The sequence below is a fragment of the Poecilia mexicana genome, unplaced genomic scaffold, assembly GCF_051168715.1.
Source record: "Poecilia mexicana isolate PSO_F unplaced genomic scaffold, ASM5116871v1 scaffold_12, whole genome shotgun sequence".
Lineage (NCBI taxonomy): Eukaryota > Metazoa > Chordata > Actinopteri > Cyprinodontiformes > Poeciliidae > Poecilia > Poecilia mexicana.
The window spans coordinates 21,904,413-22,048,591 of record NW_028263381.1 but is presented as its reverse complement, the minus strand read 5'-3'; the positions used below and the strand labels follow the sequence as shown (position 1 = coordinate 22,048,591).

At 41.3% G+C, this 144,179-nt stretch overlaps 6 protein-coding genes, 4 long non-coding RNA genes and 2 pseudogenes across 11 annotated transcripts; 3 read left to right on the top strand and 9 right to left on the bottom strand.

Annotated features, from left to right (window-relative positions):
• The first annotated feature begins 2,509 nt into the window (after window positions 1–2,509).
• On the top strand, window positions 2,510–4,800 carry LOC148156079 (uncharacterized; annotated as a pseudogene).
• Window positions 4,801–17,340: 12,540 nt separating this feature from the next.
• On the bottom strand, window positions 17,341–19,747 carry LOC148156078 (uncharacterized). The gene is made up of 2 exons (XR_015764761.1): window positions 18,444–19,747; window positions 17,341–18,296 (listed from the first exon to the last, which is right to left on the bottom strand). It is a non-coding gene; the product is annotated as an uncharacterized LOC148156078 (long non-coding RNA).
• Window positions 19,748–23,891: 4,144 nt separating this feature from the next.
• LOC148156077 (uncharacterized) lies at window positions 23,892–25,234 on the bottom strand. The gene is made up of 3 exons (XR_015764757.1): window positions 25,122–25,234; window positions 24,282–24,413; window positions 23,892–24,128 (listed from the first exon to the last, which is right to left on the bottom strand). It is a non-coding gene; the product is annotated as an uncharacterized LOC148156077 (long non-coding RNA).
• A 5,383-nt stretch (window positions 25,235–30,617) lies between these two features.
• Window positions 30,618–33,921, bottom strand: LOC106913637 (uncharacterized). The gene is made up of 2 exons (XR_015764731.1): window positions 31,307–33,921; window positions 30,618–30,889 (listed from the first exon to the last, which is right to left on the bottom strand). It is a non-coding gene; the product is annotated as an uncharacterized LOC106913637 (long non-coding RNA).
• Window positions 33,922–37,313: 3,392 nt separating this feature from the next.
• On the bottom strand, window positions 37,314–40,248 carry LOC148156076 (stonustoxin subunit beta-like). Its single transcript, XM_088011363.1, has 2 exons — window positions 40,224–40,248; window positions 37,314–38,291 (listed from the first exon to the last, which is right to left on the bottom strand). The coding sequence occupies exons 1-2, from the start codon at window positions 40,246–40,248 to the stop codon at window positions 37,738–37,740; spliced, it is 579 nt and encodes a 192-aa protein (XP_087867489.1). The 3' UTR covers window positions 37,314–37,737.
• A 2,556-nt stretch (window positions 40,249–42,804) lies between these two features.
• On the bottom strand, window positions 42,805–86,611 carry LOC148156074 (NLR family CARD domain-containing protein 3-like). Of its 2 annotated transcripts, XM_088010599.1 has the most exons (7): window positions 58,848–58,930; window positions 56,129–56,269; window positions 54,123–54,208; window positions 51,830–53,606; window positions 47,962–48,156; window positions 46,324–46,494; window positions 42,805–43,085 (listed from the first exon to the last, which is right to left on the bottom strand). In XM_088010599.1, the coding sequence occupies exons 2-7, from the start codon at window positions 56,248–56,250 to the stop codon at window positions 43,082–43,084; spliced, it is 2,355 nt and encodes a 784-aa protein (XP_087866725.1). In that variant the 5' UTR covers window positions 56,251–56,269; window positions 58,848–58,930; the 3' UTR covers window positions 42,805–43,081. The 2 variants fall into 2 exon arrangements, with proteins under 2 accessions (XP_087866725.1, XP_087866726.1); XM_088010600.1 differs by lacking the exons at window positions 42,805–43,085; window positions 46,324–46,494; window positions 47,962–48,156; window positions 58,848–58,930 and adding exons at window positions 76,574–76,693; window positions 76,847–76,978; window positions 86,260–86,611 and having other exon boundaries at window positions 51,826–53,606.
• Window positions 69,965–71,244, bottom strand: LOC148156075 (uncharacterized). The gene is made up of 2 exons (XR_015764766.1): window positions 71,086–71,244; window positions 69,965–70,938 (listed from the first exon to the last, which is right to left on the bottom strand). It is a non-coding gene; the product is annotated as an uncharacterized LOC148156075 (long non-coding RNA).
• A 9,299-nt stretch (window positions 86,612–95,910) lies between the features above and the next one.
• On the top strand, window positions 95,911–97,038 carry LOC148156073 (E3 ubiquitin-protein ligase TRIM35-like). The gene has a single exon (XM_088010626.1). It carries the CDS (start codon window positions 95,922–95,924, stop codon window positions 96,927–96,929), a length of 1,008 nt encoding a protein of 335 aa, XP_087866752.1. The 5' UTR covers window positions 95,911–95,921; the 3' UTR covers window positions 96,930–97,038.
• Window positions 97,039–103,006: 5,968 nt separating this feature from the next.
• Window positions 103,007–103,662, bottom strand: LOC148156072 (stonustoxin subunit beta-like; the record flags this gene model as incomplete). The annotated part of the gene is made up of 1 exon (XM_088011362.1): window positions 103,007–103,662. A coding segment is annotated over one exon (576 nt), but the record flags the coding sequence as incomplete, so codon positions are not given.
• A 2,885-nt stretch (window positions 103,663–106,547) lies between these two features.
• LOC106912825 (NLR family CARD domain-containing protein 3-like) lies at window positions 106,548–121,440 on the bottom strand. The gene is made up of 8 exons (XM_088010597.1): window positions 121,047–121,440; window positions 118,418–118,521; window positions 117,562–117,640; window positions 111,433–111,667; window positions 111,292–111,354; window positions 109,590–109,859; window positions 109,036–109,320; window positions 106,548–108,340 (listed from the first exon to the last, which is right to left on the bottom strand). Exons 2-8 carry the CDS (start codon window positions 118,489–118,491, stop codon window positions 106,563–106,565), a joined length of 2,784 nt encoding a protein of 927 aa, XP_087866723.1. The 5' UTR covers window positions 118,492–118,521; window positions 121,047–121,440; the 3' UTR covers window positions 106,548–106,562.
• LOC148156071 (uncharacterized) lies at window positions 120,339–127,913 on the top strand (annotated as a pseudogene).
• An 8,667-nt stretch (window positions 127,914–136,580) lies between these two features.
• Window positions 136,581–139,261, bottom strand: LOC148156070 (stonustoxin subunit alpha-like). The gene is made up of 2 exons (XM_088011361.1): window positions 139,237–139,261; window positions 136,581–137,503 (listed from the first exon to the last, which is right to left on the bottom strand). Exons 1-2 carry the CDS (start codon window positions 139,259–139,261, stop codon window positions 136,956–136,958), a joined length of 573 nt encoding a protein of 190 aa, XP_087867487.1. The 3' UTR covers window positions 136,581–136,955.
• Between the last annotated feature and the right edge of the window lie 4,918 nt (window positions 139,262–144,179).

The window sequence follows — 144,179 nt, the reverse complement described above, 5'->3', positions numbered from 1 at the left end:
AGTTTCCTGCACACATATTATATCCGGTTGGACTTCAAGCTGGTCAATATAACCTTTAAATTCCTGTCCATTAGCTACCAAACTCCTAGCGCTCCATTGCAATATGAACATAAACTACTTTCACTTGCTGGTCCCGACTTCTTATCCACCTCTAACTTTTTATTTATTTCTTCCCATGTTCCTTCCTTAAAGCCCAAGAATATTTCAGCTCCTCTCACTATTATTTTAATATTCTGGTTTTGTGCTTAGCTTGATCAGTACAGTTGATAACAGAAGCTATGAATAAAACTAGATTTTCCACTGAGTAAGTGACCTTTTCTTCTGCTAGTCATGGGCGTAGGTTTGGGTAGGGACGGTAGGGACATGTCCTGACCAATATTCACGGGATATGAAAAAGTCCCGACCAATTTTTGCCATATTGGCTCAAAGAACGTGGATCTACGATCTTTGATTAGCTGGTGAACAAATTAAAGGAGAACAAAAATCCTAGAAAAGCAGAATTAGCAGCAACATAAATGTATTATTTCATCTTCACCCTCTGGTCAGAAATCTAAAAAATCATCTATTTTGTTTTGTTTGCTACATTATTTGTTCCAATGAGCTGCTTCCAGTCCAAACCTGAAGTTATTTTATGTTCGTTTAGGAAGAATTTCATGCAAACAAATGTTTCAGCTGCTTCATGGGAACAAATGATTATATTTCCTGAATGTCTCTTGTTGATCTGAAACAGCAAAAATAAAACCAAATAAAACAGATAAAGTTATCAGGTTTGTTGGATTAATGGCTTCATGAATCTGCAGCTAAAAATCTATCTAACACCAAAATGTGAAAAGTTCAGGCCTTTCTGCTTGACTTCACATCAACACAGTGTTTTTTTTGTTATTAAAGTTTTTATTAATGTTTCAGAACATGTTTACATCCTTTCCCAACCCTCATAAAACAAAAATCACAAATACAAATAAAACGGGGAAAAAAACAGGTCATTGCATATCAAATCAATAAAAGTTTCACAAAAGATTAAATATCCTCGATGTCAGCAAAAACAACCACAGTAAATAGAAGTAGTCAGTCGCCAGTATTTTCCAAACAGGAGGTCATTATAGAAGTTTACTTGTCCCAATGTTGCAGGAGAGGAAACAATTCCAGGATTTCTTGAAGTTCTCCATGTCATCATTTAGTTTGGCCAGCATTTGTTCATATGACACTATTTCCAACATTAATTCCAACCAGCTCCTAATATTCGGAGCAGCTGGAGACTTCCACAGTCTGAGGATTATTCTGGCAGCCGTGACCGTCCCCACCTGCAACACAGTATTTTGGTGTTTTGACATATTGGGCGTCACTGTTTGATCCCCCAACAAGCAGAATCTTGGTGACATAGGTATCCCCACACCTGTCCACTTTCCAATGTACTGTAATACTGTTTTCCAGAATGGGGAAATTAATTTACATTCCCAGATCGCATGGCTAAAGGTTCCCAGTTCAGTTTTGCATTTCCAACATAGGTTATTTGATAGAGATTTTTTGGTATTATCATTTTGTTCATATTCAGTCTAATGTTAAGACTTTTAGTCTAAAGTGTTCTCTTCCTTATGTGTGTATAAACTGACCTGGAGGTCGCAACTGTCTGTTTCATCTCCATGTGAAACAGTTAACTCTGTGTTTCCCAGACCTTAATTCTTATCAACCAGAATACCTCCTAACTGCCTGTGAGCAGTCGTATTTTGTCTCTTGTTTATCCTCCCTCTTTGTTGACAGTTTGACCTAGAGCTGAACTGGGCTCAGACCGTAGATCAGTTATCACACCTGGAACTGAGTTGCTGGTTTGTTTAGGTTAAATGTTTTACGACCTCTGTTGTTTTCCTGACTGCCCCCTGTGACTGTTTTTCTTTGACAATAAAAGAAGGAGCTCACGTGGAAGGAGATCAGAACTCTCTGTGAACGGCTGATGAAGTTGATGGAGAGTTCTCCTTTTGCAAAAGCTTTGTCTATAAAATTCATATACGTTGTCTGTGGTCTTTTTATATAGGTTCGAGAAAAAGTACCTATCATTTGGTGCCGAAACCCGGGATCTCTCAACCCCCCCCCGCTGACAGGCAGAGGAAGACGCGCTGAATCCGTGCACGGCCAGAGTCAACAGGACCTGGAAAGAAAGACCCAGGAAGCAAAATTCTTCGCTGGGCCAGCGACACATGTCCGACTTTGTCTGCCAACGGCGGAGTGACGAGATCCGACTGGACAACCCGAAAACTACAGAAACGTAGGTGAATTTTAAAATGACTATTTTAGAGGTTAGAGTCCTTGTCAAACAGCGTTTTGACTAAAGTCCTAGAGGTTAGAGTCCTTGTCAAACGGCGTTTTGACTAAAGTCCTAGAGGTTTGAGTCCTTGTCAAACAGCGTTTTGACTAAAGTCCTAGAGGTTAGAGTCCTTGTCAAACGGCGTTTTGACTAAAGTCCTAGAGGTTTGAGTCCTTGTCAAATATCAGTTTGACTAAAGCTAAAGAAAGGTTTGAGTTCTTGTCAGATACCAGCTTGACTAAAGAAGTTATAAGGGTCCCAGTTGACAGAGTTTCAACTAAAGGCAAAAGGAAAGGCTCTTAGAGAGCCTCCTTATTTAGAGGACACCTCTTAAGGGTAAGTCCTCATGAGATAGGAAGTTTATTATTACTGTTCTGTTATTACTGTGCTGATATTGCTGTTTGCTTGCTGCTTTGATGTGTGTGTGTGCGTGAAAGAGTGATTGGAGGTTTAAATACTGCTCAGTATTTTACCTCATATAACACAGTAGGGTTGTAAGCAGCAAACCTCTTGTGGATGCAAAGGCGAGATTCTCCCACTCAAAAGAGTTGAAGTGGAGAATACCACAACAAGGTATTTTTAATTGCTGGCCTACTGAAAAAATCTCCAGTTCATAGGACTCCCTAGGAGTCAACGAACCTGGACTAAATTTAAATAAATAAAAAGCTAAAATTGCAAGTAAGTTGAATAATGGGAAATGCAAATTCTTGTAATTCCTCACTTGTTGATGGCCCCGATGGGGATGAGAAATACATGCTGTCCAGATTTCCTGGTAGCATTGTACACATGAAAAAATGGAAAAAGAAATATAAAATAGATGGAAAACTAAAAATTGATCACTGGCAAACAATTGTGGGAATTTTGGAGAGTAGTGTAGCAAGAAAAAAGGGGATAAAAAAGGCTAAAAAGGAGGATGAATTAAGGTGTGCTAAATTATGGTTAAAAGCAGCCATAGACAGGAAAGAACAAATTAAAAAGGTAAAAGACAAAAAGCTTGTAGAATCAAATAACTTATTTGTAAGGCCAGAAGACAATGAAATGGTGTTAACCAGATGGAATGCTCCAGTGGGGCAGGAGGGGGGGCAGGTACGGCCGACTGCTCCTCCCCCGGCCGCTGCAGCAGCTCCGTCTGCTCCTGTCTTAGTACCAGAAGAAAATGAGCCCATATTTAGAACAGTTCAAACTCCTTCCCCAGGCAAGCAAGTAACCCTACCCTCAACTCCTCCAACTCTCACTCTAACACGATCCCCACCTGCCAAACTGACCACAGATCCAGAGTCAGTTTTCACACCTACCAAAATTTACCCTCCTCTCCCAGTCTCTCCACCACCATTATACAATGAAGAAGGTGCAGGTCCAAGTGGTCAGGGACATTCATATAATCTGAGAAAGTACAGAACTCCTCGAGTTATGTACAGTCCTGAAGGGACAGAACAATATCCAATGATAGAGGTCCCAAATCCTAATCCTAGAGATGGTCAGCCGCAACACATTTATGTTTTCAGACCCTGGACTTTAAAAGAGGCCAGAAAGGCTGTAGAAGGAATAACACCTGTAACAGAAGATCCCGATAAATGGATAGAAGACATGACTGGATTAATCCATTCATATAGACTAAATGGGGTAGAAGCAGGAGAAGCAGCTATGTCCTCATTAGGAAAAGATTGGGCAAAAGTGAGGGGAAATTATACAGGGAAAGCAATTGATAATAATAATATTTTAGCTCCAATTTCATACCCTCAAGGAGCTAACCCTGCTCTCTCTGATGATTTTAAAGCACAATGGGACCCGTTGTGTGAGAGAGTTAGAACAAATTTCCGTAAAAAGGCAAATTATAGTCATCTGTCAGAAATTAAACAAAAAGTTGGAGAGGACGTAGACGACTTTCGTCTATGATTTGAGAAGGAGTTCACAGTTCACAGTGGGATCACTTATGATGAAGGACTAGAAAGCGTATATCAACAACAACTAAAAAAACGCTTTAATGTCTAGTTTCCGCCCTGAAATTGAGGGCTGGATTAAAAAACACCTGGTTGAATATGATGCTGCCTCAGTCCCACAGCTGATGACGTGGGCACGTCATGCAGAAAAAGTAGTCAAAAAACCAAAAAAAAACAGGATCAGAGTTTTTCATCTGGAGGATTTTGGAGAAGTAGACACCTCTGTTGTTTTCCGCGGCCCTCAAGAGGCCGGGGGAGAAACAGAGGCAGAAGAGGTCACCTTAGGCAGCGACCCCTAAGTCATAAACCAAAGGACAACGATGTCTGTTGGACTTGTGGCAATACTGGCCACTGGTCAAGAAACTGCCCTTCAAAGAATGCTGCACGGGGCAACAAGAGGGATGGTGGAGTGAGGGGACCACAAACTGGAGAAATACACAGCATGATCAGACTCTACCACACCCCAAAAAAGACAAACCGCCAGACTAAATTGATGAAATGGTGGACATAAGTTCAGCTTGTTACACGTCAAGTAAAAATAAATAAATAAAAGAAATTGAATTCCTGTACAAAACCAATGCATGCAAAATAATATTTAATGTTACTAAAAATTAGGTTTAAGCCTCACAAGTCAGAAGTAATTATTTTTAGGAAATACTGGTGTTTTGTTTTGTTTTGTTTGTTTTGTTTTTTAGCATCCCTTCACTTTCAAAGAAAAACCAGTTAAGAGACGTCTCACTGAAATAAAAAAAACATGGGAACAACTTCCTTATATGCTAAAAGTGGAGTTATGACTTTCCTGAAGGAGGAGAAGCTGAAAAATAAAATTAAATAATAAAATTCTCCCCAGAGAACAGTGTTTAATATATTGTGTCGTAATCAGATTATAACACCAACTTGGTGAAATGATCCTTTGGCTGTATAACTGGAGGGGTCAGAGGTCAGAGTAAGGTACCGACCTGGATATTATTCCAGCCTCTTGACTCTCTTAGACCTTTTTGAGAGGAGGGCTGCCCGCTGACCTCACAGTTTGCAGCACTAAGATCGACAAATTTAGAGAAATCCATTGTTCTCTGGTGAAACGTGACTCAGATGAAGTTAACATAAACTTACATTCTACATAGGTTAATATTGTACAGGTTAAAAGAGACTACAACTTTTAACATGTTTCATGTTTATATGTGTTTGAATAAGGAAAGGATTTATGAGTTCTTAAAAAATTGGGTAATAAGCGGCTAAACACTATACGATCACAAGAGAAAAGTTATATGGAAAATGTTTGTAAAAAGAAAAAAAAAAACACAGAAAGCCGAACAAACCCTAAGAGACTTTTGTTTGCTTCTTTCCTTTTCCTCTGTCTGAGCCTTGCTGCGGTGAGTCTGACCTCCGACCTCAACTCAAACCTGTCCTGCCAGATCAGATGACGTCCCTCCTTGATCACCAGCCAATGACAGTTGATAAAGAAGCGACAAAGGACACAATGATTTCTGCCACCTGGGCACTAAGATGTCCGCTGATCCTGATTCCTGGACATCTGGGAACTGCCATGCAGCAAACTACTGTATGGAGTCCTGCTGGACGTTTGGACTGGAACTAAATTCATTGGTGGACAACCTGGACATTCACTAAGGGACGGTCTGGACAACTTATCCAACACCAGAGCCAGTTGGACTGACAGGGAGCTGGAGGAGAGGCGGGGGGAGGGCCAGCTGCAGAGACGCCAACAGCAGCTCTGCTGTCTAGTGAGACAGTGGAGAAATGCGAGATAAGTTATACACACACCGCTGTGACAAAGAATGTGCTCACTAATCCTGTTTGCATATAGGAATAATCTACCCAGAAAAGAACATTTTAAAGGTTTTTAGGTACAATGTTAGATACAATCGTTCATTTTGTACCCGTTAACTCAGTCCTTAACAGAAGGACCAGTGATCCTCTTAGGGCCCACGGGCCATAGGTTGGGAAACCATGAAGAAAAATTATAATCATTAAAAGTTAAACAAAAAAACTGATAGAGCTATGCAACTAAATTACACCAATTAAAAAAAATGTATTAGAGATTCTAAGCTAATAATGATTTTCAAATGTTTTATGTACTAGTTTGGAACTAACTTAAACATCTCTACGTGTTGAAAAAAATTGATATTGCAGTGTTGAAATATTATGAAATATTTCGTTGAATTTAACTGAAGAATTTAATTTAGAGTTTAACAAAGAAAAACCAAAATATAACCCTGCAATTAAAATACGTGTCTGCTAAAATATCTTCTATAAACCTTCCAGTTCACCTGCATTAACTACTAATCCTCCCAAAGACTTTATAAAAGCTTAAGTGATTGTGACACATGGGCAATGCCATGTGTAAAAAGGGGGGAAAAGGGACTACATACTATATAACTACTAAATTCTTACATAAAAATTTTTTTGTTATGAACTTTTGAGTTAACAAATACTGTTAGATGATGATTGATGCTTTTTCTAAATGGGTTGAAATAGTTCCAGCAAACCATGCAGATGCTTTGACGGTAGCTAAGGCTATCTGCAAAACTATATCCCAACACACGGTATTCCACAGAATGTTTAGATTTAGTGAAGCTATATATGAGAATCACCCCGACAGCTGATGGTCTAAACACCTTCTGAAATAATTCATGGGAGAGCTTACAGATTGCCTCTGTTTGCTCCAGAATACAAAAAGCTGATGAAGAACAGACATTAGCAGATTATATGATCAGGACTCTTAAACTGAAGGAAGTGTCCAGAGCAAAGTTACTGCCTTCTGATTCTCTTCCTGTACAGGAGGCCGCTCCAATCGAGCAAGGTGACTGGGTCTACATAAAGGTCATCAAACGAAAGAACTGGACGAGTCCACGGTGGAAAGGACCGTTCCAAGTGCTGATGACCACACCAACAGCTGTAAAGATTGCTGAAAGACCCAGCTGGATACATCTCAGTCACTGTAAGCTGCAGAGAGTGTTAAACCCCTAAAAGTCGGAGTAGAGAGGAAGGAGAGCTCTTCTGAGAGAGAGCTTCCGGGGTACAAAGGGGAGTTACTTTATAGTAGTAGCTCGTCTCAAACCCGGTGAAGAAACGCTAAGATTCTCACTCCTTTAGTTTGGGGGTTCTGACATCTCTGTACGCCGAGCAGCAATGGGGACTCCATATGCCAGATGGATCTTCTACTGCGCTGTGACTGCAGCATGTCTGATGTTTGGAGGAGGAAGCGAGCCTGAGTTCCACCCGCATGACTACAGTGGTGGAAGCTGATGAACAGGACTGCTCACGAGGAGAACAAGGTGAACTGCTATGTGTGTGCGCAGCTACCAATCGCCACACACAACTCAGGTCTGCACCCAGAGAGCATCACTGATGACAAACAGATGTGTCTCTGTGGCCTGAGCACACAACCACGACTCAGCGTCCCCGTGAAAAGAAGAAAATGCAAATGGTGCAAAAAGGACTATTCTGTTCTACTTCGGACAGGAGATGCCACAAAAGGACTTTTTGGATCTATGAACTGTTCATACACCTACTGCGACAGACACCGGATTACATCAACTACATTGCCTGCAGGGGTCAAAGGGCGACTCCACACTGCAAAGTCTGGAAGGACAACCCAGACTGTGACAACTTACTTCAGGAGAGGAGTTTCAACATCACGCATAAGACAAAGAGGAGACAAGTGACAACACTGTGCAGCGCCATAGTGCCAGGAGATTATGGCTCACGGATGTTGGCAGATTGGTACTTCATATGCGGAAATGTAGCGTACATGTTCTTGCCTAAAAATTGGGGTGGACTGTGTGCTGTGGTACCTCTAATCAACCCGATTGCGTTCATCAGGAAAGCACAGAATGATCTACGCACCCGCTCCAAGCGAACAGTTATGCCAGAGGTCAAAAGATGGGGAGGCCTCACAACACATACTGGAGTTCCATGGGAATTCAGGATTTGGAACGGCGGAGAAAATTTATGCAAAGTCTTTTTCCGTGGGTTGATCTAGGAGAGATTCGGGACCACGTTGAGATCAACAGATATGAATTACTGTGGCTCATCCTCTTTTGATTTGCTTTCATGGCTCACTTCCACAATTAACATAACTGTTATCAACTATCAGCTGGCAAAGGCATCTTATGAGACAACTGAAGATGACTTGTTTCGAGTTCTGATGATTTTCTGAACAATGATGAAGTTCTGTAATCAATAAACAGATGAATTCATTTGCTGAATGACTCCTACAACAAGCGGTTGTAGAGACCTGCATTTGATTTTTTTGTTGTTTCTTTTATTTTTCATTTATTTCATTATATTACATTTATTCATTGTGTATTTTCTGTGTTTAGATTAGAAAAAAAACTTTTGCATTTATTGGTTCTTTTCTTTTCTTTTATTTTCTATGCTTGGCTTTTGCATAAAGTTTATACACATAGTAAAATGATAAAAAGGGGGGAAATGATAGAGATTTTTTGGTATTATCATTTTGTTCATATTCAGTCTAATGTTAAGACTTTTAGTCTAAAGTGTTCTCTTCCTTATGTGTGTATAAACTGACCTGGAGGTCGCAACTGTCTGTTTCATCTCCATGTGAAACAGTTAACTCTGTGTTTCCCAGACCTTAATTCTTATCAACCAGAATACCTCCTAACTGCCTGTGAGCAGTCGTATTTTGTCTCTTGTTTATCCTCCCTCTTTGTTGACAGTTTGACCTAGAGCTGAACTGGGCTCAGACCGTAGATCAGTTATCACACCTGGAACTGAGTTGCTGGTTTGTTTAGGTTAAATGTTTTACGACCTCTGTTGTTTTCCTGACTGCCCCCTGTGACTGTTTTTCTTTGACAATAAAAGAAGGAGCTCGCGTGGAAGGAGATCAGAACTCTCTGTGAACGGCTGATGAAGTTGATGGAGAGTTCTCCTTTTGCAAAAGCTTTGTCTATAAAATTCATATACGTTGTCTGTGGTCTTTTTATATAGGTTCGAGAAAAAGTACCTATCATTATTGGTGAGCAGACCCATTCTATGGAGCCTGGATGGGTGAAATAAAATCTATGTACCATCTTATAGTGCGTAAATTTCCCTCTTGATTCTTTAATATATTTTCCATTATTTGACAGTATTTTCAACCACTCTTCATCACTAAAAATGCAGCCAAGGTCCCCCTGCCAGACAGTCCTCAAACCTTTACATATATCTTTTTGCATACTATTAAACAATCTGTAAAATGTGGATGCCCTATATTTAATTCTACTTGAGCCCATAAATTCCTGTATTGGATTATCCTTATATATGAATTTGTCTTTAATAATACAGTCTCTAATTTGTAGATATTTCCAGAAATTGTCCTTTTTTATATTATATTTCAGCATGACATCTGAAAAAGACATAAAAACCCCGTCTGGATACAAATCATCCACAACACGTATTCCCTTCACAAGCCATTGTTCCCAGTAAACGGTTTTTCTTCCAATACAGATGGATGGATTCAGCTACAGTGAGGAGTACAACTGTTTCGAATGTGACATCCTACATATTTTATGCATCTCCTTCCATACTGACTTAGAATGTGCTAATACCAGATTTGTGGGAAGAGGTTTTATATTATCCGTTTTACCATGGGAAAGAATATCTATCGGTCTAAAGGGGTTCACTAATTCTTCTTCAATATTCATCCAGCTCAGCTTTGTTTCTCCCTTTTCAAAATACTTGGACAACCTAGCTATTTCAAATACGAGATTATATAGTCTTACGTTAGGGAGGGCCATGCCCCCTATGTCCCTTGCACACCACATTTTCTTAATGCTAATTCTGGGTTTCTTCTTATCCCAAAGGAAGTCCTTCACATAAGCCTCATACTGTTTGTAAACCTGAGAGGGAATGTCAACTGGCACCATCATGGACACATAATTGAATTATGGGGCTATGACCATTTTTATAACAATAACCTTTCCCCATAGAGAAAGTTTCAGTTTTGTCCATTTATTAAGATTAGTCTTTATCTTTTGAAGAATCGGTTCCATATTCAGTTGCATTATTTCCTCTAAATTCGAGTGGAGTCGTATACCCAGATATTTCATACCCGAAGGGACCCACCTAGAGTTAAATGGTGTAATATCATTTGAGTGACATGTTTGGGATATGGGCATACACTCAGATTTGTTCCAATTAATCTTGTATCCTGAAAGTTTTGAATATGATTCAACACATTGTAATAAGGCTGGAATAGAGACGATTGGATCTGCTATAATAGCTAAGATGTCATCCGCATACATAAGCAACTTGTGCTCTTTTCCTCCTGCATGAATTCCTTTAATTCTTGGGTTGGCTCTTATCGCCACTGCTAGTGGTTCCACAACCAGCGTGAAAAGCAATGGGGATTAGGCACAGCCCTGTCTTGTCCCTCTGGAAAGATGACAAAACTTGGACAACTGGCCATTCATCATAATTACTGCTTTTGGTTTAGAATATAATATTTCAACCCATTTGCAGAACCTAGACCCAAACCCAAATTTCAGAAGTGTTGTTTTAAGAAACCCCCATTCCACGCGGTCAAAGGCTTTCTCAGCATCTAAAGAGAACGCAGCAACAGGGACTGGATTAGAGCCATTCAGATGTATTAGATGAGTCAGCCTTCTCATACTGTCGATTGAAGACCTGTTCTTGATGAAGCCTACTTGGTCTTCATTTATTATATGTGGAAGTACTTTTTCTAACCGCGATGCTAATGTTTTTGTTAATATTTTGCAATCTAATCCTATGAGACTAATAGGTCTGAAGTTAGATGGATCTGAAACATCTCTGTCTTTTTGTGGAATAAGTGATATCAGAGCCTCATTTAAAGTGTCAGGTAAAAAGCCTGATTCGAAGGTTTCTCTGTATACATCATGCAATACTGGGGCTACGGTGTCAATATATTTTCTATAATATTCAACCGGAAAGCCATCCAGGCCCGGCGATTTCCCAGGTTTCATAGACAAGATCGTAGCTTTAATTTCTTCCAGAGTGATAGGAGAATCTAATTTTTCTCTCTGTACATTGGAGATAGTAGGCAATTTCACTGATGAGAAAAAAGGATTCATTTCTTCCGTGTCAGGTTTATCAGTAGATGTGTAAAGGTTTTTATAAAACTCTTCAAAGATCCTATTTATGTCTTTGGTTGCGGTGAATGTTTTACCATCCTTCTTACTTAGTGGAATGTTGTTGGAGTTTTCTTATTGTTAAAGTTGTCTCGCTAATAATCGGCCACTTTTTTCTCCACCTTCATAATATTTGATTTTAAGTCCAAATAAGGCATATTCAGCTTTTTTGTTATATAGGTCATGTAACTGATACTTAAGATTGCAAAGTGTTTGATATAGATGATTCGAGTAACTCTGTGCTATTTTTTCCTCTAACAAACATATTTCTTTTTCCAACGTTTTTTCTTTCCCAGTGTTTTCTTTTTTAATTTTTGATGCATACCCAATGAATTTTCCCCGCATGTATGCTTTCGACGCTTCCCACAAAGAGGCCATATTATCTGTGGAGCCAGTATTTACTTGGAGAAAAAAATTAAGATCCTCCAAAATAGAGATACTAAATGCTTCATTCTGCAGTAGCATAGTATTAAGTCTCCAACGTCCTTTTCTTTCTTTTTCCACATTAAAGTCTATATGTATCTCCACTATACCATGGTCACTTATAATAATTGGTCCTGTTTCACAGCCCATTACTGACTCCACTAGTTTATTAGATATTAAGAAGAAGTCAATTCTAGAATATATCTTATGGCTGTGAGAGTAAAAAGTATATTCTCTCTCACGTGGATTTACCAATCTCCATATATCAACCAGATTCCAGTCTTGGGCTAGCATTTGGATTGCAGCCCTGTCCTTAGGTGAAAGTTTTCCCCTTAGCATACTTTTGTCAATAAATCCATCACCTGGTTGAAATCGCCTCCCATAATAATATGTCCCTCAGTGTTTCCTAATATACTATTAATTTCATGAAAAAAGTCAGGTTCTTCCTGATTTGGTGCATAAATGTTGCAGAGGACAGTCCTAATTCCATTCAGCAGGACTTCAACCCATATGAAGCGCCCTTCCTTATCATTATGTTGTTTAAGCATAACAAAACTTATATTCTTATTAACAAGAATCATTACACCATTTTGCTTACTTGAATATGAGCTGTGGTACACTTCACCCACCAAACCTCTTTTGAACTTAGCAGCTTCTTCATCTCCAGTTATGTGATTCTTGAATGAATGCAATATCAGCGCCTTTGGATTTTAGATAAGTCAAAACTTTTTGTCTTTTAACTGGATGCCCACATCCATTAATATTCCACGATATTATGTTGATATATCCCTTAGGCATCTTTTATTATTATTTGGTATACTTTGGTGGTTTGATCTGCCACTTAACGAGGTATATACACATCAAAATAGTAACTGATACTAACAGCATTCGCAAACTTAAACTGACCTGGTGTAGAAAAAGAAAATAAATACAGCATAGAACTCAGCAAACCAACAAGGAACATGCTGCTGTTCTTAGTCCTTTCCTTAGCCCCTCTATTTAAACTTGGTCCGTGAGACGCGTTGAAAATCATCCTTAGGCAACACAGCCATCCGAGCTCCGATGTGCAACCGACGTAAACTTTACAAAATGCTTTTGATAGATATACACCTTAAACAATAACACCTGTTTTTCACTTAGCTTGCTGCAGGAACCTTTCAGCCTCTGCATTGTCCAGGAATGTTTTCCGTTCTCCCTTCCAGGTGAAGATGAGCGTTGCTGGAACAGCAGCCGGTGTTCACCTCCATTTCCCGGAGGCATTTTTTTACAGTGTTGAAAGCTCTCCGTCTCTCCACTAGCCCCTTCCATAGGTCCTCAAAGAAAGATCATTTGCAGCCTTCCCACTCCATCCCACGCTTTTCTCTGGCCATCTGCAGCACCTTGTCCTGAGCCGATGAGCGCAGAAACCGAACCAGGATGGTTCGAGGTGGTTTATTGGCATCTGGTTTGGGCGCAAGTGAGCGATGGGCCCGCTGTACTTCGAACTCGCTGCCCACGAGGCCGAACCCCTGAGCAATGATCCTTCCCACATAATCACGCAGATTTCCTCTCTCTTCCTTGTCTTCTTTCAGTCCCACCATTCTCACATTGTTCCTCCGACTCCGGTTTTCCAAGTCCTCGACTCGTTCCCAGAGAGTCATCAGTTTCTTGTCACATATCTCCACACATTTTTCCATCTGAGCGCTTACAACTTCCATGTCGGACACTCGCTGTTCAACTTCGCCCAGCCTAATTACAATATTTTCCACGGAGTCTTTAAGCTCCTTAGTTGTTTCTTTAATCGAGACAACATCTACCTCCACAACTTGTAATGTTGTGCTCATTTTCCGTATTTCTTCCATGAGGTTGGGATCCATATGTTTCTCTTCGGCGCAGCTTGGGTTTGTCAGCGGGTTAGCAGGAGTGCTTTCAGGCGTGAGGCTGGTCCTCGCTGCTAGCTTACTTCACGTTGCCGCACCTTTGAAAAAGTTAGCTTTGTTGTTGCTTGACATTCCGTCAGTAAATTCTTAAAATCTGGCCTCTTATGAAGACTATAGGATTTGGCGTGTCGAACGTATTTCTGTCCGGGTGAGCTGAGAGGTGTATATTCAGAATAGATGCAAGAAAGATTGTCGGTTTCCGGAGATCTGCTAGCGCGCTGCCATCTTCCTCGGCGGTCCCACGTGACTCCAACACGGTGTTTATTGATCTGCTGATTATTTGTTTTATGGGGCGGGCTCCACAGGGAACTGTCCTCTCTCCTTCAGGCTCTATCCATCCGACTCCAGCTGTTGCTCTGAGACCCGTCGTCTCCAGAAGTTTCCAGCTGTGGTTGGTTGGATCAGTGAGGTGATGAGACTGAGTCCAGGGCTGCTGTGGACAACTTTGTCACATGGTGTGGGCTGAACCAGCTGCAGCTCAATGTGACAAAGGAACTGGAGGTGGATCTGAGGAGGAGGACCAGGACGCCGGTGACCCCTGTTACCATCCAGGGGTCAGTGTGGACATTATGGAGGACAACTATAAATATCTGGGAGTCCACATTGACACAAACTGGACTGGGTCAAGAACAGCGATGCTGTGAACAGGAAGGGCCAAAGTCTCCTCTACTTTCTGAGGCGGCTGAGGTCCTTCAACATCTGCTGGACTTTGTCAGGATGTTCTGTGAGTCTGTGGTTGCCAGAGCCATCCTGGATGCTGTGGTGCTGGACAGCGGGCTGGAGGTGGAGGACACCAACAGACTGGACCGACTGACCCGGAAGGCCAGCGGCGTGGCTGGAGTGGAGCTGGACTCTCTGACAGTGGAGTCAGAGAGAAGGACCCTGTCCAAGATGGAGGACATGTTGGACAACGAGTCTCATCCACTTCATGACGTGCTGGACGGATCCAGGAGCTTCAGCCAGAGACTCATTTTACCAAAGAACCACAGAGAGACTCAGGAAATCATTTCTGCCTGCAGCCAGTGGACTTTACAACACCAAGTCTGACTTACTGAGATCTAATTTTCTCTGCAGTCATTCATAGATTATCCATCCATCCATTTTCTGTCCACCCTTGTCCCTAGTGGGTCGGGAGGAGCTGCTGCCTCTCCAGCTAACGTTCTGGGTGAGAGGCGGGGTCACCCTGGACGGGTCGCCAGTCTGTCGCAGATTCATAGAATATTTATTGATTAATATATCTGCATGTGCATGGTTGTTATTTATTTATTTTAGTCATATAGAATCCTCTCATTACTCTCAGGTATAAATGTATTTTATAAACGTCTCATTTGGTTACATTTGGATTATTGATTTTTAAAACCTCAGATGGAGAAGCTTGTCAATGAATAAGTAATTTATCATTGAGGATCAATAAAGTATATTCTCATCCATCCATCCATCTTTTCCAGGTTTTATGTTTAAAATCTGCCATAAATTCATGACATAATGAACAAATGTCAAATGTTTGGTTTCTTTTCTCTCTATTTAACAGTAAAATAAAACCTCACAGTAACTGAGATGGATAATAGCTGCTGTTAGCTGGTAGGTTATAAACAGCAGGGCTGGATTTAAACTGAAACATGTTTTTTTATAAGATCATCCAGTTTGAACCAGAAACCACATTCCCTCTAAACACAAAACAGAAAAAGACATTAAAGCAGAAAATGTGAGATAACACCTTATTGTATCTGATTCTCATTAGAAAATACATGATAAAAAGTGAAACCAATTAGAGGCTCCAGAATAATAAGGTTTCTCAGCAGCTTCAGTCACAAACAGGCTTTTACTCCAAAGCCAAAAACTCATTTTAATTAAAGTTTTAGATTAAGACAGTAAATTAAACGCATTATTGCTGAAAATTTATCAGGGATTTGCTGAGTTTTAGAGACAGAAACATTAATGCTCTCATTAAAATCAGATTTCCTTCTATGATTCAAAACAATCTTCTCTGTCATCAGGAAATATAATTTTTTTCAAGGATATAAATGTTCCTTTATTTTTCTTTTATTATGACAGTTGAAATGTTTTAATTTGGTGCTTTGAGGAAGACCGTATCGGAGACCCATCCAACAGCAGGAAGTAGACCACAGTGCAATTGGACATGCACTGAACAGCCACACACTCACACACACATTCTGTCCAACATGGAAACTTCAGGACTCTGATCGAGGTACATTCACTCTCGGGGTCCAGCCACACACTCGCACACACATTCTGTCCAACATGGAAACTTCAGGACTCTGGTTGAGGTACATTCACTCTCAGGGTCCAGCCACACACTCACACACACTTTGTCTGTTATTGACACTTCAGGAGGAACTAATGAAGTTATACCATCAGGGAACAGCCACACACTCACACCAGGTTCTGGAGGTTTTATTCAAACACCAACCCGGTATTAAGCTTTGGCTAATGCTACAGCGCTACACAGTGTTTATCAGTAGCTAGCTGTAAACGCTACAACAATCTGTTATTTAGCACTAGCTAACGCTAGCGCACAATACAGACATAGTACTTATTAGCAACTAATGCCAAAGCGCTACAAAAACATGGGGTTTCGCACAGGAAAACGCTAGAAAATAATATCAACATGGTACATATTAACAACTAATGCCAACGCGCTACACCAATTCAGTATTTATCACTAGCTAGCTCTAAAGCACTACAACAACATGGCATTTACAACTAGCTAATGCTACAGCACAATAACAACGTAGTACTTATTAGCAACTAATGCCAAAGTGCTACACCAACTCAGCATTTATCACTAGCTAACTCCAATGCCCTCCAGAATCTGGTATTTACAGATAGCTACCACTAGCACACAATATCAACATTGTACATATTAGCAACTAATGACAAAGTTCTACACCAACTCAGGATTTATCAGTAGCTAGCTGTAAGCACTACACCAACATGGTATCTAGCACTAGCTAATGCTACAGCACAATATTAACATAGTACTTATTATATTTAGCAGATACCAATGCTAACATGCTGCACAAACATGGTATTTAGCAGTAGCTAACAATAAAATGCTACACTAAGGCATTTATATTAAACTAATGCTAAAGCACTATAATAACATAGTACTTAACAGGAGCTAATGCTAACGCGCTACACCAACCTGGTGTATTTCTTCAAACCTCAATAGCAGCTCATGGAGGAGTTTGATCTGTTCACATTTCATCTGTCTGATGCCATACAGTCATGACACGGTAACATTTTTCACAAATATGTAAAAAATATATTTTAATAAAAGTTACACACTGCAGCTATAAATGCCTGAATTTGTTCAAACTACTAATTCTGCACTGAGAGTCCAGAGTTTATTCTGAGGGAAGAGACAAAGTGTCATCTTTTAATTTTACAAAAAACAATGAACTGCTGGAAACTAATTTGGTGAGACAAACCTGTATTTAAATGACCCAAAGTTGTAGATTATATTTTTCATCTTTCATCTTCATGGGATGGGAATGTTGTATTTTAACTAGGACTTTCTGAAAGGCAGAGTTGATGAAAAAATATTTTTAATGCAAATATTTAAATTTGAACAGGAAAAGAACAGAATGAGCAGCAAATGAACCAAATGCAGAAGAAGAAAAATGTTTTTATTTCTCTAAAACACATGAAGAAAAACTGCAGCAAATAAACAAAAGGAAGATTTAATATTCAAATCTGACGAGTTTAGAAAAATAGGAGCCGACAGAAACAGAAAATGTTCAGAAAGAAAAACTGATCAACATTTCAATGAAATCTGATGAGTGAGAGGAAAAAATAAGAGAAACAACATCTTGATATTCAGTGTGAAGCTTTGACTGGAAACAAATAGGAAAACACGAGGATCATGGAATAATCCTGGAATAATCCCAGCTTCCATCTTTAAAGGACTGGAAAAAGAAAATTTTCCAAGGACTCAATCAAAAAAGTTTCACCAAGAAATAGATTGTAGAGATGAACTATCTGTTCAACAGTGAGAGAGTTTCTCTGACAGGAGGAAAATCTTTAGACTCAAATCAGAAAAGAAACACTGAAGAGGAACCAGAACTGGACCAGACACCAAATCCAGGAATCAGAGGTTCAGTGAATGTGGTGTTGAAGGTGTGGAGGAGGATCAGTGAGTCAGAGGAGACTCTGTAGAAGGACAGAATGCCAGCAGGACAGTCCACATACACTGATACTCTGTTAGAGACGGAGGAGGAGAGACGAGTTTCTATGTTATTGTGCCTGACAGAGTAACCATGAACATCAGAGCAGATCAGACTCCAGGAATGATCATTCAATCCAAACCAACAGTCTGTACTGTTTCCTTTCCTCCTGATTCTTCTGTAACTCACTGATATATCAACTCTTCCTCTCCACTCAACCTCCCAGTAACAGCGACCAGTCAGACCAGTTCTACACAGCAGCTGATTCCAGTAATCAAATCTGTCTGGATGATCAGGATATGACTGAAGCTCCTTCACTAACGTCACCTTCCTGTTGTCTTCAGACAGTTTGAGGTTTCTGTTCACTGTGTTTGTGTCGATGGTGAGTTGACAGGAATCTGATGGAGAGAACAAACACAATCCAGCTGCAGTTATTGATCATTTATTGATCTTTGATGATGATCCTGAATGAGTGATGTGACAGGTTGAAGATGGTTGAATGTGAGCTGCTTTGTTGTCATGAATCAGATGAAAAACACACTTACACTTCCTCAGACCTGGTGTCAAGAATCGGCCTCCAGCAGGCTCCACCCTGAAAGGAGGAGGGGGGTCAGACCATCAGTCTCTTTCAGCAGCAAACATGGACATTACATGTCTCTCAGACACACATTGTCCTCCACTGAGACAGGAACAGTCCAACATCTGGATTGCAAACTGCAGTGGATGTAGGAAGGACAGTTGGTGCTGCTGCAGCACAACTCATTTCTCCAAACACAGGAAAAGCTCCAACAGAGAGGAGAAAGGAAATCCCTCAGTAACAACCTGAAGAAACTCACTGAAGCCTAAAAGGACATCAGGAAACTAAGGAAACATTTCTGGAAGCTCAACCTGATTTAATGATCAGCATTAAAATCCAATCAATCTAAACTCTGATCAACACCTGGATACCTGCTCCATCCACACTCCCACACACAGATGAAGGAATGAAACACTAAACAACCTGCTGCTGAAAACCTGCTGTGGCCTCACTGGAATATCCAGAAATACAAACATTAAAAAGGAGAAGCTGCATCACATTCAACAAAGAGTTCAACAAGAACCAAACATTTGATCTCTGAGCTCAGACTCACAAACCAGGGAGAGGCTTCCATCATCACACACCTCTGACAAACACCTCCAACCTTTCAGCACTTCCTCTACCAACCAGCACCACCAGGTGGCGCTATACACACTTGTGAGTTTAGTTCAAAATCTTTATTTCTCTCTCTGAACTTTTAAACATCCATCTGACCAACATGGAGTTACTTTTCTTCTCATCTTTGCTCCTTGGGGCTGATTGGTCTGGAGCTCCATCAAATATTGTTTTAAAGTCCTTTCTGTCATCAGTAGATCATCATGGAAATCTAACTGAACTTCACTTTGATTCATTTAGTCAGAGTCCCTATTAAACTCTATTAAATCCATCCCACTCTTTCATTTTCCTTGTGAGCCGTTCTTAGTCAGGAGAATATTCCAGAAAACTGGGTAATGATCTCTGCCTCCAGATGAGGCGTCTAAATATTTAATGATCAAACTAAATATTTCTCTTCAAACTAAATGTTTCCCATCAGACTAAAGACGTTTCTCCTCTTCCTCCTCTATCAGACCTTCTCTGCTCCTGCAGCAGGTTCCTCCATACCTGAGAGCTTCCAGTCTCCAGTCTGGATCCTTCAGTCCAGCCGACAGCAGCTTCACTCCTGAGTCTCCTGGATGATTGTAGCTCAGGTCCAACTCTTTCAGATGGGAGGGGTTAAAGGTCAGAGCTGAGGCCAAAGAAGCACAGCCTTCCTCTGAGACCAAACAGCCTGATAAGCTGCAGACACACAATTCATCACATGATGAGATGATGAGAACATTGAGGTAGAGCCCAAGGTCTGTAATAATTCTTCTTTTTGCTCCTAAGATGCAGCAATTTGTCAAGAGCCCAGAGTTACCTGAGAGTCTCCAGGTTGCAGTTTGGACTCTTCAGTCCAGCAGAGAGAAGCTTCACTCCTGAATCCTGCAGGTTGTTGTTACTCAGGTCCAGTTCTCTGAGACTGGAGGACTGGGAGCTGAGAACTGAGGACAGAGCTTCACAGCTTCTCTCTGAGAGGTTACAGCCACTCAGTCTGAGGAGACAATGAGGAAAATATTAAATAATTCTTCAAAATTTATGCTTTTTGTTTCAGACAACAATGTTCTTTTTTCACAGATTGAAGTAAAATGTCATATTTTTCACATCTTTATGATACAAGTATAGAGAACGGGTTTATTTTTTAGTTGGCCTCCAGACTTACAAGACTGAGATACAGCAGTCAGTAAGGAGGCTGGAAAGATGAACATTAATTTCCATAATGAACAGCATTAATCCAGTTCAGTTTCAAAAATAATTTCTGCTCTTTGAACATGTAGCTTTAAGAATAGTCACCTATGGGAGCCGGTCTCTCTTTTACTCATCATCTGCTAGCGGCTAAGATTGTGGAGATAATGAACCAGTAAATAAACTGATGAAGCATGACTCAAAATTTACCTCATCACTAACAAATTTCTTTAACAAATACCTGCAGTAACAATGTGTGTCCTTACAGAGCTTTGTTGGAGGCTTTAACCACTGGCAGCAACCTCAGAAGAGCCTCCTCTGAAGCAGAGTATTTCTTCAGGTCAAACACATCCAGATCTTTTCCTGATGACACTAAGATGAAGACCAGAGCTGACCACTGAGCAGGAGACAGTTTATCTGTGGAGAGACTTCCTGAACTCAGAGACTGTTGGATCTCCTCCACTAGAGAACGATCATTCAGTTCATTCAGACAGTGGAACAGATTGATGCTTTTCTCTGCAGACACATTCTCACTGATCTTCTCCTTGATGTACTGAACTGTTTCCTGATTGGTCTGTGAGCTACTTCCTGTCTGTGTCAGCAGACCTTGTAGGAGTCTCTGATTGGTCTGCAGTGAAAGTCCCAGGAGGAAACGAAGGAACATGTCCAGGTGTCCATTTGGACTCTGTAAGGCCTGGTCAACAGCTCTCTGATGGAGAGACTTTGGTTTAAGTTTATGAAATAATGAAAACTTTTTATATATTTGTGTTTCTTCCATCAGGTTGACTCCAGAGTTGATGAAGGTCCGATGAACATGAAGAGCAGCCAGAAACTCCTGAACACTCAGATGGACGAAGCAGAACACCTTGTCCTGGTACAGCCCTCTCTCCTCTCTAAAGATCTGTGTGAACACTCCTGAGTACACTGAGGCTGCTCTGATATCGATGCCACACTCTGTCAGGTCTGATCCATAGAAGATCAGGTTTCCTTTCTGTAGCTGATCAAAAGCCAGTTTTCCCAGAGACTTGATCATCTTCCTGCTCTCTGGACTCCAGTGTGGATCTGTTTCAGCTCCTTTGTCATACTTGACCTTCTTCACTTTGGTCTGAACCACCAGGAAGTGGATGTACATCTCAGTCAGGGTTCTGGGCAGCTCTCCTCCCTCTCTGGTCTCCAACACATCCTCCAGAACTGTAGCAGTGATCCAGCAGAAGACTGGGATGTGGCACATGATGTGGAGGCTTCGTGACGTCTTCATGTGGGAGATGATCCTGCTGGCCTGCTGCTCATCTCTGAATCTCTTCCTGAAGTACTCCTCCTTCTGGGGGTCATTGAACCCTCTGACCTCTGTCACCATGCCAACACACTGAGGAGGGATCTGATTGGCTGCTGCAGGTCGTGTGGTTATCCAGAGAAGAGCAGAGGGAAGCAGTTTCCCCCTGATGAGGTTTGTCAGCAGAACATCCACTGAGCTGGACTCTGTAGCATCAGTCAGGATCTCCTTGTTGTGGAAGTCCAGAGGAAGTCGACTCTCATCCAAGCCATCAAAGATGAACAAAACCTGGAAGTGTTCAAAGCTGCAGATTCCTTTGGTTTCAGTAAAGAAGTGATGAACAAGTTCCACCAAGCTGAACTTTTTCTCTCTCAGCACATTCAGCTCTCTGAAGGTGAATGGAAATATGAAGTGGATGTTCTGGTGGGCTTTGTCTTCAGCCCAGTCCAGAGTGAACTTCTGTGTTAAGACTGTTTTCCCAATGCCAGCCACTCCCTTTGTCATCACTGTTCTGATTGGTTGATCTCTTCCAGGTGGGACTTTAAAGATGTCTTCTTGTCTGATTGTTGTTTCTGGTCTGTGTGGTTTCCTGGATGCTGTTTCAATCTGTCTGACCTCATGTTCATCATTGACCTCTCCAGTCCCTCCCTCTGTGATGTAGAGCTCTGTGTAGATCTGGTTCAGAAGGGTTGGACTTCCTGCTTTAGCAATCCCCTCAAACACAGACTGGAACTTCTTCTTCAGACCTGATTTAAGTTGATCTTGACAAACTGCAGCAAGATGTTCTAAATTTACACAAAAAAGTAAAGTCAGAGATTAAACAAAAATACCTTCTGAAGATGATTTAAATAAATGTGATTCCATTTCTTCAGACATCAGTAAATATGTCATTTATCCATCAGGTCAAATCTTTGTAGAAATCCTCTTACTGCTCTGCAGACGGTCAGCCAGCTCCTCCTGCTTCATCCTCCTCAGGAAGTTCAGTGTGATCTTCATCACTGCCTCTCTGCTGCTCCTCCTCTGCTCTTCATCAACACCTCTCAGCACCTCATCATCCTCTCTCTGAGTCTCTAAGCATTCTGGGTAATCTGGGCTCAGAACCTTCTGGATCTTCTTCAGCTCGTTCTTCACAAAAGTGACAATGTTTTCCTCCAGCAGCTGGAACAGAATAATAGATGAAGGAAACATCAGACTGAAATCATGGAGCCAAACACCAGATGGATGTTGGACAGACTGACAGTCCTCTGGTCTACAAAGTGCAGCATGGAGACGACTGTGAACAGAACCATGGAAAAGTAGTTGTTGTTCATGTACAGACCATAAATATGGAGTCCAGCTGTGTTTGATGCTGCTGGGCAGACGGACCACTGGGAACCTCTGAGCTCTGCTGGTCCACTCTGTGGAGGAACCAGGAACAATCAGGAAGGCAGGAAATATTCATCCAGCAATATTTACTACTAAAATAACTAAGAGTGTCACATTAAAGCAGAAAACAGAGCATCACATGAACACAATACAAAGAAGTTAGAAAGAGGAAGATGAACTACAAGGATGAAGACCAGTAACACCAGAATCACCAGTAGACATTTTAAAAAGTTGGTGCTGAACTTGGACTTCAAACTGTCCACACTGTCAGCAGATCTGATGACTGGATCTGAGGTGATGTGGACATGGAGCAGCTCTGAGATATGTGGGTGTGTCCATGTGGGATCCTCTCCTGGATGTTCTAAAGCAGGGGTGGGCAATCCTGGTCCTCGAGGGGCTGTGTCCTGCAACTCTTCGATGTCTCCTTGGCCCAACACACCTGGATCCAATAGCTGAATCACCTCCTCAGTGCAGTCAAGTTCTCCAGAGTCCTGCTAATGACTTCATTATTTGTCTGAGGTGTGTTGAAGTAGAGATACATCTAAAAGTTGCAGGAGACCGGCCCTCGAGGCCTGGAGTTGCCCACCCCTGTTCTAGAGGATTTAAAATGGATCCTGTAGATCCTGGAAGCCAGTGAGCTCACATTATATCTGTCCACACAGAGACAATCAGAAGGTAAAAGTCCATGAAGTGATATCTGGATGTGAGCAGTGAACCAGATGATCCAAGTAAAGATTTAAGGTTCCTGCTGATCCACTAAGAACCAGCAGAACCTCTGATGGTCCACATCAGCTCAGTCTGGTTGAGTTCCAGCAGATCTTACCAACCACATCATGAAGCTTTCCTTCCTGCTGAACTGATCTCACAATGCACACAGGAACCAAGTCCTGATAGACCAGACTGGTTTACCAGGTATTTCCCAGTGGCTGGTGGAAATGTGTCCCACTGTTAGTCTGACATGGAGCCAGGAAGCAGCAGAACATCATCATCATCCCCAGAGATGAAGATATGAAGGTGTTTTCATTAGAACAGAGCAGCTGGTTTAGATAATGGATCAAAACTCTGTAAATATAACTGGGAACATCTGAAACTTACTGGTTCAGTTTACAGCAGGTAGAAACAGCTCACCTCTCTGATGGTGGAGATCCAGGAGATTTAAAGTTAATGGGAAGACCCATTGACCTGTTGCTCTTAAAGGACACACAGCTGGGTTCTGGTTCTGGTCCTGGTTCTGGTCTGAGTCTCTGATGGATCCTGACAGAAACATGATGATTAAAACTGAATCTGTTCAGTCTGGATGAAGCAGCAAAGAGGAGCAGCAGCAGCTTCATCACCACGTCTGTTTTGGCCTGATATAGTGAACGCTGTGTGAAAAGGGCTGTGGACAGTTAGAGATGGTGACCTCACCTCTGACCTTTGCTCTGGCTCTCATCTTCCCCACACAGAGTGGTTTTAGAGGGAGGGACTCCCTCCTCTCTGTCCTCACACTGATCCATGCTGCTGAATTCACATCAGCTCACACACACTTTCTAGCTTCACCTGCAGAGGAAACACACATCATTCATCTGCACATCAACTCTGATCATCCTTTACATCATTAGTGCTGGAAAAAGATCAGCTGCTCCTCCTCTGATTGGCTCTTCTTCTCTGCTTCATATCAGTGTCAGGTGAATGCAGTCAGACAGCAGAGAGGCAGAGGAAGCTGCATCAGCTGCTGCACTTCTACTATCAGTCCACTAGATGGAGACATGGAGCAACATTTACATTCACTGGTTCAACCTGCACTTTTACTATCAGTCCACTAGATGGAGACATGGAGCAACATTTACATTCACTGATTCAACCTGAACATCAGGAACTATTTTTGCTCACAGTCATTAAACTACAAGTGGATTATCTGTTCCGTTTAGATGAACTATTTAATAATCTGACTGAATCAAACATATTTTAACAATGTTTCATTTTGAAATTAAGCAGCAGGAAAATGTTTCTGAATTTAGTAATGGAGATCAGAGTTTGATTCTAGAAAATAGAAAATAATTAAATCAGAGAAGAAAATCCAGAAACATTATGTGTTCATCATGTTAGATTCCAGTTCATCAATATTCTAATAATCCTTTAGAATAACCTTCAAGCATCAGAGAGATTAAATTTTGAGCTGAAATCAGAAGTGAATTTGTTCACCAACCATCAGATAGAAACAAGTTCCTGGAGACAAAGTTCACATAGGAAATAAATCAAACTTACAGTTTGTGCAAACGATCCAAATAGTTGAAGAAGAACATCTGAACAACAAACTGAAACCCAACAGAACCACAGTAGAACCAGACTGGTGCCACACCTGAACAGTTGAGGTTAAACTGAAAGTATCATGAGGAGAAATGAGCCAAAACTCAGAGTTTCATGTTGGGTCTTGTTGAGGAATCTGGTCTGACTGAGTCAGAAAAACATTTTATCTCCTGACATGTGAAGACATGAACCATGATCACGACTCCCAGTTTGAACACAAACTCTCTGCTGCTGTTATTCTGCTGATCCAGGTTCTGATCAGCTACAATGGAACCAGAACCGGTTTTAATGTGGAAGCAACTGGACTCTTCATTGATGGGCTTTAGTCTTTATCTGGTGGTGAAACTATAAAATACATGATGTCTGTTTATTAAAATTGGATGAAGTGTTTTGTTCTTAATGATCCAGGAATGTTAGTGAAGGTAAAATGAGATCAGAACCAGAACCAGTTCTAAGGTTTCATTAATCAGGACATGAATAAAATATAATTTGTTCCTCAGCAGATCTTAAAATGAGCTCAGATTACATTGAAAAACTAAGTTCATTCTTTCTGCTTCCAGGTCAAAGGTCAGCAGCTTGAAGAAGCTGATTGTCAGCTGGAAACCTGAACCTTCACTATTTGGACCCTTTAACACTAAATAATTTAGTTTAAACTGATTGATTTCTGGTTTCTTTGTCATCAAAAATAATATAAAACCATAAAAGAATCTACTTCAAATACAAAATAAAAAAATATGAAAAATCAAACAAAGCCACAAACTAAACATTAGTCTTTGTTTCCTGCTACAGAAACTGGAGAAACTCTAAATCGAAACTGAAAATAATCAGAAACTCAAACAAACTAAACTGTAGTTCTTAACATCACCACATTACTGCAGCTGAAACCACACGTTGTTATAATATAGATTATTAATATAGCTCCTATATAATCATTGATCATCATGTCAGTGAGGTGAGCAGAGTGAGGACAGTCTCTGGTTAAACCAGGATCAGCTGAGCAGGTTCTGCTGATCCAGGTTCAAACCCTGATTTCATTTCAATCATCAACCTGAATCTAAAGTCAGATCAGCAGCAGAAGGTGGCAGCTTGTTCCAGACTCATTATTTACACATGCAGCTGTTTTCCAGCTGTTCTCCACAGCTGGAGGGAGGGAGGGGGGATGTTTGGAGGAGAGAACCTGAACATTCAGCCTCCAGGTTTTACAGCTGGATTCTGACCTCAGCAGCTGGAACAACGACACAGATGAAACCAGAGACTCCTGGAAAATGGATGTTTGGATCTGATCAGGTCTGCAGATTCACTGACTGGGATTTATTCAGAAAATGTCTCAGAGCTGAGAAGAGCTGAGCTTCTTCAGACTGAATGCTGGGAAATCTTCACTCCTCCCATTCAGGGATGTTCAGGTTCTGAACTTTAAAAACTAGAATCAGTTGGAAACATCAGGAATTTGGTCCATTAAAGTGTTAATAATAAAATCAAACCTTCTGCTGTTAGTTGAGTAAAGTCTGTTTCCACTAAGAACTGTGAGCGTTTCCTCCAGTCTGTGTTCGGCTTTGCCCTAATAAAAAATAAATAAACTTTAGTATATTAAATTTTAGCATACTTTGATTCATGTACTTAAACTGTACTATTTTGGAATAACTTTTTTGTGCTTAGTATATTTTAGTGGTATTTAAATAGTATTCATTTACAGCTTTAATATACTTAGTATACTTTAAGTATACTTTATGTGGTATTCAAGAGAAATATTCCATATTTTGAGAGTACTAATTCTGTTATAGAATTATGTAAAGAAAATATACTTTAAATATAATTTACATTTATTTTAAATGTACTACTAATATATTAGTTATGTATTTAAATTACACTTAATTTTTACTTTTGATTTACTGCTATTACTAATAAAGTAAAATTTTAATTACTCATAAGTCTTTATTCCTACTTTCATACTTTGTACATTACATGCATAACTACACTAAACAACTTACATTGTTTTAAGCTACAATTACATGGAATAGATTAATTACACAAGATGTTCAAAGTAATTCAAATATTTTGTTTTATTACCGACATTTTAAAATTGTTAAATTTTACTCACAACTTTATGAGCTTTACATAAATGATCAGTTTACATGTCAAAAGTGAACACAATGAACATGGAAATTTAAGCGTTACAAAAAAAACATGAAAGTTATTACTTTAAAGAACAAAAGTTATAATTACATTGAGCTTTCAATATATTACCATATTGGTAACTTTATTTGATGGGGTGTCATTAGACTGACATGACACTGTCATAAACATAACAAAACATTTCATCCAACTTTTAAAGCAAATTCTCATTAAAATTGTCATTATTTACTGAATGACACTTCATGACCCTGTTGGTTTGTTCCTGACATGAGTTGTCAGGTTTATCATATCAGTCTTATCCACACCCCGTCAAATAAAGTCTTACCAACATTTTTTAAAGAGCCATTTACTATGAGACCATTGTAAAAAATGTCAATACATTCAAAGTTTACAAACAACAAAATTATGAAAATCAGCCCAATAACACAACAGGTAAACTTTAGAGGAAATGTGAAAACTGTTTCGCCAACGACAGAGTATCGTTTTAATTCAATATCACATTATTCCAGTTTAATGCAGACAAACTGACATTTCTCCTTCCTAAGAACAGAAAGGATCAGAGAACATTCACTGCACCTTACAGAAACCTACAAAAAACAGCAATAGAGCAATTAAAGTATACTAAGTACTATTTGAAGTTGTTCCAAAAAAGTACATTGATGTATACTAATTATACTTAAAATTGAAAATGCATTAAATTTAAATACCATTAAAATATAATAAGCACAAAAAAGTTTCTCCAAATTAGTAGAATTTAAGTTTATTAATCATAAGTGTACTCAAAGTTTGCTGAAGTATGTTAAAGTTTAATAAACTTAGAACCATTTTTTTTACTATTGATCACATTTCATCTGTCTCATGCCTTACATTCATGACATGGTGACATTTTTCACAAATATGTAAAAAACATTTTTAATAAAAGTTACACTCTGCAGCTATAAATGGCTGAATTTGTTCAAAGTAGTAAATCTTCACAATCCTCCAGCTGCAGCTGATCCAGATGCTGCTGCTGGAGTTCTGACTAAAACCAGGAAGATAGAGAAAATAACACCAGTTTTAAAGTCCCTACACTGGATCCCTGTGGCTCAGAGAATAGACTTTAAAATACTGTTAGTTTATAGATCACTGAACGGTTTAGCACCACAATACATTAAAGATCTGTTATTGCTGTACCAACCATCTAGACCCCTCAGATCTTCTGGTTCTGGTTCTGCTCTGCATCCCCAGAACCAGAACCAAACGAGGAGAAGCAGCATTCAACTTCTATGCACCACAAATCTGGAACAAACTTCCAGAAAACTGTAAACCAGCTGAAACACTGAGAGCCTTTAAATCTGGACTAAAAACCACCTGTTTAGAGTTGAAACATAATTAATTAGTTTTGACTTAATGTGATGTTTCTGATTGTTGATTCTCAGCTGCATGACTTTGTGTTTTGTGTTCAAAGATGTAAAGCTCTTTGAAATGCCTTGCTGCTGAAATGTACAAATAACATTTGGTTTGATTCTGCACTGAGAGTCCAGAGTTTATTCTGAGGGAACAGACAAAGTGTCATCTTTTAATTTTACCACAATGTTTCTTCTGATTGGAAGTGATGTTAGTGAATCTGATGGATTCAGCTAAAGATGAGGCTGAGCTCAAAGATTTGAAGCTTAAAGATTCAAAATATCAACAACATGGAAAATCTGGACAGCTACTATAAGAAGGTTTTGATGGTTTTCATATAAAAGAAAGAAGTGATTACTGAGAAGGGTATAAAATGTTCAACATGGCCGTTTAATAAAACCTAAATAAAAGCCACTAATCTGGTTTTTATTTAGTTGATAATCTGTAAAACTCTCCAGTATTTCCAGATTTCAGGAACCGTTGGGAGTTTTTTCTATTTTTGGTTTAAGTTCCTCTTTAAAACCTGATAAACTTTGAATTTTAACTGTAAACTGTGAATTTTATCAGCCTGTCATCAGATGTGAACCAGTGAACTGATGTATTAAAAATGTGATTTTATTGAATGTGAGCAAAATTAATCCCATCAATGTGTTCAGTTTACAAACAAAACATTAAATTTTAAAGTAAATATTTATTATCCAGACTAAATATCTACCTTTGAATGAAACATTTAGTTTGTAGCTTTGACATTTATAAATAAATGAATAACATGGTGAAATTATGACTCTGAAAAATGAACATATATAAAAATATTGCTGTTATTTTTGTATTTTTACAAATGAGGCTCCATAAATCTACAGCTTGTTAATGATTAACTCCACACTTAATATTTAGTTTTATTTGGGATGATTTTATTATTTTTTGTTGCGTATATTAATTATTTAGTCACATTTAGTTAAATGTCTCCTGCTCTTCAGGCCAAACAGAGTTTTAGACTCTAAATGTGAGAAAGAAAAACTGAATGTTTGTTCTGATGAAAGTGGAGGAAAATGTTCTGTTCACACTAAATGTTTCTGAGCTCAATTCATTGTCATGTTTAATAAAATTCATCATCACATCAGACATTTTATTCATTCAGTTTCAAACAAGAATTAAATGAATCTAAAGTAAAATAAACTTATTTTAACTTGATATTTTGACTGAAACAATAGAGAAATGTTTGCTCTTCCACCAGGTGACGACAGTTTTTTCTTACATATTGTGAAAAAATTATTTGGTTTGAATTGCAGCATTAAGTTAAAACTGAAAATTCAAGATTAATGAACTTAAAAACAATGTTTAGACAACTTGTCTCTAGATGTTGAATCAACTTCATGAACTTGAGTTAAAACCAAAACTAATTTCTTGTTGACTTAAATTTCATTTTCAAGGCAGCAGGTGGATTTTTATTTTCAAGTTAAACCACCTTAAATGTTTTACAGTGCAGCTGGTTGGTTGGTTTGATGTTGATGAAACTTAATGAGACATTTTCCATGTAATCCAGTTTGTTACTGGTTTGACCTGCTGATAGAAACTGGGATCTGTTATATTCATTCATCTCTATGCTCTCTAAACCTTGACAAGTTGATTTTACTTAAAAACTGTGGAAACCGATTGAACTGAAAAATGTGAGTAAGTTTAACTACTATTCTTATGTTTTGTTTCCTTAACAGATTCTGGTTCAGTTTACTTAACACCTTGTTGTGTGAACTTAATTGTGTCGAGTTAATTTAACTTAGTTTAGTGAATTTGTTTCCACTTAGAAATAGAAAGTAAATTATCCTCTTCTTAACTCGACTACATCAAGTTGGTCCATCTTACATGAACAGTTCAGTTTACTGAGCAGAATCTAGGAAACCAGTTGCCTTAATAAGTTAAGTCACCACAACGAAAGACTTTAAGTTCACAAGATTCAACATTTAATTTGACCAAAATGATAAACTTAACATAACAGTCAGTAACCCCACAGGAACCAGGATGAAGTCGCCATGGCATCTGGATCCTGTGGATAATAAGAAAAGCACAAATTAAAAACAGATGAAAGTTTAGATTTTTGACAAACAGAAAAGCAAAACATAGCAGAGACATTGTAGAAGTCTGTCATCGTCCTGGAGGACAACTGAGAGACATGGCAGGACAGCAGGCGTCATGGCAACAGCATCTTTGGTCTGCAAGTAGAAAAACAATAAAAGCTCAAGCATATTCTGAAGAAATCACTTTTTCACAATAAGTGGCCTAAAATAATTGTTCACCATTATTTGTTGTCTCAGCCTGATTAGACTGTTGATGTTTGTCCAGTTAAAGGAGAAACAGCAACGATCCAACCTGCTATCAGCTGATTATTAAAGCCACAGGCTGTTGCTCAATCATTCATTATTTCAACAACTAACTGTGTTTTTTCTAGTCTCAATCACCCAAATATCATCGATACAAATTCCCCCCAAACAAAGTGATTCAATGTCCCTTTAATGCAGCATCAAACTGGCTGGTTATTGCAAATGACAGGATGTGAAGAGGAGTCATGTGCATGTGAGCGCGTCCAACTGAACAACATATGAATTAAAAACATGCAGGATTTTCTTCACCTTGAACAAAATCCTTCATGAAGCTCATCCTTGGTTCAACCTGGACACGAATCTTGGGAAGTGTGTCGTCAACGACTCGTTTCCAGAGCTGAAAGCAGCTCAGGAGATCCCAGCATGCACTCTGGTGAACTCTGCAGAAACAGGAACCATCACATCCAGCTCCACAGGACTTTACATGACTTTGGGAAGGCATTTGGTTTAATATGAATACATAAACAACCTTCAAATCAAATGCTGATTTTGCTTATTAATATAAAAAACTAATGATGTAAAAACTCACATACAGAAAATGCTGATCAATGTTTCTGCTCAGATTTGCATAAACATTTGCTGATAAGTTGCTGAAGTCTAAGAATCTCATGTTTCCAATCACTGAAGTCTATTTCTTTATACAAAGTCAATCTACTCCAGTATCAATAGTTCCTAATATTATTAAAACTACTATTAGTAAAAGTGAAAAGTTCACTTCCCCCAGTAAATGACTCATGTAAATGTTTCCACTAGCTTGAAGAAAACCAACAAAATGAGTCGCCTGTTCTTAACGAGCTTCACCTGATAAATTGTAGATAACATTGTTTGCCCAGCAGCTTTACTCTACTTCCTCGGTTTGTTTAGAAAAAAGCTGCAGTGCAAAGATTTTAGTCTTTTAACCATGACTTATGAAATACTCTTATTAAAATCTTCATTTGGGTTTCAGACGGTGTTCTGAAAAGAAACCAAGAATAATCCATCACTCTAATGATTTGATGCCAAAGTTACAGTTACTTGTTTTACTTGTAGGTTTTCCCACAAAGTCAGTTTTCTTCTCAGTAAACCTGCTCTGATTCTTGTCCATGCTGTGTTCAGCTCTCATCCAGCTCACCTGCCACCCTGATTGCTCACCTGTTCCACCTTAAACTCGTCTCAGTCTCTGCCTCGTTGCCAGATTATCTACAAAGTCCCTGATGTTGCGTTTTGGATCTCCTGGTGCAGATCTTCATTGCTCCCACTGAAGCCTGTTCCTCTGGTTTCCTGCATCTCCCTGTTGTCAGACCCTCAGCTCCTCTGCTCCACCCGTCTGCTGCTCTACAGGCCCGTTGAGATGAACATTTCAAAGATACCCTCCGTTATCTGAGCATCACCAGCTTCTCCCCTCTCTCCTCAGTGCTGTGTTTGACAAACTCTTCCTGAACCAGAGTCTGAATATTAACTAAACTTGTTTTTTCACTGCTTACTCCTGTGTGTGGTTGAATTTCCGGGTCCCACTGAGTGTCCTTACAAAACCAATATTAATTTAAGTATTTCACTTTAGGTCTTATTCAATTACTCAAAATGTTTAGACTTCATTCTTTAAAACTTTTATGCTTTGAAATAAGGAATAGTTTCAACTATTTCTATGAATCTATGAGCTGGAAACTTCCTCTTCTCTCAGGAAACCTGCTGTTCCTGTTTCATGACTCTCTTTCTGCCTGACTTTGTTTTTATGATTAGATAGAAAAAAGAAAGTAGAATTAAAGCAAAGTTTGCAGGAGACAAAACAACAGACAACCTGATTGATTTGATTAAAGTTTGACTGTTGGGTCTAAATGTTACTTGTGTGATTAACTTTAAAGGAAACTTTATTTATTTATTACTATTAAACTAAATCTCCAGCTTGGGGAAGTGGGATGATCTCGGCTTTTGCTGTTGCTAGAATAAATTAAACTACAGGCAGCGTGATCTGACAGTAGCACGTTACCATGGCAACAATCAGTTACATTTGAGAGAAATTCGATTGGAATCAATAAATAGTCAAATATGTTCTTGATTGTCATGAGTAGATTATTTCAGCTGGTTCTAAATGTCTCCAGATATCTACCAGATTTAATTCTCATAAAATCTCGGACTGTTTCTCTACTTCAGCTCAGTGTTTGGTCAGATCCTGATCCCAGTCCAGACTGGGTCCAGAACTCGGTTCCAGTCGCCACAGAACGGATTTTCCTGTCAGCCATGAAAAGGCAAGTGTAACGCCTCGGGTTATATGGCTCTTTTCTCCTACACACCTCATTCTTAAATACAATGCATTGTAGGCCTTTTTACTTTAAACAGTAATAATCGCCTGTTATTTAACCTGGTTAATGTTTTACACTCACATATTGGAGGCTTTACCCGCTGTAAAAGTCCTTAACATTATAGTCCGCACAAGTATTTTCAGTTGGCTTAAAACACGCAGTAAATGTAGCATTTCGTTAGAAACTGTTATTTACTACCGCCAGTAAATGCATCGTTTTTACTTGTCTCTACCACCTTACTGGTCAGTCAAGGGCAAAATCAAGTTTAAGCGATTTGATTGGTTGTGATGGGCTGAGAACGGGACTGGAGCTGCACGTGCCGCTGCTACGTACTGGCAGTTGGTCGGCAGCCGTTCATGGACGAGGTTGGATCTGTGCTGCTGTGGACTTTTATTTGTTAGCTAACCAGTTGGAGCTACGAACTTTTCCCTGGACGTTTTTTGGAGCCACAGAACCGGACCACACTCCTGAACCGGAAAGGACTGTTGGACTGGAGTTGGAGCCGTTTTATTGCCGTTCATTTAAAACTGGTAATCCATGGTGGGGTGAGTAACCCATTCCTTGTAGTTGTTCTGGGAGCCGCCATCTTTGAAACTGCTATTCCGAGGACGAATGCTAACCGAGTCCCTTCAGGCCTCCAACGTTTGTAAAGCTAATGGACTGCTTTACTGATTCAAGAGACTGAATAGTGTGGTTGATACATTCGGCCTTGTTTGCTTATTTCTTATGTATTCACTTTAAAGGATTGTTTTATACAGTTCTGAGACAGCGCGGTTGCACCAAGTGTTGCTAAATGCTGAAAGCTAACTGTGCTTTGTCAATGTGCATTGCCCTTGGTTTACTACTGACCAGTACGGTTTATTAAACTGGTCAGTTCAGTGAAACATAAATTGAAATGTGTGAACATAACTTGACAATCTGAGTTTTAAAATGGTAACCGGATCTTATAAAAACTGATCACCACTGGCAATATTAATGCGAGATCCAAATAGTGCCGGAAATTCGCTCTTTATCTGATAAGGGACTAAATATGATGTAAGATTTAGTAAGACTTTATAAAGTTCTCCATCCCAGTTAGAATTGCATATTAAATGAAGAAGAGGAACACCACCTGACCAGATTAAGGACGTCGAAAGCAAAGTCGCGGATGAATACCATTTTTTCCAAGACCTGGATCCCAAAGACGGTATTTTTTCTAAATACGAAGCAGTTGGAGCCATAGAAGTAAGGTAAGCTGCATTTGTGGTTTTTAGATGATGCCATCCATTTTTAAAATATGTTAAGAGCTAAAAGTTCGTGTCTCTGTTACATATTTAAACACAGGACATAAAACAACAGCTTGCTAACTGTCGAGGGCAGGAGTTAGCAGCTAGCTAAACTCAGTATGCTACTCGGTTGCGCTTATAGAACTTTTCTTAAGAGAAAATACAAGCAGCTATCAGGATTTTTGTATTGTAAACTTCCTCAGAATCACATATGTGGTGCTTGGTAAAAGTTTTGCATCAACGTACTGACTGCAGGCTAAAATCTATAATTTGTTGGAACTAAGGTGGAAAAATGAATATGGACATTATAGATGGTCAGTTAACCTGATAAAAGATTAGGTAAAGTTATTAATTGCCTTTAAAGTGCATTTATTTATTGAGATGTATATAAAAAAATGTTTATTTGTCAAAAAATGTATTTCTGTTTTTATTTCGGTCCTCCAATAAATGTCAACACTTCTGCTTCTTTGACAAATATTTTCTTTTACCCCACATTGGCTGCTCCGCCGCAGGAAATACGGCGGCCATCTTGGATGGGTCGTCCCTCCTACTTTGCTCAATCAAAACAGCAGAAAATTCCTCAGCACTGAGGAACATTGTTGTTTGGATCTACAGACTATTGATGTGAGGGCTGGACAGACAACATTTCATAAGTAAGATGGACATATTATTGTGTATATATTGTGATTAGAATATTACTTTACAGTATTTACATCCACCGGCGGGATACCAGCTAATATTAGCTACAGTGCTGCGCTACACCAACATGGTATTTAGCACTAGCTAATGCTACAGTACAATACCAACATAGTACTTATTATATTTAGTGGAAACAAATGCTAACATGCTGCACAAACATGGTATTTAGCAGTAGCTAACACTAAAATGCTACACTAAGGCATTTATCTTAATCTAATGCTAAAGTACTTAACAGGAGCTAATGCTAACGCGCTACACCAACCTGATGTATTTCTTCAAACCTCAATAGCAGCTCATGGAGGAGTTTGATCTGTTCACATTTCATCTGTCTGATGCCATACAGTCATGACACGGTAACATTTTTCACAAATATGTAAAAAACATATTTTTAATAAAAGTTACACACTGCAGCTATAAATGCCTGAATTTGTTCAAACTACTAATTCTGCACTGAGAGTCCAGAGTTTATTCTGAGGGAACAGACAAAGTGTCATCTTTTAATTTTACAATGTTTCTTCTGATTGGAAGTGATGTTGGTGAATCTGATGGATTCGGCTAAAGATGAGGCTGAGCTCACCAACAACATGCAAAAATCTGGACTGCTACTATAAGAAGGTCTTGACGTCTTTAAACGATTCTCTGTAAAACACTCCCGTGTCTTCCATATTTCAGGAACGGTTGGGAGTTTTTTTCTGGTATTTTTAGTTTAAGTTCCTCTAAAACTTGATAAACTATTGAATTTTGACTCTGTAACCTCAGGACTTTATCAGCCTGTCATCAGATTGAACTGAATTTTAATCCTGCATGTTTTCTGTCTTCCTCAGACGTTTCACCAACATCTTTAACCACAATATTGTGAAACTTTGATTCAAAACATGAAAACAGAAGGCAAGAAAAGTGTCACTTGTTCTTGTTTTTAAAAACCAACATCATAACCTATTATCAGACCATTTCCTAACAGATTTTACCTAAATATTTTGAAGATGTTGCTTATTTAAAAACGGAAAAGATTTCAATGAACTTCTAAACCTTCATGTTCGTCCTGCACCAGAAAAAGAAATGATTTGAACCAACTTAATTGAATTGCTTCAACTGGTAACAAGTAATTCAATTATGTTTATCCAGCTTCATTTATTAAGTTTATTGAACTCTGTATATTGTGATCATCTGACTCAATGTTTTATTTTTTTAAATCTGAATTAATTAAGTTGGTTTAACTAGAAAATGTTTATTTATTAAACTTTCTAACTTGTTTCCTGCAGTTCCAGGTTGAGTCTTTCTTCATGACTCTTTAAGGAACGAGAAGCTCAATGTTTTTATCCAACCTTGTTATTAATCAGTGAAATAAGTTGGAGGAGAGACGTTTGGTTCCTGCTGCAGCTCAGTGTTAATCTGGTTAATCTGAGAGATTAGCTCCAGTTTAACACTGCAGTGAGGATTAAAAGCGGCCAGACAAGGTGAGGGACGGAGGAGAGGTCACCATCAGGAAGTTTGAACCTCTGCAACAAACTGCATTTTAATCACAACCAGCTGCTGATTTTACTGAGTTTTGGGATTTCCAGTTAAATCTTTATTTTCCAGTTTGGGTTGAATCAGGTGTGGCCCACGTTGGGCTGTGGCGGGTCATATCCATGTTGGTTTATTCTCAGCTAAAATAGGTTTACTGTTGTTATCAAATGTAAAATATGTCAGAGATGCAGCGATCAGAGCTTTTCTGTCCATCACTGATCTCCAGTTTTCATTCTGCTCTGATCTTCCAGTTCCTGGATTTTTTCTCCAGAGAGAAAAATGTTCTGCAGGTTCTGAGTTTCAGGTAGAAGTTCTGAATGAAACGGGATATATTAAGATTTTACCACTTTATGCTTCAAAGCATTGACCTCTGACCGTCATGGGATGGGAATGTTTTACTTTAACTAGGACTTTCTGAAAGGCAAATGAAAAATATTTTTAATGCAAATATTTAAATTTGAACAGGAAAAGAACAGAATGAGCAGCAAATGAACGCAGAAGAAATGCAGAAGAAAAAGGTTTTTATTTCTCTATAACACATGAAGAAAAACTGCAGCAAATAAACAAAAGGAAGATTTAATATTCAAATCTGACGAGTTTAGAAAAATAGGAGCCGACAGAAACGGAAAATGTTCAGAGAGAAAAACTGATCAACATTTCAATGAAATCTGATGAATGAGAGGAAAAAATAAGAGAAACAACATCTTGATATTCAGTGTGAAGCTTTGACTGGAAACAAACAGGAAAACATGAGGATCCTGGAATAATCCTGGAATAATCCCAGCTTCCATCTTTAAAGGACTGGAAGAAGAAAAAGTTTCCAAGGACTCAATCAGAAAAGTTTCACCAAGAAATTGATTGTAGAGATGAACTATCTGTTCAACAGTGAGAGAGTTTCTCTGACAGGAGGAAAATCTTTAGACTCAAATCAGGAAAGAAACACTGAAGAACCAGAACCGACTGTAAATCCAGGAATCAGAGGTTCAGTGAATGTGGTGTTGAAGGTGTGGAGGAGGATCAGTGAGTCAGAGGAGACTCTGTAGAAGGACAGAATGCCAGCAGGACAGTCCACATACACTGATACTCTGTTAGAGACGGAGGAGGAGGAGGAGGAGAGACGAGTTTTAATGTTATTGTGATAGACAGAGTAAACACCATTAGAGCATCTCAGACTCCAGGAATGATCATTATATCCAAACACACATTCTATACTGTTTCCTTTCCTCTTGATTCTTCTGTAACTCACTGATATATAAACATTTCCTCTCCACTTGACCTCCCAGTAACGGCGACCAGTCAGACCAGTTCTACACAGCAGCTGATCCCAGTGATCAAATCTGTCTGGATGATCAGGATATGACTGAAGCTCCTCATCCCATGTCACCTTCCTGTTGTCTTCAGACAGTTTGAGTTTTCTGCTCACTGTGTTTGTGTCGATGGTGAGTTGACAGGAATCTGATGGAGAGAACAAACACAGTCCAGCTGCAGTTATTGATCATTTATTGATCTTTGATGATGATCCTGAATGAGTGATGTGACAGTTTGAAGATGGTTGAATGTGAGCTGCTTTGTTGTCATGAATCAGATGAAAAACACACTTACACTTCCTCAGACCTGGTGTCAAGAATGGGCCTCCAGCAGGCTCCACCCTGAAAGGAGGAGGGGGGTCAGACCATCAGTCTCTTTCAGCAGCAAACATGGACATTACATGTCTCTCAGACACACATTGTCCTCCACTGAGACAGGAACAGTCCAACATCTGGATTGCAAACTGCAGTGGATGTAGGAAGGACAGTTGGTGCTGCTGCAGCACAACTCATTTCTCCAAACACAGGAAAAGCTCCAACAGAGAGGAGAAAGGAAATCCCTCAGTAACAACCTGAAGAAACTCACTGAAGCCTAAAAGGACATCAGGAAACTAAGGAAACATTTCTGGAAGCTCAACCTGATTTAATAATCAGCATTAAAATCCAATCAATCTAAACTCTGATCAACACCTGGATACCTGCTCCATCCACACTCCCACACACAGATGAAGGAATGAAACACTAAACAACCTGCTGCTGAAAACCTGCTGTGGCCTCACTGGAATATCCAGAAATACAAACATTAAAAAGGAGAAGCTGCATCACATTCAACAAAGAGTTCAACAAGAACCAAACATTTGATCTCTGAGCTCAGACTCACAAACCAGGGAGAGGCTTCCATCATCACACACCTCTGACAAACACCTCCAACCTTTCAGCACTTCCTCTACCAACCAGCACCACCAGGTGGCGCTATACACACTTGTGAGTTTAGTTCAAAATCTTGATTTCTCTCTCTGAACTTTTAAACATCCATCTGACCAACATGGAGTTACTTTTCTCCTCATCTTTGCTCCTTGGGGCTGATTGGTCTGGAGCTCCATCAAATATTGTTTTAAAGTCCTTTCTGTCATCAGTAGATCATCATGGAAATCTAACTGAACTTCACTTTTATTCATTTAGTCAGAGTCCCTATTAAACTCTATTAAATCCATCCCACTCTTTCATTTTCCTTGTGAGCCGTTCTTAGTCAGGAGAATATTCCAGAAAACTGGGTAATGATCTCTGCCTCCAGATGAGGCGTCTAAATATTTAATGATCAAACTAAATATTTCTCTTCAAGCTAAATGTTTCCCATCAGACTAAAGACGTTTCTCCTCTTCCTCCTCTATCAGACCTTCTCTGCTCCTGCAGCAGGTTCCTCCATACCTGAGAGCTTCCAGTCTCCAGTCTGGATCCTTCAGTCCAGCCGACAGCAGCTTCACTCCTGAGTCTCCTGGATGATTGTAGCTCAGGTCCAACTCTTTCAGATGGGAGGGGTTAAAGGTCAGAGCTGAGGCCAGAGAAGCACAGCCTTCCTCTGAGACCAAACAGCCTGATAAGCTGCAGACACACAATTCATCACATGATGAGAAGATGAGAGCATTGAGCCTTAGGCGCCGGAATAGGGGGGGCCAGGGGCCCATTGGCCCCCCCACTTTACGGCCCTGCTTGTCCGCTGGTCCCGCCAGACATTTACAGGCTGCACACAACTCTGACAGTCCGACTGACATCTCTGTGTTTCTATGCAGACAGAGGTACAGATAAAACCTCCAGCACTGAGGACCAAATCTGAGGCTCCAGATCATAACAGTGATCCAAAGGTTCACCACATGCGGCAGCTTCGGGTCGGGTTGGGATCAGGAACCGGTCTGACATCTGAAAAAAGGCTTTGACTCTGATCCAGTCCAGGTCTGAACCAGTTCTGCCTAAAGATTAAATGAGATTTCTGTATTTGTCACCATCTATAGAGCTGTGACGATGTTTTCTTTCTGATGACGTTGGGATGAAAAACAGAAAAAGAGATCGGGCCCATCATGTCCGTTTACGGGTCGGACCAAATGCTCACCCACACTTTGCCCAGAGCAGATCATTTTGGCTCAGATCAAAAAATAATTGTGTGAATTTGTTTTGTTTTTCCTCTTTGCTCTTCCAGATGCCAATCAGCCATCAGGAGCCATAAATATCGATGCTACTGATGGTTTTCAGGTCTCTGTTGAAATTCATGTTTGTCTGCTAAATAACAAGCACATTAAAGTTAACGGTGTTTTTCATTTTGTTTTTAATATAAAATATTGTCAGCAGTCTGACTGATCATCTGTCCCACACATATCATCTCTTTCCCGCTCAGTTTGTGGAACAGCAAATATAATCTGCTGCCTTTTGGTTTTAGACCCGCAGCATCTAAGCGCTGCTGCGCCGTAACGTGATGATCCACTAGGTTGTCCTGCTGCTCTAAACTGGCATTGCTGGAGGACATTTGACATCTATTTTATTGTTATTATTTTAATATTGCCAATATTTGACCAGTCGTGGTTTTTGTCATATCTATCTGTCCTCCCCATAGTTCTATTGAACGTATTTTGGACTTTTAACAGTAGCTGAACACAGGAAGCCACAGCTGCATGTTTACCTTGAGATTTTCCTTTAAGTGAAACAGAAAATAATCATTTTAGATTTTTTTACTTTTAACATTTAGGAGAAAAAAGATCTATTGTGTCCAAACGTAGCGAGTCTGTGTGAGTCCGTGGAGGTGCGCACAAAGCCTGAATCTGATTGGTCAGTTTACTTTAGTGAATTTGGCAGCTTGGCGCTTTTTCTATAAGGTAAAAATGAAGAGCGGAGTTTGAATCCTCCTGTAGTTCTAAGAGCGGTCGGATCCTGCAGAGCTTTTTACCGTGTCCGGTTCGGGCGGGTCTCCGGTGTGTGTGTGTGTGTGTGTGTGTGTGTGTGTGTGTGTGTGTGTGTGTGTGTGTGTTTTGGCGAACTGAAGCGCTGAACCCGGTTGGACAGCTGTTTAACCCGCTACTGTTCACACCAATGATGTAATGATGACAAAACCTTCATCCAATCAGGTGTTTTAATCCCGTCGATCTGTGTTCAGCTGTTCTCAGATCGGCTGCAGCCATTTATTCCCTTTTCCATGTTTCCAGACTCCAGTTCTGAAAATGGAATAAAGTCCACGCCACCATCTAATGCTCTGTGTAAAGCTGCCTTCTGCTCCCCACTGACAACTTTTACATTTTGTTCTGATTGTTTTCCACCAAACCTCTATGACCGCAGCGCATGGTAGACTCAGAAACGTTGTCCACCAGGTAAGGGATATTTACTGTTCGGGACAAATGGCGACAAACCCACTGAATTGATTGACAGGAGCCATCATATCAACTGAACAAGTTGATATGATGGCTGACATTCAAAGTGTAACAGAGGTGACGAAACACCCCATGGCCCCAATACCTCAAAAATGAATCCGACGCCGCTGCGTTGAGGTAGAGCCCAAGGTCTGAATTGGACATTTTCACAAGAGGAAAACACACAAGAAACTGGAGCTTAAACTGTTAATACTTTGAAATATTAATAAAACTGTATTTCCTTTTGTAGATGATAAAAATCAACATTTCCCCATCGGTGGTTGAGAAAGTCTGACAACTGCTGGTTGGAAAGATCTGCAATAATCTCCTTTGTTCTGTCAATAATCCAGAGTTACACTATCAGTGGAAGCCTGACCTCCACTTTTCTTAATAACTTTCTTTATGATTCTTTCAGCCTGGAGGAAATACAAACCGGATTCCAAAAAAGTTGGGACACTAAACAAACTGTGAATAAAAACTGAATGGAATGATGTGGAGATGGCAAATGTCAATATTTTATTTGTAATAGAACATAGATAGCAGATCAAAAGTTTAATCTGAGTAAATGTAACATTTTAAAATATGTTGATTCAAAATTTCAGTGTCTACAAATCCCAAAAAAGTTGGGACAAGTAGCAATAAGTGGCTGGAAAAAGGAAATATAACATATAACAAACAGTTGGAGACCAATTGACACTAATTAGGTCAATTGACAACATGATTGGGTATAAAAAGCTTCTTAGAGTGTCAGAGTCTCTCTGAAGCCAAGATGGTGAGAGGATCACCGATTCCACCATTGTTACACAGAAAGATGGTGCAGCAATACCAGAATGGTGTTACCCAGCATAAAATGGCAAATACTTTTAAGTTATCATCATCAACCGTGCATAACATCATCAAAAGATTCAGAGAATCTGGAACAATCGCTGTGCTTAAGGGTCAAGGCCGTAAAACTACTGGATGCTCGTGATCTCCGGGCCCTTAAACGTTGCTGCACCTCAAACAGGAAAGGAAATGACAGCCTGGGCTCAGGAATACTTCCAGAAAGCATCGTCAGTGAACACAATCCACCTGCCATCCGCCGCTGCCAGCTGAAACTCTACAGAGCAAAGAGGAAGCCATTGCTAAGCTCCAAAAGCTCAGCCGTTTGCACTGGGCCAGGAGTCATTTAACATGGAGGGAGGCAAAATGGACGACTGTTCTGTGGTCAGATGAGTCACGATTTGAAGTTCTTTATGGACCACTGGGACACCATGTCATCCGGACCAGACAGGACAAGGATAACCCAGGTTGTTATCAACGCTCCGTTCAGAAGCTGCATCACTGATGGTCTGGGGCTGCATGAGAGCTGGTGGCCTGGACAGCTTGCATGTCTGGAAAGGCCCATTAATGCAGAGAACTATGTTCAGGTTCTAGAACAACATATGCTCCCATCTAGACGTCGTCTCTTTCAGGGAAGACCCTGCATTTTTCAACAAGATGATGCCAGACCACATTCTGCAGCAATCACGGCATCATGGCTACGTAGGAGAAGGATCCGGGTTCTGAAATGTCCAGCCTGCAGTCCAGATCTTTACCTATAGAGAACATTTGGCCCATCATAAAGAGGAAGGTGCCACAAAGAGGCCCAAGACGACTGAACAGTTAGAGGCCTGTATTAGACATGAATGGAGAGCATTCCTATTTCTAAACCTGAGAAACTGGTCTCCTCTGTCCCCAGACGTCTGAGTGATGGAAGAAGAAGGGGAGACGCCACACAGAGGGAAAAATGGCCTTTTCCCAAAGTTTGGGATTTGTTGACGTCATGACATTTTGAAACATCATATTTCTCCTTTAAAATGATAAATTCTCTGTTTAAACTGTTGATCTGTGATTTGTGTTTCTATTGTGGATAAAATATTAGATGTTGGCATCTCCACATCATTGATTCAGTTTTTATTCAATTTGTTTAGTGTCCCAACTTTTTGGAATCTGGTTTGTTTTTGATCCAGTAAAACTGGTTTATAGAGTCCAAACCAGCAGAACCAGAACATGTTATTATGACGTGTTAGAATATTTCAGTCGGGCCTTCAGTGGTTCTGGTCGGGAATTAAAATGGACTTTAAGAACCAAAGTGAGACATCAGAGCTGTTAATGAAGCTGCAGTGATTTAATGAAGTAGCTCATTTCCACAGTGACAGAAACCTGCTATTGAGAGGAACTGACTGATTTATCTGGAGGATCAACAGCTGCAATAATTACACTTCACTCATTCATAAACACATGAACACATGAGTGGAAACTGAACTGACTGATTTATCTAAGGATCAATAGCCCAGATTGATTATAAATTCCTGCTTCAAACCAAATGTTGACTTTTGTCAGTTTGAATTAAATCAGTTTATTGTTATTTTGCTCTATTTCCATTTACTTCATTCTGACTGTATGATTATCTTATTATTTTAATCAGGGCTGTTGTATTGATGTTTATCTGCTATTGATGGTTTATTGGTTGATTATTGGATCATGTGATGCTGCTTCATGTCTCCTTTGTCCTGTTTAAAGTCGTCTAGAAATAAAGCTGCTCTGCTATCAGCTTCCCTCCGTCGTCCATCCAGCTCCTTCTGTCAACTGCAGACTTCTGCCCAGGTCCCCCTTGAAAATGAGATCTAGATCTCAATGGGGTTTACCTGGTTAAATAAAGGAATAAAAAAAAAAAAAAAAAAACGTCACAACTTCCTGCTACATCTGTCACAAACTCACAGGATTCCTGCTGCTTCACCTCAGACACTGGAGATGAGAAACAACCCAGGAAAGGAGGGAATACTTTGTTTACCTCACATTTACTCACAGCTTGGAAAATATTTACATATTATTTCAGATAATTTATTAAATTGATGCTGTATTAAAATGTAACTGTTTCTGTTGGACTGAGCTCTAATATTTCAGTTCAGATTCATTTAAATGTCAAACTGATTCCTGATGTTTCTACATCTGTTCATCTTTACAGGTTAATAAAGTTTGTGGTTTTATCAATGATGGTTTATTGATCATTATGATCAGAAGGTCAGAGATGTGGATGAACATCATTATTTAGTGAATTCAGCCTCAGTCTGTCTTGGACATAAAGACATTTTATCAGATTTTATATCTGATTGTTTGTAGATATTTAGACATTTAATGATCCTAATATCAGAGTTTTATCAGCCTTTAGTCTCCAATCTGACCTTTGACCTTCCCTCTGCCAGTGTTGTGGTCAAGACCACCTAAACCGAGACCAAGAGAAGACCAAGACCAGCGCCCCACGCTACATGACATGATAAAATGTGAAATATGATCAAAATTACTTCTCAAATTGATCTGAAAGATCCATATTCCCACAAAAACACCTAGATATTAAATACTTAATATCTAAAAGTAGAACAAACTCTTGGTTCTGCTTTGCTTCCATCTCTGTGCTACGATCCGCGGTGGTCTCGTGCCATCCCTAAATAGATAACACCCTGGGTGTTTGTCCATGTTGCTCTGTTCTGTCAGGTCAGCACATGCTTAGCACAAACTCATGGCTATATCTGCCAGACACGTTATTACCATATAATTTTATTTAATTAGCAACATAGAATTATGATGTAGATCATCATACACTTTAACAGTTGTATGGCATCCTGACTTAGCGGTTAAGTAGGTACGGGCGTGTGTTGTAGCTGACTCCAGCTGCAGCCAGATCTGCTTTGAATACACTTTGAAACCATGACAACATGTATATCTATATAGTTGTCATTGAAAACAATTTAATGACTTATTTTCGTCATAACGTGCTGCGTATGGTGAACTGACAACTCCTGACTGACCGACTTCTTAATGCGCAGGCATGGTACTCACTGCATGTTTGCTATTCTGACAGCGTATGGTAATCTGATAGAACACCGGCTCTCAGTGAGTGACACTCCAGTCCTATCTAATAAGTAAAGAGCCGTGCAGAAGAATCGACTGTTCCTGAATGTCATCACTATATTGCAGACTATTGGACATAGCGTTGTCCCATATATGCGACAAGTCAGTCAACACCTCCGCACAATAATTCAGGCAGTGAGTGACTTTTTTTCATCACAATGCTTATGTGTCTCTGTACAGCTAGCTTTGCTAACATCATGTTAACGGAGCTTACCTTCTTTGAGCTACTTTTCTAAGTCACCGTCTGTGAAAGCGAAGCGCTGCTGAGTTAGCTGTGGCCATCGGATTTCTTATGATTTATGCAGCGATATTATATTACTGACTATTCCGACATCTTCTGCCGCTGAGAGGGAACCACTGCGCATCTCTGAGCGCAGAGTGCGAGTGAAAGGTGGGGAGGGGGAGAAAAACATTATTGGCAAGTCACGTAATTGCTTGAATTTTAATCGGTGCGTTTTGTATCCACGGAAACAAAGATGTTAAACTGGACAGTATGCTGTACGTTTAGTGATATTTTCACAGTTGCGGTCTCGACTGGTCTTGAAATAAAATGCTGAGTCCTCAGAGCCCGAGACCGAGACAAAAAATGGTCTTGAGACCAAGACCGATCTCGGGTACTACAACACTGCCCTCTGCAGGTGTGGTTGGTGTCTGTGAAATGAAGGCTGTGATTGGTTGGATGTGATGGTGGGAGGAGGAACTGCTGGTGCTTTTAGAAAACACAGAAACTTTGACTGGACCAAACCATAGAAGAAGAAAGCAGACTTTACCATGAAGATCCTCAGAGTGGATCAGTAGAATATCAGCTTCTGTCTGCAGTTTAGTGGCAACACAACTTTCACATCACAAACATCAGATCCAGAATAAAACATGGTTTCTTACCCTAATCGTTGTAATCTGCATTCAGGATCCTGTAGAAAACCACAGAGCTCCTTCACTCCAGAATCTTTCAGGTCGTTGTTGCTCAGGTCCAGTTCAGTCAGATGTTGGTTGGACTTCAGAGCTGAGGCCAGAGAAGAACAGCTGATCTCTGACAACCTGCAGTGGATCAATCTGAATAAAGAATAAAAGATGTGAGCTGAAGCAACAGGATGCAGGTTAAAACTGAAATATGAACAAATTAATAATGTAGAAAATTAATTTGACTGAATGTAAAAGAAACATGACGAACTGATGTTTAATATCTGATCCAGTAAAACTGGTTTATAGAGTCCAAACCAGCAGAACCAGAACATGTTATGACGTGTTGTTAGAATATTTCAGTCGGGCCTTCAGTGGTTCTGGTCGGGAATTAAAATGGATTCAAATGTTAAAATAGTTTCATATCAGAGTCAAAGTGAAGGTTGGTTTATCTCAGGTATCTGGTAGAAACCTATGACTCTGTTGATCCAGCAGGTGGCGCTGCTCTGCTGGTGATCAGGTTCTCAGTATTTGTTCTAAAGTCAAAGTATTTACTGAACTATGGGGACAGTAAATACTTGGAGAACTTATTCTGGTTCGGTCCAGACCAGGGATCTTCACCTTCAGGCCTCGATGGCCGGCGTCCTGCAGCCTTCAACCCCTGAGTCCCATCATGAGGTCAAAGTTCAGCAGGACTCTGGAGAACCTGACTGCGTCCTGAGGGACAATTCATCACTTCATTCAGGTGTTGAAGCAGAAACATCTAAAGGCTGCAGGACACCGAACCTGGAGGCCTGGATTTGAAGAGTCCTGGTCTACAAGCTGCTATGCTGCCTTCTGGCTACCTGCATGTTGCCATGACAACAGCTCAGCCAATCACCAGCAAGCAGACGTTGTTGGCGATCTACCTGGTGACGTCCCAGCAGAGGATGGACAGCAGAGACAGAGGACAGTTGGAGACGAGGACCAGATGTTTGCTGCAGTGAGACACAGGCCTCCTTTACCACTGATCACATCTGATCATTATTGATCATCAGAAACACGATGGATTATCTCTGAATCAGCTCTAAAGTTTCTGATCAGTGACCTGATGAAGCGTCTCTGAGGCTCCAACCGACTGACAGACTGAAGAGACGGTTCTTCTCTGACCCGGTCCAACAGAACCACAGCTTCAGGACAAAGCTGAGCTAGAGGAACCGGCTGCTGCTGACAGTTTAATTCATGTTATAGTTTCTGGTTATGAAACATAACTGGTCTGGTTCTGGTTCTGGTTTTACTCTGGAGGAACTTTTCATTATTAATGTGAAGAAGAAAAGAGAAATAAATCAATCGGATCATCTGAATCTTTTCAGAACAAACTGAAACATCTCCATCATTAATTATCATCATTTGACTTATTAACTTATTTTTGTTCATCAGTCCAAAACATTTTAAAGTGAAAAATAAAGATCAATATTCTCAAAGTCTGAAAAAGGAAAATGATTCATTTACAAAGCAAAAAGATTTTAGAAATTATATTCTGGCATTTAGAGAGCAAATTGTTTTTAAAGAAAACAGAATAAATGTGAAGATAAATAAATATTAATGAAAGATTTTATAGGATAAATAGAGAAAACAAACCTCAGACTCTTCACTTTACTGACTGAACTCTGCAGGATCTCACACAGACCATTCAGTTCAGAGTCTGTAATGTTTTCATCTTTAGCTCCATTTATGTGGATCTGACTGATTTCCAGTTCAGTCAGATGTTGGTTGGACTTCAGAGCTGAAGCCACAACTTCATATTCAGCCTCTCTGAGTTTACAGCCACCAAGTCTGTGATTAGAGAAGAAATAAAGTCAGTTCTGATTAAACCAGATCATCTATATAAACACATATGATAACATTGATATCATCTGATGAACATCTGGTCTTCACACCAATTTACTGAGTTTGATCATTTCATAACTAACATCCTGGTTCTGGTTTTGTTCAAAGATCCATTTAATAGAAAAGCTGAGCAACAGGTTCCAATAGTTCAGGCTTCATGTTCTCAGAACAGCTGAAGGTTTTAGTGGCGGCCATCTTGGCTACCTGTTAGCAAACCTCCCTGTTTCTTCCTGCTGAGCTCTGACTGCTGCAGCAACAATCTGGACCAGAAGCTCTTCATCACATGACTTTAAACAGGATTTTCATTGGAAGATGAAGGAACGGATGAAACCAGTGGAGCTGATATCCTAACAGACCAACATGGTGGAGCGGATGGTGATGATCAGAAAATAGTTTCTATTCATCCATTTTCTAGACAAACTTCAGCTTCTCTAGTTTGTCTGTGGCTCATTACAGCTGCTGTAGTTTTTGAACGTTCAATAAACGACACAATTGGACTAATTACCTCGTTCATTTGTGAGTATAAGTCATTCACAACAAACATCAAAGGACAAATATATTTCATTAAGTATTTAACAAACAAATCACTCATATGGTGATAATTATGTGGAATTAAATTAATTGTCTAATATAAAAATATTAGTTTGGTTCTCTGGCATCTTGCTTTGAGCTCAGAGTCTGAGAGGCTTTTCCTCCATCAAACATGATATTTATATTTGTCTCTTATTTAGTGGAAATATTGATATTGATGAGATTTTCTCCAAAATAATAACATTTTTCAACATTTATAGCTCCACTGTTGAAAATGAGGCTCTAACATTCATGAATGACATTGAAATAAAATCCAGTCCAACATCTGGTTTGATTCCTCTGGATCCTGTTGGAGGAAAAATATCACAAGATTTTAACTCAACTCTTTGGTTCCTCCTATCAGTCTGTAGTTTCTCATATTAAGGTCAAAGTTCAGATCTACCATGACTGATTGATTCCTGCTGGCCTCAGGTTTCCAACCAGCTTCTGACTGAGGAACCAGTAACCTCCTCCCAGTGTCAGAATCTCACTGAGGAAGAAACTGCATCAGGTTTTCCATCACTTCCATATGTCTGCTATAACTGATGTATATCTGCATAGAAAATAGTTTTATTTACAGTTTCTGTGGGTGAGTGGTAGATCTCAGCCAGCTGGTGAGAGAAAAAGTAGATCCTGGTCTCCAACAGTTTGGTCAGCTGCTCTAGAGTGATGCAGCTCATGTCTCTCCAGGTCTTTATGGACATTAACAGCTTCATAAAGGCTGCAGATGAAGAGTTGATGAGGAAAATGGTTCCAGCTCTGGAAGCAGATTCTCAGAGCTTTGGGAGGATCTGACAGAAACCAGGACTCCTCCAGAAATGACTTTTTATGACAGCAGACAACAATCACTAATTTATTTATTTAACCTTCATTTCACCAGGAAAATCCCACTGAGACTGAAAATCTCTTTTGCAAGAGAATCCAGACCAAGACTGGCAGCAGACAGAGGTTACAGAACCATCCATTCATGTTGCTCATTTATAACCTCAGAGGAAACTAGTGGGCAGAAGAAAAGTTGGTTCACAAAGTTTCCAACTAGATTAACCCTTTAAAGACGAGGTCTAAATGGCCATCCCGGCGTGCAGTCTCTCTTCTCTGTGCGTCAGCACTCGCTATGAAGCCATGTAGCGATAGCTAGCAAAACTACTACTAACCCTGCACACACCACGAACTCTAACTAACACACTTATCGTCTAAAAAACCCATCGAAACACTCTTAGTAAAATCCACAGCATCACTGTGCCCTAGTCTCTTGCCGTATCCAAATCCCCCCCCCTCGTCTCTTTCCGCGAGTCTCCGTTCTACCTAGCAACAGACTGTCAACACATTTTTATTGGTTGTTTCGAAATGTGGTACATTTAGACCCCACAAAATAAGGCGGAAATGATCGATCTTATTTCTGGCTTTATTTTGAAGTAAATAACCACAAAACCAATATAAAAACACCAGTTTTATAAAGTTTGAAGTCCGTGCTGTCCAACAGAGTCGAAATGAAAACTCGGTATGCGTCCATGTTATTACGAAGCCTTATTAATGCGTCACATGCTTGTACACCGCACGGCGGGCAGCGACTACATAGGTTTAAAGGGCAACAATTTTGATGCAGGAGTTTATTTTAATGGTCTAAGTTTCCATCAAACCTTAAACAGGGATTTTATAGAAAAGAGTCAAAGATCCATAGATGTGAATTATGGGGAAGCGGCTCAATGAGTGAAAGTTAAAAATGTTTCTGTGATTCATTGGATCTGTCAGAAAAAACTGTTTTATAGAATTTTATAGTTGAAGACTGATAAAAATTGGAATATTGTAAAAAACCTCTAAACATTAAAAGCTGCAGCAATGCTGTCCTGGAGCAGCTGAATGTTTAGATGATTGAAATCGTCCAAAGAATGAAGGAAGTAAAGGCCAAAAACCACCAGAAGCAATTTGAGCAACAAAGAAGAAACAGAGCAACAATGCAAACAATGAATGCTGCATTCACACAGCATTCATTGTGTGAATGAATATAATGAAGACATCTGGACCAGTTTTTTCAGTAACGCTGCTTTTTCAAATCCAGTAATCAGACTAAAGTTACTTCTACGTGTCTTGGGGAGCGACGGCCGTTTCTATGCGACAGGATCAGCAGCGACAGAAACGTAAACAATGGAGGGAGATGAACATTTTGTTGATGGAAAATCAGGAACTATTGAGTTTCTGTCACCAAGTCTGATTATTATAAGTGACTCTGGGCTTGTTTTTTCTAAAGTCGCTTGCAGTTTTCTGGTTTTGTTTCTGAATGTGAAGTTCCTCATTTGGGTTTGGAAATGAGCAGAGACACATAATAAACCCCAGAATTTGTCTGACATCCAGGTAGTTTCAGTCAGACTCTCCCTGTCCATCATTTCCCAGATGATCCGTCCTGCTGTGTCTTTGTTAATGTCAAGTTAATATATTTGCTGTGAATGACATCAAGCTTTGCTTTATGCTCCAGAAAACTGCAAACATTGAGACTAATATGAACAGCAATAAACATGAAAACAGCCACGAATGAACAAGTCTGTAAAGTTTTGCAACTAAACACAATTATAATCATTAATATTAAGATAAGTGTCATAAATCTGTGCAGAAGGTGATATGAGCTGTGGAGCAGCAGGAGAAGCTCTGTGTGCTGAGCTATGACAGCAACCACAGGGCCGTAACACAGAACCTGGAGGCTGGGGCAGGGAGGGGGCGGGGGGGGCTAAAATCCTATCTAGAGTTTATAGACAATAGAGGAAAACACAGAGATTCCTACAGTTATTTATGTTGTAACCATTAAACAATCTGCCCTTCAGTTCAACCTTATAAGTGAGACACATTGTTGATGTTACCTTTATAAAATAACTTAGAATTAAGTTTTGGCAAAGCTTTATGTCATTTTCACAGGTGGTGGAGCGTTGTCGTTAGCAGCTGCTAAAGTAACTAGAAAAGTTACTTTTCATGTAACTTAGTTACTTTCCACATCAGGTAATCAATAATCTGATTAAAGTTTTCCAAAGATACTAAGCCATCACTGATCTGGACTCACCGAGCCTTTCTGCAGTTCCTCACAGCTGGAACCAGTCTCAGTCGGCCCGATTCTGATGTGTTGTACTTCTCCAGGTCCAACTCATCCAGAACCTCTGACATCTGCAGCATGAAGGCCAGAGCTGAACACTGGATTTCTGAGAGTTTCTTCCCTGATTCCAGGAGCTGTTGGATCTCCTGAAACACTGAGAGGTGGTTCATCTCCACCAGGCAGTGGAAAATGTTGATGCTTCTGTCAGGAGAGATTCTATCAGAGTTCATCTCCTTCAGATTGTTGATGATTCTCTGGATGGTTTCTGGACTGTTCTTTGTCCGACCCAGCAGGCCTCCTAACAGACTCTGGTTGGACTCCAGAGTGAGACCATGAAGGAAGCGAACAAACAGATCCAGGTGGCCATTTTTACTGCTGAGGGATTTAGACATAACTCTGTTCATGAAATCCTCCAGTGATGTTTCAAAGTAATTTCTTCCCAGGAACTTCTCCATCACCCCTGTTTTCCTGCTGGTGAAACAGTGGAACATGTAAACTGCAGCCAGAAACTCCTGGATGCTCAGATGAACAAAGCAGTAAACTGGTTTCTGGAAGATCAGATTCTCTCTTTTGAAGATCTCTGTACAAACTCCTGAGTACACTGAGGCCTCTGTGACATCCAGACCACACTGCTCCAGGTCTTCTTGGTAGAACATGATGTTTCCTTTCTCCAGATGTTCCAGCGCCAGCCTCCCCAGTTTCAGAAGAACTTCCCTGTCAGCCTCCATCAGCTCCTGTGAACTTGTCTCATGTCCTCCATGGTACTTGTTCTTCTTCCTTTTTGTCTGGACCAGCAGGAAGTGTGAGTACATGTCAGTCATGGTCTTGGGCAGCTCTCCTCTCTGCTCTGAGGTCAACATGTTCTCCAGAACCGTAGCAGTGATCCAGCAGAAGACTGGGATTCCACACATGATGTGGAGGCTCCTGCAGGTCTGAATGTGGGAGATGATTCTGCTGGACAGCTCTTCATCACTGAACCGCTTCCTGAAATACTCCTCCTTCTGGGCGTCGGTGAAGCCTCGTACTTCTGTTGCCCTGGAAACACATGAAGGAGGGATCTGATTGGCCACTGCAGGTCTGGTAGTTATCCAGATGAGAGCCGAGGGAAGCAGCTTCCCCTTGATGAGGTTTGTCAGCAGAACGTTGACTGATGACTTCTGTGTGACGTCAGAAACCAGCTGCCTGCTGCTGAAGTCCAGTGAAAGTCTGTTTTCATCCAGGCCATCAAAGATGAAGAGCAGTTTGCATTTAGCCAGCTGCTCTGCTGGGAGCTTCTGGAGTGTTGGATGGAAAACATGGAGCAGTGAGAGAAGACTGTGCTGCTGATCTCTGATCAGGTTCAGCTCCCTGAACGACAGCAGAACCACCACACTGACATCCTGGTTCTCCAAGCCCTCGGCCCAGTCCAGAGTGAACTTCTGCACTGAGACAGTTTTTCCAACACCAGCGACGCCGTTGGTCAGAACCACTCTGATGGCTCCAAGTTGGTCAGGGAAGGATTTAAAGATGTCCTGGCACCTGATTGGAGAGTCATGGAGGTTCTGGATCTGGGAAGCTCTCTCCAGCTGCTTCACCTCATGTTGGGTATTAACCTCTTCACTCCAACCCTCTGTGATGTAGAGATCAGTGTAGATCCTGTTGAGGAGGGTTCTACTTCCTGTTACATCACTTCCTTCAGTCACACATTCATATCTCCTCCTCAGACTGATCTTATGTTCCTTTAGAACCTCCTGCAGACCAACATCTGCTGAAACAGAAGAAACAACTGCATTAAAAACATGACACTGATTAATCTGTGTGAAGCTGACACCCCACCCACGTCAAAAAATCCAGCAAATAGTCTGAATGGTTAGTGCTCCGTTTGTGCAGGTTTGTGCTGTTAAAATTTTCGTTTGTGCAGTTTTGGTTTCTGAGATATGAAAAATTATTTTTTAGGTCATCCAGAGTTCACCATCCCTCAATATTGCTCCAAAACAAACCAAAGTGGGCTAGTTTGTTAGTGCTCCGTTTGTGCAGGTTTGTGCCATTAAAACTGCCGTTTTTGCAGTTTATGTCTTTGAAATATTAAAAGTTATAATTTTGGCCGATGACATCACCATCACCCCATCTTGCTCCAAAACAAACCAAAATTCTTTGTTTAAATTCTTCAGATTTTCAACTGATGTACAATGTGTATCTTTTTTTGTTTTGAACTTCAATAAAGATTTAGAACAAGAAGAAATTTGTCTCATTTCAAGAAATGTTTTAAGATAGCAATGTTCACCAATATAGTTTTCCTTGGACCAGCCACTCCTCATAGAGGGACAGACGGATCCTGCAGGTTCTGCTCTCAGTCTGAGGTTCTGATCTCTGAAACACAAAATGTTATTCAGATCAATTACTGAGAAACTCTGAGATAAAAACACTGAAGAAGATCAGGGGCCTCATGCATAAAAGACACTAAAACTTGGAGGACAGAAAAATTTAGAAAAGTTCAGCGCACAAAAAAATCGGATGCATAAAACCATGCATCACATTTTAGGAATCCTAATTTCCAAAAGGACAGAGAGTCTCTGAGTGGGAAAGTGGACGTTTATTCTAAATAGTAGAATCATGTTTATAAGTTTACATTTACAGAATAAAGATGCTTTATGTCCATAAGGCTCATTCACAAAGCGGCTCGACTGAAGGACGGCTGCAGCTGGAGCGGTACCGGTACCGGTCGGCTCCTTCTTTAAGTTCTGCTCAGAGATCCAGGATGATCCGTCTGGATTAATCTAAACTCTAATAAACCATCAGATCAATCTGATCTCTGATCAATCCTCCCTCTGAATCCTTCCATTGTTCTCCATCAGAGCCAAAGCTCCTCAGGTAGCTGCTCACCTGGATGCAGCTACTGATGGACCTGATTGTCTCCACACCTGATCACCTTCAATAATCAAACCTGTTGATTATTTTTAATCAGCAGGTTGGAGTTAATCTGCTGATCCAACCTGTTTTCTTTTTTAGTGAGAATGAAATTACTCCATAGATGCATTCAGAGCGATGAGTTACATCTTTATGAGACAAAAACTGAGGGAAAGTATTATTTACGCTCTAGTGAGGTTTTCACATCCTTTTACTTTTATTTTCTTTATTTTCTGTGTGTGTTTTAGCTTATTGTCTGAGGATAAATGCAGTTCAGTTTCATCTTTTACGTTTAAGCAATAAAATATTAAAATCATGAAAAACAGAGTTTGATGCTTCTTGGTCTAAATAACTGAATGTCGTCAGATTTCAGTATTTAGTGAGAAAAGTTTGTGTGGCTGCTGCACATTTTCATGCCAGTGAAAAAGTGTCGGTATATTTATGCAAACCTTGACGCAAAGTTAATTTTTATACATGCCGACTTTTCATAAAATATGGGACCAGACATTTTTTGTTCACACGATTTATGAGGCTCCAGAACACAAACTGCTGCAGAGAAGCAGAAGGTTAAAGTTCTGGATCATCAACCTGGATCACATGGGCCCAGTATATAGACTGGTCCCAGTGTTCCCAGTATATAGACTGGTCCCAGTGTTCCCAGTATATAGACTGGGCTCAGTGTTCCCATTATACAGACTGGTCCCAGTGTTCCCAGTATATAGACTGGTCCCAGTGTTCCCAGTATATAGACTGGGCTCAGTGTTCCCATTATACAGACTGGTCCCAGTGTTCCCAGTATATAGACTGGTCCCAGTGTTCCCAGTATATAGACTGGGCTCAGTGTTCCCATTATACAGACTGGGCCCAGTGTTCCCAGTGTATAAACTGGTCCCATATAAACTGGTCCCAGTGTTCCCAGTATATAGGCTGGTCCCAGTGTTCCCAGCATATAGACTGGTCCCAGTGTCCCCAGCATATAGACTGGTCCCAGTGTCCCCAGTATATAGACTGGTCCCAGTGTCCCCAGCATATAAACTGGTCCCAGTGCTTCCAGTATATAGACTGGTCCCAGTGTTCCCAGTATATAGACTGGTCCCAGTATTTCCAGTATGTAGACTGGTCCCAGTAAAGAAGTTTCCTCTCTCAGTGGGTTTATCTCTCTAAAGTTCTGGTTGTTTCTGTTTCCATGGATCGTTTCCATCCATCTCTGACTCACTGAAGCCTCATTAAAACTCCTCTGATTGGCTGACATTCCTCATGTCTACTCAGCTTTAAGTTGGCAGAAAAATTAAGTTTCTTTTATTTATTTGTTGAAGATAAACAAGTTAATATTAAATAAATCTGTGTGGAGTCACAGGAATCAGTTAGAAACTGGTTTCTTACTCTGATGGTTCTGGTTCAGTACTGAAGCCTGGAGGTTCTCCTTTGGACCAGTCACTCCTCATAGAGGGACAGACGGATCCTGCAGGTTCTGCTCTGTCCTGCTTTAGGTCCAAATCTTCCATCTTCTGGATTTCAGTGAGTCTGAAAGAGAAACCAGAACCAGTCAGTTCCCAGTGATCCAGTCAGCAGAAAGTTGATCCCATCATGTGTTCAGAGGATCAGAGGAACCTGATCCAGCAGGAACCATCTGGGTTTGAATTGTTCTCTCCTTCACTTCTTCAGGACCTTCTGATGTCTGCTGGCTGATCCAGAACCTCCTGGAGAACTTCTGACTTTATTAACAACATTTAAAACCTGAAACCTGAACTGGAATCATGTTCCAGGTCTGCAGAAACATCCAGAGTGAGGTCAGATGTAGTGAATGAAGGAGTGAACATTTCCTATGAAGTGGTGATGTGTTGGTCCTGAACAGATGGGCTCAGTTAAAGCAGCGGTTCTGAAACCTTTGGGGTCCAGACCTCCTTTAGACGGGCTGCCAGTCCTGCTGAGAGTCGGTTCAGTCAGAGAGGCAGGAATATGTGGAAGGAATATTTTCCAGATGGACCAACAATCAGAGAGATTCAGGATCAGGTGATCCATGGAGATCATGAGGAGGATCTGATCTCTCAGCTTCCAGCAGATCTGTTCAGGTTTCAGCTTAGAGAGACAAAGAGTTTCTCACTGCTGCAGGAGAAACAACAAGTCCAACTGGAAAAGAAACAACTCAGAGAGGAGGAAGAGGGAAATCTGTTGAGTTTAAATCTGCTTTGACTCCACAGATCAGAGAAACTTCAGTTTCTGATGAACCCCAGACTGCAGAGGAAGGAGAGATGTGTCACATTTTAGGATTTAAATCATCAGGAAAAGCAGTTTAACAGGATGGAGTATTATGGACACACTAAGGAAATATATAAAATATGAGAATAAAGTCAGAATATAACAACTTTATTCTGGTAATATTATGAATTTCTTCCAAAAAATTATATTTTATTTTCATCTTATTATGGTTTTAATACTCTGTGGTAGTTTAAAGTGTTTTTGTTCTGGTTTTTCCTACTAAGATGAAACCAGTTCTGCTCTTTAAAAGACTCATTAAGTTCTTATTTAGTTTATATTCATATCATTATTGCTCACAATCAGATCACCTCCAGGTGTTGGTGCTGCCTAAATGTGGGATCATGTGGGATCCTGTAGATCTCAGTCGCAGTAACTAAGTTGTGGCACTTTGTTAAATATTTCTCTCATGAAATATAAATGTGTTTCTTCATGTAACAACAATTTATAAGCAGCAACGATTCACAGTAAAGTCTCCATTTCAATTCATTTCATTTTCCGTCTAAATCCTTCCTTGATCAGCCCTTAAATTAAATAAATCCAGTAAAGCTCGACCCCAACATGGATCCATGACAGACGATCTTCTATCCGTCCCACCGAGAGGGGAAGCGCAGATCGATGCTCTACGGTAGGAAAATCTGACAGTCACCACCTGTTCCAGTCCAGGTGGAGGTGGTGGAGTGTGTAGGGAGACAACATCAGATTCCTGGACATCCGGGTCACCTCGGACCCGACCTGGTCACTGAACACCTCTGTTCTTCCTCAGGAAGTAGCAAAGGGCGGGACTTCCTGCTCCGCGGCTCCAGAACGTCTACAGAGCCATGATGAAGAGCATCCTCTTCCTCAGCAGGACTGGGTGGGACGACAACAACCCAGGACCAAAAGGACTTGGCCCGGGTGGAGAAAACGGCCCAGTGGGTCGTGGGATCAGGTACCGAACCTGGACCTGATATCTGCTGGCCGACTGCAGAGGAAGGCCAGTTGTGTTGCTGCTGATGATCCACAAACTGTTGGTACCGTCTGGAAACGCTGCAGGTCCAGAAAGTGAACAACCACTTTCTGGATAAAGATCAGCTTTTTCCCCAGAGCTGAGAATCAATCTGTCCACCTTCATCCTCTCTGCCCCCTGCAGACACACCCACAGCCTCATGCTGCCCCCTAGTGGCTGATTAAGACTTTATTTATTCATCTATTGATCACTGAGGCGCCACTCCAGTGTCATTATGTTCTAGAGACATAATAATAAAAACCTTCTGTCTGAAAACGACAAGTTATTTCTGTCCTCCGTCTCAAAATGGAGCCTGAAGAACAAAGTTAGTTTCAGTTTCTGTTTCACTCAGTAACATGACTTGTGTGTTTTCATCATAACAGAAGCGTCAAAAATCCTCATTTGATTTGTGGAATAAATATTTACAGTTAATAGTTCAGATTTTAACAATAAAGTTAAAAAACTTTCAGTGTTTCTATATTAAAAGGTTCTGCAGTCAGAGGAGTTCAACTACATTTCCCATGATCCTCTAGTGGCTCAACAAACCTGTTGATCCACACTGAGATCATAACGTCCAACAGGCCGCTGTCTGACAGGCGTCACAACTTAAAGACGTTTATTTCCAGAGGAAAAGTGACAAACTTTCTATTCAGAGCGTTAAATGACAGCAGCGCGATAATAAATCTGACATTAAACCACTTTTACACAAACAGAGATTATATTTAAACAGCGGAAGTTTCTGCTCAGATTAGATCAAACTGACTGAAAGGTTCGGTCGGTTCTGTTTCTCTGACCCGGAAACAGAGAAAAGCCTGAAAACGGGTCAGAACCAGTTTTCTATAAAGTGTGTTTACTCACTGGACCTGCTGCTGAGACGTCTGGGTCACAAAATGGAGATGCTCCAGGTGATCAGCTGATCCAGGTGAGGAGGAGGAGGAGCTCACCTGCTGATGTACTGTAAAAAATATTTGGACAATTTAAAGTAATAAAAAATACCATTAGTTACAGACTGTAACATCCAGAACATTATAATACAGTAGAAAATACATGGAATTACCAAAACTCAAGAAACATGAATTTCACATAATTTTTACAGTTATTAAATATAAAAAAAACATAGAAATTTATTGTGAAAATATTAGAAGTTGTAAAATTAATCGAGAAATTCTGTAATATTACCAACAGTTAATTATCCTAAAATTACTAATCGGACAAAAAACTAATTTCACTGATTTATATCTACGATGTAAAAACTAGACTGAAAAAATCATTTTGGAGAAAAGAATGCTGATATTTTGGTTTATTTTTAATAATGAATTTTACTTATAATGTCGTTTATATATCAAAGGACACATTCACACATCGGCCTTCTGACCAACACCAGCAGGAAGGAGGTGAAGTGTCTGACCGACCCAAACGACGAGGCGGGTCGACCAGAACCGATCTGATGATCCACCGATTCTCAGGCGAACTCCCACCGCCGACGCCACCGTCGTTTGTAACGTTGTAGAAACCAGGAGGCAGCAGGACAACGAGGCGTCAGACAGTTTTCATTATGTCATTGTGTTGAACTGCAGCTTTAATGCAGTTTCTGTTGTTTGTCATGTAAACTCAGAGTCTCCAGTTTAACTGAAGTTAGCGAACTTTAACCTCCTGGTCAGAAATGTTTCCATTAGTTTCTGAGAGCCGCCATGTTTATTTACAAGCAGCTGGAAGGAAAGAGACGTTTTTACTACATGGAGAATTTAATGCTAATTTATCCAGACTCAACATTTACATTCACGTTTCTATAGAGCCGCAGTTTCATTAGAATATTTAGCAGTTATTTAACATAGATATACAGTATTTAGATGCTTCAAATATCATTTCAGGTCTACATTAGACTGCAGAAGCTCAGAGTTCTTGTTCATGGCAGCAGCAGCTTCTTCAGGTTTGGTTCTCATTCATTATTAAACGACAGTTTTGTCTCAAAGCGATAAGTTTGGACAGCAGTTATCTGAACTAAACGCTGTTTCAGTTCATTTACAGAAACAAAGATTCTGTGTTCAACCAGCTGAAGGGAAGCAGCTTTAACCCAGAGGGGTCAGAGGTCATGGCCTCTCAGCCATTAAAGCCTCTGTTTGAGACGTGATGTCAGAACAACGACGGCTCTTGTTTCCATGTTTGGACTGAAATGATTTTTCCAGATTAGAGCAGAAGAATAAAACCTCTTCATGACCTTCTGATGTTCAGGAACCTGGAAAACCTGGAAAAACCTGGAAACTTTAAAACCTCCAGCAGAGCCGCTTTCTACAGCCGACACAGAAACCAGATCAACACGATAACCAGCTCACCGCTACAAGCTAACGGGTCAGAACCACAGGCCCCGCCCCCAAAACACCAGCTGTAATTCATCCAATCATCCATCAGACGCCGCTGGAAGCTCCGCCCCCTTTCAGGTCCATCATCTCTCCATGTTTTCCAGTAAGAACATAGAAACTGTTCAGTTCTGGTTCTGGAAACTGTGAGGAGCCGGTCTCTGAACCCTGAGGGTCTCCATGGTCCAAACCGGACCAGCAGCTGAGAAACGGGTTTCAGCCTGAGACCCTTCAGCTTCTTCAGCTCAGCTTCATTTCATGCTGATGGTTTTCCAGATCAGGTTCCTTTAAAAGCCTCTGATCTTCTGCAGCTCCATCCCGCCGTCATTTATCACCCAAACATCCAGACGTCTGAACGTCTCAGCTGGAGTCTGAGATCCGTCCCAACCTGGAGGCAGCGGGCCACAAGGTTCTGGACCCTGAGCTGGATCTCAGCAAACAGCTTCACTTTGGCCTGGAACCACTTCAGGCCACATGAGGGTCACAGTCTGAACACAAACAGAACCACATCATCTGCAGAAAGTCCAACTGGTTCCAGGTTCCCTTCTGGATCCGGTCCAGAAAGAACAGCAACAGAATCAGGAGCAAGAAGCGCCTGATGGAGCACAAGCTGCACAGGAGGAAAACTCAGCTTGGTGCTGCTGATGTTTCAGAATCTAAAGGAGCAAAGAGACCAGACCAGAGAAAACGACCTGAAGGTTTCCATGGAAACAGAATCTGACCAGGACTTCAGAACCACTCGAATCATTCAGTGATGAACTGAACTGGGAGAACCTCTGAGTTTGATGAGGCGGTTCTGATCCATGAAGATATTCAGCTCATTGTTCAGCTGCAGCAGATGAACTGTTCATTAGGTGAACTGTTCATTAGATGAACTGTTCAGATGAACTGTTCATCACATGAACTGTTCATCACATGAACTGTTCATCAGATGAACTGTTCATTAGATGAACTGTTCATCAGATGAACTGTTCATTAGATGAGCTGTTCATCAGATGAACTGTTCATTAGATGAGCTGTTCAGCAGATGAACTGTTCAGATGAACTGTTCAGCAGATGAACTGTTCAGCAGATGAACTGTTCAGCAGATGAACTGTTCAGATGAGCTGTGGCCCCTGGTTCAGGAAGCCAGGAGCCGAGGCAAACGCACCTGAAGGAAGGCTTCGCCCTGATCGACAATCGGAGAGTGGACCCTGAATAATTACACCGCCGTTTCTCTTTCACTCCCACTGGTCTGGTTTGTTATGTTTGTATTTGTTTAAAGGGCCGTCGCACTAAACCACACAGCTGCTACTGGATATGTTACCTCATTCCTGCTCATCGTTCAGAAATCAGGTTTTGCACAACTACTGTGTTTCTGTCATGTTGTCATTACTTTCACTTCATTCTAGGGTTTAAAACTATTGTTAACCGTAAGGCTACTTTTCTTTACTGTAAGGAGCAAAAGGCAAATTGTTGTTTTCTGCAGAAGCTCCTTCATCAAGTGAGGAGGCTAAATTCTGGAAACTTCAATGGGTGATAACATTTATTTTAGTCGTGGTCCGTCGCATTCAGCTGGTTATGATCATGTTTTACAGATTCCCAGGTTCTTTGTTGGAGCAAATCAGTGACTCAAATGGCCTCTGGGTAACTGTAATAGTGGAAATTAAGGACATAAGATCATTTTGGTGTGTATATGGATACAATAATAAAGCGATAAATAGTATATTTTTTGCTGAGAGATGATAAAACATTGGAAATTAAAATATTCACTGATCAGGTTATTTTAGGAGGAGATTTCAATGTAACTCCAGATGGATCAATCGATCGTCTCCCCTCTAGGGGGCAGCACCACATTTACAATGATGCTTTTGTAACTTAATCTCTAATCCAGATTTGACAGACTGCTGGAGAATTAGAAACCCTAAAACCAGACAATACTCCTGGTTCAATCCTTCTGGAAATGGCCAGAGCTCTAAGCCAGATTATTGGTTAATCCCTCATAATCTGGTAAATAATATTCAAGCTGTGAAATCTCAGCGGCTCCTCTAACAGATCATTGTTCAGTTACCTTATTTCTCTCTCTAAATGAATCTAAACCAGCTTCAAACTGGAAGTTTAATAGTAATCTGCTGAGTAATGAAACCTTTTGTTCAGAAATCCTGAACCTCATTCAGGATATTTCAGTGATCAGATCTGGACCATCTGGACCCGTCAGAGAGCTGCTGATGTCATCAAGCTTCTCCTCAGTCTGATGGACTCTGGTTCTGTTCTGCAGAGCCGTGTTGGATGGAGGCTCAGTGGACCAGGTGGGTTCAGGTTGAGGGTAGATCCCCTCTGAGCTGCAGGTGATCTTGTTTCCATCCTGATGGATCCTGATGTCAGAGACTGGAGCTGAAACAACATGAGAAAATAAAAAAGAAGAATTTCTCAGGAGAAACAGAACCACAATAAAAACTCTCAAAACAGGATTTGAATGTTTTCAATGAAGATGTTCCACCTTCTACTGCCAGGTGACCAACACGTCTCTAGGAGACGCCAGCTGTAAACGCATCACACCTGTAACTCATCATCATCAACCTTCATCCTCTCAGCAGCAGATCGCCGTTTCCTCTGGATCTGATCCTCAGACAGAGACGCTCTGGATCTGCAGCTCTCAGAGCAGCTGGAGCCACGATGGTCAAACCGGACAATCAGAGATGATCCAGTTTCCATATCAGGGCCACATTCTGGTTCTGGACCAGCCCTGGTAAAATGCAGCCCTGGTTCAGAACCTGCTGCTTTCAGAATCTGCAATAAGATCAAATCAGGTGAAAGTTGAGCTGAATGGTGTTGAGGAGGAAACCCAGATCCTCTGAAGGATCAGAGGAAAACCTGCCTGGAAACAAGATCTCAGCAAATCATCTCCATGATCCAGATGATGTTCACTGGACCAGAAGTTCTGGTTCTGATGGGAAACAGGAAGGCTTTGTGGAGCAAAGTGGCCTTTTGAGTTATTTTCATGTTTTTACTATTTTGGATTTATTCAGTTTGGCTGTGACATGTTGACATGATTTAATTTGCTGTGTCGTCTGTATTGTGGATTTATTTTGGGTTGCTGAGTCGCTGTGTGCTGATCTATTTTGCATATATCTATGTTTGCATATATCATTAAACGTCTAGTTTATTTATAGTTGGTTTAAAAATAGCAAGTAGATTTTTTCTATTGGCTTTTCAACAATTAATGAAAAAGATTTCTTGACATTAGTTGGAATAAATAATTCCATGTTTTCCTCCGTCTCTTCCAGCTGCTTCCATGCTCGTATCTACACATGCGCAGCCATAGTGCACATGTGCACAAAGCTAAAAATGAGCCAACAACAGGAACCAGAACCTGTTGCTAGGAGCCTTTTTGTTGTTCCAGCCCATAACGACGGCCTGATGATGGACCAGCTCTGCTTCTTAGTCTGAATTCATGGAGTTCATGAATTCAACTCATTGAGCCTCAAACACTGAGAAGCTGAACTGAGAAAGGATAATTCTCCACAGTCTGGAGGCTCTGCTGAGACGTATGGAGGTCAGAGAGAAACTGAGCAGAGCTCAGCAGACCCAACTCTGGGTTGACCCACAGAAACAAAAGGTCAATAGAAACTTTAACTGAGTGATTGAACCACATGAAGAGGCTGGTGTCTGAATTATTAGGCTCCTAAATTCAAGGCTGCAGCTTCGTTTCATGGTGAAATACAGGATTTAATGGAAATCAGAGGAAAAAGGGGAAAGTGCGTCTCTGGACTTTCAGTCCTCACCGACTAAACCTGACAAGGTGTCGGTTCAGAGCGAGGAGTGGGGCCCTCTGAAGAGTCTCTGGTTTATAGGGTCACTGGGACGTCTGAGGAATAAATGGAAACTAAACATGTTCTGGAAGATGCTGACCTCACTGGTTTAATTCCCGGTCTGTGTGTGAGCCGGGCCTCTGCTGGACCAGAGGATCCATGTGGAGCTGCTGGTCTGAGACGTTGGACTGATTTGGGCTTTTTGTTTGTTTGTCTTGTTGTTTTGGTGGATGGAGAACAGAAAATATGATGAACAGCCATGAAATGATCTGTGGATGTTAAACTGATGAATTTATGCTGTTGGTCACATATAAACACAATGTTCTTTGTTTTATAGACCAAAGGATCTTTTCCCCTGGAGTTCAGCTTGATAACCTTTAGATTGATTTGCATAATGAAGTAACTATTGAAGGGGCTTTGGGGGGGGGGGGGCATTAGGAAGCAGGAAACCAAATGGCAGTAAAGTGGAAATCAGCCAATTCACTTTGTTCTGATTCAAGTTCATCATTAGACTCAGTTAAAATAATCAGTCTGATAGTCGACCAGACCTTTTATTGGAGATTCAGTTTTTACTTTATATAATTCAGGCTGTGGGATTAATAGTCATTTTTTCATGGGTTCATCTCATGGAGGAATAAAAGGAAACGAGTCGGCAGATAAATATGCAAAACAAGCTTCAAAAACAGTTTTATTGAGAAACTGATTCATTTAGTAAAGAGGAAATAAAATGTATTATTAAACAAAAGGTGAAGGAAAGATGGCAGAAGCAGTGAAGAAGAGAGAACTGGTAGATGCTTTATAGGATTCAGAGGAAAGTTGGTGCAATGAGGGGAACAGGAAGAAGGAGAAAAGAAGGAAACATTTTATCCAGGTGACGTTTTGGTCACTCAGGTTTAAACAGTTTCACTATTTAAAATGGGGAAACAGGAAACTGTGGTTTTAGTTTCCAAGCAGAGACAGTAAAACATGTTTAGTTGTTCTGTCCTCAGTTCTCTGAGGAGAGAAGGAAGTTAGAAAGTCGACGGCTAAAGAATAAGTTACAGTTAAAACACAAGATGTTCTGGGGAATTCTTCTGAATATTTACGGTATTTAATAAACTATCTTCAGAAAACTAACCTGGTAGAAAAGATATCAGGTTGTTTTTCTGCTCCTCAGCTCCACCTCCCAGATCAAGAGGTGGAGGAGATCTGGAGCTGTTCAGGAGAAGGAGGCCGAGCTGCTGGAGGCCCAGAAGACTCCGGATGTCTGATGGTGGAGACTTTAAATCAGGTCCATGAAGGAGGAATGAGGAGCCAAGCAGGAGGCCCAGGCTCTCATTGCCTCCATGAAGGAGGCCCAGGCTCTCATCACCTCCCTGAAGGAGGCCCAGGCTCTCATCGCCTCCCTGAAGGAGGCCCAGGCTCTCATCGCCTCCCTGAAGGAGGCCCAGGCTCTCATCACCTCCATGAAGGAGGCCCAGGCTCTCATCGCCTCCCTGAAGGAGGCCCAGGCTCCCATCGCCTCCCTGAAGGAGGCCCAGGCTCTCATCGCCTCCCCGAAGGAGGCCCAGGCTCCCATCGCCTCCCTGAAGGAGGCCCAGGCTCTCATCGCCTCCCCGAAGGAGGCCCAGGCTCTCATCTCCTCCCTGGAGGAGGCCCAGGCTCCCATCGCCTCCCCGAAGGAGGCCCAGGCTCTCATCTCCTCCCTGGAGGAGGCCCAGGCTCCCATCGCCTCCCTGAAGGAGGCCCAGGCTCCCATCGCCTCCCTGAAGGAGGCCCAGGCTCTCATCGCCTCCCCGAAGGAGGCCCAGGCTCTCATCGCCTCCCTGAAGGAGGCCCAGGCTCTCATCGCCTCCCCGAAGGAGGCCCAGGCTCTCATCTCCTCCCTGGAGGAGGCCCAGGCTTTGCCAAACACCAACATGGCCCTTTTCATAGCAAACGGGCTGAAGAGGAGGAAGGAGATCCTGGACACCATCACTGGGTCTTATACCTCCTCCTCCTCCTCCTCCTCCTCCTCCTCCTCCTCCTCCTCCTCCTCCTCCTCCAATCTGCCACCAAGTCCAGTTCAGGTGTTTTGTTCCATCTTTCTCTCTCTCAGTACTTTTATTCCTCTCCTCATTTCCTCATTTCTACTCAGATCTCTTTTGCTCATGCAGCCCTATGATCCCTTTCTTTGTTTTGGTCGCTGTCAGATTTAGTTAAATGTATTTTAATTAAACTTTAATCAGCTACTTGCCGTCTCTCTGCATTCACTTTAAAATGAACCAATCAGGACACAGAGACGTGTTGATGATGTGCTTTTTGCTTCATTGTGTTTATTTACAGATGCTGCTGATTCTTTGAGGAGGAAGAAAACCAGGAAATGTTCACTGCAGCCTCACAAGTTGAGGAGCAACTTCCTCCAGGTGTGTAAAAGGAAACAAGGTTTTAAAATATTCCTGTGATTTCAGCATTCAGTGACTCTGTTTTATTTTATTGTACAGATTGAGGGTCATTCTTCAAACCAAACGGTCATTTTAAAGCTCTATGTGAACGTTGTTTATGTCATGTTGACCCTGATCACCAAAGGTCATTGCCACCTCACCAACACCCCTCCACCCCCCTCCCCTCTGCAGCAGGTTGGAGTCAATTAGCTAATAATGTGTTATGGTGCTTTGCTTCACTTGGCTGATCCATCTCACTTTTCTCCTTGTATTTCCCTGATGGTGCTCAGGTGGAAACAAGACGACTTTCATTGGTTTCTTCATAACATCACTGTCTCATCGTATCACCTTTCTACTAAATGTCAGGCTTTGCTCTAAATGTTGGAGCCTTAGCAGCTGCCTGGCAGTTCAGGAAAAGCCAAGAGACGACAATCATTAACAACAAACTAATAGAGTCACTTTCTGCTCCTGCTGCCCCGAATGGCAGCAACCGGCAGATTCCTGGTCCTGGAAGGACCACAACCCATCCTCCATCCTCCCACCTCCCATCCTCCCACCTCCCACCCTCTCATCCTTCCACCTCCCTTCCTCCCATCCTCCCATCCTCCATCCTCCCATCCTTCCAGCAAGACTGGATCAGGAAAGCTGTTTTCTGCACAAACACACAAACTGGGCAGACGGAGTTGAGGCCCCATCCTCCTGGTGCTGTCCTCTTCAGCCCCCGACTGTGTCCACTCAGCCTCCAGCCTCTCCAGATGTCTTCTTCACCCTCCCTTTGTTTCTCTGGACGCCCCTAAAGATGTGGGCCGTTCCACTTGTCTGTGTCCAGCCCGCCTGCAGCAGCCACCAGCTGACAGCTGCCAGCCGGTACCAGACCGTCTGCAGGGTCTTGGATGTAGACGGGTGGTATGAAACGGCCACAGAGGATCTAGAGGGCAAAGGGGGCAAGAAGAAGAACCGGCCTGGTGGGAGGACATCCTGGGACAGCTGGACCTGGGGCATCGCAGCAGATTTCCAGCCGTCCTCACATACAGGTAGAGCTCACTGCTGATGACAGCAATGCATTAATGTGCTGTGTGACATGCAGAGGACGACTTTAATGCGTCACTGGGTTTTATTGGAATCAGGACACGTGAGGCTGACCAGAGCATGTGACAGGATGCTAGCAAACAATACCAACATAGTACTTATTATATTTAGCAGAAACAAATGCTAACATGCTGCACAAACATGGTATTTAGCAGTAGCTAACGCTAAAACGCTACACTAAGCGTCACACCTCTGGTTTACCTTAAACCAGAGGTGTGACCAAGTCACTGTGTTGCAAGTCGAGTCAAGTCTCAAGTCAGAAACCTTTAATTTCAAGTCATTTCGAGTCGTTTTTATTTTAATTTTAATATAATTTGTGATTATACATAAAATTCAAATAATAGACCATTTGTTCTTTTTAAAATCTGTATTTATCTCAAATGATAGAACATGTGCAGCTGAATACAAAGTATAAAAAACATTTTTAAATTGGACCTCTTTATTGCACATTTCTGTTAGACTTGATATTCAATAAAAAAGATGAAAATGCTGATATTTCCACAGCACAATACAAAGAACCATAACAACCTGGTCACTGAGTGAACATGTATTTTTATGTGCCATGTTTGAGTGACACAAGAAACAAAACAAATATATCAACTGACCAATTAACAGAAATCTGCAATTGAGGATACTGTATTTCATTTAACTATTCTGCATTTGCAAAAGACCAAACTGGCCAAAATATGTAAGTAAATATGGGCCAGATATTCTAAACACAACATTAATGTGTGACAGTCATTGTATTTGGTCTGTTTTAACAAATAAACCACATAAAAAAATCAAAATCATTGCAAATAAAGTGGTTTTGAATTTGGATGTGATGGTAAAATAAATATCTGTCAGGCCAAGTGGGTTAAATCTACAGCCAATTTCACATCTCAATATTGATAAAAACATGTTGTGTGAATCAAGCTGATCAGAATCACTAAACATAAAATAATGAGCTCATTATTTTATGTCTTACTCAGTTAACTATCCCACTTACTGTTATATTCAGGGTCAGTGAGATTGTACAATTTTTATTTTTACAGAAATATTTGAAAGAAGGCCCAAAAAAATAGATTTTTTTAAATTTGTTTTTCCAGCAAAGCTATACTACTTGGCTTTCTGAGCTCACAGTGCACATTATTTGTGGAGGCATTTGAAGGACCGGATTTATGGTAAATCACCAATTTAACCCGGAGTACACATGCTAACACAAAGTTAGCTAAAGTCAACTATCCTACAGCTAAAGAAAAGTGCCACCTACCGATCTTTGTGAAGCTTTAAATGCCGAACAAAGTTGGACGTTGTGGCATCTCCACCCGATATTCTCTTCTTGAATGTTTTACGAGTTGCAGTTCGTTTTTTATTCCAAAGTTCATAACCTACGTAGCCAAAAGAAATTACTCGCGGAAGCAGATTCCAGCGGTTATTCCGTCTTTCGTTCCCTGAGCTCTGTAGCGTCGCCGCGTTTTTTTAAATGTCCAAATCCTGTTAATTTGATTGGTTGTGCTGCAGCTACGCACACATACATATGTAAGGAAAGAGAGAGGAAAAACAGAGGGACGGTCTGCGCATATTGATACGGAATGAATGAAATTAATTAATGACGCCACTTTATAAATAATATGTTTAAGACTTTGAGTAAAAATATCAAGTCTTTTCAAGTAAACAGCTTCAAGTCGAGTCAAGTCTCTAGTCAATGACATGAAAGTCAAAGTCAAGTCCGAGTCTTTGAGCATTTCTTCAAGTCAAGTCTCAAGTCGTGATTTTAACGACTTGAGTCCAAGTCACGTGGCTCGAGTCCCCATCTCTGCCTTAAGCAAATGCGAAAGCACTACAATAACATAGTACTTAACAGGAGCTAATGCTAACGCGCTACACCAACCTGGTGTATTTCTTCAAACCTCAATAGCAGCTCATGGAGGAGTTTGATCTGTTCACATTTCATCTGTCTGATGCCATACAGTCATGACACGGTAACATTTTTCATAAATATGTAAAACATATTTTTAATAAAAGTTACACACTGCAGCTATAAATGCCTGGATTTGTTCAAACTACTAATTCTGCACTGAGAGTCCAGAGTTTATTCTGAGGGAAGAGACAAAGTGTCATCTTTTAATTTTACAGAAAACCCAAATAACTGCTGGAAACTAATCTGGTGAGACAAACCTGTATTTAAATGACCCAAAGTTGGAGATTATATTTTTCATCATTCACCTTCATGGGATGGGGATGTTTTACTTTAACTAGGACTTTCTGAAAGGCAGAGTTGATGAAAAGTAATTTTAATGCAAATATTTAAATTTGAACAGGAAAAGAACAGAATGAGCAGCAAATGAACCAAATGCAGAAGAAGAAAAATGTTTTTATTTCTCTAAAACACATGAAGAAAAACTGCAGCAAATAAACAAAAGGAAGATTTAATATTCAAATCTGACGAGTTTAGAAAAATGGGAGCCAACAGAAACAGAAAATGTTCAGAGAGAAAAACTGATCAACATTTCAATGAAATCTGATGAATGAGAGGAAAACATAAGAGAAACAACATCTTGATATTCAGTGTGAAGCTTTGACTGGAAACAAACAGGAAAACATGAGGATCCTGGAATAATCCTGGAATAATCCTGGAATAATCCCAGCTTCCATCTTTAAAGGACTGGAAGAAGAAAAAGTTTCCAAGGACTCAATCAGAAAAGTTTCACCAAGAAATAGATTGTAGAGATGAACTATCTGTTCAACAGTGAGAGAGTTTCTCTGACAGGAGGAAAATCTTTAGACTCAAATCAGCAAAGAAACACTGAAGAGGAACCAGATCTGGACCAACAGACCCTAAATCCAGGAATCAGAGGTTCAGTGAATGTGGTGTTGAAGGTGTGGAGGTGGATCAGTGAGTCAGAGGAGACTCTGTAGAAGGACAGAATGCCAGCAGGACAGTCCACATACACTGATACTCTGTTAGAGAAGAAGGAGGAGGAGGAGAGACGAGTTTCTATGTTATTGTGCCTGACATAGTAACCAGAAAAATCACAGCAGATCAGACTCCAGGAATGACCATTATATCCAAACACACAGTCATCACTATTTCCTTTCCTCCTGATTCTTCTGTAACTCACTGATATATCAACTCTTCCTCTCCACTCGACCTCCCAGTAACAGCGACCAGTCAGACCAGTTCTACACAGCAGCTGAGGTTCATCAAATCTGTCTGGATGATCAGGATATGACTGAAGCTCCTCCACACATGTCACCTTCCTGTTGTCTTCAGACAGTTTGAGTTTTCTGCTCACTGTGTTTGTGTCGATGGTGAGTTGACAGGAATCTGATGGAGAGAACAAACACAATCCAGCTGCAGTTATTGATCATTTATTGATCTTTGATGATGATCCTGAATGAGTGATGTGACAGTTTGAAGATGGTTGAATGTGAGCTGCTTTGTTGTCATGAATCAGATGAAAAACACACTTACATCTCCTCAGACCTGGTGTCAAGAATGGGCCTCCAGCAGGCTCCACCCTGAAAGGAGGAGGGGGGTCAGACCATCAGTCTCTTTCAGCAGCAAACATGGACATTACATGTCTCTCAGACACACATTGTCCTCCACTGAGACATGAACAGTCCAACGTCTGGATTGCAAACTGCAGTGGATGTAGGAAGGACAGTTGGTGCTGCTGCAGCACAACTCATTTCTCCAAACACAGGAAAAGCTCCAACAGAGAGGAGAAAGGAAATCCCTCAGTAACAACCTGAAGAAACTCACTGAAGCCTAAAAGGACATCAGGAAACTAAGGAAACATTTCTGGAAGCTCAACCTGATTTAATAATCAGCATTAAAATCCAATCAATCTAAACTCTGATCAACACCTGGATACCTGCTCCATCCACACTCCCACACACAGATGAAGGAATGAAACACTAAACAACCTGCTGCTGAAAACCTGCTGTGGCCTCACTGGAATATCCAGAAATACAAACATTAAAAAGGAGAAGCTGCATCACATTCAACAAAGAGTTCAACAAGAACCAAACATTTGATCTCTGAGCTCAGACTCACAAACCAGGGAGAGGCTTCCATCATCACACACCTCTGACAAACACCTCCAACCTTTCAGCACTTCCTCTACCAACCAGCACCACCAGGTGGCGCTATAGACACTTGTGAGTTTAGTTCAAAATCTTTATTTCTCTCTCTGAACTTTTAAACCTCCATCTGACCAACATGGAGTTACTTTTCTTCTCATCTTTGCTCCTTGGGGCTGATTGGTCTGGAGCTCCATCAAATATTGTTTTAAAGTCCTTTCTGTCATCAGTAGATCATCATGGAAATCTAACTGAACTTCACTTTTATTCATTTAGTCAGAGTCCCTATTAAACTCTATTAAATCCATCCCACTCTTTCATTTTCCTTGTGAGCCGTTCTTAGTCAGGAGAATATTCCAGAAAACTGGGTAATGATCTCTGCCTCCAGATGAGGCGTCTAAATATTTAATGATCAAACTAAATATTTCTCTTCAAACTAAATGTTTCCCATCAGACTAAAGACGTTTCTCCTCTTCCTCCTCTATCAGACCTTCTCTGCTCCTGCAGCAGGTTCCTCCATACCTGAGAGCTTCCAGTCTCCAGTCTGGATCCTTCAGTCCAGCCGACAGCAGCTTCACTCCTGAGTCTCCTGGATAATTGTAGCTCAGGTCCAACTCTTTCAGATGGGAGGGGTTAAAGGTCAGAGCTGAGGCCAGAGAAGCACAGCCTTCCTCTGAGACCAAACAGCCTGATAAGCTGCAGACACACAATTCATCACATGATGAGAACATTGAGGTAGAGCCCAAGGTCTGAACTGATGGATGGATTTGTAACATGTGGAATAAATAATAAAGCCAAGTAACTGCTGGGATCTGTAATAATTCTTCTTTTTGCACCTAAGATGCAGCAATTTGTCAAGAGCCCAGAGTTACCTGAGAGTCTCCAGGTTGCAGTTTGGACTCTTCAGTCCAGCAGAGAGAAGCTTCACTCCTGAATCCTGCAGGTTGTTGTTACTCAGGTCCAGTTCTCTGAGACTGGAGGACTGGGAGCTGAGAACTGAGGACAGAGCTTCACAGCTTCTCTCTGAGAGGTTACAGACACTCAGTCTGAGGAGACAGGGAGGAAATATTAAAGAGTTCTTCAAAATTTATGTTCTTTGTTCCAGACAACGATGTTATTTTTTTTTACAGATTGAAGTAAAATGTAATATTTTTCACATCTTTATGATACAAGTATAGAAAACTGGTTTATTCTTTAGTTGGGCCTCCTTCCTTAAAAGACTGAGATACAGCAGTCAGTAAGGAGGCTGGCAAGAGAAACATTAAATTCCTTAAGTTCCATAATGAACAGCATTAATCCAGATTAGCTTCAACTGAAAAAAATATTTCTGCTCCTTGAACATGTAGCATTAAGAATAGTCACTTATGAGAGCCGGTCTCTTTTAATCATCATCTGCTAGCGGCTAACTTTGAGGAGACAATGAGCCATTAAACAAACTGATGATGATCAATATTTACCTCATTGCCAACAAATTTCTTTAAAAAATACCTGCAGTAACAATGTGTGTCCTTACAGAGCTTTGTTGGAGGCTTTAACTACTGGCAGCAGCCTCAGAAGAGCCTCCTCTGAAGCAGAGTATTTCTTCAGGTCAAACACATCCAGATCTTTTCCTGATGACACTAAGATGAAGACCAGAGCTGACCACTGAGCAGGAGACAGTTTATCTGTGGAGAGACGTCCTGAACTCAGAGACTGTTGGATCTCCTCCACTAGAGAACGATCATTCAGTTCATTCAGACAATGGAACAGATTGATGCTTTTCTCTGCAGACACATTCTCACTGATCTTCTCCTTGATGTACTGAACTGTTTCCTGATTGGTCTGTGAGCTACTTCCTGTCTGTGTCAGCAGACCTTGTAGGACTCTCTGATTGGTCTGCAGTGAAAGTCCCAGGAGGAAACGGAGGAACAAGTCCAGGTGTCCATTTGGACTCTGTAAGGCCTGGTCAACAGCTCTCTGATGGAGAGACTTTAGTTTAGGTTTAATAAATAATGGAAACATTTTAGATGTTTGTGTTTCTTCCATCAGGTTGACTCCAGAGTTGATGAAGGTCAGATGAACATGAAGAGCAGCCAGAAACTCCTGAACACTCAGATGGACGAAGCAGAACACCTTGTCCTGGTACAGCCCTCTCTCCTCTCTAAAGATCTGTGTGAACACTCCTGAGTACACTGAGGCTGCTCTGATATCGATGCCACACTCTGTCAGGTCTGATCCATAGAAGATCAGGTTTCCTTTCTGCAGCTGATCAAAAGCCAGTTTTCCCAGAGACTCGATCATCTTCCTGTTCTCTGGACTCCAGTGTGGATCTGTTTCAGCTCCTCCATCATACTTGACCTTCTTCACTTTGGTCTGAACCACCAGGAAGTGGATGTACATCTCAGTCAGGGTTCTGGGCAGCTCTCCTCCCTCTCTGGTCTCCAACACATCCTCCAGAACTGTAGCAGTGATCCAGCAGAAGACTGGGATGTGGCACATGATGTGGAGGCTTCGTGACGTCTTCATGTGGGAGATGATCCTGCTGGCCTGCTGCTCATCTCTGAATCTCTTCCTGAAGTACTCCTCCTTCTGGGGGTCATTGAACCCTCTGACCTCTGTCACCATGTCAACACACTCAGGAGGGATCTGATTGGCTGCTGCAGGTCGTGTGGTTATCCAGAGGAGAGCAGAGGGAAGCAGTTTCCCCCTGATGAGGTTTGTCAGCAGAACATCCACTGAGCTGGACTCTGTAGCATCGGTCAGGATCTCCTTGTTGTGGAAGTCCAGAGGAAGTCGACTCTCATCCAGGCCATCAAAGATGAACAGAACCTGGAAGTGTTCAAAGCTGCAGATTCCTTTGGTTTCAGTAAAGAAGTGATGAACAAGTTCCACCAAGCTGAACTTTTTCTCTCTCAGCACATTCAGCTCTCTGAAGGTGAATGGAAATATGAAGTGGATGTTCTGGTGGGCTTTGTCTTCAGCCCAGTCCAGAGTGAATTTCTGTGTTAAGACTGTTTTCCCAATGCCAGCCACTCCCTTTGTCATCACTGTTCTGATTGGTTGATCTCTTCCAGGTGGGACTTTAAAGATGTCTTCTTGTCTGATTGTTGTTTCTGGTCTGTGTGGTTTCCTGGATGCTGTTTCAATCTGTCTGACCTCATGTTCATCGTTGACCTCTCCAGTCCCTCCCTCTGTGATGTAGAGCTCTGTGTAGATCTGGTTCAGAAGGGTTGGACTTCCTGCTTTAGCAATCCCCTCAAACACAGACTGGAACTTCTTCTTCAGACCAGATTTAAGTTGATGACAAACTGCAGCAGGATGTTCTAAAATAACACAAAAAGTAAAATCAGAGATGAAACAAAAATACCTTCTGAAGATGATTTAAATAAATGTGATTCCATTTCTTCAGACATCAGTAAATGTGTCATTTATCCATCAGGTCAAATCTTTGTAGAAATCCTCTTACTGCTCTGCAGACGGTCAGCCAGCTCCTCCTGCTTCATCCTCCTCAGGAAGTTCAGTGTGATCTTCATCACTGCCTCTCTGCTGCTCCTCCTCTGCTCTTCATCATCACCTCTCAGCACCTCATCATCCTCTCTCTGACTCTCTGAGCATTCTGGGTAATCTGGACTCAGAACCTTGTGGATCTTCTTCAGCTCGTTCTTCACAAAAGTGACAATGTTTTCCTCCAGCAGCTGGAACAGAATAATAGATGAAGGAAACATCAGACTGAAATCATGGAGCCAAACACCAGATGGATGTTGGACAGACTGACAGTCCTCTGGTCTACAAAGTGCAGCATGGAGACGACTGTGAACAGAACCATGGAAAAGTAGTTGTTGTTCATGTACAGACCATAAATATGGAGTCCAGCTGTGTTTGATGCTGCTGGGCAGACGGACCACTGGGAACCTCTGAGCTCTGCTGGTCCACTCTGTGGAGGAACCAGGAACAATCAGGAAGGCAGGAAATATTCATCCAGCAATATTTACTAATAAAATAACTAAGAGTGTCACATTAAAGCAGAAAACAGAGCATCACATGAACACAATACAAAGAAGTTAGAAAGAGGAAGATGAACTACAAGGATGAAGACCAGTAACACCAGAATCACCAGTAGACATTTTAAAAAGTTGGTGCTGAACTTGGACTTCAAACTGTCCACACTGTCAGCAGATCTGATGCTGGTGGAGACAGAGTCCCAGAGCTTGGGGACAGTGGAAGTGAAGGCTCTGTCCACACAGGTCTTCAGGACAGTGTGGGACATCCATCAGGTTCTGATGACTGGATCTGAGGTGATGTGGACATGGAGGAGCTCTGAGATATGTGGGTGTGTCCATGTGGGATCCTCTCCTGGATGTTCTAGAGGATTTAAAATGGATCCTGTAGATCCTGGAAGCCAGTGAGCTCACATTATATCTGTCCACACAGAGACAATCAGAAGGTAAAGGTCCATGAAGTGATATCTGGATGTGAGCAGTGAACCAGATGATCCAAGTAAAGATTTAATGTTCCTGCTGATCCACTAAGAACCAGCAGAACCTATGATGGTCCACATCAGCTCAGTCTAGTTGAGTTCCAGCAGATCTCACCAACCACATCATGAAGCTTTCCTTCCTGCTGAACTGATCTCACAATGCACACAGGAACCAAGTCCTGATGGACCAGACTGGTTTACCAGCTATTTCCCAGTGGCTGGTGGAAATGTGTCCCACTGTTAGTCTGACATGGAGCCAGGAAGCAGCAGAACATCATCATCATCACCCAGAGATGAAGATATGAAGGTGTTTTCATTAGAACAGAGCAGCTGGTTTAGATAATGGATCAAAACTCTGTAAATATAACTGGGAACATCTGAAACTTACTGGTTCAGTTGACAGCAGTTAGAAACAGCTCACCTCTCTGATGGTGGAGATCCAGGAGATTTAAAGTTAATGAATGCACCCATTGACCAGTCGCTCTTAAAGGACACACAGCTGGGTTCTGGTTCTGGTTCTGGTCTGAGTCTCTGATGGATCCTGACAGAAACATGATGATTAAAACTGAATCTGTTCAGTCTGGATGAAGCAGCAAAGAGGAGCAGCAGCAGCTTCATCACCACGTCTGTTTTGGCCTGATATAGTGAACGCTGTGTGAAAAGGGCTGTGGACAGTTAGAGATGGTGACCTCACCTCTGACCTTTGCTCTGGCTCTCATCTTCCCCACACAGAGTGGTTTTAGAGGGAGGGACTCCCTCCTCTCTGTCCTCACACTGATCCATGCTGCTGAATTCACATCAGCTCACACACACTTTCTAGCTTCACCTGCAGAGGAAACACACATCATTCATCTGCACATCAACTCTGATCATCCTTTACATCATTAGTGCTGGAAAAAGATCAGCTGCTCCTCCTCTGATTGGCTCTTCTTCTCTGCTTCATATCAGTGTCAGGTGAATGCAGTCAGACAGCAGAGAGGCAGAGGAAGCTGCATCAGCTGCTGCACTTCTACTATCAGTCCACTAGATGGAGACATGGAGCAACATTTACATTCACTGATTCAACCTGCACTTCTACTATCAGTCCACTAGATGGAGACATGGAGCAACATTTACATTCACTGATTCAACCTGTTGTTTCTGATTTAATTATGATAAACAGATAGAAATAAAACAAATGTAAAATTTAGAAACAGATTTTTGAGGAATTTTTCTGCCATATTCCAAGAACATATATTTTCAAGAAAGACTTGAGCGACAGTATTTCATGTCTTTCTTCTCAAAACTTGTAATGCTTGTTCTCAGAACCTCTTCTTGGCTCCCACTTAAGTCCCTTTTTCTCTGCACAGCCAGATAGCTGGATATTTTTCTAGAAAACTCTGGTGCTGAGCCTTAAGTTTAAGTTATGATACTTCCGAAATATTCAATTTCTACATATTTAAAAATTCTCATCCATCCAGGGCATGGAAAAATAAAAACAACAAAATATTTAAAGCAACTTAAGTCATATCTGAAATAACACATGACTTGTATTGAGAACCACTGCAATAAATCAATTTTTATGATGAATTTTATTAAGTAAAGTTACTCATTAAAACTTGTTTTATTTATGCCCTTAAGTTTTTGTAAAAGTGTAGCAGAGATTAGATCTGTCACTCTAAACCAAACTCATCTAAACAACATTTAAATCTTAATTTTACTTTTTTGGGTCTGAACAGTTTGAGAGAAAAACCCATTTGACACGCATTGCTACTTACTAGCCATTTTTGGGTCTGCAGCTTGAACCCAAAAAAATTGAAACCACATTTTATGTTATATTTAACTTTAACTTTGCCAACCCCCCAAAAATTATTCTTAAGAAACATTCCTGTTCCTGGTCCCTCCGAGGGCATAGGAACAAGTCTATCATTGGGGGGGACGCATATCGGAAACCTGACAGATCAGTAAATATCTTGAGCAGAAAAATCATAAACTATTGTGCCATCAACATGTTGATAACACATTACTCTAATCTGATCCCTTGTTTTTGTATCAAGTATACTAACACATTACTATTTAAAATCCAATAATCAGATTAGTTATATATCCATGTAGCACAATGACCGTCATTCCAGGACGAAAACTCACTTATCATTTGCCTCATAACTAGGAAGCTAAATACTCTGGTAGCACAGACAGGCTACCAGAGTATTTAGCTTCCTAGTTATGAGGCAAATATTCTGATATATTTATTGGTCAAAATGCATTGATAAAAGTTGACTGAGAATTTAACAGGTTCTGCCTCTTTCTAAAACCAAAGTAGAAAACAGCTCATAAAATACGACTCAGCAGTTTTAAACTCAATACAGCAGTTTGACCAACAAAAATAAAATCTAAAAAACAAGGTTTGTTTTTCTTGAATAACAGTTTGATCTACAAAATAAATAAAAATGATACTTTTCAAATCTAACAGACCCTTAGCTCCTCACTGTTAACTTAGTCTCACTTTCCAGCTCTGCGTTCAGTAACTTACCAAACATGAGCTATAAAAACACTGAGGTAAAAAGAAAAAGAAAATCTTGTCATTTTCAGCCACATTTAACTAAAATATCTACTGATATGTGTTTCTGTCTCTGCCTCCCTCTGACTCTGCAGCCTGATGTTGCTGCATGGATTTATGTAGAGACACTGCACTGATGTATAGTATCAGAATGTGAATTAAAGATAAAAAAGTATGTTTTTATCATACATAATGAGGATTTAAACAACTTTAACAATTTCCAGATGTATACATTTTATACATCTCAACTCTATTCACTGTGTAACCCTTTTTTCAAGCACTGTTCTTACCGTCTCCTAACCATTAACCTTATAGAGTGGAAATAATTAACAACAAATTGAAATGCTGAAAGATGTAAACCTGACATTAGTCTTCACCTGTTCTCCTTTGTTGTTTTATTATAATTAATATAATGTTTTATATCTTCACACCCTGAAACTCCACCGGCTCTCCTATACCTTCCCTGACCTGCTCCTCTCATAATAAAATAGTTTATTTAAAAATTAAAACCGGTTAATACATATTTCAATAAACTAAATGAAGACCTCATCAGAGTGTCTTCACTTTTCTTCAGCATCATTCTAGCACTGCATTCTAATAAATATCTAATATAATATAATACAATAATATATAATATAACATGTTAAATGGTCGATTATTATTAGGTGTTGTGTAGCCACTGCTCACTTTAAATAACAAAAATGTTAATTTTGCTGCTCTTTTATTCTCATTCTTTTTTTTTTTTGATCAAGGTCTTTTTATTATTTTTTTACATACACCACACACATACACACACACAAAAAAAAAGACTGACGAAATATACAACAAAAATCCCTCCCAACCCTCCCCTCCTATACCGGATCTACTACCCCAACAAGAATACACCTTTTATTCATACATCAGCCGATACAGAGCACAGGTTTGCACACAAAGAACCAATATTTGACCTTTACACAAAGTTATCTGCCGAAATATTCCCGACATAAGAAATAAATGGCTGCCAGATGTCAAAGAATTTGTTTACAGATCCCCTAACAGTATATCTGATCTTCTCTAAATGAATGTAAGACATAACTTCTCTTAACCAATGTCCATATATTGGAGGATGTGGATCCTTCCATCGAAGAAGAATGAGTCTTCTAGCCAGTAGAGAGCAGAAAGCTAACACAGTCCTCTGATGTTTGCTGAAGGAGGTCTCTGCTGGAGCCACCCCAAAGAGAGAGATGAGTGGTGATGGACAGACAGTTTGTCCAAATATTCCTGAAAAAGTGTCAAAAATGCCTTGCCAATATCTGTGTAACTTTGGACAAGACCAGAACGTGTGTAAAAGTGTGGCTGGAGATTGTTTACAACGATCACACGTCGGATCCAAGTCCCTTTTGAGTTTGCACAATCTGTCCTTAGACCAGTGTAGACGATGCACTACCTTGAATTGAACTATAACATGTTTCAGACATATTGAGGACGAATAGATATTTTGAATAATTTTTTGCCAAACTGTATCTGATATGGACTCCTCCAAGTCCATCTCCCACTTGACCCTCAAGGAATCTAAATTGGTATCATTAAATGAACTGAGCAGAGAATAGACTCTACTCATAGAGCGTCTTGTTACAGACTTGCACATCAAAACCTCATCAACAAGAGAAATTGGTGGATGTAGAGGAAAACATCCAGAATTTGACATTACAAAATGTCTCAATTGTAAATACCTGAAAAACTGTGACTTGTGAATGTCAAATTTCTGTGTGAGCTGTTCGAATGAGGCAAACTTATTGTCTATATAAAGATCATTTAGAGAAGTTATTCCCTTTAAACTCCAAGCATTAAAAACAGAATCCATTAGTGAAGGAGCAAACATATGATTATTTGATACTGGAGCAGATATTAATAATTCCGTACTTTTAAACATCCTCCTGCACTGATTCCAGATTTTTATTGTGTGAGTTATAACCGGATTAGAAGTATAAGTTGAGATTGGTTGATTAAACGGTAACCGGGAGCAGAGTAAAGCAGAGAGAGAGCTAGCCGTAACTGAATTCCTCTCTAAAGTCACCCAAGTGGGAGCAGGATTGTCCTCTCTCAACCAGTACAGTAAGGCTCTAATATTAGCCGCCCAGTAATAATATAGGAAATTGGGGAGTGACAAGCCACCAAGACCATGGGGTAGCTGTAGCATCTTACAGCCTATCCGCGGGTGCTTTTTATTCCAAATAAATGACGACAACTCACTATTTAAATTTGTAAAGAAAGTCTTGGTGAGAAACACTGGCACGCTCTGAAATAGATAAAGTAATTTAGGCAGTATTGCCATTTTGATTATATTGATTCTACCTCCCAAGGATAGAGGCAGAGATGCCCATGTAGTGATGTCTTTCCTAAGGTTCACCAGGAGAGGCAGATAGTTTGCTGTATAAAGATCTTTGTGACTGTGAGTAATCCAGATACCAAGGTATTTAAATTTAGCAGGGCTAATTTTGAAAGGAACTGGACCTATATGCTGCACTTCCATTGGAGTCACAGGCATCAATTCACTTTTTTGAAGGTTAACCTTATAACCAGAAATGTTTCCAAACTTTTGAAGTAAAATAAGTAACTCAGGAATACTAGATAAGGGATCTGAGATATAAAGAAGTGTATCATCAGCGTATAGGGAAACTTTATGTTCAGTGCCAAACCGATTAATACCTTTAATTTTGGGGCTGTTTCGCAAAGCCACTGCAAGTGGTTCAATTGCAATTGCGAATAAAAGTGGTGAGAGTGGGCATCCCTGCCTCGTCCCACGTTTCAATTCAAAATAACTGGATAGATTACTGTTAGTGCGTACTGCTGCCATTGGCAAGGTATATATCAACTTCACCCATGAAACAAATTTAGGACCGAAGTTAAACATCACCAAGGTCTTAAATAGATAGTTCCATTCCACCCGGTCAAACGCTTTCTCAGCGTCCAGCGAGATTAAAATTTCATTACAGTTGTGACTGGGCGGGGCAGAAGTATACAACACATTAAATAGCCGCCTGATATTAAAGAAGGATTGACGATTTTTAATAAAACCAGTCTGGTCAGGTGAAACAATTGTAGGGATAATCCGTTCGACTCGTTTTGCCAACATCTTTGTGAGAATTTTAACATCAGTGTTTAATAACGATATTGGGCGGTATGAACTGCAGCTCAAGGGGTCTTTATCCTTCTTTAAAAGCAGTGAAATTACAGCCTGACGCATAGACAGCGGCAGTAAATGTGTGGCCAGGGACTCCTCAAAAACTGATAGCAACAGGGGAGAAAGTAAATCCAAAAATTTCTTAAAAAATTCTGCCGGGAAACCATCTGGTCCTGAAGATTTTCCATTTTGCATATTTTTAATTGCAGAGTTAATCTCAGCTAAAGAAAATTTTCTTTCCAATTCGTTAGATAAATCAGAACTTAGTGAAGGGATTTTAATATCTTTAAAAAAATCATCCAATTCAGTTGGGTTAAGTGAGGCTTCAGAGGTATACAGAGATTGGTAAAATTTGCTGAAACATAGACTAATTCCTGCATCCTCACAACATTTTACACCATGCTCATCATTTATTGCTGAGATATCCTGTTTAGCTGAGCGTTGCCGTAGCTGCTGCGCAAGAAGGCGTCCAGCCCTCTCACCATGCTCATAGTAGCCACACCTAGATTTGGATAATAAATATTCGGCCTGTTGGGTAGATAAAATGTTAAACTCTGTCTGAAGTAATACACGTTTCTGAAGAGAGTCTTGTGTAAAAGTATGGGAGCATTCCCTATCCAATTGTAGAATCTGATCTGTTAACAATTTTAGCCGTTCGATACCTTTCTTCTTTTTGTTTGCACAGTAAGAAATTATTTGACCTCTCAGGTAAGCCTTTAATGACTCCCAGACAGTGCTGAGTGGCATCCCAGGAGTCCGATTAATATCAATAAAAAACTTAATTTCAGAAGTAAGCATATCGACAAAGTTTTCGTCAGATAAAAGTATGGGATTAAGTCGCCAAGGACGATAGACTGATTGCATAACAGGAATGTTCAGTTTCATTATGAGCGGACTATGGTCAGAAACGACTATAGCTCCATAATCACATTCTCTCACTAAAGGTAAAATCCGTTTATCGAGGAGAAAATAGTCAATCCGGGAATAGCTCTTATGAACAGGGGAAAAAAACGAATACCGTCTTAGGGTCGGATTTCGAAAACGCCATACATCAACCACTCCATAAGTGTTAAGAAATGAATTAATTGACTGGGCAGATTTAGAGAGAGAGATCCTTCCCACTGTACTACGATCAAGGGATGATAGCACACAGTTCACATCTCCTCCAATTATAAGATTATGTGTTGAAATATTAGGTAAATTTGAAAAGAGCGTGTTAAAAAATATTTGATCATCCCAATTTGGAGCATATACCGAGACTAAAATAACTGGAAGTGCATACAGTTTTCCAACCACAATAACATAGCGTCCAGCAGCGTCCGTTTTAACACTGGATGCCGTGAATTGCACCTGTTTACCAACTAAGATGGCTACCCCTCTCGATTTAGATTGGAAATTAGACTGAAACACCTGACCGGACCATCGCCTACATAGATTTACACTGTCTGCTTTACACAAATGGGTCTCCTGCAAGAAAGAAATATTAGCATCAAGTTGTCTTAAATGTGTCATAACTTTCCTAAATTTCACTGGACCATTAAGGGATTTCACATTCCAACTCACACAATTAACTGGGTGACTGTTGATGAACCTATTAGTATTAGGACTGCTCATGAATGGTCAATCAGATGTAGTACAGTATCCACAAACCATCACAAAAAGGTAACCTGACAGAAGGCATACTCAAAACAAATAGATCCAGTATAGTCCCACCCCTCTCTCCTGAATAACCACGGAGAACCCAACAAACAAAAAATCCACACATTTGTGCTTGTACTGGGGAACTTAACTCCCTGCCTGGGCTCCCGCCAAAGCTAAATAGCAGTAATCAAAATAAAAAAGGGTTCCCCTACTTTAAAGTATTAATGTCGTTTATGCTCCTTGCTGCATTGATACAGTAAATGCATCACTAACCAAGATCTGGACAGACCCCCTGCGAAACCCTCATACATAGAGCACAAAAGAAGAATGTTGTCCCTCGGAATAGTGTCGAAAATTAAATCAAGATATAGCACGGGACATAATGTCGGAAGGTTCCGTACAACCTGAAATAATGGAACGATGGGGATTGGACCTGCAGTTAACATCGGTCCTCGCTGGCCGTCGCTGAAATGATTTTCTTTTTAACGTAATCCATTGCTTTATTGGCATCCAAAAACTCCTCGTCTTCCTCCCCATGAGAAATGCGGAGCCTAGCAGGAAAAAGCAGGCCGTAACGAACATCTCGTCGGTTGCGAAGAAGCCTCCTCACCTCCGAAAACGCCGCCCGAGCCCTGGCCACAGCCGCTGTATAATCAGATGTGATGATAATCGGTGCCTCCTTGAAGCGAAGAGGGCCACGGCTCCGGGCCCGACGTAATATTTCCACACATTCTTGATAATAGTGCAGCTTAGCGACAATAACCCGCGGCTTATCGCCTGACTTGCTCCCACTGCCAGTGCGATGAACTCGGTCAATCAGTGGCGCTTTATCCATCTGTAGCACCTCTGCTAGCAATTTAGCCACTGCTTCCGTGGAGCTGGATTCTGGCGTCTCGGGAACCCCAATGATCCGCAAGTTGCACCTTCTCATGCGCCCTTCCATATCGTCACACTTCTTTTTGAGCCCATCAACTTCTTCTTTCAGCTCCAACACAGTGGTGCGTAGAGTAACAACCTCATCGGACCAGGTTGACAAGCCGTCTTCTACCTCTTTGACGCTTTGTTTCACGTGGTCTAGGTCGGCACGAAGTAGCATTGTGCCGTTAGCCACTTCCGCTCTCACCGCTTGTAGCTCTCCTTTAATAAAAGTGAACTCTTCAGCCAAAGCCTCTTTTATTTCGGATTTAATCACAGCTGAGATATCGGTTTTTATAGCGGCAAGAATGTCAGACTTCAAGGAGAGTGCGTCCGCCTCGCCGCGAGAAGGAGAAGGAGGTGCTGAGCTTCCGGCTTTAGCAGTGGTCTGCTCCGAGGCGGTATCGGGCCTAGCAGCCGCAAAGCTAGAGTGTTTGCCTTTCCTCAAATTTGTCGCCATTCTTCTACTCTTCCAGGCAAGAATCACTTAGAGGTCGAGTCCGGACAGACCTAATGCTCAGAACAGCAAGGACATTTAGTAGAGAACCATAAACTAAAGAGGTTGAAGCGGGAGCCCACGCGAAGCACGTCTTACTCCTCTTCCGCCATCTTCCCTACTTTTTTCCTTTTATTCTCATTCTGATTAAATAAAACACTGTGGCAGTAGAGTAGCTAATTCTTAAACAAAGTTAGCAGTAAAATTTTGGACGTGTGACTATTCCAACTCCATTAAAACTCCAACTCCCTCTCCAATGGGTTGCTACCATCAATAGTAGCCACGCAGGCAAACTTGCTGGAAGGAAACAAACACACCCAGTAAAACACTTCCATTCTGTTGGCTGAGAGGTTGCCAGGCGACTGTGCCCAATGGCATTTCCAAAAGAGAACAGAGACTAAATGTTAGCGTGAGGAAAAGTTTTTAGAAGAAACATTACATGTTTTGAAAAGAAAGCCATGAAGTCCTGCTTTCAAAATAAAAATGTAGCAAAAGTATTAAAAGTTTTGAGATGAAAGGACATGACATCCTGTTTTCAGACTGAAAATGTGTTCTCTTGGATTATGGCAGAAAAATTCCTCCATAACAGAAGAAATGTTTGAGAACAAACAGAAACTAAAGGATGAAGGAATGAAGAGATTCCAGTTTAACTGTAAAGACAGAAGGAGCTGCAGAAACACAGATGGTTGATTTAGTTTCAACAAATAGAAACGTTTCAGGTTCACAGCAAAGAGAAAACAAACTGCAGACATGATGTTAGAGTCTAATAATCTATTAATTCAGATTTAGACTTTAATAATCCTTGTAACAGTTTAATACATTAAATCTTCTGTACTACCCATTTTTAAGACACATTTGTTTATAATTAAGTTCCATACAAACTATGAGATACATAATGTCTACAGGATGTAACTGATGGTTAACTCCACAGAAAGAAAAGTGAAAACTGAAGATAAATATAAGAAAAATGCAAGAGAAACGATAAGAGGAGAGAAAACAACCAATAAGGATTATTTAGCCCCTCCTGGACATCAGCTCACCAGGTCTGTTTAGTTTATGCTTATTTTCTGTTAACCGTCAGATATAAAGTACATGAATTTGTCCTGATGTAGAATTTTGCTGCTGTTCTCTAATGTGAGCAGTTCTCACGGGTTGTCAGCACCAGAATAAACCCTGTTTTCTACATTGGGCCAAAGTCCTTGAGGTGCTACAATCCTGTAGATTAACCTTCAACCAGCAGAGATTAAAACTCTGAGCTGAAATCAGAAGTGAACATTTTCTCCAAACATCAGAGAGAAACAAGCAGGAAAGTTCCTGAAGACAAAGTTCAAGTAGGAAACAAAGCAAACTTACAGTTTGTTGTAGAATCAGAAGAAGAAACTCTCCAGTGGCTTCAGACCGACTGAGACTCAGGAGAGCTGCTTCTGGGAATAAACCAGCTTCACCTGCGATGGAGGAGGAGGAGGAGTTACTGGGAGGAGTTCAGACCTGATTCTGCTCCAACTGGTTCTAGCAGATTCATCTCTGCCGTTCTGAGATGAAAAACTCAGAAGCCCCTGACCCTTTATCCCTGATGCCCCTGGTGCCTTTTTGAGTTTATTTTATTATCTGTATGTCAGGAGGCCTGCTGGTTCCTCTGTTAACGTCTCTGGTAGAGCAGCTCTGTCAGGGAGGAAAAGACGTCGTATCGTCTCGCTTCGCATGCAGAGATCAGAGACCATCTGACTGACAGAGAAGGAAAGAAGCCAACAGGTCGTCTGATCCACAGGTGGAGGCCGTGATTTATAGGAACAGGAACCAGATTCAGCAGGTGTGAAACTATGAGGAACTGAAGGGCCTCACCTTTCCCCAGAACTGATCTGGATCCAACAGAACCGGTTCAGCAGCATCTGAAGAGCCAGTGTTTTTGTCCAGTCTGGTAACAACTTTTAACAGGTTTATTCAGGTTGTTGTCGCTTGTTATTGTAACCCGGGGTAAAAAAACCTGCTCTTAAAAAACTGCCTTGGTGCCCCATTGGTTAGTGTGACAGTCAGTCACACAGTGCATTCAGCCAATTGACACACCTGAGGTAATTCTTTAGGCTTGTTCCAGCTTTCCCCGATCAGGTGTGAGGGGGAGAGCTGGAGACAAAGGAGCTACATATCTGAACATCCAGTGAGCTTGGAGTCATGAAGCTGCAGGCACGTTCAGGGCTGGGGGGAGGGTGCTTGAGCACCTGCCCTTTTTGCTCCTTGCCCCCAAGTGCCCTTTTGGTAATTTTTTTTTTTTGTATTATTATTTTTCTAAGCCCTCTTCTGACACATAATAACATGTACTAATTTTTTTTTTTGTTTGTTTTTGTACAACATAAGAAGCCCCCCTGTCACCTTGTTACTTTTGACCTTTTGCCCGTGACGCATGACGCAGTTGCCTCTCCGCAGTGAGATAAGGCGGCTAACTGGAGCTCAGCATAGCGAACGTTCCAGATTACAGATCAGTTTTTGGTGAATTAAAAAAAAGTTTTTAGTGAATAAAAACGTTTTTGGTGACTAAAGTGGAGTAGACTTGCTACTTGTCAGATGATGGAAAACGTTGTAGTATCGTTTCTGCTTCAGCACGGAGTCGCGGTTTAAGCAGAGAGGTAATGACAGGCTTCTGCGTCTGCCTTTCTCTGAAGAACTACTGAGGGGAGGAGACAGCCAGGTGAGGAAAAACTGTTCTTATCTATCGATTCAGTATTTTTATCATACAGACATTAGGCTGTTGTTGTGCTATTAGCTAGCTGCTAGCTAACGACTTTGCTAGCAAAGCTAGATAACTGAAAAGCTTCTTCCCTGTACCGTTAATGACAGCAGTCATTCTTCAGAATTGCTTTTGCAATAGGGGCACATCCCCCGTCAAAAACTTATCATCTCAATAAAGCATGTATGTCCGATCTTCTAATTTCCTTTGCTGCATAACGTACATTGCATTTATTCTGGCGTTAGGTAAATGTATCGTGAAGGAGAATAGCACTTAAATAAAAGACCAACAAGCAGTGGCGGAGCTAGACTTTTAAAGTTGGGGGGGCCAAGGGGGGGCCAGGACTACCTCTGAGGGGGCAAAATTTAAAATGTGTGTGCGCACATCTATATATCTATCTAGTTTATATATATATATATATATATATATATATATATATATATATATATATATATATATATATATATATATATATATATATATAAATATATATATATATATTACATATATATATATATGTAATAAAAAAAAATAACCAAACTGAATATTTGGTTATTTTTTAAGCCCCTCTGTCATTTGACAGGTTATAATTAACACCTTTGACTGGTTCACATGGAGACATGACAGACTTTACGCAAAGATTTCATTGCAGAGGCAACTAAAATCAATCAATTAAAAATATCCTTTCTGAATATCATCTCATGGACACTGAACTAAATGCGTCTTTCTGACCGGGAGCTGACAGCGTGTTGAAGAGTGATGGACACCTTGGTTAGGAAAATCATTGCAAACCTTTAGTTGAAATGGTGCCTTTAACTCCAGTCTCCAGTACAGAACAGAGAAAACTAAAGACAATGCAACGTTGTTTTAATCCATTTATAGTCTAAACAGAGGAGCCAGCAGTTTATTTTGAGGAAATAAATAAAGGTGCAGAAGTTAATTAGATCCATGAGCAGTCCGCTGCTCAACCAATGCGGACGCGGCTCCGCCGCTCCGAAGAATTAAACTTAACTCGCCCTGCAGTTTTAACAAATGGAGGTGAAGATGTTTCCCTCCCGCACCCAGAAGAGAGCGATGCTCAGAAGGAGCGCGGCAGACGTAACATCTGTCCGTTTTGGAGAAGCGAAACATGGCAAAAAAATAAAAATAAAAAATCCTGGCAAAAACGCACGCCCGAACCGCGCACAGGGTTAAAAAAAAAAAAAAAAAAAAGCAAAAATCTCGCAGAGCTCAATTGTTTGGTTTGGTTCAGACAGATCCAACTGTCGATGAACCAGCGCAGATTTCTCTGCAGATGCAACCAGGAAGAATTTGTGAAGCTGTGCGTTCAGACCGCAGCGGGTGAATTAATGGTAATTTAAGTGGAGTCGCTTAATTTCATTTGTTATAAGTTATTGGAGCCAGTCAGTGGTTTGTGTCTCTCCGGAGAAAAAGTTAGATCCATTTATCTGCTTTATGTGTGATGGGAAATATACAATATATAGTTACGCTGGTGTTTTAAAAACAAAACCAGTAAAAACTTAACTGAGTCAATATGTCAGATTCCCTCCTCAGCCTCGTCTTGATTAGAACAGAGAGCAGTCCGTTTTTTTTTTTTTTTTTTTGAGGATCAGTAAATAACTTCTTGGTGTTTTACAACCACCAGGTTTGAAGGGCTTTAGCCTTTGAGTTGCACCACAGCGCAGCACAACTGAAACATCCAGGAGATCAATGTCAGCTCGTTTTTATGAGTAAAAGTATAAAGGAGGCTGGTATCGCGCCCGATGTAAATCTATTTATTTATGTCATCACATAGACTTATATAACGTTTTATACATTTTCTTTTCATATATTTATTATTGTTTTTCTTCTTTAGATTGGCTTAGAATGATTCCAAATAACATACAGGAATGACCTGGTGCTGTTACATGTCAATCATCAGGGGGGGCCACTGGGGGGGCCAATCAGATGACAGGGGGGGCACCGGCCCCCCCCTCTGGCTCCGCCTCTGCCAACAAGGATATTCATTTATAATTAAAAATAATTCACCCTGAATTACCATGATAGATATAATGTAATAAAAGTTTGTCATTAATGAAGGGGGGAAAAAACTCAGTCCAGACTTTAAGTAAGTTTAGTGTCTGGTTGGCAGAGTCCTCCCCTCCCCCAATTATTCAATGAAAAAGAAACAAAAACAAAACCTTGGTTAATAAAATAAAATTGTAATGAAAACTTTTGGAATTGCAATGATTTCATTTTTAAAAACAAAATGTTTTGTTTAACTTTTTTCTAAATTAAATAACTAATTTTTGTCTCGTGAACTTAAAAAATTATTTGCCAAACTTTTATTTGCACACGTCAGAAATATTTTTGCGATTTTGGGCCCTGACCACGATGTCATGTGAGAAAAAAGTTATTAAAGCAAAACTCAGTAGGCTTTTCTCATGGTGACATGCATTAACAATTCAATTTTTGCTTTTGTTTTTTTTCTGCAGTTCCACATTAAAGTTTGATGCAGCTCTGCTTTCCTGAATGGACCATCTTCATCTCCACTGCAGCAAACAGGCAGCTCTGTTTTATAGATTACAGTCCACTAACAGGTTGCATTGTGCCTTTGTTTATATTATTAATAGTGTAATTCTGTAAAGACAAAATATGTCTGGTGGTCTAGCTCTGATTTAAATATCTTGCTAAATTGCGGGTTATAATATGGCAATACTTGCTTATAACAAAATCGACCTGCAGAAAGAAATTACTAATAAAACATCTTACATATGCATATGTATGCTCTGTATAGAGATTTTCCTTAGCTTTGATTGTATATCTCACAATTTTGTAATTTATCATTGTTTATTAAACTCTGAAAGCTGAGAGGCTTTAATATTCTGTCCTAAAATGCGGTTAGATGTGCCCTTTTTTTTTGAGCACCTGCCCCTTTAGTGGTCTCTGCACGGCCCTGTGAAGCTGTCATGCACTGAACTATTAATGGAATTGGTGAGTAGTGAACACAATGTTGTTTTGTTTGTTTTAGCATGTTTGTGGTAGCTAATGCTAATTGTTAATAATCGTTAATTGTTGTATGATCTAATGTCTTAAATTCAACATGTTTAAGATGAGATAAATGTTTATCTTTATTTGGTCTGAAAGATTAGATTTATTGCATTTATTTCTGTATGTAACTGAAAAAAGTCTAGTTAACTAGCAGGCTGGAAATTTACTGGTCCTGTTTATTTTAATACAGGCCAGGTGACCCCTTTTTAGGGTCCAAGGATGGTGAGCTTCTGAAAACTGGCTGGGGCCAGGAGAACCTGAGATTCACTCCATACTGGTCTGGTCTGTATCATTTCCCCCCTCCATCTCACTATTCAGGCACACAATCCACTATTCACCTCTTCATCCAAAGCAACTTGCGCTGGGAAATTATCATCTCAAATATCTGGACAAATCAACCATGGACTTTTTGAATGTGTGTCGGTCAGACACTGTGCTGACCAGTGGAGAAATTTAAAACAGTTGTGCACAAACGTATGATTCTGATTTATTCCATCCAGTCCTTTGTACATTAAATAGTGCTACGTTATTTTGTTAAGGTTCTGGTCGGTTTCTGGCCTTGATATATTGAACCTGGATGACATCAGCTGTACTGATGGACATTCTGACGTTTCCAGAGAGCTTTCAGCTCCCAAACGGCTCTGAGTTTATGATCATCTGCAGCCCTAAATTTTAGCACAACTTGACAAATAGTAAAGTTTTACATGATAAATCACGTCGTATTTAATGTTCTGGATGAGCCTTATACTTCCTTCATTTTAAGTATTTATTCTGCTGTGAAAGCAGAACAACCAGTGAGACAGACCCACACCAATAACTGATTATAAAATATCTATAAATACTGAACAAAATGTCACATATTGTTGCCATGTGAAGCTGGACAACATGGACATATTGTTGCCATGTGAAGCTGGACAACATGGACATATTGTTGCCATGTGAAGCTGGACAACATGGACATATTGTTGCCATGTGAAGCTGGACAACATGGACATATTGTTGCCATGTGAAGCTGGACAACATGGACATATTGTTGCCATGTGAAGCTGACAGCTGTAAATGATCATTTGCTGACATTTATTCTCCAAAGTCATATTTCTCTGTAATCTTTAATCCAACATGCTGTCAGTGAGCTTTACTCAGTCACTTGTTTTTTACTCAGTGCCTGAGTGGGGCAGACAAAATGAGCCACAGCTGGATAATCTGGGGACAATTAAAGGCTCCCCAAAATGTTCCATGTTGTCCCAAGATGACAAAATGTAACCAGTTAGATTAACGACGTCTCATTGGAGATGAGACTGAATTGATGTCTCTGACTTGATGACATTAGTCTGATTTCTCCTCTTCACCAGCCACTGCTTCAGGGAGTTTTGCTGTGTGATGATGGTTGAAGCTGTTGGGCCTTTAATTTGAAAGGTTCCTGTGTGGCTCAGACAGCGATGCTCTAGCATTGCTCTGTCTTTAATGGCTCAGTTAGGATTTGAACACATTTTACACAATGTTGGCACTTTTGACAAAGGTTGATGTAGTTAGTAAGTCAAATGCTACTCGTCCTTTTGTTGCTGTAGATCTAGTAAAACTAGATCTTGTCTCCTTCTCTTCACATATTGTTCATCTTGGCAGTCATCAAATAAACAGGTATTTTTGTATTTTTATGTTTGAAATGTTTTTAACATAGATATGTATTTTAAAAAGACAAATGTAATAATTTCCTGCTATCAGGTTCCAGGTGTTTTCTCAGCAAACGTCAGCATGTGAACATAAAGAGTCTCTTAAATCTAATCTATTAAATATCTCTCATCATGTTGCTTTGAATTAAATTCAGTTTGCTGAGCGTCTGCAGGTGAAGATAAAGACGAGTTATGTTGTGGTCATTTGGACTAAATCCATAAAGTCTCAAACCAGCCTGGACACAATTTGTCAGATCAGACCAAGACGGAGCAAAAGACGGAAAAACCAGTTTGAGAGTGTCTGGATCCCTGGGAAAAAGGGAGGTTCTGGTTCTGGTTCTGTTCTGTTCTGGGGATGACTGTGGGGCTACTGGAGATGATGGTCCAGAGGAACTTTAGATCAAATCAGGAACATTATGGATCACCCTGACCATCCTCTTCATCAGACGGCCTTAGAGAAACAGTGTCTTCAGTCAGAGGCTCCTTGAAATGTGCTGCGACACAGACCACTACAGGAGACTTTTCCTGCCCACAACCATCACCACCTACAATAAGTCTTTGAAGAGCCTTGAATAATATGTGTTACATTTCATTTCCCCTTGGGATCAATATGTTTGAATCTGAATCAAGTGTTAAAGTCGTCATGATTGTAGTTCCTTATTCTCACTTTTATACTTTTTATCTTTGTGTTTATATTCTTGTTCAAACTGAAGTTGCTGCTCTGACAGCTGCATTTCTTTACCATGGTACGATAAGCTATACTTTGATTAAACTATCAGTTTTTATGACACTTTTATGTCCCTGTTTATTTAAAGGGTTCAAAGTAAAGAGTGATCCCTTCTACCCAAATAATGGAGTCCAGGACTTGAATCTTTTTCAAAATCTTTGTTCATCAATTAAAAATCCCACATCAGATCCTTGCAATGTCATTTCTTCCCACTGAACACGTAGTATTTCCTGTGTGTGTCCTCAGTTTCCCAGCATGCCCTGCTGGAGTGGTGGAGGTTAATGAGGGGGCGGAGTCTGTCCTCCTGAGCTGCCGATACTCTGATCATTTGCCTGAAGAGCCTCACTGATGTGGAACCGCAGCGATCTCACTCCTAAATCTGTCCACCTGAGGAGAGAAGACAACGATGAGCTCAAAGGCCAGAACCAGAACTTTACAGGCCGGACCTCCATGAACCCTCTGGACAGCAGAACCTTCAGCCTGACTCTGAGGAAACCTCACCTGTCTGACAGTGGAAACTACACCTGCATCATCTACGACGGGAGAGAAGAACTGGAGCTGGCAGCCGTTCACCTGGAGGTCAAAGGTCAGATTAACACCAGATTCTAAAGCTACATGTTGTGAATGAATCTGTTGCAGTGAGAAAACTGATGATGATGGTTGTTGGTCCTGGTCTCTGTAACCATGGAGACCAGCAGCAGCAGCAGCATCCCAGAGTGAATGAGTGAAACCCATGGATGGATGAATGAGACCAAGGACTCAGAGGGAATCTATCAGCTGCTCTGTTTGCAGTAGAAACTTGATGTTCATGAAATTATTTGACAACAATTGTGGATAATTAGTAGAGTTGGATCAGGTGGTTTTATAACGAGCATTTTATTAGACTATGTAATCATACAAATCTAATAAAACAAAGTCAAACTAAATCAGATTTAGATGCTCAGATTGGAATCAACTGTAGAAAGACTTGAAGGAAATTCTCTCCTCTCTTGTCTCTTCATCAGTTTATGATTTGTTTTGTAAGCTTTGATTAATATCAAGTTGTAGTTTAGTCCTATTTCTACATTTGTGTTGCTTTTTTCTTCTTCCTTTATTATCTACATTTGACATGAATTGCATTTTGATGTAGTTTTGATCTGTAATTGTTTGTGTATTGTCTCGGCTAGGTCTCTTCAAAGGTTGATTTTTCATCTCACTGAGACACAATTGGTTCAATGAAGATGATATAAATAAATATACAGTAAATGTCATGTAAAAACAGCTGCTTGGTTTTATATCTTTAAATGAAAATCTTTTCTCTACTTGTGAAATTGACACAAATCCTTCTTTAAAAATGTCTGCCTGCTGATTGTGGACGCAGTAAACAGAGAAGACATGGCATCTCATGAACAGTCATCAGATATTTGCCTCTAATTTTCCAGCACAACACAGAAACTCAATGATATTAAATGTTGTAATAATTTCATGTCAGTCTTATTCACACCCCTTCATATAAAGTGTTACCGTATCTTCTTCCTTCTGCAGGTGAAACACTCGGTAAGCTAGCAGGAGCTATAAGGCCTTCAACAAATTAGGTGCTAATATGGGGCAGATGTGGTGATGGAACAGCTGGGGAAGATTTCTGGTTGATCAAACAGTGGTTATGAATAATAAACTTGAATTAATTAGTTTGCCCTCCTTTGGTAAAAGATGGAGGGTTTCCTCTGAGTTATGGCACGTTTACAGACTCTGCATCCTGTGCTGGTTAACTGATGGGAGAATAATGGAGGAGGCGGGCCGCTGAAGATCAAAATGTCAGAGATGGGGATGAGTTTAACTACTGGACTTAAAAGCTGGAGAGAAGCCTGGCTGTAACTTTGCTTCAGCAGCAAATACATGGAAAACAGTTGATCTCCAGGCTATTTTATTATGGCCTGGGTTCATTTAATGAAGCTAATAAATTAAAACTATATCATCATTCTATTTTAACCCAATTATTATCACCAATAAAGAGCACAACAGGAAATATAGACTATTTTTTATTAATAAAACTTTTAATGTAATATTTTTGGGGAAGAAAATGGAACATTTAGAAAAATACCTTGTTTTTGTTTTACTGACAATCACCTGCACCTGCTTAGAGAAAATAACCTAATATCAGTTTATTAAAGCAACTTTTGGGCCAGATATGATTAATGCTACAGAGGAAATGATGGAAAAAAATTCAGGTTTATCAGCAATAAAGTGACTGAGGGAAGCTTGGAGACTCACATAAAAAGGTGAAAGGTCATAAAAACTAAAACTGTACAGTTGGGGCAAATTTATTACAACACAAAGATATTGTACAGATATAGAAAATAGGATACCCAGGTTAAAATAAGTGTGAAAGAGAGCAGAATAGTTTGAGAAATTTACAAAATGTGCACATATATTTCAGACAATTTCAAATAAATGAATGAAAATGTGAAAACAAAACAGAAGAGAAGGAGGAAGTTCAAACCGTCTCTTCTGAACAAACAGAGATTTAAATAGGAACAGCAAAAGCAAATGAGGTGGATTAGCAGTGCTTGGTGTCATCAAGGACATGATACTGGAAAACACTGACTGATATTTAGAGCCTGACGGCTGTAAATGCAACAGGAAGTAGATCAGAGAGAAAAAACGAATCGAGAAATCACTCAGGGTCAACTTGATCACCGACTGACAGCCTGACACTGAGCAAGGGGAACAGAGAGCTGAGGAACCAGACGCTGGAACACAGACTGCTGCTGGAGGAAAAACAAGGGAATCATACTCAAAGTAAGAGAATAAAGTTTCTGTAGGAGAGAAACTGACTTCCTGTTTTAACTTTCTGTCTGCTGGATTTTCAGCTTCATTCAGAGACAAAATGGCTTCCAGGTTAGAGGATGATCTCTGCTGTCCGATCTGTCAGGACATCTTTAAGGATCCGGTTCTTCTGTCATGCAGCCACAGCTTCTGTAAGGAATGTCTGAAGAACTGGTGGAGAGAGAAACCAGGAAGAGAGTGTCCAGTTTGTAAGAGGAGATCTTCTAGAGATGAACCACCTTTATGTCTGGCTCTGAAGAATCTGTGTGAGTCTTTGTTACAGCAGAGAAACCAAAAAGCTTCAGAGGGTCTCTGCTCTCTGCACTCTGAGAAACTCAAACTCTTCTGTCTGGACCATCAGCAGCCAGTGTGTCTCGTCTGCAGAGATTCAGATTTACACACCGAGCACAGATTCAGAGCCATCGATGAAGCTGCTCAGCAACACAGGAAGAAAGTTCAGGAAACTCTGGAGCCTTTAGAGGAGAAGCTGGAGCTCAGGAAGAAAGTTCAGGAGGAGTTTGATCAGACAGCAGAACACCTGGAGGTCCAGGCCCGACACACAGAGAGGCAGATTAGGGAGCAGTTTAAGCAGCTTCATCAGTTTCTAGCAGAGGAAGAGGAGGCCAGGCTGGCTGCACTGAGGGAGGAAGAGGAGCAGAAGAGAGGGATGATGAAGGAGAAGATGGAGGCTCTGAGCAGAGAGATAGCAGCTCTTTCAGACACAGTCAGAGCCACAGAGGAGGAGCTGAGAGCTGCAGACGTCTCATTCCTGCACAACTACAAGGCTGCAGTGGAAAGAGTCCAGCGCTGCCCCCTGCTGGAGGATCCACAGCTGCCCTCAGGAGCTCTGATAGACCAGGCCAAACATCTGGGCAACCTGGCCTTCAACATCTGGAGCAACATGGAGACCATGGTGACCTACACTCCTCTGGTTCTGGACCCAAACACGGCTGGTAAAGAACTCCATCTGTCTGAAGATCTGACCAGTTTGACTGGAGGAGAGAAACAGCAGCTTCCTGATAATCCAGAGAGTTTTGCTGATAAATTCTGTCTCTGTTTTGACTTCTGAGGGTTTGAACTCAGGGAACCACAGCTGGGATGTTGATGCTGGAGGCAGGAAATCCTGGATATTTGGTGTGATAGAAGAATCTGTTGATAGGAAGAAAAACATAAAGTCTGGACTGTTGGTTATAGAGTTCAATGGAGATGAAGACTCAGCATGGTCTCCATCAGCTCCTCCCACTCGTCTCCCAGTCCAGAATAAAGTCCAGAGGATCAGAGTGAATCTGGACTGGGACAGAGGAAAGCTGTCCTTCTCTGACCTGGATACTAACACACACACACACACACACACACACACACACACACACACACACACACACACACACACACACACACACACACACACCTTCACTGCCAAGATGGCTCCATTCTTCAGCTCTGATTATGAACTAAAAATCCTACCGATGAAGATCTCAGTGATCAACCAGCAGCTCAGCATGAAGAACAAAAAGTCCAAATGAAACATTATTGATCAGATGAAGGATTGGTTTGATGATTGTCAAGTTAAAACAGCAAATGGTTCATTTGTGAGTGCATTTACTATCTCCACCCAACTGGCACACACATCACAGAGAACCAAGCGCACCCATCCCTTTCACTCAGGCCCATCTGAAGTCTATCAGGTAACTTGGCACACCTGTGCTCACAATGATCTCTGCAGACAAAGAGCCTCAGCTTCAAGCTTCCACAAAGACACTCTGGTAGGAACTGGACATGATATCATTTAATCTGCATTCAGAGACCAAATCAGCCTTTGATTCAATGGGTTTGATGTGTTTGGAATGTAGTTTATTTGTTCCTTCATTCACTGTTAACTTCAAAGTAGATTGTTAACATGACCTGGAAAACTAGTGAATGAGTTGATTGTGATCTGTAATTGATTTAGTTTCATTAGTTTGTAGGTTTCCAACCTGCTCTGTGACTCTCTGTGACTCTCTGACTACTTATGCCAAGTCATGGTGGTCTTACACTGTCAGCTGAAATCATCTAAAGACAAAAAGAAAAGATGAATAAAAGATGAGATGAGTGGTTCCTGCATTTCTTTGAGGGAAACAAGCTTTTTCTAGTTTGGGCAGAAGCTGAGGTGGTTTAAAGAGACCAGAAAACTTGACAATGATTGATTGTTTACTGGTTTGGTGAATTTCTTCATATCATTTTTAAACAGTTTTTAATCAGGAAACTGGAGCTGATCTGATCATCTGGGGACTTTTTCATTTCTTTCTGTGTTTTCCACTGTAATGTTTATTATTTACAACAACTTGATGTCAATGAAATGACTAGCAGATGATTGAAAGCATCATGGGAAGCTTAATAAATGTATTAGTAGCTGGTAAGAATGTATTTAGTTTTTCATCACTGTGATGCTGCAGTTCCAGTCGCACAAATGTGGCGCCATCCAATCACACCACACACAATAGTTCAGTCTCACCACATTTATATCTGGGTTTCTTTAAGTCTAGCATTGAATTGACAGAATAACTATTTTTGTTTAGAAGGCAGCACATCATAACGCTGTATTCTAGAAGAAGTGCAGACATTTTAGATCTCACTGTTATGTCCCGCCTGATTGAACCTGTTTTCTGAGTTTCCTCAGTCCGGCTGCTCCAGTCCTTCACAGGAACAAAGAGCTGGAGCTGCTGAGGCTGCAGCTTGGCTCATACCACTACTCATCCAGAGGGGAGGGGGTTTTTCTATGCTGGCTTCAGTTGCTGTTTGTGTTTCTCCCCTCTGTGTTTCTATGTGGCCTGATCAGCCAGGATTTAAGTTTCCCCTTTGTCTCATTTAGGGAGGGATGTTTGTTGGAGTCAGTCTGAGTTCAACTTTGTTACTTTAACCTTTTTATGGGCCCAAGTTTGTCATTTTTATTGTTGACCAAAGTTTATGTTTTGGGTTAAATAAAAGCCAATAATGTTTTAATTTAAACCTGTGCCTGGCTTTCCTTTGACTGCTCGGTCCATCACAATCACCACCAACATCTTCAGTGACTTTATCAACTTTTGCTGTTTTATTTATAAAGGATTAGAAAATTAAAACAACTTTACCATCACAACATGCGTCCAACCATCTTCTCTGCTTGACTGGTGAACAAATTAAAGGAGAACAAAAATCCTAGAAAAGCAGAATTAGCAGCAACATAAATGTATTATTTCATCTTCAGCCTCTGGTCAGAAATCTAAAAAATCATCTATTTTGTTTTGTTTGCTACATTATTTGTTCCAATGAGCTGCTTCCAGTCCAAACCTGAAGTTATTTGATGTTCATTTAGGAAGAATTTCATGCAAACAAATGTTTCAGCTGCTTCATGGGAACAAATGATTATATTTCCTGAATGTCTCTTGTTGATCTGAAACAGCAAAAATAAAACCAAATAAAACAGATAAAGTTATCAGGTTTGTCGGGATTAATGGCTTCATGAATCTGCAGCTAAAAATCCTTCTAACACCAAAATTCAAAAAGTTCAGGCCTTTCTGCTTGACTTCACATCAACACAGTGTTTACTGATCTGCTGGTTATTTGTTATATTAACCTGTTACAGATAAACTACAATAAAAAGTCTGGCCATATGTGAACCTGTATAAGTTTATTACAGTTTACTGCAATTATTTGCCACTAATATTGGTAAAAATTAAAAGGTTTCTAATGTGAGTAATGGGGCGACATGCAGTACACCCTCCAGTCCAGCAGGGGGAAGCAGAGCACATGTCTTCAACATGAGCCTGCGCCTACAGAGGATCCCTGTGACGTGGAAAACATCCTGCATTGTTCCGGTACCAAAGACGCAGCGACCCTGTGACTCCAAGGACTCCTGTGACCTCTGACCTCCCACACCATGAAGACCCTGGAGAGACTGGTCCTGGAGCCGCTCCGGACTCTGGTCCAACCACACTGGACCCCTTGCAGTTCTCCTAGCAGCCCAGACTGGGAGTTGAGGACGCCATCATCTTCCTGCTGAACTGTGTAAACGCTCACCTGGACCAGCTCTGAGAGAATCATGTTCTTTGATTCTCCAGCACATTCAGCTCCATCCGTCCGGCTCTACTGGGTCAGAAACTGATGGTGATGCAGGTGGAGCCCCCTGGTGTCCTGATTGTTGACTATCTACCACAGTTGGTGTGTCAGACAGTGTTGTCAGCAACATGGGGCTCCACAGGGAACTGTCCTCTCTCCTTCAGGCTCTATCCATCCGACTCCAGCTGTTGCTCTGAGACCCGTCATCTCCAGAAGTTTCCAGCTGTGGTTGGTTGGATCAGTGAGGTGATGAGACTGAGTCCAGGGCTGCTGTGGACGACTTTGTCACATGGTGTGGGCTGAAGCAGCTGCAGCTCAATGTGACAAAGGAACTGGAGGTGGATCTGAGGAGGAGGACCAGGACGCCGGTGACCCCTGTTACCATCCAGGGGTCAGTGTGGACATTATGGAGGACAACTATAAATATCTGGGAGTCCACATTGACACAAACTGGACTGGGTCAAGAACAGCCATGCTGTGAACAGGAAGGGCCAAAGTCTCCTCTACTTTCTGAGGCGGCTGAGGTCCTTCAACATCTGCCGGACTTTGTCAGGATGTTCTGTTAGTCTGTGGTTGCCAGAGCCATCCTGGATGCTGTGGTGCTGGACAGCAGGCTGGAGGTGGAGGACACCAACAGACTGGACCGACTGACCCGGAAGGCCAGCGGCGTGGCTGGAGTGGAGCTGGACTGTCTGACAGTGGAGTCAGAGAGAAGGACCCTGTCCAAGATGGAGGACATGTTGGACAACGAGTCTCATCCACTTCATGACGTGCTGGACGGATCCAGGAGCTTCAGCCAGAGACTCATTTTACCAAAGAACCACAGAGAGACTCAGGAAATCATTTCTGCCTGCAGCCAGTGGACTTTACAACACCAAGTCTGACTTACTGAGATCTAATTTTCTCTGCAGTCATTCATAGATTATCCATCCATCCATTTTCTGTCCAACCTTGTCCCTAGTGGGTCGGGAGGAGCTGCTGCCTCTCCAGCTAACGTTCCGGGCGAGAGGCGGGGTCACCCTGGACGGGTCGCCAGTCTGTCGCAGATTCATAGAATATTTATTGATTAATATATCTGCATGTGCATGGTTGTTATTTATTTATTTTAGTCATATAGAATCCTCTCATTACTCTCAGGTATAAATGTATTTTATAAACGTCTCATTTGGTTACATTTGGATTATTGATTTTTAAAACCTCAGATGGAGAAGCTTGTCAATGAATAAGTAATTTATCATTGAGGAGCAATAAAGTATATTCTCATCCATCCATGCATCCATCTTTTCCAGGTTTTATGGTTAAAATCTGCCATAAATTCATGACATAATGAACAAATGTCAAATGTTTCGTTTCTTTTCTCTCTATTTAACAGTAAAATCAAACCTCACAGTAACTGAGATGGTTAATAGCTGCTGTTAGCTGGTAGGTTATAAACAGCAGGGCTGGATTTAAACTGAAACATGTTTTTTTATAAGATCATCCAGTTTGAACCAGAAACCACATTCCCTCTAAACACAAAACAGAAAAAAACAAAAAAAGACATTAAAGCAGAAAATGTGAGATAACACCTTATTGTATCTGATTCTCATTAGAAAATAAATGATAAAAAGTGAAACCAATTAGAGGCTCCAGAATAATAAGGTTTCTCAGCAGCTTCAGTCACAAACAGGCTTTTACTCCAAAGCCAAAAACTCATTTTAATTAAAGTTTTATATTAAGACAGTAAATTAAACGCATCATTGCTGAAAATTTATCAGGGATTTGCCGAGTTTTAGAGACAGAAACATTAATGCTCTCATTAAAATCAGATTTCCTTCTATGATTCAAAACAATCTTCTCTCTCATCAGGAAATATAATTTTTTTCAAGGATATAAATGTTCCTTTATTTTTCTTTTATTATGAGAGTTGAAATGCTTTAATTTGGTGCTTTGAGGAAGACCGTATCGGAGACCCATCCAACAGCAGGAAGTAGACCACAGTGCAATTGGACATGCATTAAACAGCCACACACTCACACACACATTCTGTCCAACATAGAAACTTCAGGACTCTGATCGAGGTACATTCAGTCTAAGGGTCCAGCCACACACTCACACACACATTCTGTCCAACATAGAAACTTCAGGACTCTGATCGAGGTACATTCACTCTCAGGGTCCAGCCACACACTCACACACACTTTGTCTTTTATTGACACTTCAGGAGGAACTAATGAAGTTATACCATCAGGGAAGAGCCACACACTCGCACCAGGTTCTGGAGGTTTTATTCAAACACCAACCCGGTATTAAGCTTTGGCTAATGCTAGAGCGCTACACAGTGTTTATCAGTAGCTAGCTGTAAACGCTACAACAATCTGTTATTTAGCACTAGCTAACGCTAGCACACAATACAGACATAGTACTTATTAGCAACTACTGCCAAATCGCTACACCAACTCAGTATTTATCAGTAGCTAGCTGTAAAGCACTACGGCAACATGGCATTTACGACTAGCTAATGTTACAGCACAATACTAACGTAGTACTTATTAGCAACTAATGCCAAAGCGCTACACTAACTCAGTATTTATCACTAGCTAACGGTACTGCCCTACATCAAACTGGTATTCATCACTAGCTAACGCTAGCACATATCAACATAGTACTTATTATATTTAGCAGAAACAAATGCTAACATGTTGCACAAACATGGTATTTAGCAGTAGCTAACACTAAAATGCTACACTAACGCATTCATCTTAAACTAATGCTAAAGAACTACAATAACATAGTACTTAACAGGAGCCAATGCTAACGCGCTACACCAACCTGGTGTATTTCTTCAAACCTCAATAGCAGCTCATGGAGGAGTTTGATCTGTTCACATTTCATCTGTCTGATGCCATACAGTCATGACACGGTAACATTTTTCACAAATATGTAAAAACACATTTTTAATAAAAGTTACACACTGCAGCTATAAATGCCTGAATTTGTTCAGTCAAACTACTAATTCTGCACATTTATTATGTTTATAATGCAAATATTTAAATTTGAACAGGAAAAAACAGAATGAGCAGCAAATGAACCAAATGCAGAAGAAGAAAAATGTTTTTATTTCTGTTCAACAGTGACAGAGTTTCTCTGACAGGAGGAAAATCTTTAGACTCAAATCAGCAAAGAAACACTGAAGAACCAGAACTGGACCAACAGACTGTAAATCCAGGAATCAGAGGTTCAGTGAATGTGGTGTTGAAGGTGTGGAGGAGGATCAGTGAGTCAGATGAGACTCTGTAGAAGGACAGAATGCCAGCAGGACAGTCCACATACACTGATACTCTGTTAGAGACGGAGGAGGAGGAGGAGAGACGAGTTTGAATGTTATTGTGCCAGACAAAGTAAACATCATCATCATCAGAGCAGCTCAAACTCCAGGAATGATCATTCCATCCAAACACACAGTCTCTACTGCTTCCTTCCCTCCTGATTCTTCTGTAACTCACTGATATAAAAACATATCCTCTCCACTCGACCTCCCAGTAACAGCGACCAGTCAGACCAGTTCTACACAGCAGCTGATAATAATCAAATCTGTCTGGATGATCAGGATATGACTGAAGCTCCTTCACTAATGTCACCTTCCTGTTGTCTTCAGACAGTTTGAGGTTTCTGCTCACTGTGTTTGTGTCGATGGTGAGTTGACAGGAATCTGATGGAGAGAACAAACACAATCCAGCTGCAGTTATTGATCATTTATTGATCTTTGATGATTATCCTGAATGAGTGATGTGACAGTTTGAAGATGGTTGAATGTGAGCTGCTTTGTTGTCATGAATCAGATGAAAAACACACTTACACTTCCTCAGACCTGGTGTCAAGAATGGGCCTCCAGCAGGCTCCACCCTGAAAGGAGGAGGGGGGTCAGACCATCAGTCTCTTTCAGCAGCAAACATGGACATTACATGTCTCTCAGACACACATTGTCCTCCACTGAGACAGGAACAGTCCAACGTCTGGATTGCAAACTGCAGTGGATGTAGGAAGGACAGTTGGTGCTGCTGCAGCACAACTCATTTCTCCAAACACAGGAAAAGCTCCAACAGAGAGGAGAAAGGAAATCCCTCAGTAACAACCTGAAGAAACTCACTGAAGCCTAAAAGGACATCAGGAAACTAAGGAAACATTTCTGGAAGCTCAACCTGATTTAATAATCAGCATTAAAATCCAATCAATCTAAACTCTGATCAACACCTGGATACCTGCTCCATCCACACTCCCACACACAGATGAAGGAATGAAACACTAAACAACCTGCTGCTGAAAACCTGCTGTGGCCTCACTGGAATATCCAGAAATACAAACGTTAAAAAGGAGAAGCTGCATCACATTCAACAAAGAGTTCAACAAGAACCAAACATTTGATCTCTGAGCTCAGACTCACAAACCAGGGAGAGGCTTCCATCATCACACACCTCTGACAAACACCTCCAACCTTTCAGCACTTCCTCTACCAACCAGCACCACCAGGTGGCGATATACACACTTGTGAGTTTAGTTCAAAATCTTGATTTCTCTCTCTGAACTTTTAAACATCCATCTGACCAACATGGAGTTACTTTTCTTCTCATCTTTGCTCCTTGGGGCTGATTGGTCTGGAGCTCCATCAAATATTGTTTAAAAGTCCTTTCTGTCATCAGTAGATCATCATGGAAATCTAACTGAACTTCACTTTTATTCATTTAGTCAGAGTCCCTATTAAACTCTATTAAATCCATCCCACTCTTTCATTTTCCTTGTGAGCCGTTCTTAGTCAGGAGAATATTCCAGAAAACTGGGTAATGATCTCTGCCTCCAGATGAGGCGTCTAAATATTTAATGATCAAACTAAATATTTCTCTTCAAACTAAATGTTTCCCATCAGACTAAAGACGTTTCTCCTCTTGCTCCTCTATCAGACCTTCTCTGCTCCTGCAGCAGGTTCCTCCATACCTGAGAGCTTCCAGTCTCCAGTCTGGATCCTTCAGTCCAGCCGACAGCAGCTTCACTCCTGAGTCTCCTGGATGATTGTAGCTCAGGTCCAACTCTTTCAGATGGGAGGGGTTAAAGGTCAGAGCTGAGGCCAGAGAAGCACAGCCTTCCTCTGAGACCAAACAGCCTGATAAGCTGCAGACACACAATTCATCACATGATGAGAACATTGAGGTAGAGCCCAAGGTCTGAACTGGTCATTTATAGGAGAGGAAAAAAGTCAATAAATTAACCTGTCAATAAGATGAAATAGTAATAACACTCTCATGTAGTTCTGTGTGTAATAAAATCAACATTTGTCACATGTAGAACGGATCAGAATAGAAACATCCTTCATTGATCCACAGCAGGTAGTTCAGGTTTACCAGCAACAAGTTTAAATGGAAGAATCAGATATTCAAGAAAAGGTAAAAATGAGCAAAATTTCAGACAAAATCATGGTATCGGCCAAAATCGGAATAGGTAAGTTAGGCTTTTTTAAACATCTGTAATCTGTGATCGGCCAGAAAACTGCTATCGGTGCAGCCCTATTGGGAGCAGTTCTGGCTAGAAAGTCTAACAACTGCTGGGAGGAAGGATCTGCAATAAAGCTCATTTGTGCGCCGAGGATGCAGCAATCTGTCAAGTATCCAGAGTTACACTATCAATAAAGTCTGACCACTGCCTTTCTAAACACCTCTGTTCTTGGTTCTGTCAGCATGGAGGGAATGAAAACCAGCAACGTTTATGTGTAGAAACTTGTTAGTGACAGGAAGCCACTTGTTGCTCATCCTATCACAGTTCCAGGCTGGAATCCACTGAGTTCCTGAGAGCAAAACATTATTTCACAAATGTTTTGTAAAAACAGTCTACATGCCTTGGTGCTACTTTGATAAACCTGTGGCCATGGAAGTTACTGGAACATCTGATTCCCATCATTTGGATGGAGGTCAAATACTTTAGTCAATCTCTGCTAGCAGCTGGTGGATAGAAATCACCAGGATTGGTCACATTTTACCTGAGAGTCTCCAGGTTGCAGTTTGGACTCTTCAGTCCAGCAGAGAGAAGCTTCACTCCTGAATCCTGCAGGTTGTTGTTACTCAGGTCCAGTTCTCTGAGACTGGAGGACTGGGAGCTGAGAACTGAGGACAGAGCTTCACAGCTTCTCTCTGAGAGGTTACAGCCACTCAGTCTGAGGAGACAGGGAGGAAAATCTGGTATTAAACTATTCATCAGGATTCATGTTCTTTCAAATCAACAGTGATTTTATTGGACAGAGAAGGAACCATCTGATTTTACTCAACCTTTGTATTTGTTGTGAACTGGTTCATTCTATAGTTGGGCCTCCAGCCTTAAATGACAGAACTACAGGTAACAAGTAGGTTGGAAAGAGAATTATAAAATTACACAATTAACTATATTAATCCATTTCAATGTTAACATAAAGTGGAGGAGTTTTGCTGCTTGAATATGTAACATTATGTTCAGCTGCTGAAGGAAGTCTGTTTCTTTTTTGCGCATCCCCCCCAGTGGGACACTTTGAAGAGACAAAGCACCAAAATATAAACTGAAACATGAATATTTACCTCATAATTAGCAGATTTCTACCCATCAACAATACCTGCAGTAACAACGTGTGTCCTTACAGAGCTTTGTTGGAGGCTTTAACCACTGGCAACAGCCTCAGAAGAGCCTCCTCTGAAGCAGAGTATTTCTTCAGGTCAAACACATCCAGATCTTTTCCTGATGACACTAAGATGAAACCCAGAGCTGACCACTGAGCAGGAGACAGTTTATCTGTGGAGAGACTTCCTGAACTCAGAGACTGTTGGATCTCCTCCACTAGAGAACGATCATTCAGTTCATTCAGACAGTGGAACAGATTGATGCTTTTCTCTGCAGACACATTCTCACTGATCTTCTCCTTGATGTACTGAACTGTTTTCTGATTGGTCTGTGAGCTACTTCCTGTCTGTGTCAGCAGACCTTGTAGGAGTCTCTGATTGGTCTGCAGTGAAAGTCCCAGGAGGAAACGGAGGAACAAGTCCAGGTGTCCATTTGGACTCTGTAAGGCCTGGTCAACAGCTCTCTGATGGACCGACTTTGGTTTCAGTTTATTAAAAAATGAAAACTTTTTAGATTTTTGTGTTTCTTCCATCAGGTTGACTCCAGAGTTGATGAAGGTCCGATGAACATGAAGAGCAGCCAGAAACTCCTGAACACTCAGATGGACGAAGCAGAACACCTTGTCCTGGTACAGCCCTCTCTCCTCTCTAAAGATCTGTGTGAACACTCCTGAGTACACTGAGGCTGCTCTGATATTGATGCCACACTCTGTCAGGTCTGATCCATAGAAGATCAGGTTTCCTTTCTGCAGCTGATCAAAAGCCAGTTTTCCCAGAGACTCGATCATCTTCCTGCTCTCTGGACTCCAGTGTGGATCTGTTTCAGCTCCTCCATCATACTTGACCTTCTTCACTTTGGTCTGAACCACCAGGAAGTGGATGTACATCTCAGTCAGGGTTCTGGGCAGCTCTCCTCCCTCTCTGGTCTCCAACACATCCTCCAGAACTGTAGCAGTGATCCAGCAGAAGACTGGGATGTGGCACATGATGTGGAGGCTTCGTGATGTCTTCATGTGGGAGATGATCCTGCTGGCCTGCTGCTCATCTCTAAATCTCTTCCTGAAGTACTCCTCCTTCTGGGGGTCATTGAACCCTCTGACCTCTGTCACCATGCCAACACACTGAGGAGGGATCTGATTGGCTGCTGCAGGTCGTGTGGTTATCCAGAGGAGAGCAGAGGGAAGCAGTTTCCCCCTGATGAGGTTTGTCAGCAGAACATCCACTGAGCTGGACTCTGTAGCATCAGTCAGGATCTCCTTGTTGTGGAAGTCCAGAGGAAGTCGACTCTCATCCAAGCCATCAAAGATGAACAGAACCTGGAAGTGTTCAAAGCTGCAGATTCCTTTGGTTTCAGTAAAGAAGTGATGAACAAGTTCCACCAAGCTGAACTTTTTCTCTCTCAGCACATTCAGCTCTCTGAAGGTGAATGGAAATATGAAGTGGATGTTCTGGTGGGCTTTGTCTTCAGCCCAGTCCAGAGTGAACTTCTGTGTTAAGACTGTTTTCCCAATGCCAGCCACTCCCTTTGTCATCACTGTTCTGATTGGTTGATCTCTTCCAGGTGGGACTTTAAAGATGTCTTCTTGTCTGATTGTTGTTTCTGGTCTGTGTGGTTTCCTGGAAGCTGTTTCAATCTGTCTGACCTCATGTTCATCATTGACCTCTCCAGTCCCTCCCTCTGTGATGTAGAGCTCTGTGTAGATCTGGTTCAGAAGGGTTGGACTTCCTGCTTTAGCAATCCCCTCAAACACAGACTGGAACTTCTTCTTCAGACCAGATTTAAGTTTTATCATCACTGTAAGGGAAAAAGAACAGACATGTGGTTTTGTGAGTTAGCAGTTTATTAACTGTGAAATAGAAACATAAACTATTATATTTCTAAATAACATGTTTGAATAAAGTTATCACACTAATAGATTCAGTTAAGACTTTAACCAACAAAATTAATTTTACTATTCTTTTCTAAATATATACATTTAAACTCCACAGATAAGAAATATTAGAACCATCTGAACCCTGTGATGAAGATCTCTGACAGTGATGTGTTAAATGTCCAGTTATCTGATTTATTAGGAACATTATTAGAAGCATTTTCAGTTTCATGACAGAAAGCAGTTCTTTTCCCATCTAGCTGAATGCTCTCTCTGAGGCTGATGTCAGAACCTGGTCACTCTACTCAGTTAGCAGTGCTTACAGAATCACTAAGACAGACCAGACTCTTCATGTCTCGCTCCATGATGGTGAAATGACCTACTGAGCTCCATCAGAACCAGGCCATTTCTGTCTTTATGAAACACTTTGACATGAAGCTCTTCAGAGAAGCATCTCCTTCCCTGAACTTGCCTACCTCTTCTACTGTCCTCTATTTCTACACCATCGTCTTTAACTGCAATCCCAAACTGGTTTACTTGTTCATGAATGGTACAAAATGTCCTTCTGATCCTTTAAAGGTGAAATTTAACTCGTCATTACAGAAATGTGTGGCCTTACCTCTCTGGGTGATTCTGGCAGAAGATAAACTCAAGTCACAGAAAAGTGTTCGATCTGCATCACATAGATGGTCCAACATCTTCTCCCAGGCTTCATCTCCTTTTTCCCTCACACAGTCGATGAAGTTTCTTGCTCTGTCTGCTATGGTTTGATTCTCCACAAGCATTTTATGTTTCTCTGAATAACTGAACACACCGTCTGCTTGGAGCACATCAATGAGCTGGTTAAGGGTTTCTGATGAAATCAGCTCTGCAAAATTAGCTCTGATCCTGAGAAGTTCACTGTCTGTAGGAAGAAGAGTGTCTTTACAGTGAATGTTCAAAAATCATTCTCTATCAGTTCAGCCCATTTGTCTAAAGCCTTCCAGTAGCATAGACCTACTTTGCTATTTTGCTTATTCATAAGTAGAAGAAGCCCATGAACAACCATAAATGGAAATTAACTTTCAGTCTAGGAGAAAATGCTCAAGCCACTTAAACATTAATTGTTTGGACTTTCAAGTATTAACATTTCATGAGCTTACAGCAGAAAACAGTAGAAAAAGATGAACTCACCATTTTCAGCAGACAAAAGGGGGTTCAGTGTTGGTTCTATGGTTTGCAGATGGTTGATGGTCTCCTTTTGGACTTCTTCTCCTTTTTCCATTATAATTTCTACAATGCATGAGGCTTTGTTTGCAGTGGTTTGGTTCTCAAGCACTGCTGTTCTCTCAGACTCCATCAGCAGTTTCTCCTTTATAAGGACCTCCAAGAGTTGGCTCAGGTTGTCTTGGTTGTTTTTTGAAACTTTGACAAAGTCATTGAACATCTTAATCAGCTTCTCCTCTGCAGAAAGAATTACAAGACAAACATCAAACTATGCAGGGAAGGAAATGTGCAAACATGAACAAGACTAACCCGAATAATTGGATTGTTATGGTAGAATATGGGTTCATGCAGTTTGACACCAAATATTGGAACATACACTAAACGGCTATAAAGGCTTCCTGTTGTATTTGTTCAGGAAGTGGTTCTGGTTCTAGGTCTGGTTCTGGTCTGCATCCAGAACCAGAACATGGAGAAGCAGCATTCAGCTTCTATGCACCACAAATCTGCAAAAAACTTCCAGAAAACTAGAAACCAGCTGAAACACTGAGATCCTTTAAATCAAGGCTAAATATCCACCTGGTTAGAGTTTATTTGATTAGTATCTGAAACATGGGCGTAGGTTTGGGTAGGGACGGTAGGAACATGTCCCGACCAATATTCACGGGATATGAAAAAGTCCCGACCAATTTTTGCCATATTGGCTCAAAGAACGTGGATCTACGATCTTTGATTAGCAGCAACAGGCGGTGCGCGGAACGGAAGCTTCTTAGTTTGACATTTATTATGAGCCTCCGAGAACCGTGTCGGAACGGTGCTGTCGGGGGGGTGGGGGGAGGGGGAGTCAGTTGAATCGTCGGACGTTCTTTGATTAGCTGCAAAAGGCGGCGGCTAGCTGGGCACACGCGTCTCCTTCTGAGTCTCCGAGACCATGTCGCCACCAAAAAAGAAAAGGACAGACATTAGAAGTTATTTCGCTACGTCGGCTGTAAGTACAGTGAGTGGACCCATAAGTTAGATATCTATCACGCAACGCATTTGTTGTAAAGTCCGGTGTTTAGTAAGGTCAGCACTGAATGTGAGGTAGAATAGGTCTGTTAATTATGTAATATTTTTTCACATAGGATGCTCAGACAGCAGAGCAAGGGGCAGAGCAGAACGATGGAGAGGTGGCTGGAGCTTCAGGGCTCCAGGTGAGGTGTTAGTTCTCAGATATGAAATATACTGTGAAATTATCTCAGTAAATATGGCATTTGAAGTGTTAGTCTTAAATTAAGTTAAGCTAGTGTGAATACAAACCAGGTTATGCTTTGTTTACTCTATAGGAGGCAGTCAGTGTGAGTGCCAGTGACCAGGGAAGTCAAGGCTCTTGGGCATTTCACTGTGCTGCCGGGGGGGGGCGGGGGGGGGTCAAGGTCCCCACCAAAACTTAGACCGAACCTACGCCCTTGATCTGAAACATCATTAATTGTAATTTATATTCCAACTTTTTATCACATTTAATTTGACACTGAAATGTTTTTAATGTTTTTATCACAGAAAATACTTTGAATTGTTACAGAAATGTGCTACATAAATAAACTTTCCATATGTTGACTCCTCTCTAAACATCACTCCAGTTTTCTTGAACATATTTAGAGACGTTTCAAGCAGCTGCATATTCAACACTCACCAGCTGGAGAAACTGGAGAGGTTTGTTCTTCCTGCTGAAAAACTGGAGACTCAACATTTCCTGCTGGAAGTCAATAGATGTTCAGTTAAAAAACAATAAACCACTGGATAAAATGTTCTATATTTTGTTTAGTAGACAGACCTTGGATCCGTTCTATCTTGATCAAAATCTTCTCAGTGACATCTCTGGTGTTGCTGCTGTACATTTGCACCATCAGATCGACTGTGTCACATCTGTCTGCGGTCTCCAGTCGACACTTTTTGATTGGTTTAAAACCATCCAGAGACTCATCAGCGTTCTGCAGGAACCAGTGGAAGTATTTCAGCTCCTGGCTGCCCAGATCCTCCAACGTTCCCAGAAGCCAACATTTTAACTCCTATAAAGAGGAATAAGGGTTAACAAAATGAATCTTATCTAATAGTTAACAAAAAGTGGGAGATGTACACATAAGAAGTTGTTTATGTTTATGCAGCTGCTCGGTCATAGAAATCCATTTCATGAAGTTCTCTATATATTGTTTCCAAGCTAATCTGAAGCCCATGTGAAGTTTGAAGGTATGGCACCATCCCTGCAGAATATTGACTACCTCTGTGACTGTTGACCATGCTCTGATTTATGTAGCTCATAACTTCATGACTGTGTTGTTGACTGTGGAATATTTAGTAATGAGAGAATTTCTTGACCAAAGTAATTCCACAGATGGGATGTGATCATGGAAACTGGAAACTGAAACTATTGAAGAATGACTTGTGTTTTTATTTATTTTCATATTTTGAACTTGTGTTTAGTTCTACTGCACAGCAAATTCAGAAGTGTCAGATTTCCAGTGCAAGTGTTAAATATTATAAATACAGTGTTAATTCAACAACATGAGTGTTAATGTCCCTAACACTCACGAAAGAGTTCCAAAGCGCTAAAAAAAGCAATCCAGTCCAGTGTTGATTCCTAAATTAACTCCAACAGTCTAACACTCAGTCTGGTGTTGATTTAGAAATCAATACCAGTAGGTTATATAGTAGGGTGCCCCATTGATGACTCATGGTTGCTAAAAACCTTACCAGACTGACTGACGCATAGCGCCCCGCCTCCAGGAGCTACGTGCTGTGCTTCGTTACATGTGACCTGACGCGAGTCAAAAGAAGAAGAGAGAGCTGAGCTATTTTTCAAGAAATTGTAACAGTGAGAGGAAAGCTGCGATGTGGTGAGGAGGAGCTGATCTCCGCCTTGCAGCGGCAGGAAAGCAGGTGGTTCAGACGGTTCAGGAAAGCTAACGATGGTTTTTGTATTAAACTACGATAAAACTTGTAATAGTGCCGAATATACATGAGCTAATGTCAGTCAGGGTGTTGCAAATAACTTACAAATATCAGAATTAATTCATAATATATTCCAATGTGTTTTCATGTTGGTAAACTGCCGCCGCAGACCATCGTGGTTCTTTGTGCAGCCTTTGGGTTGTATCAATCAATCAATCAATCAAATTTTATTTGTATAGCACATTTCAGCAGCAAGGCATTTCAAAGTGCTTTACATAATTAAAATGCAAACAGCATGTGACATAGAATAACCAGTGAGAAAAAGAGATTTTGAAAACGATTAAAAAAGATAAAAGCATTAAAACTTCAGTTAAACGTCGTTTAACTGGGACTCAAACCCTCTTGGACTTTAGTCAAAAACACCGTTTGACAAGGACTCCAACCTCTAGGTTTTTAGTTGAAACGCCGTCAACTGGGACTCTAAACCCTGTGGGACTTTAGTTAAACGTCCTTTAACTGGGCCTTTTTTCAGGGGGCTTTACATCATTAAAACGGAAACAGTGAGAAAGAGAAATAAAAAGAAATTAATAGATAAAAAGTAAAAATAAAAACATCTAAACCCGCACTCTAATCCTAATTTAGCCATAAGCAACTCTAAACAGGTGGGCTTTAAGTTGAGATTTAAAGGCACTCAGTGTTTCAGCTGTTTTAGAGTTTTCTGGAAGTTTATTCCAAATCTGTGGTGCATAGAAACTGAATGCTGCTTCTCCTCGTTTGGTTCTGGTTCTGGGGATGCAGAGCAGAACCAGAAGACCTGAGAGGTCTAGACGGTTGGTACAGCAATAACAGATCTTTAATGTGTTGTGGTGCTAAACCGTTCAGTGATTTATAAACTAACAGTATTTTAAAGTCTATCCTCTGAGCTACAGGGAGCCAGTGTAGGACTTTAAAACTGGTGTTATGTGCTCTATCTTCCTGGTTTTAGTGAGAACGCGAGCAGCAGCTTCTGGATCAGCTGCAGCTGTTTGATTGATTTATTAGTCAGACCTGTGAAGACGCTGTTGCAGTAATCAATGCGGCTAAAGATAAACGCATGGATGGGTTTCTCTAGATCGTGCTGAGACATTAGTCCTCTAATCCTGGAGATGTTCTTCAGGTGATAGAAGGCCGACTTTGTGACTGTCTTTATGTGGCTCTGAGGTTCAGGTCAGAGTCCTGTTGTAGGATCTCATCAGTGTCCGTCTTCCTGACTGTTGGTCGGTGTTTACCTTCAGGATGTCCAGAGACCTTCACCTTTCTGGAGCAGGAATCACATGAGCTCAATATGCTGATGAAATATTTATAATTTAAAAAATGTGTCTGATGTTCTTACAGAGTTGAAATGCATTAACAATCTGTTGTTTTTAACTTCTCAATACGTTGAATTATGATTCACCTGATGTCCAAGTTATAGTGAGAACAAATAAAACCATATTCCTTCCAATCTGACATGTATTTAGGGTTCTTGTTAATAGCAGCCCTGATAATAATGTCAAAATGTTTGGTTTGCTGAATAACATATTCAGTTTCGGATGGATTCATTGATAATCTACAATGTTAAGTTCAATGAAATATTTATATAATGTTATTTTCACTCTGGCTAAAGCTCCTCACATTTTGGGAGGATTGTATTAGGAGTTTGATGCCATATAAACTACATGTATATACAATAATGTGTGGAGTGAGCAGAAATAAAGAGACTTTGTTCACTGAGACGCGACAACTTTTATTTTTCTGTTTGTATCAAATCTCCATGGAGCTCTGCCATATCTGCTGGTAGCTGCTTCCTCCTGAAGGAGATCCTGTTCTGATGGTTCTCCATCATGTCAGCCATGTTGCTCTCCTCCTGCTCCCTGGGATAATCAGATGTTATAGCACATAAATGTAGATAAATAACATAGTTACTAATGTCCAAGTTACATACATATAAGGAATTATTTAAAACAGTCATGTTACTTTATATATATGCAAACATTTGTTTTACCATCCAGACATAAAGAATTATAAATAACTGGAATAGTGCAAATTAAAGACAAAATGCAATTACTTGTATGTTTTAGACCTATGCATGCATACAGCCATGGATAAAATACCACCATCGTTTTATTGCTCATTCTACAATTAATAATTCATAACAATTTGATTAGAGAACTGATATATAGACATTTTACAATAATAGGATGTCATATGTTTTATTATCTCGCAACGGGGGAAACTCAGATGCAACAGCAAAATGAGAAACAATCGAAGCCCGTAGATTCACACAAAATAAACAAAAGAAGGTAACATGCTGTACAATATTGAGTTATTTATAACTGTAATGTGCAACCGAGTGTCTTCAGAAAATACGCATGTTGTGTTTGAGCAATAAAAATACAGCAGACTTTGTGTTTTAAATGTCTTCCATGACTGTATGTATGCAACCTTAAATGTAGTGAAAACCAGACAGATATATCTCCAAACTGCTCACCTGGCTGGAGAGCAGCAGCCGCGTCTGGTCGGTGTTCATCGTGGGGCTCCGAAGCGGCTAACGAGGCTTTACATTCGCTCCACTACTGACAAAACGACTCATTCCTCACGGCTCCATCGAGCTGCTGCTGAATATTGAAATCCGAAGCAAAGAAAAAAGCCGGCATCTTTTTTAGTTAACGGCTTGTTTGTATCTTCCATCACTTCCGTGTTGCAGCGAGTTTCAAACGTTGCGCCTTCATTTTTCTTCTCTCTCCGCTGCTCTGTTTGTCCACACCCTCAGCCAATCAGTGAACAGCAGTGGAGCTTGCGTCACCCACTGGCTGGCCCGGCTGGTGTTACGTAACAGGTGTTACGTCAATCCGCGTTTCCCCATCAGATATAGTTCCTCCTTCGTCTTGCCGCTCCGCCCCGCCCACGCGGCAAAATACGCGCGTGCTCGTGATGAACACTGAGAAAGCGCGCGCGTAGCAAGCACGCGCTTGTTCGGTGCGCTTGTCTGGGGAACTACGGACACCGTGAAAGCTCAAATAACGCTTCGGCAAAGTTGTCACACTTTCTTCACGTTTTTGCGGGAAACTAATAGTAATAATACTAATAATTATAATAAATACATATTATACATTACAATTATACATATTATAATTATAATAAATATATATTTTATACATATTATAATTATAATAAATTATATATATTATAATACATAATACATGTTATATATATTATAATTATAATAAATAGATAGATAGAATAGTGCCATATGAATTAAAAAGAGGGCAATGCAATTTAATGCTCAATATTACCCATCAGATACAGTTTCCCCCGTTTTAAAGTGGGGGAACAGTATCTGATATTCAGAAAATCAATAAAATTTGAATTACAAAAAAAAAAGAAAAATGGAGGACAAGGATGAGTGAAGCCTATCAGTTGACATCCAGAACAGCCAGTAAGCAGGCGATGAGAGGGAAGGCTCACTATGATAAGAAACTGCATGGAGGGGAGTTGTATACAGGTTGCCGAGTGCTTGTTAGGAATCTGAATGAGAAGGGAGGACCAGGAAAATTAAGAGCATTCTGGGAAGATAAAGTGTACATTGTTAAAGAAAGAAAATATCAGGACAGCCCTGTGTATGAAATTCACCCAGAAAGTGGAAAAGGGCGAATCAGGACCATCCACAGGAATCTGCTGCTTCCATGTGATTTCCTTTCAACAACAGAACCAAAAGTAACCACTCAACCTAAAAGACCCCAAAAAGAGAAAGAGAAGCAGAGACATGCAGATAGCTCAGATGATGAAGAAGACTGGGAAGCCATCATTCATGCAGCTCTACAGCATCACAACATGGAGTCAGATCATCTCATCGAGAGTCAGCTGAGAGCAGAGGCACCAGAGTTCCACCCACACAACGAGGACATGCAAAGGGACTGCATAGCTGATGGTGGTGGACCAGTGCAGCAACCAACTCTTGGTGAGGACATGGATGCAACACTAGAAGAAGACTTTCATCCAGAGAACATGAGAACATGCACAGTGGAGATGAGTCTCACCAGTCAGCTGCCAGTGACAAAGAAGAGACTGACATCACCCCGCAGGGTGAGAAGGTATCCTTTTCGAACAAGAAAACCTGTTAAGATTTAATTACCATAATCTGGGACAGCCTTTTATGTGATGTGAATAAGTTAGAATGATTTGCATGATTAACTACTTTTGATGCGTTTTAGTTAGAATGATATGAGTACCCAGGGTCTCTGTTTTAGCATGTTTCTGAAGGTAGAGTTTACTTGTAGGTTAAAGTACCTCACTCTCAGAAGAGATTGCAGGTATTTACGCTACTGGCGGATCAAGTGGTGGATTGTCATTGTGTACAATGATGTCGACTGCAACAATGTGACATTAATAGAAGATACATGTCATATTTTCGGACTGGACACAGCATAGCATCTCTTTGAACATTCATTCTGACTCCTTCTTAGAAGAACTCTACATGATTGTAAAGCATCAAAACAACATGTTTGCTGATTTATTTGCTGTAAAGCTAGGGTACCCGAATGTCGGGACGGCATTCATTTTTGAGGGGAGAGTGTGAGAGAATGGACATCAGAAGTAATTACACCCCCTCCCTTTTCTTTTTGTTTATTTGCTTCTATTTTTCTCGTGCTGGCTGTGCTCTTAAGCTGCTCTTCTCTTGCTGAGAGGCGCTGTACTGCAGTGGCAACGGTTCGCCACCAGAGGGCACATAGAGCACAGTGACCGCTCCTGACTCAGCGAGCCAACGGCAATTAAGCGCAGTAACGGCCGGTCAGCGAAGGCGCTCACTGTCGCTCTCATGTTTCCACAGCATTCGCCAAAATAAAAGAGCCTGCGCAACACCACACTGATTAATTATTAAGTGTGCAACATTATCCTCTCCAAAAGGAAAGGAGAAATGTTTCTATTGGCTGAAGTAAATTTGATGCCCATCTGTCCAAACACTTGGCATGAAAAGTGATGAAATTTGACTTACAGCATTTTCATTTCCTAGCCTGTATAAGGGCTGTTGATGATCCACAGAGGTCACAGTTTCAGTTGTGTGAATTTGAACACTGCAAAGAAATGAAAAAGGTTGATACATGTTAAGTAATTTCTTTTTAGCATTTTTGTTATGTGTGCTGCCCTCAGTGTGGGACTCAGTTGTTGTCTGTCAAAGTGAGGTCCAACATATTTACTTTCACAAGTGGAGCCCTCTTGCCCCGATGGGACATTTGTGCCTGGATACACCATTGACTCCTGGGGGAAGTGGAAGACTGTGTGTCTGTCCATGTTGGTCAAGGATGTTGTTTAAGACGAGTACAAAACTGGATTTTTGACAACGAGATTGCTGCTTTTTGGAGCAGCCAAGTCACCAGGCATATTGTGAAATTTGGAAAACCTCAGCAGCTGTTCTGGCCATTGAGAGGCTGTTTGACTATGACGGGATGAGCCGAGTGGTGAATGCTCAGACTCATACATGCAGTGAGTATGCATGCCTGCGCATAGATGTAGCCGTCAGTTTGTGCTAAGCATATGCTGATCTGGCAGAGCAACGGCTCTCATTTCAATTAAGCGGCTAAGTGATCGGCGTGTCAATTTTACCCCGGTGCACCACCTCAGGGGCTTAAAGCTTTGGCTTAGCTTCTACAGTGGATGTTCATGAAATGGAGAAAAACCGAAAGTTTTTAGTTTTAGCAGAGTGAGCAACACCAAGTCAGACATGTGTGGATGGGACTGCAGCATGGATGTTGTGTGGACTGATCTTCTGCACTGTAACACTGTACAACAGAAACGCTGAAGATGCAGTGATATCAGAGCTGAGCTCAGCCAGTCAGAGACGCTGGTCTCACCTTTGACCCCTGCTCCCTTTCTTCTGCTCTCTGAGCAGAGGAACGCTCTTATTCACATCCTGATCCTGATCCATGCTGCTCACATCAGCTCACGCTGCCTTCACCTGCAGAGGAAACGGACAGAAATGTTAGGATTCATCTGAACATCAGCTGCAGATATGAGGTTCTTATTCTCATTTTGATTTCAGGGTTGGATGGTATTAGCTGCCTCAGTTAGCTTTGGGTTGCTGCTTCAGCTGCTTCTTCACTTGTAGACTCTTTTCTGTTTGATTTCAGTGTCAGCTGATGGACATCATACAGGGAACAAACAACCATAACAAGGTCAAATGTATCATCCCAAGGACAAAATATTTTAATGTAAAGGTGTCCTTTCTTGGTGAACTTTAAAAGAACCTTGTAGTGTTATGTATTGTGTTACCATGTATGAAAGTGATGTATGTGTACTTATGTACGTATATGGACAGAAGAAACCCTTTAACTGCTGGTTTCATGAACAGGGTAGGCAAGCATCAGCCTTGGCTCAAGCCCATTCCTCTTTTAGTAGATTATGGGTTTGTAAAGTAGGATTTTGTTTTTGTTTTCTGTGTGTAATATTGATAGTTTATCAAAATAAAGTGAAAGTGAAAAGTAAGGCTAAAACTAACAATTACGTTGGGCCAGGAAAATATTTCACCAATTCTGTTAATAATTACTCAGATTATTTTGGAAAAAAAGTAAAAGTATAGAAGTGATCCCAAACACAAAAGCACTCACTCAAAATCCTGTTGAACCCGACAAATAAAAAAAAAATAATTCTACTCAGTTCATCCCTTAAACACTAAAACTGCTCATATCCCAGGAAAAGCATCTTATTTCGCATATTAAAATTACTCGGAGGACTGAGATGCAACGTCCTCCTCTGTAAAAGCTAAGAAAGTAAAACCACACAGAGCAAAACTAAAACAAAGCAGAAACTGAAACAACTGGAACAGCAGCAAGCCGATCTAGAAGGAAACATAAACTGGGTTAACAAAAATAAACAAAAAGACATTGAATTGACGGAGGGCCGGCTGCAGGCTCTGGAGGCGGGGGACCCGGAGGGAGCAGGCTCTGGAGGCGGGGGACCCGGAGGGAGCAGGCTCTGGAGGCGGGGGACCCGGAGGGAGCAGGCTCTGGAGGCGGGGGACCCGGAGGGAGCAGGCTCTGGAGGCGGGGGACCCGGAGGGAGCAGGCTCTGGAGGCGGGGGACCCGGAGGGAGCAGGCTCTGGAGGCGGGGACCCCTGGAGGGAGCAGGCTCTGGAGGCGGGGACCCCTGGAGGGAGCAGGCTCTGGAGGCGGGGGACCCGGAGGGAGCAGGCTCTGGAGGCGGGGGACCCGGAGGGAGCAGGCTCTGGAGGCGGGGGACCCGGAGGGAGCAGGCTCTGGAGGCGGGGACCCCTGGAGGGAGCAGGCTCTGGAGGCGGGGGACCCGGAGGGAGCAGGCTCTGGAGGCGGGGGACCCGGAGGGAGCAGGCTCTGGAGGCGGGGACCCCTGGAGGGAGCAGGCTCTGGAGGCGGGGACCCCTGGAGGGAGCAGGCTCTGGAGGCGGGGGACCCGGAGGGAGCAGGCTCTGGAGGCGGGGACCCCTGGAGGGAGCAGGCTCTGGAGGCGGGGACCCCTGGAGGGAGCAGGCTCTGGAGGCGGGGACCCCTGGAGGGAGCAGGCTCTGGAGGCGGGGACCCCTGGAGGGAGCAGGCTCTGGAGGCGGGGGACCCGGAGGGAGCAGGCACTGGAAATTCTGGAGCCGGCACTGGAAAAGCACAGGAAGGCAGAGTCTTAGGCAGGGCACAGGGGAACCTGAAGCTCTAAGAGCCTCAAGGGAAGCACTGAGGGAACTGAGGCCAGTGACTGGGGCAGCAGTGGAAGCGGGAGGCAGAGTGGCTGGAGTTTCAACAGGGACGATGACTGAAGCAGGGGGAGCTGAGGCGAATGTCAGAGCAGTGGCTGGAGCTGAATGTGTGGAGCGGACGGATGGAGCTGGAGTAGACACAGGAGCACTTGTGAATGGGGCGGGAAACAAAGGAGGAACTGGAACAGTTGGAGCAGGCTTGGAGGTGTGTTTGTCTCGTAAGTAAATTTCACAATGTTCAAGCACCGGTTCTAACATGTTCGGGCGATCCTTGCATTGCTGGAGGAGGTGGCGGTAGTCTGCATCGGTGTACTCACTCCAAGTCTCTGGGCCCATGATGATAAGTAGTGTTCCTCACCGTTTAGCGGTCGGATCCTTCTGTCATGATTTGTAGTATTAGTGAGGTGGTGAGGGAGAACGCAGGGAGGACCCAGGATGAAGATGAATATGAAGAATGTAATAATAAATCCAGCAGCACAACACAGGCATACGACATATGACGAGGATCTGACAAGAGTCAAAGACAACAGTTGGACTTAAATACACAGGGAGGGTAATCAGTAAACTAGACACAACTGGAATCAATCAACAGGGAGGACAAGACAGAGACTCACAGGGAACCAGGACTTAACACAGAAAATCTCAAAATAACTACACAGAAAAACACAGAACACAACCAACATTTTCTCCAAACATCAGAGAGAAACAAGCAGGAAAGTTCCTGAAGACAAAGTTCAAGTAGGAAACAAAGCAAACTTACAGTTTGTTGTAGAATCAGAAGAAGAAACTCTCCAGTGGCTTCAGACCGACTGAGACTCAGGAGAGCTGCTTCTGGGAATAAACCAGCTTCACCTGCGATGGAGGAGGAGGAGGAGTTACTGGGAGGAGTTCAGACCTGATTCTGCTCCAACTGGTTCTAGCAGATTCATCTCTGCCGTTCTGAGATGAAAAGCTCAGAAGCCCCTGACCCTTTATCCCTGATGCCCCTGGTGCCTTTTTGAGTTTATTTTATTATCTGTATGTCAGGAGGCCTGCTGGTTCCTCTGTTAACGTCTCTGGTAGAGCAGCTCTGTCAGGGAGGAAAAGACGTCGTATCGTCTCGCTTCGCATGCAGAGATCAGAGACCATCTGACTGACAGAAGGAAAGAAGCCAGCAGGTCGTCTGATCCACAGGTGGAGGCCGAGATTTATAGGAACAGGAACCAGATTCAGCAGGTGTGAAACTATGAGGGTCTACTGGGTCGGTCTCAGACCAGTTGCTGTGTGGTTCTGCTGCTGTTTGCTTGATAAGCTGAAGTTCTGACTTGGTTCTGTCTGGGACCAAAGTAAATGGAGGTTCTGTTGTGTTCTGGTCTCACTTCAAATTGTCCTACTGGGAGAGTTTTGGTCCATCTGGTAACAACTTTTAAAGGTTTATTCAGATTGTTGTCGCTTGTTATTCTGTTCAGGTTCTGGTTCTGGTCGGGTTCTGGCCTTCATATATTGACCTGAATGACATCAGCTGAACTAAAGGACATTCTGACGTTTCCAGAGACTTTCAGCTCCAAACGGCTCTGAGTTTATTATCATCTGCAGCCCGAAATTTTAGCATAACTTGACAAATAGTAAAGTTTTAATGATGAATCACGAAGTTTTTAATGTTGTCGATAAGATGAGCCTCATACTTCCTTCATTTTAAGTATTTATTCTGCTGTGGAAGCAGAACAACCAGTGAGACCCAAACCAATAACTGGTTATAAAATATCTATACATACTGAACAAAATGTCACATATTGTTGCCATGTGAAGCTGGACAACATGGACATATTGTTGCCATGTGAAGCTGGACAACATGGACATATTGTTGCCATGTGAAGCTGGACAACATGGACATATTGTTGCCATGTGAAGCTGGACAACATGGACATATTGTTGCCATGTGAAGCTGGACAACATGGACATATTGTTGCCATGTGAAGCTGACAGCTGTAAATGATCATTTGCTGACATTTATTCTCCAAAGTCATATTTCTCTGTAATCTTTAATCCAACATGCTGTCAGTGAGCTTTACTCAGTCACTTGTTTTTTACTCAGTGCCTGAGTGGGGCAGACAAAATGAGCCACAGCTGGATAATCTGGGGACAATTAAAGGCTCCCCAAAATGTTCCATGTTGTCCCAAGATGACAAAATGTAACCAGTTAGATTAACGACGTCTCATTGGAGATGAGACTGAATTGATGTCTCTGACTTGATGACATTAGTCTGATTTCTCCTCTTCACCAGCCACTGCTTCAGGGAGTTTTGCTGTGTGATGATGGTTGAAGCTGTTGGGCCTTTATTTTGAAAGGTTCCTGTGTGGCTCAGACAGCGATGCTCTAGCATTGCTCTGTCTTTAATGGCTCAGTTAGGATTTGAACACATTTTACACAATGTTGGCACTTTTGACAAAGGTTGATGTAGTTAGTAAATCAAATGCTACTCGTCCTTTTGTTGCTGTAGATCTAGTAAAACTAGATCTTGTCTCCTTCTCTTCACATATTGTTCATCTTGGCAGTCATCAAATAAACAGGTATTTTTGTATTTTTATGTTTGAAATGTTTTTAACATAGATATGTATTTTAAAAAGACAAATGTAATAATTTCCTGCTATCAGGTTCCAGGTGTTTTCTCAGCAAACGTCAGCATGTGAACATAAAGAGTCTCTATTAAATCTAATCTATTAAATATCTCTCATCATGTTGCTTTTAATTAAATCCAGTTTGCTGAGCGTCTGCAGGTGAAGATAAAGACGAGTTATGTTGTGGTCATTTGGACTAAATCCATAAAGTCTCAAACCAGCCTGGACACAATTTGTCAGATCAGACCAAGACGGAGCCAAAGACGGAAAAACCAGTTTGAGAGCGTCTGGATCCCTGGGAAAAAGGGAGGTTCTGGTTCTGGTTCTGTTCTGTTCTGGGGATGACTGTGGGGCTACTGGAGATGATGGTCCAGAGGAACTTTAGATCAAATCAGGAACATTATGGATCACCCTGACCATCCTCTTCATCAGACGGCCTTAGAGAAACAGTGTCTTCAGTCAGAGGCTCCTTGAAATGTGCTGCGACACAGACCACTACAGGAGACTTTTCCTGCCCACAACCATCACCACCTACAATAAGTCTTTGAAGAGCCTTGAATAATATGTGTTACATTTCATTTCCCCTTGGGATCAATATGTTTGAATCTGAATCGAGTGTTAAAGTCGTCATGATTGTAGTTCCTTATTCTCACTTTTATACTTTTTATCTTTGTGTTTATATTCTTGTTCAAACTGAAGTTGCTGCTCTGACAGCTGCATTTCTTTACCATGGTACGATAAGCTATACTTTGATTAAACTATCAGTTTTTATGACACTTTTATGTCCCTGTTTATTTAAAGGGTTCAAAGTAAAGAGTGATCCCTTCTACCCAAATAATGGAGTCCAGGACTTGAATCTTTTTAAAAATCTTTGTTCATCAATTAAAAATCCCACATCAGATCCTTGCAATGTCATTTCTTCCCACTGAACATGTAGTATTTCCTGTCTGTGTCCTCAGTTTCCCAGCATGCCCTGCTGGAGTGGTGGAGGTTAATGAGGGGGCGGAGTCTGTCCTCCTGAGCTGCCGATACTCTGATCATTTGCCTGAAGAGCCTCACTGATGTGGAACCGCAGCGATCTCACTCCTAAATCTGTCCACCTGAGGAGAGAAGACAACGATGAGCTCAAAGGCCAGAACCAGAACTTTACAGGCCGGACCTCCATGAACCCTCTGGACAGCAGAACCTTCAGCCTGACTCTGAGGAAACCTCACCTGTCTGACAGTGGAAACTACACCTGCATCATCTACGACGGGAGAGAAGAACTGGAGCTGGCAGCCGTTCACCTGGAGGTCAAAGGTCAGATTAACACCAGATTCTAAAGCTACATGTTGTGAATGAATCTGTTGCAGCGAGAAAACTGATGATGATGGTTGTTGATCCTGGTCTCTGTAACCATGGAGACCAGCAGCAGCAGCAGCAGCATCCCAGAGTGAATGAGTGAAACCCATGGATGGATGAATGAGACCAAGGACTCAGAGGGAATCTATCAGCTGCTCTGTTTGCAGTAGAAACTTGATGTTCATGAAATTATTTGACAACAATTGTGGATAATTAGTAGAGTTGGATCAGGTGGTTTTATAACGAGCATTTTATTAGACTATGTAATCATACAAATCTAATAAAACAAAGTCAAACTAAATTAGATTTAGATGCTCAGATTGGAATCAACTGTAGAAAGACTTGAAGGAAATTCTCTCCTCTCTTGTCTCTTCATCAGTTTATGATTTGTTTTGTAAGCTTTGATTAATATCAAGTTGTAGTTTAGTCCTATTTCTACATTTGTGTTGCTTTTTTCTTCTTCCTTTATTATCTACATTTGACATGAATTGCATTTTGATGTAGTTTTGATCTGTAATTGTTTGTGTATTGTCTCGGCTAGGTCTCTTCAAAGGTTGATTTTTCATCTCACTGAGACACAATTGGTTCAATGAAGATGATATAAATAAATATCCAGTAAATGTCATGTAAAAACAGCTGCTTGGTTTTATATCTTTAAATGAAAATCTTTTCTCTACTTGTGAAATTGACACAAATCCTTCTTTAAAAATGTCTGCCTGCTGATTGTGGACGCAGTAAACAGAGAAGACATGGCATCTCATTAACAGTCATCAGATATTTGCCTCTAATTTTCCAGCACAACACAGAAACTCAATGATATTAAATGTTGTAATAATTTCATGTCAGTTTCCTCCCCACTGGTTACATTTGATGTTTCCTCAGATGATCAGGAGGAGGTGGCGATGAATGAAGGAGCAGAGTCTGTTATCCTGCCCTGCAGAACGTCTGCTGACCTTCCTGAGGACACTTCAGTGGACTGGACCCGTCCAGAACCAGAACTCATGATGGTTCATGTGTTTCCAAACAGCAGCAGATCTGACAATAAGCAGGACAGCCTTTATGGCGGCGCACAGAGATGAATAAAGAGCTGCTGAGGACCGGAGACGCCAGTCTGACCCTGAGGGATCCCACTGACAGAGACAGTGGAAGCAACATCTGCACCATCTACAGGGGCCAGGACATCCTGAGACACACAGTGGTTCTGACACAGGTCAAAGGTCACAGAGACACAGCTGGAACAGAATCGGTTACCAATTCAATGACTTTATGTCATGTTTTGCTGATTCTATGTTGCATGACTTTGTGTTTAATGATGTGAAGCTCTTTGAAATATCTTGCTGCTGAAATGACAAATAACATTTGATTGATTTGATCTACTGATGGAGGTCAAAGGTCAGAGGAAGGTCAAACCTCATTTGATTTCCACAGGAAGCTTTCCATCCTGGGCCACAGCTCTCCTGGTTCTGCTGGTTCTGGTTCTGATCGTCTCTGCAGGCCTTTTATTTCATCTTCCACATTATTTCATGTCAGGTGAGTCTCTAAACTTTTCTGCCTCTAAATGCAGATGGATAAAATGTGTCCTGTTATCAGAGGGTGGTAACTTTTCATCCTGTCAGATTAAGTCTGGTGTCATTGTAAAAATTCATGTTTATGACTCTACATTCAAAATAACATGTTTGTATTTTGTTGAAAAGCAAAGATCTGCATATTTTTCTCCTGGCATGGATTCACAATCTCAGACTCCTTCTGCAGGTCGTTTGATTCACCAACCAAACATTAAAACTCACCAAAAAATAAACGTCTCACATTTCTAGTCATCAAGAAAATTGTCACGTCTTCAGAAAAGCTGAAAAACTCCAAACTTTACCTGATAGCAATTCCTCATTAGATATAAAGAAGATCTGAGTTTTTGATGGAGATTCACTTCAATATGATTCTTTTATTAAATCATTTGAAAACAGCATTAAAAGCAGAAACAAAAACCAGGAGATGCTCTGGATTGTATTGCAAGATATTCCACCAAAGTCTGGATAAAAATCCCAAGTCAGCATTAAAATCCTGAGTCTAGTTGAGTAGAAGTCATAAAATGTTACATTTTAGTTTGAATCAAGTCATTTGGTCAAATACTCAAATTATTAAAAGACATTTTTAGATGAAAAATATATTTTAAAAGGTTTTGTTTGCTGGAGCAAATATCCAAACCCCTCTAACCTCCTGTGGCCTGGAGGGGGCGCACTGACCCTCTGTGGCTTTTACAAGGTTTTTATGTGTGTGGTTCTGGGAACTGACGGTCTGGCAGGACAAATCCCTGCTTCCCCATGTAACGATCCTCCTTAGCGTTATGCTAAGACCACAGGAGGGCTAACAGGGAGAAACCTCCAGTAGAAGCAGAAAATGAACCAGAAAAAGTTCCAGTGTGAGCTAAACTGTCAACAGTTGTTGAGAAAGTAAATTTGCTAGAAACTTGTGAGGCCTGAGCAGGTGAAAAACATGTGTGGCAGATTGCAGGGTGAGCCTCCACATGGATCGGTAACATCTACCGTATTTAGGAAGATCTGCCAGCCTAGTTTTGGAATAATGACGTCTGAATAGCACTTTAAACTGAACCGAGCTCAGGCGGCACATGGAGAAGTTTGAATGGCTGTCAGGGCTGATTCCCACCAACGTTCATCAAAAACCAGCCCCAGTTCAGGCTCCCAGGCTCTCCTGGTGTTTGGAGCTAAAAAGACATCATATGATTGGACTGAGTTATAAATCCTTGAAATTAGAGCCTTTAGTGGCAGCGGGGGGTTCAGCTGTATAAGTTCAGCCCATGGCTGCTCAGGTGGCAGGTGAGGGAAATGGGAAAATAAGGATTTTTCACAGGCATTTTATTCCACAACAGTCGTATTTAAAGCGAGTGCCGTCGCTTTAAATCCGACTTTCTGCTTGTTGTTTCCTCAGAGTAGCAGGTTTGGCTGGAATATGGAGTAAAGTGGGTCCTGCTGCCCTGCAGAACCACAACCCGACTGCCTCACCAGGCTAAGGTGGAGTGGACAGATGGAGACAACAGGAAGGTCCATGTGTATCAGAACGGTTGGGACCAACCTGGAGAACAGGACCGGCTCTACAGAACCAGAACCAAGATGGAGGACAAGCTTCAACATGGAGACCTCAGTCTGACCCTGAACCACCCCACACCTGAAGATGGAAAGATTTACACCTGCAGCATCTGCAGCAGAGAGGAAACCATCCTGATGAAGAAACGGGTTCATCTACAGGTCAGAGGTCAGTGGTTGGACTCTGCTGCAGGGTTCTGGTTCTGTCCCAGTTTGATAAAACACTTTGGAGGAAGAGTTGATCTAGAACCTGTGAGTCAGGAACAGGATTAGTTCTCCCTGTTCCTGCCGGGTCAGTTGGACCCAGTGTTTGATTGATCTGTGAAGAACTGACCCTGATCTGGGTTCTGGTGGTACTGAAGGAGTCCTGGTGACCCTCGCCTCCCTGTCTCTGTCTTCTCTTCTTTCTGCAGGGAAGCAGCTCAGATCTGGCGACCTCTGACCTTCTGGACCAGATCAGCTCTGAGGTCAGAGAAGCTAAAGCTAATTTCATTTATGTAGCACATTTTCAGCAACAAGGCAAAGCAAAGAGCTTCATAGGAATTAAACAGGAAATACAGACAAAATAATAAACCAAGGTAAAGAGCAGAAGGAGAGAAATCTAATCATGTTGATCCAAAGGGAATAAACTAAATACTCCTCTTAAGGGTCACCAGGGTGGAAGAATCTGAGGTTAAAGGTCGTTGCTAAGGTGGTTTTTCTGGACTCCAAGTTTGATCTGGTCTCTGTTTTGGGTTGCTAGGTAAGTATAAGTAAGTGTTGCTCTAAACTTGTAAAAGTAATTAGTACTTTTACAAGTTTCTAAGTAATAATAAAAACTAAATGTTCTGGTTCTGGAGGAATTTTTCTGGATTCTCAGTTTGTTCTGATTCCTTTTCTGGGTTAACAGTGAGAACTGCACAGTTTCTACAAAGTAATAATGTAAAAACTCTCTGATGAAGGTGGAAATATCAGGAGAGAGTCCTCTAGAGTTCAGCCATCAGATTCCAGGGTGACTTGGGAAGGGAGAGGAGACGGGAACGAGCCGTTTGTTTACATACTATCTGGTCTCCAGGAGAGTCCAGATATCCAGAAGGCCACACAGATTCAGAAGAACAAATTCTCTTTAGATCTGGCAGACTTAACATTTCTGTCTGTCCTCGAGTCTTTAACCGTTATATCTCTTCTAGTTCATCCAGATTAATGTGGCCGTTCCACTGAACCAAAGCCAGCAGCTTCTCCAAGATCTATTCCATCCTGCTAGTGAGTTTTGGATCCTCAGCTGGGCTGCCAGTCTCAGCAAGACTCACATCCAACTTGGGTCCCACAAAATACAGTAGTCTGTCTGTGTGTTTTAACTAGGCCAAATCTGTCACAAATGTGTTGCTAAGCCAGAAATGCACAAGCTGCAAACAGCAGAAATCCTGTTATCATGAATAAATCCAGGTGAAACCATCCCATCATGTGTGTTCCTGCAGGACAAGAGGGTTCCCATTTGCTCCGTCTCCTGGAGAAAATTTGATCACTTGGATTGAGAGACCAGTTAACCAGATGTATAATTGATAGATTTGGAGGATGTGCAAAAAAAGGCTCCAAAAAAGCAAGAAAGATCAAGCAGGGTGGAATGGGTAGGGAGAGGAGCAGAGGGAAAAGCGTCGGCCTTCACCGAGTGCTAGAGAGAAAAGTAGTGAGCAGAACTTCTGCTGCCTCTCCAGAAATGTTGGAGAAGAAGAACTGGTCACTCATGTCCTGTTGGTAGGAAAAGATCAGCATCAGATCCTCCTCCCTGTAATCTGGCTCTGAAGAATCTGTGTGAGTCTTTGTTACAGCAGAGAAACCAAAATGCTTCAGAGGGTCTCTGCTCTCTGCACTCTGAGAAACTCAAACTCTTCTGTCTGGACCATCAGCAGCCAGTGTGTCTCGTCTGCAGAGATTCAGATTTACACACCGAGCACAGATTCAGAGCCATCGATGAAGCTGCTCAGCAACACAGGAAGAAACTTCAGGAAACTCTGGAGCCTTTAAAGGAGAAGCTGGAGCTCAGGAAGAAAGTTCAGGAGGAGTTTGATCAGACAGCAGAACACCTGGAGGTCCAGGCCCGACACACAGAGAGGCAGATTAGGGAGCAGTTTAAGCAGCTTCATCAGTTTCTAGCAGAGGAAGAGGAGGCCAGGCTGGCTGCACTGAGGGAGGAAGAGGAGCAGAAGAGAGGGATGATGAAGGAGAAGATGGAGGCTCTGAGCAGAGAGATAGCAGCTCTTTCAGACACAGTCAGAGCCACAGAGGAGGAGCTGAGAGCTGCAGACGTCTCATTCCTGCACAACTACAAGGCTGCAGTGGAAAGAGTCCAGCGCTGCCCCCTGCTGGAGGATCCACAGCTGCCCTCAGGAGCTCTGATAGACCAGGCCAAACATCTGGGCAACCTGGCCTTCAACATCTGGAGCAACATGGAGACCATGGTGACCTACACTCCTCTGGTTCTGGACCCAAACACGGCTGGTAAAGAACTCCATCTGTCTGAAGATCTGACCAGTTTGACTGGAGGAGAGAAACAGCAGCTTCCTGATAATCCAGAGAGTTTTGCTGATAAATTCTGTCTCTGTTTTGACTTCTGAGGGTTTGAACTCAGGGAACCACAGCTGGGATGTTGATGCTGGAGGCAGGAAATCCTGGATATTTGGTGTGATAGAAGAATCTGTTGATAGGAAGAAAAACATAAAGTCTGGACTGTTGGTTATAGAGTTCAATGGAGATGAAGACTCAGCATGGTCTCCATCAGCTCCTCCCACTCGTCTCCCAGTCCAGAATAAAGTCCAGAGGATCAGAGTGAATCTGGACTGGGACAGAGGAAAGCTGTCCTTCTCTGACCTGGATACTAACACACACATACACACACACACACGCACACACACCCACACACACACACACACACACACACACACACACACACACACACACACACACACACACACACCTTCACACACACACCTTCACTGCCAAGATGGCTCCATTCTTCAGCTCTGATTATGAACTAAAAATCCTACCGATGAAGATCTCAGTGATCAACCAGCAGCTCAGCATGAAGAACAAAAAGTCCAAATGAAACATTATTGATCAGATGAAGGATTGGTTTGATGATTGTCAAGTTAAAACAGCAAATGGTTCATTTGTGAGTGCATTTACTATCTCCACCCAACTGGCACACACATCACAGAGAACCAAGCGCACCCATCCCTTTCACTCAGGCCCATCTGAAGTCTATCAGGTAACTTGGCACACCTGTGCTCACAATGATCTCTGCAGACAAAGAGCCTCAGCTTCAAGCTTCCACAAAGACACTCTGGTAGGAACTGGACATGATATCATTTAATCTGCATTCAGAGACCAAATCAGCCTTTGATTCAATGGGTTTGATGTGTTTGGAATGTAGTTTATTTGTTCCTTCATTCACTGTTAACTTCAAAGTAGATTGTTAACATTACCTGGAAAACTAGTGAATGAGTTGATTGTGATCTGTAATTGATTTAGTTTCATTAGTTTGTAGGTTTCCAACCTGCTCTGTGACTCTCTGTGACTCTCTGACTACTTATGCCAAGTCATGGTGGTCTTACACTGTCAGCTGAAATCATCTAAAGACAAAAAGAAAAGATGAATAAAAGATGAGATGAGTGGTTCCTGCATTTCTTTGAGGGAAACAAGCTTTTTCTAGTTTGGCCAGAAGCTGAGGTGGTTTAAAGAGACCAGAAAACTTGACAATGATTGATTGTTTACTGGTTTGGTGAATTTCTTCATATCATTTTTAAACAGTTTTTAATCAGGAAACTGGAGCTGATCTGATCATCTGGGGACTTTTTCATTTCTTTCTGTGTTTTCCACTGTAATGTTTATTATTTACAACAACTTGATGTCAATGAAATGACTAGCAGATGATTGAAAGCATAATGGGAAGCTTAATAAATGTATTAGTAGCTGGTAAGAATGTATTTAGTTTTTCATCACTGTGATGCTGCAGTTCCAGTCGCACAAATGTGGCGCCATCCAATCACACCACACACAATAGTTCAGTCTCACCACATTTATATCTGGGTTTCTTTAAGTCTAGCATTGAATTGACAGAATAACTATTTTTGTTTAGAAGGCAGCACATCATAACGCTGTATTCTAGAAGAAGTGCAGACATTTTAGATCTCACTGTTATGTCCCGCCTGATTGAACCTGTTTTCTGAGTTTCCTCAGTCCCGGCTGCTCCAGTCCTTCACAGGAACAAAGAGCTGGAGCTGCTGAGGCTGCAGCTTGGCTCATACCACTACTCATCCAGAGGGGAGGGGGTTTTTCTATGCTGGCTTCAGTTGCTGTTTGTGTTTCTCCCCTCTGTGTTTCTATGTGGCCTGATCAGCCAGGATTTAAGTTTCCCCTTTGTCTCATTTAGGGAGGGATGTTTGTTGGAGTCAGTCTGAGTTCAACTTTGTTACTTTAACCTTTTTATGGGCCCAAGTTTGTCATTTTTTATTGTTGACCAAAGTTTATGTTTTGGGTTAAATAAAAGCCAATAATGTTTTAATTTAAACCTGTGCCTGGCTTTCCTTTGACTGCTCGGTCCATCACAATCACCACCAACATCTTCAGTGACTTTATCAACTTTTGCTGTTTTATTTAGAAAGGATTAGAAAATTAAAACAACTTTACCATCACAACATGCGTCCAACCATCTTCTCTGCTTGACTGGTGAACAAATTAAAGGAGAACAAAAATCCTAGAAAAGCAGAATTAGCATCAACATAAATGTATTATTTCATCTTCAGCCTCTGGTCAGAAATCTAAAAAATAATCTATTTTGTTTTGTTTGCTACATTATTTGTTCCAATGAGCTGCTTCCAGTCCAAACCTGAAGTTATTTGATGTTCATTTAGGAAGAATTTCATGCAAACAAATGTTTCAGCTGCTTCATGGGAACAAATGATTATATTTCCTGAATGTCTCTTGTTGATCTGAAACAGCAAAAATAAAACCAAAGAAATCAGATAAAGTTATCAGGTTTGTTGGGATTAATGGCTTCATGAATCTGCAGCTAAAAATCCTTCTAACACCAAAATGTGAAAAGTTCAGGCCTTTCTGCTTGACTTCACATCAACACAGTGTTTACTGATCTGCTGGTTATTTGTTATATTAACCTGTTACAGATAAACTACAATAAAAAGTCTGGCCATATGTGAACCTGTATAAGTTTATTACAGTTTACTGCAATTATTTGCCACTAATATTGGTAAAAATTAAAAGGTTTCTAATGTGAGTAATGGGGCGACATGCAGTACACCCTCCAGTCCAGCAGGGGGAAGCAGAGCACATGTCTTCAACATGAGCCTACAGAGGATCCCTGTGACGTGGAAAACATCCTGCATTGTTCCGGTACCAAAGACGCAGCGACCCTGTGACTCCAAGGACTCCTGTGACCTCTGACCTCCCACATCATGAAGACCCTGGAGAGACTGGTCCTGGAGCCGCTCCGGACTCTGGTCCAACCACACTGGACCCCTTGCAGTTCTCCTAGCAGCCCAGACTGGGAGTTGAGGACGCCATCATCTTCCTGCTGAACTGTGTAAACGCTCACCTGGACCAGCTCTGAGAGAATCATGTTCTTTGATTCTCCAGCACATTCAGCTCCATCCGTCCGGCTCTACTGGGTCAGAAACTGATGGTGATGCAGGTGGAGCCCCCTGGTGTCCTGATTGTTGACTATCTACCACAGTTGGTGTGTCAGACAGTGTTGTCAGCAACATGGGGCTCCACAGGGAACTGTCCTCTCTCCTTCAGGCTCTATCCATCCGACTCCAGCTGTTGCTCTGAGACCCGTCGTCTCCAGAAGTTTCCAGCTGTGGTTGGTTGGATCAGTGAGGTGATGAGACTGAGTCCAGGGCTGCTGTGGACAACTTTGTCACATGGTGTGGGCTGAACCAGCTGCAGCTCAATGTGACAAAGGAACTGGAGGTGGAGCTGAGGAGGAGGACCAGGACGCCGGTGACCCCTGTTACCATCCAGGGGTCAGTGTGGACATTATGGAGGACAACTATAAATATCTGGGAGTCCACATTGACACAAACTGGACTGGGTCAAGAACAGCGATGCTGTGAACAGGAAGGGCCAAAGTCTCCTCTACTTTCTGAGGCGGCTGAGGTCCTTCAACATCTGCCGGACTTTGTCAGGATGTTCTGTGAGTCTGTGGTTGCCAGAGCCGTCCTGGATGCTGTGGTGCTGGACAGCAGGCTGGAGGTGGAGGACACCAACAGACTGGACCGACTGACCCGGAAGGCCAGCGGCGTGGCTGGAGTGGAGCTGGACTGTCTGACAGTGGAGTCAGAGAGAAGGACCCTGTCCAAGATGGAGGACATGTTGGACAACGAGTCTCATCCACTTCATGACGTGCTGGACGGATCCAGGAGCTTCAGCCAGAGACTCATTTTACCAAAGAACCACAGAGAGACTCAGGAAATCATTTCTGCCTGCAGCCAGTGGACTTTACAACACCAAGTCTGACTTACTGAGATCTAATTTTCTCTGCAGTCATTCATAGATTATCCATCCATCCATTTTCTGTCCACCCTTGTCCCTAGTGGGTCGGGAGGAGCTGCTGCCTCTCCAGCTAACGTTCCGGGCGAGAGGCGGGGTCACCCTGGACGGGTCGCCAGTCTGTCGCAGATTCATAGAATATTTATTGATTAATATATCTGCATGTGCATGGTTGTTATTTATTTATTTTAGTCATATAGAATCCTCTCATTACTCTCAGGTATAAATGTATTTTATAAACGTCTCATTTGATTACATTTAAATTATTGATTTTTAAAACCTCAGATGGAGAAGCTTGTCAATGAATAAGTAATTTATCATTGAGGATCAATAAAGTATATTCTCATCCATCCATCCATCCATCCATGTTTTCCAGGTTTTATGTTTAAAATCCGCCATAAATTCATGACATAATGAACAAATGTCAAATGTTTGGTTTCTTTTCTCTCTATTTAACAGTAAAATCAAACCTCACAGTAACTGAGATGGATAATAGCTGCTGTTAGCTGGTAGGTTATAAACAGCAGGGCTGGATTTAAACTGAAACATGTTTTTTATAAGATCATCTAGTTTGAACCAGAAACCACATTCCCTCTAAACACAAAACAGAAAAAAAGACATTAAAGCAGAAACTGTGAGATAACACCTTATTGTATCTGATTCTCATTAGAAAATAAATGATAAAAAGTGAAACCAATTAGAGGCTCCAGAATAATAAGGTTTCTCAGCAGCTTCAGTCACAAACAGGCTTTTACTCCAAAGCCAAAAACTCATTTTAATTAAAGTTTTAGATTAAGACAGTAAATTAAACGCATTATTGCTGAAAATTTATCAGGGATTTGCTGAGTTTAAGAGACAGAAACATTAATGCTCTCATTAAAATCAGATTTCCTTCTATGATTCAAAACAATCTTCTCTGTCATCAGGAAATATAATTTTTTTCAAGGATATAAATGTTCCTTTATTTTTCTTTTATTATGAGAGTTGAAATGTTTTAATTTGGTGCTTTGAGGAAGACCGTATCGGAGACCCATCCAACAGCAGGAAGTAGACCACAGTGCAATTGGACATGCATTGAACAGCCACACACTCGCACACACATTCTGTCCAACATGGAAACTTCAGGACTCTGATCGTTACATTCACTCTCAGGGTCCAGCCACACACTCACACACACTTTGTCTATTATTGACACTTCAGGAGGAACTAATGAAGTTATACAATCAGGGAACAGCCACACACTCACACCAGGTTCTGGAGGTTTTATTCAAACACCAACCCGGTATTAAGCTTTGGCTAATGCTAGAGCGCTACACAGTGTTTATCAGTAGCTAGCTGTAAACGCTACAACAATCTGTTATTTAGCACAAGCGCACAAAACAGACATATTACTTATTAGCAACTAATGCCAAAGCGCTACACCAACTCAGTATTTATCAGTAGCTAGCTGTAAAGCGCTACAACAACTTGGCATTTACCACTAGCTAATGCTACAGCACAATACCAACGTAGTACTTATTAGCAACTAATGCCAAAGCGCTACACCATCTAAGTTTTCATCACTAGCTAACGCTAATGCCGTCCAGAAACTGGTATTTACCAATAGCTAATGCTAGCACACAATATCAACATAGTACATATTAGCAACTACTGCCAAAGCACTACAAAAACATGGGATTTTGCACAGGAAAACGCTAGCAAACAATACCAACATGGTACATATTAACAACTAATGCCAAAGCGCTACACCAATTCAGTATTTATCACTAGCTAGCTCTAAAGCGCTACAACAACATGGCATTTACAACTAGCTAATGCTACAGCACAATAACAACGTAGTACTTAGCAACTAATTCCAAAGCGCTACACAAACTCAGTATATATCACTAGCTAACTCCAATGCCCTCCATAACCTGGTATTTACAGATAGCTACCGCTAGCAGACAATATCAACATTGTACATATTAGCAACTAATGCCAAAGTTCTACACCAACTCAGGATTTATCAGTAGCTAGCTGTAAAGCGCTACACCAACATGGTATTTAGCAGAAACTAATGCAAACATGCTGCACAAACATGGTATTTAGCAGTAGCTAACAATAAAACGCTACACTAAGGCATTTATATTAAACTAATGCTAAAACACTACAATAATATAGTACTTAACAGGAGCTAATGCTAACGCACTACACCAACCTGGTGTATTTCTTCAAAACTCAATAGCAGCTCATGGAGGAGTTTGATCTGTTCACATTTCATCTGTCTGATGCCATACAGTCATGACACGGTAACATTTTTCACAAATATGTAAAAAAAAATTTTAATAAAAGTTGCACACTGCAGCTATAAATGTCTGAATTTGTTCAAAGTACTAATTCTGCACTGAGTCCAGAGTTTATTCTGAGGGAATAAACAAAGTGTCATCTTTTAATTTTACAAAAAACAATGAACTGCTGGAAACTAATTTGGTGAAACAAACCTGTATTTAAATGACCCAAAGTTGTAGATTATATTTTCCATCATTCACCTTCATGGCATGGGAATGTTTTATTTTAACTAGGACTTTCTGAAAGGCAGAGTTGATGAAAAAATATTTTTAATGCAAATATTTAAATTTGAACAGGAAAAGAACAGAAAGAGCAGCAAATGAACCAATTGCAGAAGAAGAAAAATGTTATTTCTCTAAAACACATGAAGAAAAACTGCAGCAAATAAACAAAAGGAAGATTTAATATTCAAATCTGACGAGTTTAGAAAAATGGGAGCTGACAGAAACAGAAAATGTTCAGTGAGAAAAACTGATCAACATTTCAATGAAATCTGATGAATGAGAGGAAAAAATAAGAGAAACAACATCTTCATATTCAGTGTGAAGCTTTGACTGGAAACAAACAGGAAAATATGAGGATCCTGGAATAATCCTGGGATAATCCCAGCTTCCATCTTTAAAGGACTGGAAGAAGAAAATTTTCCAAGGACTCAATCAGAAAAGTTTCACCAAGAAATAGATTGTACAGATGAACTATCCGTTCAACAGTGAGAGAGTTTCTCTGACAGGAGGAAAATCTTTAGACTCTTTAGACTCAAATCAGCAAAGAAACACTGAAGAACCAGAACTGGACCAGAACCTAAATCCAGGAATCAGAGGTTCAGTGAATGTGGTGTTGAAGGTGTGGAGGAGGATCAGTGAGTCAGAGGAGACTCTGTAGAAGGACAGAATGCCAGCAGGACAGTCCACATACACTGATACTCTGTTAGAGACGGAGGAGGAGAGACGAGTTTCTATGTCATTGTGATAGGCAGAGAAACCATAATCAGAGCAGCTCAGACTCCAGGAATGATCATTCCATCCAAACACACAGTCTCTACTTTCTCCTTTCCTCCTGATTCTTCTGTAACTCACTGATATATAAACCCATCCTCTCCACTCAACCTCCCAGTAACAGCGACCAGTCAGACCAGTTCCACACAGCAGCTGATGATAATCAAATCTGTCTGGATGATCAGGATATGACTGAAGCTCCTCCACAGATGTCACCTTCCTGTTGTCTTCAGACAGTTTGAGTCTTCTGTTCACTGTGTTTGTGTCGATGGTGAGTTGACAGGAATCTGATGGAGAGAACAAACACAATCCAGCTGCAGTTATTGATCATTTATTGATCTTTGATGATGATCCTGAATGAGTGATGTGACAGTTTGAAGATGGTTGAATGTGAGCTGCTTTGTTGTCATGAATCAGATGAAAAACACACTTACACTTCCTCAGACCTGGTGTCAAGAATGGGCCTCCAGCAGGCTCCACCCTGAAAGGAGGAGGGGGGTCAGACCATCAGTCTCTTTCAGCAGCAAACATGGACATTACATGTCTCTCAGACACACATTGTCCTCCACTGAGACAGGAACAGTCCAACATCTGGATTGCAAACTGCAGTGGATGTAGGAAGGACAGTTGGTGCTGCTGCAGCACAACTCATTTCTCCAAACACAGGAAAAGCTCCAACAGAGAGGAGAAAGGAAATCCCTCAGTAACAACCTGAAGAAACTCACTGAAGCCTAAAAGGACATCAGGAAACTAAGGAAACATTTCTGGAAGCTCAACCTGGTTTAATAATCAGCATTAAAATCCAATCAATCTAAACTCTGATCAACACCTGGATACCTGCTCCATCCACACTCCCACACACAGATGAAGGAATGAAACACTAAACCTGCTGCTGAAAACCTGCTGTGGCCTCACTGGAATATCCAGAAATACAAACATTAAAAAGGAGAAGCTGCATCACATTCAACAAAGATTCAACAAGAACCAAACATTTGATCTCTGAGCTCAGACTCACAAACCAGGGAGAGGCTTCCATCATCACACACCTCTGACAAACACCTCCAACCTTTCAGCACTTCCTCTACCATCCAGCACCACCAGGTGGCGCTATACACACTTGTGAGTTTAGTTCAAACTCTTTATTTCTCTCTCTGAACTTTAAACATCCATCTGACCAACATGGAGTTACTTTTCTTCTCATCTTTGCTCCTTGGGGCTGATTGGTCTGGAGCTCCATCAAATATTGTTTTAAAGTCCTTTCTGTCATCAGTGGATCATCATGGAAATCTAACTGAACTTCACTTTTATTCATTTAGTCAGAGTCCCTATTAAACTCTATTAAATCCATCCCACTCTTTCATTTTCCTTGTGAGCCGTTCTTAGTCAGGAGAATATTCCAGAAAACTGGGTAATGATCTCTGCCTCCAGATGAGGCGTCTAAATATTTAATGATCAAACTGAATATTTCTCTTCAAACTAAATGTTTCCCATCAGACTAAAGACGTTTCTCCTCTTCCTCCTCTATCAGACCTTCTCTGCTCCTGCAGCAGGTTCCTCCATACCTGAGAGCTTCCAGTCTCCAGTCTGGATCCTTCAGTCCAGCCGACAGCAGCTTCACTCCTGAGTCTCCTGGATGATTGTAGCTCAGGTCCAACTCTTTCAGATGGGAGGGGTTAAAGGTCAGAGCTGAGGCCAGAGAAGCACAGCCTTCCTCTGAGACCAAACAGCCTGATAAGCTGCAGACACACAATTCATCACATGATGAGAACATTGAGCCATAGGTGCCGGAATAGGGGGGTCCAATGGGCCCCCCTATTCCGGCACCTATGGCTCAATGTTCAGGAACCGGTCTGACATCTGAAAAAAGGCTTTGACTCTGATCCAGTCCAGGTCTGAACCAGTTCTGCCTAAAGATTAAATGAGATTTCTGTATTTGTCCCCATCTATAGAGCTGTGACGATGTTTTCTTTCTAATGACGTTGGGATGAAAAACAGAAAAAGAGATCGGGCCCATCATGTCCGTTTACGGGTCGGACCAAATGCTCACCCACACTTTGCCCAGAGCAGATCATTTTGGCTCAGATCAAGAAATAATTGTGTGAATTTGTTTTGTTTTTCCTCTTTCCTCCAGATGCCAATCAGCCATCAGGAGCCATAAATATCGATGCTACTGATGGTTTTCAGGTCTCTGTTGAAATTCATGTTTGTCTGCTAAATAACAAGCACATTAAAGTTAATGGTGTTTTTCATTTTGGTTTTAATATAAAATATTGTCAGCAGTCTGACTGGTCATCTGTCCCACACATATCATCTCTTTCCCGCTCAGTTTGTGGAACAGCAAATATAATCTGCTGCCTTTTGGTTTTAGACCCGCAGCATCCAAGCGCTGCTGCGCCGTAACGTGATGATCCACTAGGTTGTCCTGCTGCTCTAAACTGGCATTGCTGGAGGACATTTGACATCTATTTTATTATTATTATTTTAATATTCCAAATATTTGACCAGTCGTGGTTTTTGTCATATCTATCTGTCCTCCCCATAGTTCTATTGAGCGTATTTTGGACTTTTAACAGTAGCTGAACACAGGAAGCCGCAGCTGCATGTTTACCTTGAGATTTTCCTTTAAGTGAAACAGAAAAGAATCATTTTAGATTTTTTTACTTTTAACATTTAGGAGAAAAATGATCTATTGTGTCCAAACGTAGCGAGTCTCTGTGAGTCCGTTGAGGTGCGCACAAAGCCTGAATCTGATTGGTCAGTTTACTTTAGTGAATTTGGCAGCTTGGCGCTTTTTCTATAAGGTAAAAATGAAGAGCAGAGTTTGAATCCTCCCGTAGTTCTAAGAGCGGTCGGATCCTGCAGAGCTTTTTACCGTGTCCGGTTCGGGTGTGTGTGTGTGTGTGTGTGTGTGTGTGTGTGTGTGTGTGTGTGTGTGTGTGTGTGTGTGTGTGTGTGTGTGTGTGTGTGTGTGTGTGTGTGTGTGTGTGTTTTGATGAACTGAAGAGCTGAACCCGGTTGGACAGCTGTTTAACCCGCTACTGTTCACACCAATGATGTAATGATGACAAAACCTTCATCCAATCAGGTTTTTAATCCCGTCGATCTGTGTTCAGCTGTTCTCAGATCGGCTGCAGCCATTTATTCTCTTTTACATTTTTCCAGACTCCAGTTCTGAAAATGGAATAAAGTCCACTCCACCATCTAATGCTCTGTGTAAAGCTGCCTTCTGCTCCCCACTGACAACTTTTACATTTTGTTCTGATTGTTTTCCACCAAACCTCTATGACCGCAGCGCATGGTAGACTCAGAAACGTTGTCCACCAGATAAGGGATGTTTACTGTTTACTTCGGGACAAATGGCAACAAACCCACTGAATTGATTGACAGGAGCCATCGTATCAATTGAACAAGTGCCTGACATTCAAAGTGCGTAACAGAGGTGACGAAACACCCCATGGCCCCAATACCTCAAAAATGAATCCGACGCCGCTGCGTTGAGGTAGAGCCCAAGGTCTGAATTGGACATTTTCACAAGAGGAAAACACACAAGAAACTGGAGCTTAAACTGTTAATACTTTGAAATATTAATAAAACTGTATTTCCTTTTGTAGATAATAAAAATCAACATTTCCCCATCGATGGTTGAGAAAGTCTGACAACTGCTGGTTGGAAAGATCTGCAATAATCTCCTTTGTTCTGTCAATAATCCAGAGTTACACTATCAGTGGAAGCCTGACCTCCACTTTTTTCTTAACTTTCTTTATGATTCTTTCAGCCTGGAGGAAATGAAAATTATCCATTATGTGTTGAGATTTAGCAGGTTAACCATGTCAGACATCAATTATTATATCAGATAATAATTATATCATCTTTGAAAGCAGGTAAAGGACAGAAATCTGGTTTCACCAGGATTGGTCCCATTTTACCTGAGAGTCTCCAGGTTGCAGTTTGGACTCTTCAGTCCAGCAGAGAGAAGCTTCACTCCTGAATCCTGCAGGCTGTTGTTACTCAGGTCCAGTTCTCTGAGACTGGAGGACTGGGAGCTGAGAACTGAGGACAGAGCTTCACAGCTTCTCTCTGAGAGGTTACAGACACTCAGTCTGAGGAGACATGGAGGAACATATTATTAAATAATTCTTTAAAGTTGTTGCTTTTTGTTCCAATCAATGATTTTGTTTTTCCACAGATTGAAGTAAAATGTCAAATTTTTCACATGTTTATGATGCAAGTAGAGAGAAATCATTACTGATATAAATTTGTTATAAAAGTATTACTCATTGCACTTTCAAAATTGGGTAACTTGATGTTATTAAAGGTAAAGTTTAAGCAGTAATGATTTCTTAGTTAATGTCAAGTTGTCATAACAAAGACATTTTGAGTAATGTCAACTTTGTATTAAAAGTGTCATAATTTACTGAATGACACTTTATGACAACAGTCATAAATATTTATGAAAGGCTTATTCATGTTCATGACATGTTATGTCATGTTTATGACAGTGTTATGACAGTCTTATTCACCCCCCTTCAAATAAAGTGTTTCCAGAACAGGTTTATTTTTTAGTTGGGCCTCCAGCCTTAAAAGACTGAGATACAGCAGTCAGTAAGGAGGCTGGAAAGAGAAACATTAATTTCATCAATTTCCATAATGAAAAGCATTAATCCAGTTCAGCTTCAACAGAAAAAGTAATTTCTGTTCTTTGAACATGTAGCATTAAGAATAGTCACCTATGAGAGCCGATCTCTCTTTTACTCATCATCTGTTAGCGGCTAACTTTGAGAAGACAATGAACCAGTAAAAAACCTAATGAAGCATGACTCAATCACTAACAGATTTCTTTAAAAAATACCTGCAGTAACAATGTGTGTCCTTACAGAGCTTTGTTGGAGGCTTTAACCACTGGCAGCAGCCTCAGAAGAGCCTCCTCTGAAGCAGAGTATTTCTTCAGGTCAAACACATCCAGATCTTTTCCTGATGACACTAAGATGAAACCCAGAGCTGACCACTGAGCAGGAGACAGTTTATCTGTGGAGAGACTTCCTGACCTCAGAGACTGTTGGATCTCCTTCACTAGAGAACGATCATTCAGTTCATTCAGACAGTGGAACAGATTGATGCTTTTCTCTGCAGACACATTCTCACTGATCTTCTCCTTGATGTACTGAACTGTTTCCTGATTGGTCTGTGAGCTACTTCCTGTCTGTGTCAGCAGACCTTGTAGGAGTCTCTGATTGGTCTGCAGTGAAAGTCCCAGGAGGAAACGGAGGAACAAGTCCAGGTGTCCATTTGGACTCTGTAAGGCCTGGTCAACAGCTCTCTGATGGAGAGACTTTAGTTTAGGTTTATTAAATAATGAAGATTTTTTAGATGTTTGTGTTTCTTTCATCAGGTTGACTCCAGAGTTGATGAAGGTCAGATGAACATGAAGAGCAGCCAGAAACTCCTGAACACTCAGATGGACGAAGCAGAACACCTTGTCCTGGTACAGCCCTCTCTCCTCTCTAAAGATCTGTGTGAACACTCCTGAGTACACTGAGGCTGCTCTGATATCGATGCCACACTCTGTCAGGTCTGATCCATAGAAGATCAGGTTTCCTTTCTGCAGCTGATCAAAAGCCAGTTTTCCCAGAGACTTGATCATCTTCCTGCTCTCTGGACTCCAGTGTGGATCTGTTTCAGCTCCTCCATCATACTTGACCTTCTTCACTTTGGTCTGAACCACCAGGAAGTGGATGTACATCTCAGTCAGGGTTCTGGGCAGCTCTCCTCCCTCTCTGGTATCCAACACATCCTCCAGAACTGTAGCAGTGATCCAGCAGAAGACTGGGATGTGGCACATGATGTGGAGGCTTCGTGACGTCTTCATGTGGGAGATGATCCTGCAGGCCTGCTGCTCATCTCTGAATCTCTTCCTGAAGTACTCCTCCTTCTGGGGGTCATTGAACCCTCTGACCTCAGTCACCATGCCAACACACTGAGGAGGGATCTGATTGGCTGCTGCAGGTCGTGTGGTTATCCAGAGGAGAGCAGAGGGAAGCAGTTTCCCCCTGATGAGGTTTGTCAGCAGAACATCCACTGAGCTGGACTCTGTAGCATCAGTCAGGATCTCCTTGTTGTGGAAGTCCAGAGGAAGTCGACTCTCATCCAGGCCATCAAAGATGAACAGAACCTGGAAGTGTTCAAAGCTGCAGATTCCTTTGGTTTCAGTAAAGAAGTGATGAACAAGTTCCACCAAGCTGAACTTTTTCTCTCTCAGCACATTCAGCTCTCTGAAGGTGAATGGAAATATGAAGTGGATGTTCTGGTGGGCTTTGTCTTCAGCCCAGTCCAGAGTGAACTTCTGTGTTAAGACTGTTTTCCCAATGCCAGCCACTCCCTTTGTCATCACTGTTCTGATTGGTTGATCTCTTCCAGGTGGGACTTTAAAGATGTCTTCTTGTCTGATTGTTGTTTCTGGTCTGTGTGGTTTCCTGGATGCTGTTTCAATCTGTCTGACCTCATGTTCATCATTGACCTCTCCAGTCCCTCCCTCTGTGATGTAGAGCTCTGTGTAGATCTGGTTCAGAAGGGTTGGACTTCCTGCTTTAGCAATCCCCTCAAACACAGACTGGAACTTCTTCTTCAGACCAGATTTAAGTTGATGTTGACAAACTGCAGCAGGACGTTCTAAAATAACACAAAAAGTAAAATCAGAGATGAAACAGAAATACCGTCTGAAGATGATTTAAATAAATGTGATTCCATTTCTTCAGACATCAGTAAATGTGTCATTTATCCATCAGGTCAAATCTTTGTAGAAATCCTCTTACTCCTCTGCAGACGGTCAGCCAGCTCCTCCTGCTTCATCCTCCTCAGGAAGTTCAGTGTGATCTTCATCACTGCCTCTCTGCTGCTCCTCCTCTGCTCTTCATCATCACCTCTCGACACCTCATCATCCTCCCTCTGACTCTCTGAGCATTCTGGGTAATCTGGACTCAGAACCTTGTGGAT

Bases quoted from the DNA above. Each gene is read 5' to 3' on its own strand.
- LOC148156076 (XM_088011363.1), bottom strand. From the start codon at position 40,248: ATGATCTGCTCTGGGCAAAGTGTGG. The intron at 38,292-40,223 runs GTGAGCATTTGG...CAATAACTGCAG, and splicing joins CTGCTCTGGGCAAAGTGTGG to CTGGACTGTGTTTGTTCTCT.
- LOC148156074 (XM_088010599.1), bottom strand. From the start codon at position 56,250: ATGGAAGATTTGGACCTAAAGCAGGACAGAGCAGAACCTGCAGGATCC. The intron at 54,209-56,128 runs GTAAGAAACCAG...TTTGTGTTTCAG, and splicing joins ACTGAACCAGAACCATCAGA to AGATCAGAACCTCAGACTGA. The intron at 53,607-54,122 runs GTGAACATTGCT...CTTCTGTTTCAG, and splicing joins GTCCAAGGAAAACTATATTG to CAGATGTTGGTCTGCAGGAG.
- LOC148156073 (XM_088010626.1), top strand. From the start codon at position 95,922: ATGGCTTCCAGGTTAGAGGATGATCTCTGCTGTCCGATCTGTCAGGAC.
- LOC106912825 (XM_088010597.1), bottom strand. From the start codon at position 118,491: ATGGATCAGGATCAGGATGTGAATAAGAGCGTTCCTCTGCTCAGAGAG. The intron at 117,641-118,417 runs GTGAGACCAGCG...ATTTCTTTGCAG, and splicing joins AAAGGGAGCAGGGGTCAAAG to TGTTCAAATTCACACAACTG. The intron at 111,668-117,561 runs GTAAGTCAAATT...TCCTCTTTATAG, and splicing joins GGCTAGGAAATGAAAATGCT to GAGTTAAAATGTTGGCTTCT.
- LOC148156070 (XM_088011361.1), bottom strand. From the start codon at position 139,261: ATGATCTGCTCTGGGCAAAGTGTGG. The intron at 137,504-139,236 runs GTGAGCATTTGG...CAATAACTGCAG, and splicing joins CTGCTCTGGGCAAAGTGTGG to CTGGATTGTGTTTGTTCTCT.